This window comes from Poecilia mexicana, unplaced genomic scaffold, assembly GCF_051168715.1.
Source record: "Poecilia mexicana isolate PSO_F unplaced genomic scaffold, ASM5116871v1 scaffold_3, whole genome shotgun sequence".
Lineage (NCBI taxonomy): Eukaryota > Metazoa > Chordata > Actinopteri > Cyprinodontiformes > Poeciliidae > Poecilia > Poecilia mexicana.
In genome coordinates, this window is record NW_028263372.1 from 5229197 (window position 1) to 5373375 (window position 144179).

Consider the following 144179-nt stretch of genomic DNA (forward strand, 5'->3'; position numbering starts at 1 on the left):
ACTGTTTGTATTCACACCTGAATCAAGTGACTGATTTCCTCATCGGCAGGTCAAGTTCTACAGAACCCTGTTGACCCAATGAAATGATTCAAGTGTGTTGAAGCAGAGAACGTAGCGGCTGCTGCCGCTGGCTCTGGACAGAAAAAAAAATCTCAAATATTGAAACAAGGAAAAGTGAAAACTTCAAATTGAAATTTATTCAAAAACTGAATAAACCTTGGGCTCGGTGGTGAACCAAAGGTTTTATTATAGGCCACACAGTAACAGATTCTTAAAGCTTCAGTGTGTAAATTTTATTCTTTCTCTTTTCTTTTTTTACATATTTGTTGAAACTGTCACCATGTTGGGAGTGTGGTATGAAACAAATCTGTGAAAAAAACAAACAAAAAAATATCAGGAAACTAGAAACCAATCAGAGCCAGGAGGAGGGTCATAGTGCTGTCAATCAGCATCCATGTGGCACTGCTCTCCCCTCTCCTGCACGCCCCATGTTCTCTCTGCAATGCTGCAGCTAGCATAACCTGTCCTGAATGCTTATGCTTGTTAGCATGACCACTGGTGACTGAATAAACAGTTTTCCTGTAATGGTATGTTGTTTCTCTACCATTAGCACATTGAGCATCGAGTACATGAGGTTGATTGACAGTGTCAAAACCCTCCTCTTGGCTCTGGTTGGTTGTTTTGCTGCATTTATTCAGGTGGCAATGGTAGCTCAGGGAGAAGATCAATCTTTTCACAGATTATCTGTCTTATAACATACTGTCATGTAATGCATCAAAAATACTCATCTGGATATGGACTAACTGACCCCTCCATGGTTCGAACCGTCATGTTAAATATAATCCTGGGCCAAGTTGGGTGACACACATGGATTTTTAAAACAGTTTGTTAAAAAAAAAACAACATTAATTCAGTAAAACTCTTTAAATCTGTGATCATGATTACTGATAATTATTTATATTTTTTGTCAGAAGAGTTCTATTCTATCTACAGGTTCATGTATTACTCACTGATAAAGACTTGTCCATATCACAGCGCAGCATGCTTTGAAACAAAGACCAGACCAGCAAATTACTTACTTGGAAAATACATTTAATCCCTTTAAATCCGGGCAAAACAAAGTCCACAAGGGCAAAAAGAGGGCCAGACTTTTGGCAGTGAACATTCTTTGTCAAATAAAGTATATCAACTTGGAGAAACGCACTGTGTCCTCATTAAGAGCCAAATAAATGCTGTACTTTATTCTTTTTAGTTAATTTTAATAATCTGGGGGAAAAGCTGACCCTGCCACTGAACACCTCTCTCCCCCTCACCAGACTTTGTTTGACGTACCAGACAAAGATATTGCGATACAAAGAGAAAAAAGGCATACATTGTTCTCTACAACCTTCTCTACTAGGATACATTAAAGGTGTATTACACACTTCCACTGTTTCTCAGTTTACAAGGCATGGTTTATATAGGCTAAGACTTCATAGGGGGTTAGAAAGATGCAGTGAAGTGGTGTTTATTTCCAGGCAGTGCTGATGTGCAGCTGTGTGTGCGTGTGTGTGTGTGTGTGAGCAACAGCTGCATCTTGTAGAGTAAATTTGGACCCAAACAGATCTGCTGCCTCTACCCCATCTGGGCCTCTACTAAAATATGTTCTTACATGGATGGTAAACATCAATGCTCAGAGGTCAGAGGTCAGAGAAGGACGTCACCATGTAAACGGAGACGGATACAGTGGTCAACGACATGCAAAAACCACAAAGGAAGTCAGAAGTTATGATAAACCTACAAGCATAACTTCCGTTGTGGCTCGGTCTTGTCGTCGTACTCACTTTTAAATTCACTACGGCAGCTGGTGAGGGTAAGTAAAGATCTAAACGTTTAGTTTAAGTGCAAGAAAAACTTTTTTTCTTCCTAATATTAGTAAATACTTGCAGGAAACACTGGTGACTGGTGTTCCTAGCAGCGTTTGAGATGAACTAGATTCATGCAGACATACCATATTAACATGGATGCGGGGTGAGCTTCGTCTGTCGATAAGGCCGACCGCTGTAGTGTTAGTAACACACAGTCTAAAGCAAGACAATCAATCAGAGGTTAGTAAAGAGAAACTACTGGATAGACACCTTGTGTAATACCATGTCTATGCTCAGGCAGACATAAAGCACTGTTAACATATATTTATATACAGTTTATACAGAAAACAGTCAAATAAACCCATAAAACAGAGAATGTATCAGCATGATCATAGGCAGGACTGAAGTAAAAACCAATACACACAAAACAAACTTTAAAAACAAAATCTCCAAAGAACTACAGCACCTTGACCGGTGATTAGAACCAACCAATGATTGATTAAAAATACGCTACACATCGTAAAAGCATAGGGCTACTTGTATATGACAGCATCTGTGAATAAAAAAACATGGAACAGTGTAATGAAGATTTTTTTTGTGTGTTTTTTTTTTTTTCAGGGCAGCATTTTAAAGAGCTGACCAAATCCAGCAAGCATTATATGATATAATTTGAAGTTATAAAGAAAAGAAAAACAGGATGTGACTGATGTGGTTCTTCCATCCACTCAGCTGCTTTAATACACGGGGCTGTTGCGGATGCCGCAGCACAACACCATGCTGAAGATCATCTCAAAGATCTGCCAGGAGAAACAGAGACATCACACTCAGTGACAACAGACCAACATGTTTACTTTCATCTTTCATTTGTTTTCCAGATGATAATTATAAACTAAGCAGTAGGAAGTGTTCTGGCACTTATCTAATATAAGAACTCAACAGGCAAGGTAAAACGTTACAATGTGCTAGTTATCAAAGTTAGAATTGACTGACAAGTAATAAAATTTTCAAGATTTTTTCATAAAATCTTATTTAATATTTAAGTTAAAAAGAATAATCTTCCTGAATAATAATGGCTCTTGATAATTGAACAATATGAGAAAAACATGCAACTGTAATAATGCTCTTGAATATTATAAGGTAATATGGAGTTGCAGTTAACCCATACTTGACTTAGCATCTCTCTTTTTGTTTTTAATCAAAGTATTAATTTATTTTACATCACAGTAGACGTTACAGCAACGGTATGTTACATTAGTGAAAAAGAAAAAACAAAGTACTGTGGGCTAAAAAATGGATATTAATGAGAGTGTGCACGTGTGTGTGCAAGCAATGGTAGTGAACTGAATGAATTAACACTGACGTTATCAGTGTGTAAAGCAGTTAAAACAACAATCAAGTTGATCAGAAATCAGTAAATTATGTGTAAGAGCTTCAAATAATAGAGTTAAAAGTTCATTCTACTAAATGGAGTTTATTAGATCATTTACAGGAATTACAGAAAGAGAATAATTCTCAATCATTCCATTTTTGGGGATAAAATAGGCTGTGTATTTGGCCAGCCAAGTCTGACTATGTTCCATCTGAAATATCATAGCCTACCAGAGTTTCAGTCTAACCATCCTTTGAGATGCTTGGATTTAAAACAAGCATGTTAGGTTTGAAGCCTATGAATAGACCTGCTACCATGGAGATATGCTACCATCACAGTGATGTATTTTGGTTCTGTGCTTTATTTCTTTAAGAAAACGCTAGACCTTAATATGATTAGAATCAGACTTCTATTACACAATAAATATCCTGTGCAATTATGTATATGATAAAAAAGTCTACATCTACGTTTTGTATTTTAGTTGAATGTTAAATCTTGATCAATGTATAGAGTAATAACAACATAATAACTCAGCTCAGCAGAAACATCTTCAGGATCTCACCATTATGACAGCAACCACCAGTGCAGCGATTCCCACCAGATAAATCTTATCTGAAAAGAGTTCGTCGATTTTCCCGTGGCAGTCCTGAAAACAAACACACAGTTAGAATTCCAGTCCTGTGTTTTGGATTCAGACTGAAGCTTTTACTTACAGTAAATTTTTTTTAACACTCTCAATTTGGGATAACAGTCAAATGAATTTGATATTAAGAAAATCACTGGATGCTACACTATTTTAAGGAAAAGTTTTCTTTATATTAAGGGGGGAAATGAATAATTACAATAAAACCAAATTTGAACCTTAATTATGATAAACCCAGTAGGTCGGGGAGAATTAGGCCAGAAAAGATATCATGTAAAATGTCACTTCCATGTTTAGTAAAGCAGTAGACAAGTGTTAATGTTAAATAGTGACAACTGTACACTATTTAATGTACAGTCTCTTATTTGTATAAAAATATTTTTTTCATTAGCTAAAATCTGCATGCTTCCAGTTACCTTTAGCTTACAGCTGGTGCAGCTGAATTTCTCCACTGAGGGGCAATAAAGGATATTTCTATTGTTTTCTAATATGTACCTTTGAGTCAGTTGGGCAATTATTTTATTAGAACTGTTTATCTTTCATATGCCTCTATGGGCTTCTACTTGCCTGTTACTTTGCTGTTGATACAAATAGTTTTTACTGCTGAGTGACAGATAAAGGATCCTTCTATAATATAACAAATTGTATTGATCTGAAGTATGCAAAACATGTGCTTTACAGTGTAAGCAATATTCAGAACTATTCAGCTGCAGCCCTGTACATGTCTGTCTGTTGTAATTTCATAGAATATTTGTCAGATTACAGCAGATCTTTGGAGAAGGGCAGTGTCTCTTGTGGCTGACCTCAGAGGACATGCGGCTATTTGGGCCAGAATGGGTCTGCTTTCATTTCATTTTGATGCGAATAATGCATTTTTCTCATATCAGTTATAGCAAGATATTGATTATTTTGACATCCCTTCTAGTGCAGCTCTGCCCCACCACATTCTTGGCTGTTTTAACCCTCAGTGCCTGGCCTCACAGGAACCACATAGCGACCGCGCCGCTGAGTTACGTGGCAAGGCTCCTCTCTGTCCTCTGCTTCACTCATGATAATCATTTCAGTTCCGTGACTTCCTGTCTACTTCCTGTTTCACTGTGTCACACATTAACTGATGCATTACAATTATAAAAAAAAAAGCAGCAGCTTTACAAAAATTTTAACTCACAACTGGAGTGAACAAATGAACTCTGCAGAGCTATGCATACTGCAGTGTAAGAAGAGGAAATGGTAGTTCCCAATTATCAAGCTTCATATGTAAAATGTTTTGTGGTTGGCACTTTTCATTTCCTTTTTTTTCAGCATGTCATTTTGCAAAAAGCTTTTTTTTTCTCTTCCTGCTCTGCATCAGGAGCAAACACAGCTTGTCCAGAATCTTGTTTCTTCATTTGTTAGATCAAATAGGTTATTTGCAGTAAAAAATAACATATAAAGTAACATGTATGCCTTGCCAACAAAATAAAGTTTTTATATGTAGTGTTTTTGGTTGGTCTGAACATTGTGAAGCATTAAGCACCCTCAGGTATTTTGGAAAGGTTTACTCAAACTTTGAGAGACATTTATTTCAGACGGAAAAACAACAGTAAAAATACCATGGGCTATTTAGTCTTAGAAATTTGACTACTGTATTGTTTATGCTGCAATGCATCCTGGGTAGAAAATGTAGAGGGGGTGCAGAGGTGCTAGCTCCATCCACCCAAGAAAGCAATGTCTGAGTAACTTTGAGCTCTTCTCTTTTAACACATTGAATAGAAGACAACGCATAAATGTCAAATGGAAAATGAAGATTCCCGTTTGATGGGAATCTTCATTTCCCGATGAGGAGGACCAAACGGAGGAAGAGGAGAATCAGAAGAAGCTGGTGTTTGTGCTGCCACTGCTTGGCAAACCCTGAGCTGCAGCCTTTCAAGGTTAGCATCAGGATCAAATCATTAATCCAACTATATGAGAATAGTGGGTTACAAAAACTTAAGCCATGTTTCCATCAGCGGTTTTATGTGTGCATTTTGAAGCAACAAAATTCAGTATAACATCCTCATTTTTGCAAAGTGTTTACGCTCACTTGAGGTGGTGAGCTTCAAGAGACTCTTTTTCAGTATGCACTTTGAAAGACAGTTCGTGTATAAATAGAAAGATGGAAACCAAGTTCTGACCAAGTTCTAACAAAGTGAACATTCTCATCTACTAGTGAGTCTGCGTCTTACAAGGCACAGACTCACTAATTAATTTTTTATTGAGAAAAATTATTTTTTCAATAATTATGACTGTTTACCAGAGGTATGAAACTCAGAAATTTTCAAAGCCCAAACCTCCAGCTGAGAGGGGAGGAATGCAGCTTTGGGAGGCTGGTGAGGCACTGCAGGCTGGGATGGGAGGAGAGGACTGCTGAGATGTGTGTTCCAAGCTAATTAGCAACCTTTACTTCCTGTTTATTATAACTATGTGTAGAATAAACAACTGACAAAATGGCGTTTGGCGTGGCTCAAAACCAGTAGATGGAAATGCCAGATTCACATTTCCTTCTTTTATTTTTGGGATATTTCAAACGTTTGCCTAAAACTTGCATTTGTCCTTTCAGACGTTTTATGGGCCTTCACAACAGAGTGCTAGCGTTAATTTCTCATGTTTAGGCTCAGCTCCACTAACACCCACACCATCAGCCCAGCATGCATTGCAAAGATGAGAAAATGGGAACCTCAATACATGAAAAATATCACAGAGATACACAATTTTTGAAACAATTCTGAGGTTTTACATATAACAAACAACTTTAAGGGTAACTTTAAGGGTAATAGGAAATTAGAACAAATTAGCCCAACGAGTTCAACAGGTCATGGATCATTTTGACAACATATTAAGCCCTCCAGTCCTCGAGGGCTTCCATCCTGCAACTTTTAAATTCACCTCTGCTCCAAAATGTCTGAATTTCCTCACCAGCATTCATTCCTCTCTGCAATAGTCTGGAAACGAGCAGTTTATTTGATCCAGGTGTGTTTGAGCAGAGACACACCTAAAAGTTACCGGATGATAGCCCTCGAGGACTGGAGTTGGTGACCCCTGTGTTAAATAATCCAAAAATATTGGATTATTTAACACAAATAAACTAAAATGTGACTAAAATGAGAATTAGTCACTACCTTTAAATCTGGAATAACACCAAAACATGTTTTCTCCCCATTTCAATTCTGATTTTAAGGCAGCATTTCACTGAGAAGAGGAATCACTACAACATGATATTATGAAGATCAGGCTGTGAAATGAGATAAAGAAAAACTTTTAAAGTTAGACATCATCTGATGCCTAACTTTAATATTTTTTGGTTCTGCTCTAATCTGAACCTCCACTTAAGTATTTATTCACATTGGTCCTTTATCCATCTCTTTCTAGCTCTCATGTCCCTACAGAAAAAAGCATCCTCTGCAGCATGACGCTACCACCATCATGTTTCAGTTTAAGAATGGTGTGTTCAGTCTGTGTTAGTTTTCTGTTTAAGGTCATGTTTCAGTGATTAAGTTAGTAACAGGTTGCTTTTTTTGTTACTAATCACTTTCCAACATTAGCTAAAGCTGTCCTCCACCGCTCCACATTAAGATGAAGAGTCAGCGCCTCCTGTCTGCAACTGCCAGAGGGACGCTTCATACCAATTTGATGACCAGTGATTTAAGACGATGTTCTTAATGTGGTTATAGTCCACCGAAAGGAAATGTGGTTTTATGACCCCAATAAATAACATCTGCCACCAGGAGGTTGCTCAGAGTTTCTTTGGTTTAATAGTTATACTTTAAAGGAGTAAATTGACCCAAACTAGGATAAGAACTGCATTTAATAGAAATTGTGTAATAAGAAAAACAGTTACTAATAAATAACATTATATGTAGGTTGTGAACATTTTAAAGGAGCAGTCTTAGGTATTTTCCAGAGGCATTTCATAGCACAATCAGGTAACTATGTTACCTTCAATAGTTGTAAAAATGTTAAACATCAAATAGAACTTTAAAAAAATTTCAAGGCATTAGATTTCAGTTCAATGCCTTGAAATTGGGCCTCTGTCTCTTTAAAAACTCCTGCTCTTTCTAAAACTCTGCCTTCAGGAAGTTATTACAACATGGCTGTTCTATTAACTCGAGTAAGCGCTGTACTGAGATGTAGCTTTTATGTTGAGCTCAGTAGATGCACAGTTCCTTCAGGTGTTTGCTAATTGCTGCTGGCTATTCTGAAGGAGCTGAGTGGTAGAGTCATGGCGGTGAAAGATCGGAAGCTTAGAAACTGCAGCTCCACAGAGGAGCTGCCTCTTGAAAGCAGTGCTAAGTTCACCCAGGTGTTTGGCACAGCTGAATGGTTGCCATGGAGATTAAAAGATTTCTCAAACACGCATGATATAATCAAGGCAACACTCTGAGTATGTTTATGATGTCGTCATCACAGCATAACGTAAAGCTCAAAAAAGCCAATTTTACGTTAAGGCTATTTATCTCTAGAATTCTCAACAATACTGCTCTAGAATAAGAAATAAACTAACATGAAAATGTCAAATTCACTTGTGTAGAAAGTTTTGTTTCTGGTTAAAAAAAAAAAAAATAAAACATGGCTCCTAAATGTACCTACAAATTGCTGAATTGGCATGTAGAACTTGAATTGCATTTAATAATTTGTACTTAACTACAAAATGAGCCTAATATAGACTTCCAGAATGGGTGTATGAACATAAAGCGGTCTAGAAAAGCCTTGAAAATGGACATATTATCAAAAGCCTGTTTCTGGCTGAGGGTGAAAAGGAAAATGCTGACATAGGTGATATTACTTACAACAAGGGTCCATTGGCTGGAGCAGACGTCCTGAAAGCCGACTTTACTTGTTATCACTGAGAAAGCTGAGGTCACCTTGTCCTTACCACAGCATTGAAGCTGAAACATAAAAACATCACACAGATGACAGAATTAAAAGGTTTTTACAAGACACCAAATTTTGACTTGATTTTGTTCCAAGAGGCAGTTTTACACAGTTCATTTCTGCTGGTTTAGTTTTCAATCTAACATGGTCGTACCGTCTCATGGAAGGCCTTGAGCACTTGTTCAACAGCCTTCTTTTTAGTCTGGTCATTAAGGGTGTCTGATATGGCCATGTCATAGACAGAGTCATAGAACTTCTTCATTTCCTTTGAAACCTGGAAAAGAAACCAGATTTTATAATAGCAGTTTCACCCACATTAGAACCAAAAGGTGGTGGCAGGTGGTTTGGAGCTCTGACTGAATAAGAGAAGTGACAAACAGAAGGCAGCAGCTGGTTATGCAGTGAAAGTTCTGGTATTACCTACAATCTATGCAAAGGCATCATGTCAGAAACCGAATTTATAATAATATATAATATATAATTGCGCAATTTGAGAACATAAATTTGCCAATTTCAAAAACTCTTTTTTGTCAAGGAAAGGTTCTGGCGCTAGGATGAGGTGGGTTTTTGGCTGGATTAAAATTTGTTTGTTTCACAAAGCTGCTATGAAAACTTTTTTTGCTTCACACAAGTCACTTAACACCCGAACGTTAAACTGGCAGCACAAACCACAAAGAAGAAGAAAGGAAGTAATTGGAGGATGATGGCCTACCATGATTTTAGTAACTAATGTGTGAACAAACTCATTCACATGTAGGTTTTAAATAGCTTTATTTGTTAATGGAAAAATCCAAAACTGTTTCAACATTAGCCAAATATTGACAGTTTTGCACACATTTGTAGTAGAAATGCAGGAAAAGTTTGATCTGAGGTCAGCTTCTCACCTTCGTCCTCTTCTGGTGGCTAATGCACCAGAAGAGGGAACAAGGCCAAGAGCCAAGTCCCAGCTAGAGTTAAAAACTGTATAAATGTTCAAGTCAGTAAGACTGTTTTCGCTTTCTACCCATAGTTTTTGAATAAAACTGTAATACTGAAGTGAATTTCTTATTGATTACCTCATAATTTGGGCAACTAACTCATTGTAGTCCAGTTTCTCTTCTGCAGCTCCATTGGATGTTGAGTTAGATCTGCATATCACGAGAATAAACTGGGTAAAATTAAAGCTACTTTGTTCCCATTTTAAAAGCGACTCATACCAGACCATTCACTTAATAATGAAGCCAACTAATGGGCAATCCTAGAAAAAATCCTGCTAGAGGCTGCAGAAGACTGATAATGGACATGGATGTTTATCTTCCAGTGGGACAACTGAATGGTTCAAATCAAACCATTAGAGGCCCAGTCAAATTCTAGAATTTAATTAAATTGGAAAACTTTTCTGATACTGTCCACCTATAATTTTTCTGCGCTTGAGTAAAATTGGAGAGAATTATGGGCAGATTTCAGCATCCATATGTGCAAAGGTGGTAGAAACATTTCCCAAAGAAGATGTTGTTTTAACTACTCTATTCAGTTTATCTATAAAGTGCCTCACTTTACAAAAAAGTCCTTTTGGTCCAATCATACATTTGTTAAAATTTGTTCTAAGGAAACCCAGCAGATTGTGTTGTCATTGACTTTACAGAAACACCTCATACTGAGCTTGCATGTAGCAACAGGAGGGAGGAAAACTTCCTATTAATAGGCAGAACCAGAACTTGGCTCAGTATGAACAGCCATCTGACAAGGGTCACGTTTTACTTTGTATTCTACAAAGCACAACAAAGAGGAGCTAAAAATATACAGGATACACTTTTCCAATGTTTTTTGTAAACAATTTGAAAAAAAAATATAATTTTCCTTCTCCCTACTTGATTATGTTAAACTTTGTTTTAGTCTGTCATGTGAAAACCTAAAAAAAAATAAAATAAAACATTTTGTGGTTTTCATGTAATGAAATGTGCTAAAGTTCTGGGTGTGAATACTTTTGCATGGTACATTACTTTAGTCTCCACTTCTGTTTCCACTTACAGTGTCTTTGTTCATGTAACCCAAGATCCCAGCAGCAATTACACCAGCGAACAGGATGACCAGGCAGACGAAAAACTGCAGTAGAGAGGAAAGAGAAAGGAAACAATTAGAAGGCACTTTATGAGGCTGGAATGACTGCAGGATAAAACCAACTCACAGTTCCCAATAAACACTGGGACTCCTGAATAGCGCCGTAGCATCCAAGGAAACCGACCACCATCATCACAGTGCCCACCGCGATCAGAATGTGGACACCTGGACAGACAAATAAAAAAAAACACAGTAAAATCACGCTGTTTCAATATGGATCTGAACAAAAAACTTTGCTCAGTTAAATCTAGGCAGTACTATTTGACGTACAACAGGGGGCAGCACTCGGATTTTCTGTCAGCAGGAAAAAGTGAGTCATACTCCTTATTTGCACCCATGTTGTTCCCTCTTTTATTCCTTCTCCATAAAGCAACACAAATTGGTCTAGAAGGATATTAAACTGGCTCTGGAGTTCAGTTTTTCCCCCTCGCAATCTAACTATTGACCTTTGTGTCTTTGTTCTGATCTGGGCAGTTTATTTGACTTGGAAGATTAGATGGACGACTAGCAGAATGGAAAAAACGTGTCTGCTTGGTATTTAAGAGGTGACTCTCTCCTTTAAATGGTTTTCCTGAGTGATGATCCACACTAAGCTGACACAGTCAGAACTTCCTTACCTTTGTAGCACATATATAAAAAATAGAAAATGTAAAAATGACATTTGAAAAGCACTCAGCTTTCCTCTCAATTATAAATTATAAATATATCTGCAGAATTTCAAGAATGTATCACATGTAGTTTGTGAAACCCACTAGCTATGAAAGTAAGGGTCTCATAAATAGTGACATCATCTTGCTGGTGTTTCCTATAGTAGCAATTTGAATGATACGAAAAAAAAAGAAAAATCAAAACCTTTACTGGGTCAAATGTACAGAATCTTCATCTCATCAGCGGTGTGTTTGTTACTTGTTGGAATGGAACATTTTCTCATCTGCCTGTGAGGAACAGACAAAGACTGTTCTAAAATAATGCTACGCTAGGTCTGAGGCTAAAGCTTTCCCAGCCTTAACCAGTGATGTTGCTCCTTTGCTCAATTTGTTTGGCTCATGTCCTGTGGAGTAATAATAATAATGATACAAAAAAGGGCGTATTTATGAAATGCAATACACTTATAATACATTTATAAGTGCAATACAAATTGATTTGTGGTTCTGAAATATTTTACAGATGTAGCATGAATTTAAATTCAGCATTTTGAAAATCCACATTTTGCTGCCCAGCCCTATTCAATAATTTAAAATCTATACTCTGATGAGGGTCATTTATTTATGTTCATTGACTTTAGTTTGGCATTTAACACAATCTTACCAAACAAACTCCGGTAACACTTTATTTGAAGGGGGTTGAATAAGACTGTCATGACACTGTCATAAACATGACATAACACCTGTCATGAACATGAATAAGCCTTCATGAATTTTTATGACTGTTGTCATAAAGTGTCATTCGGTAAATTATGACACTTTTAATACAAAGTTGACATTATTTGAAATGTCTTTGTTATGACAACTTGACATTAACCAGGAAATCATTACTGTTTAAACTTTACCTTTAATAACATAAAGTTACCTAATTTTTAAAGTGCAATCAATAATACTTTTATAACAAATTTATACCAGTAATGATTTCTGGTTAATGTCAAGTTGTCATAACAAAGACATTTTGAATAATGTCAACTTTGTATTAAAAGTGTCATAATTTACCGAATGACGCTTTATGACAACAGTCATAAATATTCATGAAGGCTTATTCATGTTCATGACAGGTGTTATGTCATGTTTATGACAGTGTCATGTCAGTCTTATTCAACCCCCTTCAAATAAAGTGTTACCCAAACTCCTATTGGAACTGGGATAAGCAGTCTACTAAATAACTGGACATAAGACTTTAACCTTAATTAAACTTTAACCAACCACTCCCAGTGTGTGAAAGTAGGACCCTTATATTGCACCGATATAAGGGTCCTCAAGGCTGTGTGTTCAGTCCACTACTCTACACACATGACTGTTCTGCTTCCCAACCATCCAATCACATCACCAGGTTTGCAGAAAACAAAGTGGTCGATCTCACAGTAACTTATTTTTTAACAACAAAAAGACAAATGACATAATGGGACGTTTTTGCCTGTCCATCCATTCACCACTTTACAATAACAATGAGGTAGGAGAAAGACTCTCCAGCTTTGGGTTTCTGGGGCTGTTATATGACTTAACCTGGATTGATACATCACCATTATGGCGCGTCCAACTGTGACCCTTCTATCCGAAGAATCTAAAGAGAGCCAAATTTCCTAAAAGGTTTATTATTAACTTTTACAACTCTGCTATCCAAAGTTTGGTAACCTACAGACTTTCAGTGTGGTTCTCCAGCTAAGCAATCCAGAAGGTGGTGAGAATGGCTGGCAACCTGCCGGAGATCTTTGTCTACATATCCTGCTATTTACACAAAACACACAACATCCTGAGAAGCCAGTACCACCCAGCACTTCACCTGTTCCAAAGGCTGCCATGGAGAACATACAGGTAAGATCCACTAGGATGGTCAACAGGCTGTACCCTAAGGCTGTAAGATTGCTGACCATCATTGACTCCTTTTTCCCCCTACGTCCATTTAAGCATTTGCAATGGGTGAACTATTACTATCATTATTATTGCTCTTTATCAGATTGCACATGTACCATCTGCACTTCTTGCACTATGCCTGTCGGCTGACTCCCGAAGGTTTTTAGGTTATCACAACAAAAAACAAATTACTGAAAATGAAATTGAATTGAAGGTCAACAACATAATGCAAGGAGCTGTCATAACATGCTAATCTAGGAGGAGTGAATGCTGCTTGTTAAATTTTAAACATCAAGTAGGCAAAAGAAAAATGAAAATAAAAAATCAGCTTCTACATGGTTTGTGGCAAACTGTAAGCAGGAGTTCTTATGGAATTCTTTTCCCAACATCTCAGATTTGGACTAATAGTTGTCCTGTTGACAGATTCCCCCATAATGCTTGTGGATTTCACAGCTTTTTCACACACACGCACGCACGCACGCACGCACGCACGCACGCACGCACGCACGCAAACAAAAACTGAATTTATATTTGAGAACAAGTTCCACATAGATGGTTTATGAAACTAACTTGGCCGTGCAGGATTTTATTTAAGGTCAGCACAGAAAAGGGGCAGATTACAAATATATGCCAACCCATTTCAGATTTCAGTTTGTAAAATATATTGTAAGAAAATATTTTTCTTCCTACTTCATAATTATGAATTACTTTGTGTTGATCTATCACATACAGCTGCAGTGCTTAAAAGACATTTGTCATTTAAAAGTAATGCAAAAATCAAGCAGTATGAATACTTATCAATGTAGGAAAAGATAAAAAGGCAAAAACAGAAGAAAGCCACCAAATAAATCAAGAAAGGAAGTAAAATAAAAGTTTGAAATTATGACTAAAAAACAGTACATAATTTTAAGGTATGAACATGTTTAGAGTATTCCTGCATATTAGCAGTTACTACTAGTGTTTCATATTTACTTGATTTATGGGTTTTTTTCTACTTGACTGGGCAAGGCATATTGCATCACTTCCTGGGATTTTGATTTATTGCCACATGGTCTGTCTGATCAAAACTAAATGATTTGTGTTTTCATAAAGTGTATGTAAATATTTGATTGTTACTGTATTTCCCAAATGCTGTATAGTAAATGTTTCATCATAAATCTAATCAATGACTGGCTTAATTATTGATCAAGTTACCAATGGCTAAATGCCTAGACTGTCAGAGTCCACAGCCTCCTAATGGCCCACAGTAACAACTCTTCAGCCATGTTGGAAACACTCCTCTAACGCTTGTTCCAGGCTCAGAGGACGCCAGCTATCCTACACCATCACTCTTGCCTGTCAGCTCGGTCATAATTTAATTCTAGACCACTAACTGGGGCCATGCTTTGTATATATCCTATCTATCTCCCACATCCTCTTCACTCACTGAGCTAGACAAGTACGCGTGATTTCTAAATCAATAATTTTGCAAGTGCTCTGTCCATCTTTTATACTGGGCCGTTCAGATTGACACAGCACTTACAGTTTGTCAAATACCACCTTCATTTGGCATTCAGCCATCCTCTCTGTGCAATGCTCTCAAAAATTCCATCCATTTGAATGCTTTTTTCCCCAGATTGTCTTCCATTGTACTCTTTGGGTACAACTATTCATCAAGCATTACGAGTGGAAAAACTGGTGATCTCTCTCCCCGTTGCTGTACATAAAGTGGATTAAAATCCTCCTAAATTGAGGAAACTAAATGACACAATAGATGCTGTCAAGTTAATTCCTCTTGAGATCTTCTAAATTGACAGTATATTTAAACACTGAAAAGCCTGTTACCTGGCCTGAAGGTTCATAAGACTGCAGTCCTCTAACAAACTTTTTTTATTTTATTTTATTGTATTGACTGTTTCACAAAATTTTTAAATAAAGGTTGTCACTCTACGTTAGATTAACTTGATTAACTTTTGATTTAACTTTTTTTTGGTGTTGACACCAAAATTTATCTTGAGTACTAATAAAGGCAAACCAACTAGGTATATCTATTTATGGTAAGAAGCAGTTGGACAAGTGTAGATGAGTGTAAGTAATTAAAAAGTGGAAGAGCCACTTATTCACGATTCAGTACTTGTGGATTAATCTATTTACAGATTTGTATGTAAAGAGTGACTTCAAATTAGTATTTGAACATACCTAAAATATTCTAAACAAGATGAACATTGGGAAACTGGAATACCTGGGTGCAATCCTTGACATGCCATCTGGTGTTTGCAAAGGGAGAATCCAGAAGTTAGGTATTCAAACAATTTTTTGGAGGAGGTCTCATATAATTGTGGATTCTGCCAATTCATGGTCTGCTGTTATACCCATCTCCTGCATATACCAGGGGTCCACTGTAATCTAAACAGTTACTTTTCCTAATATTTCAGAGCTATGTTCAAGACATATAATCCTAATAGCAATAGCAGTTTCCAATGACGACAATGCTGACATGTTTTATTTCATGCTCATTTTAGATTCTAGGTCAACTTACCCAAACGGACAATTCAATGTACAGCTGACAAAGAAATCTAAAAAAAACGTAACAATAGAAGATTTATTTAGCATTAGTGCTACAGTCGGAGTAGGATGTCGTAGAGGTTACAGCTAAGCCATCCAGCTATTGTGCACAAATACAATACAAGTTTTCCTTGGAGCAATTTCCTTTTCCCTGTTTTGCTATAGTTTCTTAACAAAACAGCACAACTATAAAAACTATAATGATGTACACTAAGTATACTGGCTTTATCTGTTTTTAGAAAGTCCTTTTCTCCAACAGTGCCGTGTCATACATTGTCTGATGGCTCAGGCCTTAATCTGTTCACTTGTTTTATGCAGCACTACATTTCCCCCAGTGTAATATAAGCCTGGCAGGCCACCAGACTTTGCTTGTGCCCCCACCAGGCTAAGTGTTGCATTTATTTGTTATAGTTTCTTATACACCAATAACTCATGACAAAGATGGAGTAAAGAGTCTCTTTGTTGAAATGGTTGGAAGCACAATGGCAACATAGTATGTGAACACATCTGAGGTCAGGTGTCTTTTTATTCACTGGAATTCCAGAACCACTGCCTGTATTTACCAGTCTACACTGTAGACAGTCTGTGATTTGTCACTTTATTTGCTGAAGTTGTCACTTCAGCAAATAATGTGACAAGTCACAGATAAAGGTTTTTTTTTATTTTTTTAAATTGCACGCTTTAATTAGGATGAAACAGTTCAAGTGCAAAAATCTTTTATTTTTATTGTAATTGTGTTCGTTTGCTTTAGCATTCGAACACAGAGCATAGTAAGTTTTCTGGGAGAAATCGTGCAATATCACTTTGATAATGATCTATGGATGGTTAAATTCTTTGTAAAGATTTTTTAGCCACCTGTATTGGCTGGAACTTTATTAACTTGCTTGTTAAATGTTCTCCTGAAACATCAAACGTGTAAGCAGACAGAATCTTTCGATCCATCCCAGAGTATTAGCAAATTGTTGTACAGTCACAGCTTCCAAACTCTACTGTAAGTGATGCACATTATTCGGTTGCCATAAAAGAAAACAACCCTCATAAATTCTCCAATGTGTCCCAGAAATTAGGGACATTAGCAGCCAGGCATGTCAGAAAGGAAACGCCTATCCAACCCAAGAATTATATCTATTAGTTTGACAGAGTTCATTCCTGCAAATTGCAGTTAATCTTTATTTCTTCCAGTCTCAGGTGTCCTTCCATTACTTTCTGTGAGCCTTAGCATCTTTGGTACAGCAGTAGGCAAAAAGTGTGGACATCTACTAGAGAAAGACATTATTCAGTTCAGTTTGCATTATGTTTGCATACATAGTGTGAGCTCAAAGTTTGAATAAGTGTAGAAAAAAATTGATACTGCACTTATTACAGCAGTCATTTGAGATGTCAATACAGCACAGAAATGTTGAAGGAAACATGGTACAGCTCTCATCCATGTGTTGAATGAATCGACTGTTGTGCTAATAGCACAAAGCAGAACTGTAGCAATACAGTAAGGCCAGAAAAGTAGCCTGAGGTCATTCAGTGAAGCAGGGTCAGGTATTACATAAAAAAATTAAATAAAACCTCCAGCACCTAAATTAAACCAGAAGCAGAGAATCGCCTCAGCTGTTTGGAAAAGCAAAAAAGAAAAGATGCATGCTTCACATTAGGGCAGAAAGGAATCTCCACTTCTCTGGAGCTAGCTTGTTATTGCTGCCTGGAAAACTTAGGTGTAGTTTGCAATTTTACAAGCAAGCACAAAGGCTTGGCAAGAGAGTAGGGGCTTTATTACAGCAGTTAGCAACAAAAATGGAACATTTGAGATCTGGCCTCTCTCTGTCACACATGCCTCCTGCATTTCAGATAATGAATGTTTAGTATGTTCCATAGTTTCAGGGAAACTATGGAACATAGTTTGATTAATTCCGTCAGTGGGAATTAATCACTCTGAATCTCACTCTTTCAAAGACTGTTTCAAACTTGATCTTAATGTAAATTACAGTATGGATGATTTCCATTCAACTGATCAATAAATATGGGAAATTTGCTAAATCACAACAGAACAGAATGGTGGGCAGAAACTGGCCAATCAGTAAAAACAGCACATCTTGATAGTGGATAACAGAACAAGGTGGCGGGATGAAAAATGCATGAAAATAAAAGTTTAACACGCACCTAATTTTTGACCAAGTACGGGAGGCTTTCTCGTACATAGCACTTATTAAGGCCGACAATTGGGATCACTAAGCTTAAGACTTTGTAAGACCACATATAAAACCTGGTCTGTAGATCAGGGAGACACAGCTCATTGTGCGCTGCCTAATCGACAATAAATGATTAAAACCACACTAGATGTACCAATGTCACCCTTAATAGTTACTGACTTTAAGGTTTGAGGTATGTTTAATATCTTTAGGGGGTAAACTGTAGTGCAGCTAGCAGAAGAAACATTCACCAACAACAGATAGAGTAAATATGATTAAAAAAGGGGTGATCTTAACATTGACGGCTCAGTGACAAATGTACAGGTATTTCTGGAATTCCTATAAGCCAGTGGTCCCCAAAGTTGGTCCTTGAGGGCCGGCAGTATGCATGTTTTAGTTCTCTCCCTGATGGTAGTAACAACCTTCTCAGCATGTCAATGTTCTTCTTAGGCCTTCTAATGAGCCATCATTTGATCCAGGTGCGCTAAACCAGGGAGAGACCTAAAACATGCAGGATGCTGGCCCTCAAGGACCGACTTTGGGGACCACTGCTATAAACTGCTACGGTAATGTACATTTACTCCAGACTGGACATGTCTGTGGGACCTCCCTGCACATGTTTCACTGACTCATGTTGGTTTCTTAGGACCTCTATGATTTGGGAGAAGACAGGAAGTTTAATTCAACTTGTGCAATGGTGAGTCAAGGGGAGTCATGTTTTGCAACATCCTGAAGTTCTACTATTGTCCCTCAACAGGGCTGACAGCAGCAGAACTATCAACATATTCCATATGAAGCTGATTAGTCAATCCTTGTTTTATTTCATCTCGTCTTTCTCTGGGCACACACTGAGTTTTCAGGAGTTTTACACATATAACAGAATCTCTACAGGTTTGCATAAGTGTGGAGGGCTTGACATCATAATGTACATTTTCACAATGGTTTAAAACAATAATTTGTGGACCAGGAATTTCAATATACTTCTCTAAAAACCTAAACTCAATTATTCTTCATGTATCACAATCAATCTGATTCAATCATAAATTGAATTTTTTTGAATTTAGGGTTAGGGTTAATCTGACCAACATCACAGGAGTGATCAGATTTCTTTGGGTCAAAAAATGGTGGAGAAAAACAGAAGTTTGCACTCCCCCTTTAAAAGACTGGGGTGTCCCTGCTCAACTTGCTCCATTGTTCAGGAACTTATGATCAAGTCATCGTAGGTACAAAGTCAGATTTAAAAACAAAGAAAAATTTATTTAATCCCAAACATAATTCTGCTGTCAGATACTCTTTGTGACACAAAGCCTAAAGGGATTATGCAACTTGTATGAAAGTGCTTTTATCAGCTTTTTTGCTGATGAGGAAACAAATGTAATTTAGCAGGAAAATTACTAGATAGGAATTTGGACATGGATGCTGAGGAATGTCCCAAATCAGATTTAAACCTTAGTTCCAGTCAAGAACAAGTTGAGCAAACTTCTGGTTATGTAAGCGCCGCTTACTGCAGTTCTGCTGTTCAGAAAGCACTCAAAGCGCGAGTTCTGAAAGTATGTATATATTTATTAGTGCAGGGGGAGGGGTCGTCATGTTTGGTTTATGTTGAGGGATTTTTCAGTGTGTGGGGGTTCTGAGAGACAAAAGGAGAAAACAGATGGAGGAAAAAGAGAAGGTGGGAGGGATTAAGGAAAAATGAAGAGACATAAAGCGACTTTAACACTAACCACAACCAGACGGGGAGATGTGGGTGGAGCTACAGCGTTGAGAAATAGGGCGGTGAAAAGAAAAGGGAGCTCTCTGAAAATGGGGGTGGGGGGCTGATGGGAAAAGTGGGAAGGGGAGGAGTAGAAGAGAAGGAGACTGAGAATTTTTTTCCTATGCTGATTTTTTTTTTTCTCTTCGTCTTAGGAAAGAGGGCCAGGCTTTATGTAATGGGCAGGATGTAGTCACTGAGGGAAAATCACAAAGTGACTCTTACAAACAGCCACAGCTATGCCGCATTAAAGAACAGCCAAACACGCAGACTGAACAGCAACATTTCTCTTCACAAACCCATCATCCTAAATGTTCCTTTCTAACTTTCATTTCTTTTCTCTTCCTCATCTCTGTGCACTGACTCACAGATGCTGATGGAGATGAGAGGAAATGGCAGGGAGGCTAACTTAATTTGGGCGAGCTGAGCTCCAAACAGATTCATGTGACTTGCAGCAGGTCCACTGTTAGTCCTGGCCAGAAGTAGCTGATGATGTGGGCGAGACTGTGGAAGATACACTCACCCAGATCAGATCTCTGAAGCCTTAGCTCCACATGATGCTGGAAACATTCCTTTAAAAATCAGTTTCATGTTTGTGTCATTGAATCTCACAATGTCTCATTTGTCCACAGCGCATTAAAGTTCCACTTCCTGGCCACACCTTAAACTAAGAAGGCAGATCTAGTGAGAGAGAGAGGCCACTAGACTCTGAGCCTTATGGTTGAGAAATTGGCTTAAGATGCATTTTACTTTAATACAGTGCTGGAAGTAAGATGGGAATCTGAAGCCACTAAGTGGGGGGATGCAAAAGGGAAGGACATGAAAACCAGAACAAACTGGTACTGAGTGGTAAGAGAGGGCCAGGAAAACATTCTCCTCAACACTGTCAAACTACGCCCCAATCCTACATCCAGGGGTTTAACCGGGGTGACTCAGGAGAAACCATCATTCTTTCCAGGCTTTCAGCCTCAACACATTTTCTGTTTGGGGTTTGAATGGTTATTGCTCAGTGGGCAGAATAGTCATCTTGAAGTCAGGAGGTTGTAGGTTCTATTCTTCTCTCATATATTGATGTAGCCCTTGGTAAGGCATTAAGTTTCCTACAGATCTTATAATTGTAGAAATGTAAGCAAACATGAGTGAATGTGGTAGTGTAAAGCTCTTTGAATGGTTGGTATGACTGGAAGGGTGTTATATAAATTCAGTCCTTTTATTCCATACATACCTGACCTAGATTTTTTTTATAATATCGGGACTGATGCAGATGTTAATATTGCATCAGTACATCTCTAGAATAAATAGAGGTGTGGTCTGTAAGCCACTATACTCTTCAACACCTTGATTTCTGGACACTGGGACCGGTCAATTAATCAAAAGGCTCTTCTATGGTCTCTACTGCAATGCACTCAAACCTACAGCAGTTTTTGGTGAGCGTGACCTGCTGTAAGGACAGGAACAGAGCAGGTCAGACATGAAGATGGGTTACGTACAGATGTAGAAGGAGGTGGGGGTCTGGGCTCCATCCACTTCAAGCGACATGAGGTTGCTGATCTTTTGGTCATGTCTCAACCAAAGGGCCACGCCCAGGATCACACCTCCAGCAAGCTACAACATAAAACACAAATATCTTAGTAAGATTCAGTCAGGGGACTCCAGGTTAGAAATATTTCTGGATGATGTTGACATTACTGAAATGTACAGAATTTAACAAAAAGAGGAAAAAGATCCTGATGTTGAGTCAAAAAAAAGTCCAATCAGACAAAACCTAAACACCTTAAAGGTTCTTCACAGTCAATTTAAAATATTAAATTCACTTTGACCGGCAGAGGCTCTGCATTAAGTCAGGAGGCGAGGCAACAGAATGTAGTTAAGGTGGGTTTATTTGGGAGCTCCAGGTCACCATTACACCAACACCCTTCACACAGTGAGACAAAGAAGCTGACATTTATACCTGAGGCAACTTCCACTTACACCAGGTAAAGGGGTGATCAAAAAAAGACAAACAAGAAACAAAAACTACTTACACAAACCTAGCAAACAATAAATGATCCAACAAATATTTACATGCATGCAAATTATTAAAACTAAACTAATCTAAGGTCAATCAAAAAGTAAATGTAACTAAATATAAATCCTCAGAGTATTACCCCTCTTAATGGAAGATGGTTTGCTCCAGGAGTATTTGTCTCCCCTTCTGCTCCACCTTGCTGAGACACACCCAGAAAGGCAAGTACTCAAACAATTAACTCAAATTGAACCAATCAGAAACAAACTGACATTTTCCCCCCACACATTCTCTGAACAGGAAAGATGGCCAGTCTCCCTACCCAAAAAGAATGTTCACTAAATGTCACAATGTAACTGAAATAAAGAAGTGATACAAAACACATTTGGACTGTAAATAAATAACATAATATCAAAAATCAATGTGGGATGGAACCCCTGGTCTCCATCACAGTCCAATATGTCGTAATTAAAGGAAATGACAAGGAAATATGTGGACATTGTATTTCGCAACAAGCCTTCAAAGTGTCATGGGAATCTACACTTTAATGTAAAGTAACAACAACTGTGCTGAGTGGGTGCATGCTAAGAGTGAAACTACATTAACCTAACAGCTAGGATTTGACCAAAACTGCACCAGAACTCCGATTTAGTCTTTTAGACAGCAATGCGTGAACTTTTATTTTAAAGAAAACAGCAAGAAGACAGTTTTTAATCCCTATGTCTGATTTTATAAAATATTCTGCAACAAGGTAGTGGTATCCTGTCTTTAAAATGCTGCTGGCAGACATGTTGTTCGTTTTAGTGCCATGCTGTTAGTGGTCACAGATCAACAGGTCTCTATTTATTTCTGAGCATCAGTGAAGCATCCAGCCTCATGTACTTGTTCCCCTTAGGAAGCTCTTTCTGATCTGAATTTATTAAGGCATTAGATTCCTGAGCTGCTTCACATAAGATGGCGTAGCAAAGTGTGTCATCCTGTCACCATGGAAATGCTGATTTGTTAATTATGTAATGGGAAAAAATCTTTGCATTGGAACCCTATTCATGACTTTCACTTGCATAAAATTAAAATGATAATGAAATAATTGCTCTGAAGACTCTCTGCCCACATTAGACAGGTGTCCCCCACTCACTGCTTAGAGTTCATTCCATTAATAAGATAGGTGAGTGATATTCTCAAAAACAACTTCTCTTTTCAGATAAGGATTTGGTCATGTCAAACATTAGCACCCTGTGGCCAAATGCTGCCACCCTGGCTTCCACATTAAAGCACAATGCATTAGATGCATCCAATACAACCCAGGACTCAGATGATTGAAATAACTGATTCAATAATACATTAATCATTACGAGACTCAGTGAAAGTTTATTCTGAAAATAACTAAACCTCGTACTGCGCACCTTTTGCTATCCAATTATTGTTTGGTTATTGCAAACATGCATCAATTAATCTACTAATGACAACCAAAGAAATGTAATGTTATGGCATTTTAGGCAATACAATGTTTAAAATCCCCAGAACCAGAACCAAACATGGAGAAGCAGCATTCAGCTTCTATGTAGCACAAATCTGGAACAAACTTCCAGAAAATTGTAAAATAGTCAAAACACTTACTTCTTTTAAATTAATGATAAAAGCCCAGCTGGATTTATGCTTTTGAAGCAAAAATGAAAAGTTAATAATTTTGATGTGTAACGACGGCACTTGACAATTCTTGACTGTGTTCTACAACTTTGTATTTTTTTTGTTTTTATAATGTAAAGCTCTTTGTTATGCAAATAAACTTTAATTATTTAAAAAAGGAATTTAATTATATATATATATATATATATATATATATATATATATATATATATATATATATATATATATATATACAATAATTTGTAAATGACATCACCAGAACATCTTTAAAACAATCACCAGACATAGAAACATAAGCATGAATTTATTTATATAATTAGCTAATAATTATTGTTGTACAAGTAGGTCATTGCTATGTTAATACTGCTATGACAGTGATATGTTTTGCAGCTCTAATTTCAATTATTTGTGTTTATAAAAAAGGGAACAAGTAACTGAGCTGATATGTAGAGGAATTTTCTGTAAATATTTTTTGATGTCTTTATTTTCACTGACTCATTTTTATAAAAACTCTAAACACATTAAATGTATCTTTTTCTTTTTCAGGAAAACTGAAGAAACCTTTAGAACAAATATTATTACACACCAGAAGGGTTCTGGGATTGAGAGACAAACGTGAAAATGATCAGTACTGTTAACACTTTCTGACTGCATGCTGGAGGAAAATAGAAGCTTTGGACTCAGTCTTTTCAGGCTAAAGGATTTCTTCTGAGACAGCATCAGCAATTCTGGATACCTTGTAATCTGTGAAACAAATAAAAGCCGTGGAACATCTCTCATCTGTCCCTTTCCAGTGAAAGTGAAGAAAGATGCAGACAGGAATGAGTCTAGTCTGTTTGGAAGGATGAGAAAAGCGTAGAGCAGAATCGCTCCTTTTTTTAGGCGAGCCAACTGCTGCTTCTGAAATAGAGTTCAACCAAGAGAGAAATCCCCTCCCTGTCCTCCATCTCTGTTAGTCAGGTCCATTCCAGGGCTCCTGCAAGTTACTGCCTAGCAACCAAATAAACAGCGTCACTGCGAAAGTTCAACACATACACACACACACACCACTCAGAGAAACAGCTACCACAGTTCAACTCAGGGCTGGGCCATGATCTTTTAATGGTGTGTTTGAGCGACCGCTTTGGAAGTTGAGGCATTTGCTTTCATTCCTCCAGTCCTCATAGACGACTTTCAACGCAAGAAAGCAGCACAATATCTTACTGGTGCTGAAGATGATTGCTAAAATCACTCTGTTCAAAGATAACAGCGGATCTCACCACAGTTTATGTATTTTCAGAAGGCAAGCTGCAACGCTGTGATTCTCTCTACTTTGTTGTAATGTGCTGTAGCAGATGTACTGAAGGTTACTAGAAAGAAACATCACAAAAACTAAACAGACCAGCATCTGCAATGTAAGAGAGGCCGACAGAGCGAAGCCAAAGCACTTTCTTCCCAAGTTCAGAAGCAGACAGTCACTCACCAGGCACACAGATTCATCTGCTTCCAGATTACGAAGTAATGACAAAGTTATTGATGAGTTCACCACCCATTAATATGCTGCCGTGGAGGCAAAAATGTATAATGCGATTCAAAGGAGTTTAAAACTGATAATAATGATTCAGATACAGGATCATCTGCATTTATTTAAAAAAAATATATTATTAAAAGCAAACTTGAGAGGAGAATGAGCAGTCTGTCATGTAAACTTTTACTCTTACACATGCTGGTTTCATGATTCTTCAGACATAATTTAATTCCATATAGGCTCGTCACGGTAACAAAGCGATGATTTTGATACGATAATATTGTCGTTTTGTAACCAGATTTAACTCATATAAAGATAATAGCATAATAATGTAGGTTTGCCTGCTCAAAGATTATAACTTTCATTTTTACAGGATCTGAAAGATGTTTAAAGTACCCAAAATAAAAGACAACCAAAAACAATAAATAAAAAGGAAATAAAAACCAAGCACAACAGAAATCATAAATAAAATGGATCATAATGTTTCTGGAAAAAAAATGCACTTTAAAAAATATCAATCATCAGAATGGAAATTACTGAGCTTTTTTTGATTCATCATGCAATTAACTGATAAATTGCTCATTGCGACAGGCTTAACTCCATATCAAACTTTAACCTAAGAACAATTTTATCATAAGTATTCAAAACAGCAGTGTTATTTATGCTTTGATAAATAAGAACCCTTCAAATAAAAAATAAATCTATAACCCATAAAATAAAATAAAATTTTAAAACACAGTCCATTTCATCACAGCTGAAGCAGAGCTCTTAACACTCAGAAGTCCTCCTGCCTCTTGCAATACACACACTATTTGAGAAGTACTGGTTTAACATGTAAAAGTCAGACTTAACATCTCATATATTTCTTAACAATTTTGCATAAATTAGCATATTTGCAGGCATTTCTTCAACATCTTACTTGTTTTTACTTAGCTTACTTTGCACATAGTTTTCACTTCTTAACATTTTTTATGGAAATGAAGATGCCTTCACACCAGCCCTGTTTAGTCCGCTTTAATCAAACTCCAGTCCACCTGCCTAGAAAGTCCGGTTCATTTGAGGAGGTGTGAATGCGTAATCGTACTCTGATGTCAATCATTAAAGCAAACTCTGAGCAACCTACAAAAAAATCGGTCTGGGTTCGGTTGAAGTGAACTCTGGTGCGGTATGACCAAAATAAATACATGAATCTAGAGGTAGGGGTAGAAATGGCTCCTGGTCTTTTACCAAAAGACAAAAGTGAAATGCTATAGCTGCCAAAATCTGACGCCACTCCATTTTTATTTACACCTTGTGAAGAAGGAAGTTGTGCCCAGTGTCTTCAGAGGTTTTTGTGTTGTTCCAAAAGGTTTGGTTCATCTGACACAGTGCAGTGTGAAAGCGGACCACAGCAGCTGAAATATAACAAATGTTCCAACCTAACCGATTTTACCAGACTATCAAGTGGGAAAACATCTTCTGCCATGCTAGCAATAACCAGAAGCAACATTTCTGAACCATCTGAACCTAACCAGATCATGTCCAAACTCTAACCATTATGCTGGCTCCCATTTGAACATTTGAAAGAGCAGGGATCACATCAAGGTCATTCTCATTTGAGGTTACAATGACCATACCTGCTGTTTATATGTATAGCTCAGAGAATACGCTTTCTTGTCCTGCATATAAAAGTGGGGAGCCTGAAATAAAGCTTTAGTGGCTTTATGTGAACTTTTAGTGTGGATTTGAGATTGAAGCTAGATTAACATGTAGTTAACTGTCTCTGACAATAAAAGAAGTGTTGGCGGTGGTATAGAAACCCGATATGCACACAGAAGAACCTCTTGTGACAAGAATATATTTTATGTCACTTTTTGAACATTTTGCTTCCCAAGTTCTAAAATGCAACTTAGGAGCTTGTAGCTCCACATTTTTTTCCCCAGTAAACTGGAGAGAAATAAATAAATAACTTTAAACCAGGAAAAGAAATGTGTGTTTGGATAACATGGCGAACTAAAGTTAGGAAGTATCGATCAAAATAAATGGAACAAACATGTTTTGGCAGATGTAGGAAAGCATTCTAAAATATCTAAAAAGAAAAGCTTTCAACATGAATGTGCTTCCTGGTCATGGGTTCCCTTTCATATACCACTTTGCGACTTTATGACTCTAATAAATATTTGGGACAGGAAGAACTTCTTCCTGATATATTTTCCAAATACACCAAACTTGTTCAGTCTTCATAATTCAGCAATTTGGATACCAACAGGTGCAAGGGTTCCTAGGAGATCCTGGGACAAGATTTATGTGATCCTGAAGACTCGCCTGAGTCCACTGAACCAACGGCCATTTGGTTTCTGAACTTACATTGAGCTGAACAGATGACAGTGCTGTAACTAGATCTGACTGGAGAATACTTTTGCAGTTATTGGCACAGTTAACACTAAGGCCATTCTACCAGTTCAAATTGATTGCACCTAAAAAGGAAGATGTGAATCTACATTTAATGATCTAAACACATGAAAAACTTTTTTTTCTTTGCTATTCCCCTGCAGTTGTATTTTTAAATATAAGAGGAAAAGTATTGTTTTTATGGGATGTATGTGTGAAATGTGTGAAAAAAATCTTTCCTTCTATTTGCATCTAAAGAGTTGCAATAAAGATATTTTCTCACTAAATAATAACTAAATATCCCACCTGGTATCCCATCAGGTGGGATACCAGATCCCACCTGATGAAGCATTTAGGTTTCCTTTTGTCTGAGTCTGTTTATGATTTCAAACATTCTCCTCACATTCCCCAGAGGAGTCACAACTCAACTGCAGGCAGGCCAGTCCACTACCCAGAGCCTCTTCTTCCTCAGCCACGCCTTTAATGCTGCAGGGAATTGTTGTTTAACACTGAAAAGACCGCAGGACAGATGTGGTCTAGATATGGTCGTGTGTTTCCATCGAATCCATGAATACTAAGACTGCATTCGAATACATTGTAGCAGAAAAAGGAGAGATACTTTTTAGTGTTCCACATATGAGAATTAAAGAAAGAAAACTTTGTTGGATGAAGAGCAGTGAAAACGGAAAGAAAAAGCTCATCTCTTTATATTTCTATAATTGTCGGAAAGGAGAGCTTGTGTTTCCCCATCGACTCCCCCACTACAGTCTATTTCTGCCAGCTGCAGAACTGGGATCTAGAATGTTGAGCATGCTGGGGGTTGGGGTCATGTTTGCTGTTCCCGTAAGTCTCCTACAAGACCACACAAACCCTCAGTCCAACTAAGCACCACCACGCCCTTTAAAATCACTTTACTTATGCGCTTATCAATTCAGTTTTTTGTAAAAAATGATAACATATGTACATTAAGTTCAGTCTAAGCATAAAATTATCCTTTTTTACATATTACTTTAGAAGAATTTCAAAGAAAAAGACTTTCCAATGACGTCAGAACGTCTAGGAAGCATAATGTGAAGAAAAAATAACCTGATGAACTATAACAGTGTCTTTCCTTCAAGTTAATCTCAATAAGGCAGACAGAACCCTGCCTTCATGTAGTTGAGTTCCCGGCGCTGTGGGGGCCCAACCGTTTGTTGTCAGACTCAGACTTCTTCCTGTAGCTTTTCAGAGTTCTTTGTTACTTGGTTGCATGTCAGGTGTTGTTGTCGCACTGCCGCGCTGAACTGGACAGTTGCATGTGATTCCTATTCTAAAGGTGTGAGGCATCATTTGGCTATGGAAATCTCAACAAAAGCCAGTTTTCATGTGTGTAATTATCATATTAAGCATTAATCTTTCTGTGTTGGAGCAATGCACTAAGCTTTTGAACTTCAGATAATGAGCTCTCTTTAGCATCTTGGCTTTTGGAAATATTTCCAGTTGCAGAAAACAAAACCAATAGGTGGAAACTGTTAAGGAAGATTTCTCTGAATTAGTTAATTTTGGAAAAAGTTTGGCTCTCTCTCTTCCTTTATGATCCCGGGTCCTCCCGGTGGGCCGCATGTAGCCACATAAAACAACAAGTGCAGACGTCACAGAATTGCAGTGTAATCCAATAGAAGACAACGCATAAAATTACAACAGAAACTGCAGAACAACAGAGACATACATTCATTTACCTGACATAAATGGAAAGAAGAAGAAGGAAAGAAAGAAAAGCAAAGACGTGCAAAGACATCTTTGGAGAATTGCAAGAGCAAGTCTAATTTGTTACTTCTGTGTAGAAAGTTTTATAGTAAAGGCGTATTCTTATCTTTAATTTATTCAAATAAGGCGTATCTTTGCTCATCCAACCAGGAGCTATCTCTGACCCTCTCTCAAGCCAGGAACTCCTGCTGTGTTTACGGCCTTTCACAGATGAATGTGAAAAGCTAGAACTTCTACTGTATTGTTTTCCCACACAGACAAAAGGCAATTCAAACGATCCTAGCAAACCATCTGCTGTAACTACAGGTAACATAAAGGTCAAAAAGCCAGAATACATTACTGATTTTAAAACCACAATTAGGCTATTTGAATCAAGACATGTTAAGTTTTAAAACTAGCTTATTTTAAATGTATTTTCTTAACAAAACCTATCCATCTCAATAAGTCTGACTGGCAAAACCAATTAGAATTAGAAAAAACAAATTAGATGTCTCCTTTTAATAGCTGTGTTAATGTTATGATAGGTGGAAACAGTTGTATTTTTAGTCAAGATAAAGGTGACAATCTCATGGTATTCCATAGCTAGAATTCACAAGACACTTTCCTTTCACATGCATTAATTAGCTCCTTGTGCATTGTAGAAAATATTTACTGTAAAGCAATAGCCCGATTTGGATATGATTTACTTCATATGTAGACCAGTTCCGCTTTGTTCACAAAGCAGGTGGTGATGCTCAATTCCAATCTTTTGCTAAATTTCAGGGTTTTTTTCGTGATCTAATAATTAAAATGCGACCGCAATCAGATTTCTGTGTTTACGACCCTAAAGCAACCTGCATGCACAGAAGAAAGTTGACGTAAGCACACTTCTTACAGAAGTAATAGTGTATGGAGTCGTTGATGGATCAGTTTTAAAGTTTATTCAGAGATGGAAGTCGGCAGTATCATCACAGCATCGTAACTCAAAGGAAGCCAATAAAAAGAAAGAACAACTAATACCAATGGCTCTTAGTGGAGCACTGACTGCAGTTCCTGTAGAGAAGTTTGTTTGGATATGTAGTCGGACCGTTTGGATATGTAGTCGGACCAGGAGTGATCAGATAGGGATGTGATGCGTTTCGCTGACTGTGACTTCTTTTGTAAATTCATAATTGTAATTTTCAGCCACTATTGGATTTACAGTGTCTGGCTTTTTCTGGTACAGAATTATGACACATGTATCATAATGATGTAAGAGTCAAATAAAACGACCGTACAGACTGCAGACACTTTAAGAACTATCAGATTCATATGGAAGTGGCACCAATCAGATTTTTTTGAGAGGTTAAAAGATTGGAATTGGGCCTTTCAGTCTGCCATAAAAAAGTTAGATATGAATGATATGGGTGAGAAAAATCAGATTTGGGTTTCATTTACCTGCTGTGTGAACATAGTGTACTGGTATGTAAATATTCGATTTGGACAGAACTGGCACTTCAAGATTCAGTGTGAGAAAGCAACGTTTTGGGGTATGTTACAGGCAGTTTCAGGAGCTAACTGCTGTTTGAAGAAATGAGCAATGTTCACGAGACACAGATGATGTTTTATAGACACCTCAGAAGCTGTTGGCAAGTTGGCAAGCTCCATAAAGTGATGGTAATGCTCCCAATTCTGTATGTCAGGTGAAAAATGGTAAACCCTTCATCCGCCTGACATATATCCATTTGAAGTGTTTACCATTTACCTGGTTGTAACTAACCTAAAATATGTAATAGGTTGGTAATGTAAAAATAATTCATGAAAAATAACCTCATCCTATTATTTGTGTTTACTGTAAACTGAGTTGCCTTCTATATCAAGACTTTGTCCTGGTTAAATATGAATGCAGTAATTCTTCCGCACCACTATCTGCACTGTTTACAAGCCGATGCTTGACTGAACTGAAAAACAAACAAGTCCAAACTGATTGTATTTTTGATGTGTTCTTAAAAAGTGTCTTGACCTAATGCCAGAAATTGACTTAATGTCCAATAGGTTATTGTCTTAACAACAATAGCTATTTCCACAATAAGGTGTCCAAATTTTATGCTGAGCCACTGAATACAATTAAGAGAATAAAAGGGAAAGCAAAGTACAAAACTGAGCTCAAAATGGCGATGTTTAAGTACAAACTCATAGGATGTTAGGAGACGGGTGAAGAAACGAACTACCCTCAGATGTTTCCATGATTCATTTACCCAGCACAGGGCTTGCCTCATCAAATGGAAACCATGTCATCCCCCTCCGCGTACACACGTATACACACAAGTTGGGTGGAGGATGAAATCCAAACAAAGCTTTTCTCCAGAACCAACAAGACTTAAACCCCAGAAAACCTGCAAATCTCACATCCTGGGCCGGAAAAGGTTTTAAACTTTCACAAGGGAGCAAATTAAACAAAATATGGGGGCTTGAGCTCGTACTGCGGGTCTGCAGACGATATTTACTGGAGATTACTTGGAATTGATAGAAAATCAGGGGTGAAGCCCCTCACCCGCCTCATTCTCCCCCATCCCAGTCCTGCCTGATAAACGCCAGAAGCTGTCCCGCAGTCCCGATGACAATGCCCCGTTAGGTTCATCAAACCAACCAATGGAATGCGCTTAGTCTAAATAAACGACGCTGGCCTACGACTGAACACGCAGATAAATCAATAAACGTTCAAAATAAGAACGTGCTTAGAATGAAAAAATATGGCGAGCGGTGAGGCACATTGAAATCTGGACCAGCGTCGATTTTTATCTCTAACGGACTCGCAGTCTAAACAAGCCTGGCAAAGCAGACGCGACGGCCCTGCGCAACAACGTGTCTGTTAAGCAGGTTTACCTACCCAGAAGATGAAATTTAAGCAAAACAGCAGGTATTTCATTAATTTGGTGCAGCCTTCGACTCCCATGGCGGTCCGATAATGCAGGAAACTGGCAGCGGAGTTGTAGAAACGTGGAAGTGCGGGCGAATAACAGGCTCGAGCTCAACTGGGAACCCCAGACTTGACTTACAGTGCTTGTGGAGGGAGGGGAGGTAACACCCAGCTCCTCCTCCCTCCTTCACAGGCTCGGCCTCGCCTCCCTGTAAATCCGTTTACTGTGGCTGGAAAAGTCTTTCCCCCCCAGCTCCCAATCATAGCAAAGGACGCTGAGACGCTGCGAAGAGAAGCCCATTTAAAGAGAGCAACATTTATTTTGTATCAATCCTAATATCATGGATTACATTATCTACGGTGTTCCAAAGGTGCCAAAAGTGTTTGCACATGGCTAGATGTGTACTGCACTTAGGTTGCCGATATCTACTAAACATGTGAGAGATAGTACTACTTGAGTCTGCTTAATTTTCAAAGGGGCTTCAGGTGGAGAAACTATCTTTTACCAATCTGAGAAATTATTTAACATTTTGAGTTCTAGTTTAAATTTTTCTTGTTCAATTTCTGATATCCTCTCTGTGTAGAGAGCTCTATGTTCTGTGTGCAACAAATTGAGTCACAGAAGGAGTAAGACTGAGAGGGATCTCGAAATCTATATGCAAAAACTGACTAGGATGCTAAATAAAGTGGAAGAGATAGGAATGACAGCAATTCAGGCACAAAGTGGTCTTGTAAAATCACAAAACAGGATCAGCCAATGCTGAAGCATAGGCCTGTCGCGATAAACGATATATCAATTAATAAATTAAACCTATCAACCTCATTTTAATTATCGTCTTTATCGTCTCTTCCTGTCTTTTTTTCTTTCTGTTGATGACACTGAATAAAAAAGGCTCAACTCCAGTGCTCTCCACTTACCCTCCCTTCCTCATTTCCTTAGTCTAATGTCCAGCGCACATTACACGAGTTGTCGGCCGAGACACATTAGCCACAGAAATCCTAGGTATAATGGTTCGATCGGGTTCGTGTCCAGCCACATGGGCACAAAATAATGGCTGCAAGTCCAGTTAACTAATTTTAATATCAGGCATTAATCAATGCTTTAGTAGAATCTACCTGCAATGCATGTGGCTAGAGTCAGCGTAAAGTCCTGACTGAATGAAAATCATTATAACCTATTTATGTCACGTTAACGAAGAACAGCTGAAAACTTATCGGGTTTATCAACTGCGGTAGCAATTTGGCTCCAAATCCTCCCCTTGTCATTTCTATATTCTTTGCACTAAATAAATAAATATTAATGTTGTTTCCACATATCATCTCCGATGTCCACTTGACTACGGGTTGCGCCGTGTCAGCTGTTTGGGATTCCCCTCCGTAATAGACCCTTTTCACAGTGACGTCAGACAATGGCCGCCATAACTCAAACCTGGGTATCTTTACTTCCGGTGTGATTTTGCCTTGGGAACCAAGCTGAAAAATTCCCGCATTCTCATAATCTTAAGGATATAATAAAAGGTAAGTTTAATAATAACAGCATTTAAGTGTTAGATAGCTGTTATTAATTATTGTAAAATCACCATTCTCTAACTGTGTATAAAATAAACAGCCTCCGATCGGAGAGTAAACCACCTAGCAGCAGCTTTAGCCACATTTAGGACAAAATATACTCTCTGTCAGTGCTGTAACGTTTAGAGGTTCACTTTCTGTGTTTTATAAAACAGTGTTTACGTGTTAGATAACCGTTATTAGTCATTGTCAATTTACCATTCTCCAACCAGCCTCCGATCATGAGTAAACCAGCTAGCAGCAGCTTTAGCCACAGTTAGGAAACATATACACCGCCGCCTGTCAGTGATGTAACGTTTAGAGGTTCATTTTCTGTATTAATGGAAAATAAAGGACATAAAAATAACTTTAATCTGATTACTGGATTTGAAATACGAGCTCGTTAGATTATTCGTTACCGGAAAAAGTGGTCCGATCAGAGGAAGACATTACGAAGCAGCGGCGGCACCGGACATCTCTGCTTATAACAAACAAACCCCTATTTTATGGGATGAGTGGCAACTCCAGTCTATAATTTAAGAATCTGATCAAGATTAGAGCCTAAAACGTTATAGTTCAAAAACAGTAAAAAGTTCTGGTTAAGGAACAGTTATGTCACGTAGTTAGCTAGCTAACAAAATTCACTAATGCTAAGCTAACGGTTACGCAAAACAAAAATACCTACCTTCATAGTCAAACAGGTATTGTTCGGTGAAGAATTTCTAGCCTTTGTCTTTGCAAATCGTGATCTATCTTCAAATCTTATTTTAGGCAAATGTTTTAGAGACTGTAATCTCCATGCTCCGGTGTTCTGTCTGATCAACATATGCTGTCAGATATATACATATATATATATATATATATATATAAATATCTAAATCTCTCTTTCTATATATATGTCTCTATATAGATATATATAGATATATATGTGTCCATTTTACATATATATATATATATATATATATATATATATATATATATATATATATATATATATATATATATATATATATATATATATATATGAAATAGACAACTTTATCGTTACTTACTATGTACACCGGAACTAAGGATACACAGCTTCGAGCCAAAACGGAGGTTGTGTGACGTCATGTGAAAAGGGTCTATTTCCCCTCAGAAAGCGGGAGGAGAATCCGGCTTTCTGATTGGCTACCTGTCACATTCAGCGTTTAGATATTTCGGAGCGGCCACGACGATCTACCGTAACACACCACACACTGCAGGATGATCGGTTAGATTGGCCAACGACCTAAGATTGTCATAAGGGGAAAACGGGCAAAAAATCGTGTAGTGTGAACTAATGCATTAGGTAGTCGGATGTGCCCGTTTTTTCTATTTAAATCTAGAGATTACTGAAGGGCAATACAGACTTCATAATCTGCACTCTTTTGGTTGAATGCACTATTTATTGTTTAGTTTTTATTCAAGTACGTTTTTTTGTTAATGGAGACTGAGAATCCATTTTATTTTTGTTTTTCGTTGTTTTGTTTTAGTTTATCAGTTCCAGTGTTACGTGTTTTGAAAATAAGGTGTATCTATCAGGAAATTGCATGTATTTTTAGTCATTTCCATGATATCAGTGTCAAAAGGTCTTGAAGCAATATTATCGTTTATTGCAATAATTTTTTTAGACAATTAATCATCCAGCAAAGTTTGTTATCATGACAGGCCTACTGAAGCATATTTGGTACAGAGGTCATCCACATGTCTGCTGAGTAAAAAGCTACTGAACTTCAAAATGCATAGCCTTAAGATGAATTCGAGGTCAGAGTGAAAAGGGCTTCTTGGAATGAGACTCCATTACAGAGAGATTGCATCCAAGCCTTTTATCACCACGTGTAATGCAGAGCAGCAGATGCAGTGGTGGAAAATACATGGCTGCTGGACTCTAGAGCAGGGAAGACATCTTCTCTTGGAGTGAAGACTCACCCATCACTATTTGGCAATATAATAGTCGAGTTTGGGATGGTACAAGACATTGTGGATAATTGTAATTTCCTGACTCTGTGGTAACAGGTTATAATGGCCCCTTCAGTTCTTACATGTACAAGAGCGCATAGCAAGGTCTGTAATGACATCACTGAGAGAATTCTCTGCACAGAGCCCTGACCTCAACTTGAAACAACTCTGGGATGAATTAGAGCAGAGATTGTGAGGCTGGCCTTCCTGTTCAACATCAGTGTCTGACCTCAAAATGCTTCTGGAAGAATGGTCAGATATCCCCATAATACATCTGAATCAAATGACTGACTGACTTCCTAATTAGCCAAGTTCTTCAGAGTCCTGCTAATAACCTGATTATTAAATTCAGGTGTGTCAAAGCAGAGACATCTGAGGTATTGTACTAACAATGCCTCACTTCAAACTACTAAGACTCCTAAAATAGCACATTGGCTTAGGGAGTTATCTGTGAAGCCATGTAGACTTCAATATTTTGTGAGTCATCTTTCTTCTGTGAAGGTCCAACTAATTATGGGGTTGAAAAAGATAAAAAAAAATTTTTAAAAAAAGCTAAAAGGCACAATCATTACCGGATTCACATTAATTAATCTTAATGTTTGTCATTCCAAACATGCCCATATTTTCCTGACTTGATGGTAACCTGAGCCCTTTCATTGTTCATTTGTATTATTTAGGTCATCCTCACAGCTCGTCCTAACAGATGTACTCTCCTTTTATAAATACATAAACCATCATTTTATTTCACTGACATGAGTGCATATGTAAACATTAGAATAGAAGTGTAGCTGCTCTAGCTCTTGTTGTAACTACATTGATTTAAAAAAATAAAATAAAATTAAAGTTAAATTAATTAACAGTAAAATTAATCTTAAATTCATAAGCCTTATTATGGTACGTTAAGTGATTAACTTCAGTGAAACAGCTTTTGTAAAACAGAGAGCTGCCTTTAGTTTAGTTAAATACGGCCCAGGAAAACCTTGTATCTCATTATGTATCTGTAATAACTGCTTGCATTGCACTAATAAAGTATGGAGCTAAGCTCAGTGTTTTCTATGAACAATCATCAATAACCTGGGCATGACGGATGAATGGAGTAATCATTCATAATTAGACAATTGCATTATAATCTGTGCATTTAATTTTTTTTTTACACAAAATAAATATAATTGCATGACATTCAGATTTCATTTCCAATTTTTACCCATTATATATGTCAATTAAATTATTCAGTCCATGTAGTCGTATTTTCTAAAAGATTTTCTGAAGTAATAACGCTGTGTTGTGTTTACAGTCAGAGCACATGCTAAGCTAATGTAGCAATGTTTTAATTATTGTGACCAATACTGAAGTCCAATTAGATGCAAAAGGATGAAGAGTGCAACAGCTTTGTGATGTGATTAATTCCATTATTAAAGGGATTTCTTGGATTCTGAATTAAACTGTAGCAGTTATTTTGTGCTGCTTGTAAACCAATCAAACTCCTACTGAAACAAGAAGAAAGCTAAAAGCCCATCTGCTAAAAACCACAGAGCCCAAAAGGAGGTCTGGTTGAACTTTTTGTCATGGCTTTTGCTATGACAAAAAGACATGCATTCTCCAAGCAGGAGCCGGTTGGAGATTTTTCCTGCAATAGTTGAATTAAATGATCCAGATGTTAATTGGCATTATCCTGTTGAACACAGACACAAAGCGATCTTATAGCAGCATCACGTGATTGGATGAGGGAGTACCGTTCAGAAAGAGTCCTCCCGAGAGAGTCTCTGCTGGGTCCAATCAAGGGCCTGAGTGTTCTGTCATGGTTTCGCTATGCTTTTGGCCCACATGCAGAACACTCCCAGGAGGCAGTTGAAAAAGGTTACATTTATTGAATAATCAATGAACAATGAATGTGCATCTTTGTCCGGGAGCCTGGTGAATGAGAACACTGGAAGAGGAATGGTAAGTAACAGTCACTGATGATAAACATGTTATTGACTGGAGCTCTTACTGGTGGAGAGGAGTCTGCCAGGAGGGGGGGGGGGGAGTAATTGGGTTCCAGGGTTCGAGTTCTTGGATGGGCGTTGAGCCAGAGTTGTGCAATACTGGGAGCCGTGGATCTGTGGATCTGTGGAACGGTCTGGTGGAGGTTGCTGGGTGGTAATACCATTGGAGGGCGGACAGGTCAAGCAGCACAGGCTTGGAGGAAGAGGAGATGTTGCCAATCATGGGATTTGAACCAGAGATCTTCTCAGAGAGTCTTGAGAACACAAGAAGAAACAGGGAGCAGAATCCAGAACATCGCAGAGAACACCTTTAAATGAGATCATAGGGTTCATTTAAAAAAATCCAAAAAGCTCAGGGAACACAGAGAGAACAAACACTGGGCAGTTTAGAGTACCATGTATTGCTAACATTTAGTTACCAGAGAACTGGCAACTGGCTCCTCTTAAGCTCTGGCTGACGAAGCAGATGACTTGCAGGTGTGAGTAATTAGCTCCTCAGGTCCACCATCCAGGGAGCAGAAACCTCCTGGCTCCCTCTGGTGGACGCCTGTAGGATCTGAATGAAACATCCACACAGAACCCATAGCCCAGCTTCCGAACACTTTTTAGGAAGGTCATGAACCTTTTTGTCCCTGTTTAATATTTAATGCTACCAAATAAACTTAGCTAAGCTAACCTAGCTAAAACAACAGCTTCTTAAGCCATAATGGAAGGATGTGATCTCTATTTAATCATATTCCAAACTGTAACAAAAATGAGAGAAGTTAGCGACCGACTACATAAAACTATGTTTCTAGATAAATTAGGAACAAGTGCAAGTTATGCGGTCTTCAAGTCAGCGCTTTAATCTGAGAATGACATCAAGTCCAACTTAATTGCGATTCCATTTCCAAGGAATCCTCTACTAGTAGCAATGCAGGTGGTGAGCAATGAATTTTCTTCTATTTTTTTTTTTTATCTTAAACACTGCAGCAACATGCTCACTAAATTAGGGTTGTTTGCATTTTGTGCATATTTTCAATGCAGCCATTTTGAATTTCAGGATTAGAAACCTCCTATTTTCCAACTTTCCCACTGGATTTTTTATGCCACAGGTCTGTTTTGAAAAGTTTTTCAACTTTTTCCCATTAATTTTTAACTTGAACTTCAAAATTGTTACTTGAACTTCTAAAGTAGCACATTTTATAACAACAAACTGATTTAAAGTCCTGCTTCACTGTTTCAAACTGTTGGTCCTTAGGGTGGCACTTGAAAACCTTCTGTGTAGCAGAAGGCTTACAAGCTCAACAGTCAAATTTCTTCATTGTGAAACTACAGACACATGCAGAATGTATCAAGTTATGATATAATGCAGCTCATATCATAACTTAATAAAACATCAATGGACTATTTTAGCATATGCAGCATCATGTCCACAAGCAAAAAAAGAGACAGAGCACAATCAATAATCACATTTAAATAGTTTGCAGACTTCTATTTTGCGATTTTGACTCTTCAGTCTCTCTGGAGTTTGCCGAGACGACGCAAGGCATCTTCAACAATGTCCAGCTCATGTCGGATGTCTTTCACCATGTTGTTGATGTTGGAGGTGTCCCTCAGAACGTCCACACTCTGTGTGTAGGGGTTGTAGTTCACTGTGAATGGACGCTTAAGGGTTTTGGCAAACTCCCTGCAGGGAAAGCACAGCGGTTTATTATCAGCCAGGTTGAGATTCAGATGTAATTTGGAACAGAAAGGAAAACATGAAAGATTTGAACTGTATCATTTCTTTAATAAGTTAATCAGACCTGGTTGCCTTTTGACCATTGTAAAACTCATCTCAGAAATATCCTAGCATCTAATAAAAATGCCACTTCAGAAATGTTATGCCTGGATCAGACAGTTCTTATAATAGAAGTCTGTTTGTTTTTTGCTGGTTAGGCCAAGATGGTTCATGGTGTGTAACAGTGACCTTCTGCTGGTCAAGGGAGCAGTACAGTACAGCCAGAGCTGACTTTACAGGTAAACCTGATCAGAAGTGTGCAGGCCACAGAAATTATCACAAAAGTTTTCCTCCAAAAGTTTTTATGTGTTTCTCTTAACCAAAAGACAAACCTCTGCAGTGCTGGTAGACTAAAGAAACCAGCTCAACAGATCATCCACTGAGGTTTAGTTCACAACAAACCTTTCAGGCTATTAAAAAGACAAAGATAGCCATAAAATATTTATTAGTCATTCAAGGCTATAGTTCACAGACTATAATTTGCAAACATCAACTTTTATCACAATCAAGCGCACCTTTCAATGATGCTGTCAGGTTTTCCAGTTTCAGGTTGTCTGTATTTTCTGGTGGCTGTTTCTAAGTACAGCTCAACAAGCGCCCCCTGGTGACCACACTTTGAGCAGCCCCTGGTCTAGGCCCAGTGTGCATATCCACACCCATATTCCCTCCCACGAGGAACTCCCACGTTGACCAAGCTTATTCACAGAAATCTCACATGTGTTTACAGATAAGCATTTATTCTTTTGATGAAAGAGAAAAAACAGGCACCACATTTCATTGTGCCAAATCCAGAGCTGATAACTTTCTAGTTATCAGCTCTAGAAGACAATAGAGCTCTCTCTGATGTAAAGAGGTCAGTTGAGCTTTATTGGCATCTCTCTTAATTGATCTTGTGGTTTAGTTGTTGCAGCAGCTGCAGCAGCTTGGAGTCAGTCTGAGGCTGAGCTCCAGGTCTCTCCTGCCTCATGGCTCACTCAGCAGCAATGAGAGTTCAACCATTTCCAATTCTTAAAACATAAACATTTATCACCCAATGTGTTCTTCAGTGGCGAAATGAAACTTCTGATCATTCAAACAGTGTAATCAGGTCTGTGTGAAGAACAGATATGTTGTTATTAGCGGTGTGCCTATTATCCGGCCAGCTGATAATTCAGCCCTGATTTTCTTAAGTTTGGTAGATCAGTGATCTTCCATGTGAAATCAATCTTATCCACTGATCTTCCTCAGCAAAGGTCTAAAAATCAGCCACTGTCCTCTTCTGCTCTGAGGTTTGACTGACAGACCGACCCACCAGGTCATGTCTGCACATTTGCAGTTAACAATAATGACCCCACTGTTGCTAACTCAGCAACTTTCCTGCTATATTTAACAACATTTCAGATACAAAAATAAATCATTACAATACATTTTGGCCAGAATTGTAATGGTCAAGTCAGGCTTTTTTAGGCTCGGTAATCGGCGGTCGCTCAGAAAACTGCAAGCCATGCAGTCCTAATTGTAATCAAATAGTGACCCTGTCTATCAGTCCTAGATCAGGACTCTCATTTCATATGAAACCATGGTGATTTTTCATGTTGATTTAATGAGAAGAAATCCTGTGATAGCTCTCAGATTGTACATGCTCTCAGGTCTGTGCGGCCTAGCAGTGAAAAATTAAGATGTGTGATTGAATTACTGGTTTATAAGGTAAAGATTCTGTTTATCAGCACAGTATTTCAGATGATATGTTTACTTATGTAATCATTTTATTCAGGCTTTTGCCTCACACTTCACAGGGACTGACTGCATATATGTTTCTTAATTTGAATATTATTGAAGAATTCATCTTTCTGGCACCCAGGAGATTTTGCAAAAAAAACCTCCGAATGGCTTAGATAAAGGTTGAAAACATTCACATTACTTTTAATTACGACTTCACAGTTTAAAAGTTACATAAAAGCCAAACAGATGCACAATGACAAATGACACTTTTTTTAAGTGGCAAGCGCTATTATTCCAAACATTTAGCAAAATATAACAAACAAGACTGAAATATTTAGGGTTTTTAAGCTAAAAGTTTATGAATACATGTATACTTTTCTGTAGGAATCAGTTTGGGTGTTAAGGACTGTAAGAATGAATTTTTCTGGGGCGACCCTGGAAGGTAAAACAGGTGATTCATGTATGTTTGTACACGAATCATCTGGAGAAAACTGAAAATAAAACTTTAGTTTCTGAAACAGGAAATATTTTCTGACAGCTGTAAGCAAATGAACCAGGAATTTGTTAAGAAGCTGCAGCTGCAGTTAAAACAACATGAATGTAAACCACTGGTGTCTTTGTGTTTGTTAGCTGGTTATTTTTTGTTAAGCTTGAAATATATCCTGTGACTATGATAACCTTTGTTTATGGAGATATAGTGTGCCTTGAGCAAAACTGCAGAAAGAGTTTATAGATGAGACAGTTTTCTAAGGAGAGTTATGACTGAACAACAGACATATTTTATCTGGTTTATATGTGAAGTAGTCGAGGGAAATGATAAAGATGATTCCTTTTTAACACACACACACACACACACACACACACACACACACACACACACACACACACATATATATATATGGTTATCTCTGATCAATCAAAGAGCAACCAACTGCCTTCAGAAATAGTAATAATGAAATGAAATGAAATTAATACATTTATTTGGGTCCTGAATCAACACCACTAACATGTCAGTTCAGAACAGGTGGATAAAAAAAGCCCAAAAGAACTTCCAGTTGTAATTACTGCTAAATATAAAACACAAGGCACACTCTGATATATTTATTTGTTTTAAAAAAGTGTTTTCCTTCTACCTTGGTATGCTAGTATCCCTTTACTTGCCTCATTTTGTTCTTAGCTTCTTCAAAACTTTCAGCCACAAAGTAAACATCTTGGAATGTGGTTATCATGCATTCCTGGTTGCAGGTTACCACGGGATCAAACGGACGGATGTTGGCCTCCCCAGACAGAGCATGCTGAGACCAGACAGATTCTTTATCAGGTCAGAAATCTAAACCCACACTTCATGTACTAACTGTACAGAAATATTTGCTAGGAATATTTAATCAGGAAAATATTATTTTTGAAATGTTGAGCCAATGCAGCATCTGCTTTTAAAAGTCACCTTGAGTTCACTAGCGGAGGAGAGGAGTCCAGCTCCATAGGCTCTCAGGCCTCCATCCTGCTTACACAGGCCAAACTCCACTGTGAAGAAATAACACTACAACACCAGAGAACAGAACATGCAAATAAATGTAAAATTGCACTAAAATGGGTAGAACATCTGTACAAGTCCTTAAAGTCACAAGATATGGGCTGGAAAAGGGCTAGAAACACAGTTTGTATTCTCACTGTGGCAAGTTTCTGCACGTCTTCATCTGAGGCGCCAAGTGATGCTAAACCAAGCTCCTGGGAGAACTGAGCGAAGCTGGGTTCTGCCAGCAGAGGAACATGACCCAACACCTCATGGCATGTGTCGCTGTATGAAACACGGATCAACAAACATTTTGTACCACAACAGATGAGATAGGAGTTAAAAACTCATTATGTGTATGTGTGTACTCACGGTTCAGGTGTGTACAAAGGCTCTGAGCCATGACGGACATACTGAGTGCAGTGGAACACCCTGAAAGCGAGCCCTGCTAGGAAATCTCTTGGAGAGAGGTAGCCTGCTACCGGCCGGATGCTGAAACCTGAGCGCTCTGTTTGCACCGTACACACAAATACACAGAAATAAACAGAAATACACAGAAAAAGACAGAAACACAAACCAGTGATTCTTGAGAATAGGGACAAAATGGGTTTTAATTTTCCCATATTTTTTTTTTATTATTTCTCAACCTTATGTATGCAAATATGACAAATAATGTTTAGAAAATATGAAGATGCTAAGGTACAGGCTCCCAGTTGCGAATTTTTAAAAAAAAATTACATTTTTAATCGACCTGACCCAAAACTTTGTCATCACCATCTGACAAAAATAAATCTAAAATGATTTTTAAAATACCCCATTAGTGATATTTTTACTCAATTTACAGACAAATGCTTCTCAAGAAATAAAATAAATATTATTTAAAACAAAAAACAAGAAAAAGTCCATCTGATGGAGTTGACAGTGCATGACGGAGTTGACACAGAACTGAAGGTGGTGACAAACTAGTGAGTAAAATGAAAAACTTGGTACATGTGAAGTAATGCAATTCATGTAAAATATATTAAAATGAATTAGTTGCACAATTAAGTGAGATTTGACAACAATTTCACTGAAAGAGTCAGAAAAACTCTGACGGAGTTGACATCTGACGGAGTTGACGAAATGCCAAACTACCTCAATTTATATGACGTTATTCTGAAGGAGGCCATATTGTAGCTCGTCAGGTCCATGAAATCTTTACAGTTTACCAAAATTAAGCTTTTATTTCGCAAAATTTCATCAAAGTTTTGTAAATTGTCAGTTATGGAGTTGACACATCATGGTTGTGACAAACAACTTAGGAATAAATCAGAAGAAAAAACTAAAGAATAACTTAAGCTAACCGGAGCTAACTAGCCCTCCTAGCAAAGGAAGAGAAAAGACAACGTCATGGGGTCCTCAGGAGTTCTGGTGCCCCCCAATAATACCTGATTTTTTTTACATTCTTTTCATTTCTGACGGTGTTGACAAAAACTAAGGACAAATTTCAACGGAGTTGGAAAATATCTAAAAATTATTTTTAATTCAATTTATCGATACTTTTATAATTATTTATATGACTACTTATACTTAATTGTCATAATATATAATTTTAGTATTTCTTTAATTGTTTTAAACTATAAGAATGTGTTGAGTTCTGCTCCTGGACAAGGGCTTTTACAGGCATCATCCACCGACTACAATGTTTAAAATAAAAAAATATTCAGCAAAAAAAAGAAAAATATACATTGTTGTGCTCACATGACCCAGGGTAGTTTAGTTAGATATTTGAAAAAAATATATTTTGTGTATATTTTATTCAAATTTCATGCTTTATCCATAGGACCTGTTTTGTCCCTATTCTCAAGAATCACTGAAACACTTACTAAATACAGGAGGAGATGAAAAACAGAAGAGAACTTGCAAGTTCATATAAGAAAACAAATAGGAAAACATTGTTAAAAACATTGTTTTAGTTAATTAATACTGTATGCTACATTTGGTAGTTACTTTTAGTGGTATGTACTTATAAAATATTCAGACAAATTCAGTGTGATTTGTCTGAACCACAGACACAATCATTTAAACTGAATGAGCTTTCAGTTTAAAGTTCTCTTCAGGGTTAATTTCCTCAAAACTTGCCTGTCACAACTCTGTCACTGAATTGTGACTAATGTCATCATGCACCCTCCTGTAATTTAACACTTGTTCATTACTCACTCGTTTTGGCAGAACTATTTTGATATCATGTTGAAGCTACTTCCACACCCTCCCGCCCATGTCGCCATATTTGACCTCCCAGTTGACTGTAAGCGGTTCACTGCTAATCACTTAGATATTTCAGCATCTACAGTACTTCCTTACTGGCAGGGCGCCATCTTCTTTTTCACTGGAAATCAACTAAAGCGCCCTCTAGCAGTCAGTGGCTTATTGACACCATGTCTCTTTAAAACTAGAGAAGATTAGATATTCAGTGAAAGGCAACTCAGATGAATTCTGGTGCCCTTCGTTGACATTCTTTCACTCTCTTCAGTCTCTGCTCCCTGATTGAGTAATGACTCCCTATCCTCACTTTTTTTTCTTTATATGTTTTATTTTATTTTATTATTTATCTTTTATCTTTTCACTTTATGTATACATATTTTATCTCGCTCAGATATGTAAAAAAAAAAAAAAAAAAAAAAATATATATATATATATATATATATATATATATATATATATATATATATATATATATATATATATATGGAGAGAGAGAGAGAGAGAGAGAGACTGTATGCCTTTTTCAGTGTTATACCCAGTATGCCTTTTGTGCTAGTTTTCTATCTTTTTCTGTCACAGATACAACATACAACTCTGAAAAAAAATAAGAGACCGCTTTAAATGATCAGTTTTTCTGATTTTTGTTTTTATAGGTATATGTCTGAGTCAAATGAACATTGTTCTTTTATTCTATGAACTACTGACATGTCTCTGAAATTCCATGCAAAAATGTATTTATTTGTAGAAAATGAGAAATGGTCAAAATCATAAAAAAGTTGCAATGCTTTCAGACCTTAAATAATGCAAAGAAAACAAGTCCATATTCATTTAGAAACAACAATACTAATGATTTAACTCAGGAAAAGGTCAGAAATCAATATTTGGTGGAATAATCATCCAGAGCTGCATGTTGTGATGTACACTGTATAATTAGTACTGACTCCTGTTATAATACCCATTTTCTCCTTTCAAAAAAATTTTGCTATGTCCTGACAGAATAATACGAGACAGATGATCTGTGATAAAGTTTGAGCTCCTGAGTCTCCTCCCTGTGGATCTACTGCCATGGCTTCAATGCAGCTCTTTGATAGTGCTGACCTTTGCAGTATTTTTATAACCTGTTAGGTATCATCTCCAGCCTAGTGGGTTTCAACTCTAACTCTTACACTTTGAGAAAAAAGTAAAAGAAATCACTTTATTTATCTTGGTACCTTGGTTTTGCATCCCTGGCACAGCTTTAACACTCACCCATGAGGAAGCGTGACACATCCTCCAACTGAGGGATGTTGTTCTCACTGTATTTACAGTATCTGGTCAGCAGAGGAAGATTCTTCAGATACTCCTTGCAGGCATGGCTGGGATACAGCTTGTTAAGCTCCTGAAACACCACGCCCCAGGTCTGCACCTCCTCTGCCGTGTAGTTGATTCGAGGAATCTGATCACCACTGTTGCATATAATCAGGCATGACAGATTAAAAACACACATTTTAATATACAGACATTTTCCAATATGATGTCTCATTTGTTTTATTCAACTACTCACTATCAATGATCCAGGAAACCAAAAGAAAATGTCACTTACTGTTTGAAGTTCATAGCCAAATCAGCAAAATACTTCCTCCGTTTACGGTAAATTTGGTCTTTAAATCCCTGTAATAACAATGTTGCTGTGTCTGAATTTGTTTTTCTAAAGAAAACCAGTAATTTATCTGTTTTCATGGTTTGGACGACAGACAGAAAATTAGGAAAAACAACACAGAGAGTACACGTACCGGGTGATCTGCATCTAATTCAGAGCCGTACATTAAAACCCTGTTGGCGCACAGATCCAAATCTGAAATCTTTGTGGGAAACCAGGGAACATATTCCAAACCTGATGGAAAATCGGGAATTTACTGCATGTTATTTACATGCTCATATTTAATTCTGACCATGTCTTACCATCATGTAGTAAAGAAGAGTTTCCAGAGGGAGTCATTTCCACTATTTCGGTGTGTGTCCTCAGCAGCTCGGTCAGCTCCTTCAGTTGTTCATGCTCTGAATCACAGTTTATGAAGATCTCAAAGTCTGAATCTCTCCGTTTGGACTTGCGAGACTCAATATGAACCAGATGGACGTGTTTTTCCTGCAACAACAAGGTCAGAGCGCTTGGAAAATTGTGCTAAATAATGAAGTCATTTTTATTTAATGTAATTTATTTATTTCGAACATGATAGCAGTATAGAATAACAGATGTGAACAAGGAATGCAAAATACACCTATTTTTTGAACCACAATAATCTGAAAAGGAGAAGAAAGAAGGAAAAACCTTATGAACTTATCCTCCATAAACTCATACCACCTTTTCATATGGACCCTCATTATTAAATACAAAATAAATGAATACATAAATCATAGGTTAATTAATGTTCCATTTTAACTGTTTTTTTTTCTTTTCTTTTTTTTTTGCCATAGACTCACCAAACATGCATATGTCTAAATATATACATCCATACATCCATACCCACACACACTCATATGCTTTCTTTTAAATTGTATTAAATTTACAGTAAATTTTGTTTTAACTCCTCATTTAACTTCTTTCATATTTTTACACCATGAATTGAATGCAAATTTTATTAGATGACAGAAAAAGTTTTATCTATTAAAGCATGCATATTAAATAATACCTGGAAAAGTTTCAGAGCTCTGATAAGTCCCCCCACTTCATTCTTCAGTGTGAATATAATAGTTGCTGCTTTGTTTCTGGGGTTGCTTGGATGTCCAGTCGTGAGGTTGTCCTGGTGTCCATCACTTCCATTCATTGTTACCTTGGTTTTTGGATGTAGGAATACATTTTAGATCATCGTCAGCTTTACAGATTTAATTCTAGTTCAACAATGTTTCAATATAAACTAGTCTTGTTTCATTTGATATGTTAATCAAGAGCTTTACGCTAGTTTTATGACCAGAGGTAGCATTGTTGTATTTTATAACAGTTATGCAATAAATGATAAATGTTCAAAGAAGCTGGCTGAAAGAAAAACTTATAAAATCTATCACTTCTCTAGCTACATCACTCTTATGATCTCTTACTATTTATAAGTATTTTAGTAATAAAATGTGCTTACAATATTCCCAATAGTAGCTCTAATAGTATTAGCAACAATAATAATGGTACTATTGATGCTACTAATGCTATAGTAACAACAATATAATATATCAAGATAGTTTCTCATATTCAGTGTAGATAATTTTCTTATGAAAAGGTTTAAATTGTTATAACAATCAAACAGTCATAATAATAATAACTTTGCTGCCAACAGCTGATCACAAATAAAATACCAGACTTTTGTGATTAACAGAAAAGCAACACATTATGGGAAAAAAAATTACAATTAGCACATCTATAATTGAACCTTAATATTATGAAACACATGACCAAAAAATAATAAATAATAATTATTATATTATTAAATTAAATTCTTAGGCACATCACCAGTTCTGAAGTCCTCGAGGGAATAGACTTTAAAATACTGCTGGTAGTTTATAAAGAACCAAAATACATTAAAGATCTGCTGTTGTTGGTCAACCTCCAGAACCTCTCAGGTCTTCTGGTTCTGGTCTACTCTGCATCCAGAACCAGAACCCAACATGGAGATCAGCATTCAGCTTCTATGCACCACAAATCTGGAGCAAACTTCTAGAAAACTGCAAAACAGCCGAAACAATGAGTTCATTTAAATCAAGACTAAAAACTCAGCTGTTGCTTTTGAATCATAATAAATGAAGCATTGACCAACATTTTGATGTGTAATGACAGCACTTGTAATGTTTCAATTGTTGATATTTGTGTTTTTATGATGTAAAGCACTTTGAACTGCCTTGTTGCTGAGGTAGGCTATACAAACAAACTTGATTGATTGATTGATTGATTGATTGATTGATTGATTGATTGATTAACAAGCAACAGTATTTTAAACTTTTAGTGATCATTAAAAAAATACTTTAATATTCAGGCTGCTGCGGAGGTGCATGGGAAAGCACAACTTCCTCATCGCAGGTTTGAATCCCGGCCTGATGACCTTCCCTTTCTCATTACCTACTTTCCTGTCCTAGCACTTTCAAATAAAGGCCACTAAAGCCCAAAAAACCCTAATAGCTCATTTTCTGGCATCTGGTTTCTGCTTTTGTGGAAAATATGTTAAATTTCTATAAATCAATTAATCAGATGATAAACTAAACAAAAATTATCTTTAATAATAAATTCAAAGATGACTTATTAAGATATGATACAGGAAATATTGGCAAAACAGATTATTTTAGGTTTAACTAAAATTAAATTGAAAGCTTTTCTTAAAACATTATAGTTTCTGCATTATTTAGAAAACCTGTTCAAAATAAACTCAAAGTGACAATAAACTTCTACTTTCTTATTCAGTGTGAATTTTTTCCAAGAAGCAAAACAGGTAGATTGTACATTCATATTTTGAGATACTCGCCTTATTGTCGACCTTCTTGTCAGAATCATGTGACTTTCCTTTAGTTGGCTCCAGTTCATCTGGCATCTCAGCTTTTGTTGCTTCCGCTGCATCAGCAGACATTTTATAACGTCTTAGGAAAAACTGTGTGAAGTTCTTTTAACTAGGCAGATAGGCAAACCAGAGTCCTTATGGGTCACCTGCAGTCTGGGTGAACAGCTGCTCAGTCAGAACGAACAGAATGTGGGCTGTATTTATGAAGCTGCAAGGTGGGGAGGGGTCAAGAAAAAGAGAGAGAGGTTAGTTTGAACAGGAAGAAAATTAGAACAAGTCATGATTAACATGGCCAGCTGGACACAACACTATCTGCTGTTAAGAAATGCTATTGTTATTTCTCATTGTTAAAACCTTTTCTGAAGTTGTCAGTCTCCTCCCTGCATTATGTGGCGCTATTGGATTGGTGTCTGCATTTTGCATACATACAGATAAGTTTATCTCAAACCCTGATGGTTAGCTTGAGCTCAGAGAAAACTAGGTATTTGCTTTTTTAAGAGCTTTACTGTAAAATATATGTATATATTGGTTTGGGTGAATTGTGTGTGACCTAGCCATGACAGGAAAACAATGACTGAATGACATACAGAACAAAAGAGACTAGTAAAAACTCTCAATGCCAGAATGCATGGCATTGAATTCTTTTCTGCAGTTCCCAGGATACAATTTCACAAAATGACCATCTGACATCATTAAAAGTCTACTATTTGTGTAACTGGTGGCTCTATCGATAAGCCTGGACCTGCTTAGCTCCACTGAGCTCCTGCAGTAAGAGAATCTTAAAGAACTGTACATTCCCCAAGAAGAGACAGTATCTGATGATGTTGACACAGCCGTTTTCCTTCTACTGCGCTAAAGAATGAGCAGAGAAGAGCTGCCACCCTGAACTCATACCGCTCGCTCCAGTCCAGGCAGAAAGCTGGGCTGCTGCTGTTCACCAGAACAGCAACTCAATGGATTTCACTGAGTTGTTTGGATCAGTTGAAGGCATTTATTTATACATTTTGAGGATTTCCTGATAGTAAAGAATGAAAGTAGTGAAGCCCTGAAGTAACTAATACATGGAGGTTTTCAGCATTGCACATTGACAGGATATTTTAAATTTTTGCAATATTTCACAAGTGAAAGGAATAAATGTCTAATGCCACTAATGACTTTTGTAAGGTCCTTTTTATTAGTTTTATTAAGAATCCAATCTGGGCGTCAAGGTCTGTGGCCTTTTCACATGGTCTTTGGGAGGTCTGGGAGGTTTCCTGATGGCCAGTCTGATACAGTCTGAACAAGCCAGTGTGTGCATGTGTGTGTGTTTCTTTCTTCTTTTTTTGTTATTTTACCTTATAAATAAATCTTATCCTTGTGGCCACTTTGGAACTTCATATGCAGTGAAACAACAGGCTGGGTGAGTCTGATAATTTGCATATGTAGGTAAAAACTACCGGCTTCTCCCAATTTAAAAAAGAAAGAGACTTTGTTAAATTAGACAACTTACTAAAAAGAAACGAGAAAGAAATATGAACAAAGTCCTTTCACCCTAACATATTCCAATATGAGCACATATCTACCTCAGACATATGGTTCATCTATAATCAGAGATTTTACTCAGATTAGATTCTGAGCAGACAAGAAGTCTGTCTCATTTTTTAAAATTTGCCTGAGACAGCTGGCTGTCTTTAAAAGATTCTCCATGAGACCTTGTACATCTAAACACAATTCCAGCCGGATCTGATCCTCACTAACAACCCAGGATGAAAATGACTGACGCAGGACTGCTGGCTACTTAACTGCCAGGTTTCTCTGGGTGGGGAATCAGACCGGTGCAACATATTTAAAGAAGCTTAATTAAAAGCAGTGTGCTCCATCTAGTCTCTGCTGATACAATTAGAAAGCTTGTGCTTTTGTGTGGTAGTGCTTTCTTTTCCTGTATTGTCTCTGTGCGGGGTCATTCTGTAACCACATGCTGGTTTTATATGTTTATTGTATTAAGCTTTGCTCTTTCTACCTCACTCAGTCATGTTGAAATCATTCATGTGGATAATAGATGCTGCAGTTAATTAGCTTTATGGAAAAAAGTACCCTATTGTTTTTCATGGCATATCTAAATGACACAATTTAGAAGATCAAAATGGTACGTCCAAATATTTGCTATTGTTGTGTAGTCAATATTTTACTACACAACTATATTTTACTATAAAATATTTTCCACATAAAATAATTAACGACCGCAGAGAAAATCTTGTTCAGAGATCTACCAACAGTTGATCCTTTCAAGTGTTCTAGAAACTTAATGCATTTCTCTCTTGGTTTTGAAATTCTTCTTCTGAAAGGTTTGAGTTTTGAAGATCAGGGGAAAATGATAGATGGATTTTATCATATTTTTGAAAAAAAAAATTGCACAATGGATGGAGAGCTGAATGAGATCTCTACTCATTTTACCTCTGTAAATTATTATGAAGGTTTTCAATGTGAGAATTTTGGGAATTCTCACTTTCTAAATTAGATCAGTCTTGCTTATCTCTATCTAGAACAACCCTGAGTACAGCTGTTGCACTAAATGAGCTGTTTGTTTGCTTACTGCTGTCTGAGACTGGTCTGCTGGTTTGGAATGATAAACATGTCGTTGGTAAGTTTTCAGTTGTGCCTATAGTTTGCATGTTGGATGATGAATCCCACACTGTTCTATGAGATGTCAAGGACTTGGAGAATTGTATTATGACGCAACCCTGGTCCAAAGTTCTTCACAACTTCTTGACCTGTCGCCTTTGTCTTTACGATGCTTGATGTTAACTCATGTTCTCTGAACCTCTAAGACCTTCTGAGAACAGATTTAGAATGAGATTGAAACACACATAGATGGGCTCTGTTTAGCTGATGATATGACATTTTTCTGACAGTTTATTATTTCTTAAAAAGGCATGAAGGGACTCGCTCTGATTCTAACTTCACACTCTTTTTCTTCTAGGTGACACTCAAGCATCCCATGAGGTGTTGCTCTTTTACTGTTGTGTTTTTTGTCATTTAAGCAAAGATATTTGTGTTTTAACAAGATTTAGATCTCATCTCGCTAAAGCGAGAAGCCCTCTTGTTATAACAAGATTAATGTATTGTTATAACAAGAAAGTTTGTCTAGCTTAATTCTTAATTATAAATGATTATGAAGATTTTAAAAACAATTATCCTGTGCTCTTCCGGAAATTCTCACGGTCAAACTGGCTTCTCTGTAGCTTAGTAGCAGCTACAGTGTCACAAACTACTTGTGTGGAATGAAGCCCTGCGGGGTGTAGCCTGAGCTAAATGGAACGCAGCCGCAGTCAGTCTGGTTCCTGTTATTCAGCGCTTGCAGTGCTAACTGTGTAGCAAAACAACTTTAACAAAGTTGCTCGTCATAACTGCGGTATCCTTCTTATTCGCAGAAATAGTTCGCATTAAGACAGTGTGAACAAAATGCCCGCGGTCTCTAAAGGGGATGGAATGCGTGGTTTGGCTGTGTTCATTTCAGACATCAGGAACTGTAAGTTTGTTTTGAATCTTTGCGGAATTAAGCTAATGTAAAGTAGTCAGTGTAACGGAGGTGGACACTGCCAGCTCAGTATCTTCTTTTCGAGATCATTTGAACAAGTGTTTGTACAAGCAGACTACACGTTGAGATAGAATGCTGTGTATTATATGTTACTCAGCAGTGTTAGCTGTTAGCTCCAAGTAGCTAATATTACGTTTAGGGCGTGGACCAAACCGCTGCCTGGAGATGATTCTTAACAAGCAAATAAAACTGGGCAATTTAAAGATGGAGATTATACACACTGACTGGGGTCGGGTCAGAGTTTTTACCAGTAGTGCCTATCACAAACATAGTTGATTTATTTTTTTTTTATTTTTTGAAAGATGTTATCATTCAAAAATTGTTGTTAAAAGTTCCACCACATCTCGTCAGATAATAAATAAAAAAATCTAAATTTTTCCTGGTGGCAGATTTAATCAACAAGACCTTCAGATCACGAGCTGTTTCCAAAAACCTAAACAGGTAATTAAGTCAAGCTGCTCCTGAATTTGGTTTCACAACAGCAAAGACGCATTAGTTACCATGGTGATTTTCTACAAGGCCTGTCAAATAGAAAAAATGTTGAACTGGCCTAACAATAAAGTGTTTATAGCAAAATAAGCTTTATTGTTATTATTATGAATGATTTGTTAAACATATTTAAATGTTACAGAGTTGAGTCACTGCTTTACTAAAAATCCACCAATGCTGTTAAATTTTTGAGTTTACAGACAGAGGCGTAAATAAAACCCATCTGAAAAGAACTAAAAATGTCTCACTTATCTTTCAGTATTTAGTTTTTAGAAACCTCACAATATGAAAGTGCCCCAAATCAGATAATTGCTTTTTTTATGAAGTATATCCATTGAAAAATAAATAACACAATATTTGATAATAAATAAATAAAATAAAATAGATTTCTGCGCAGGCTGTTCAGTTAGGAAAATATGACATGGCAGTATTATCCTTAATAAGTGTGAAAACTAATAAAAAGCCTTCCTGCCATGATCTGTTGTTAATTATTTAAAAGAGGCGTTGTCACTTTTTGCATGAGAGTGAGAGAGACACATTGGTATCACACGCTTCTGCAGGTCAACAAGATTTCACTGTTGTTTCCAAGCAATGACAAAATGATTTCAGACTTGATGTTTTAAGTTGTCCTTAGCAGGTTAGATTAGCCAGTTTTTAGTAAGGCTGTCCTTAACTAAGATTTCCTAGGGTTAGAGTTAGGGACAGAACTCGACCGACTCATCAAAAGCATAAAACTGAGAAATTTTGAGAGACCTAACAGTTCTGTTTTTGGAGAGTGGGAGGAAAAAGGAGTAGCCAGAGAGCACACACATCAAGACTTTATGCAGAAAGACCCCAGTCTGGTGTTCAAATCTAGAAGGTTCTTTCTGTAAGGCATCAGTGTAAACAGCTGCTCTACCCTGCACCTTTTATTACATTCATTATTGTTATTGTCATTACTTTTATTATTAAACAGTTAAAGAATTAAATTAAGGTTGGTTTTTAATAGTCTTTATAAGCAATTTGTTTTTTACAACCCAATATGAGCACATATCTACCTCAGACATATGGTTCATCTATAATCAGAGATTTTACTCAGATTAGATTCTGAGCAGACAAGAAGTCTGTCTCATTTTTTAAAAATGTTAAAAAACGTTTATGGTTGATTGAAGCTCTTTGTTTGCAGGTAAAAGTAAGGAGGCAGAGGTGAAGAGGATAAACAAAGAGCTAGCCAACATCCGTTCCAAATTTAAAGGTAAGTGAGCAGTTGGGACACTCTAACCCTGAGAAACAGAAAGTCATGCAACAGACTGCTCCAAGCTGAAGGGATTCAGTCTGCTGTTTTGATGAGCTTTATCTATGCCACAGTGTGAAAGTCTCACGAAAAGATCGTGTTAGCTTAGGTTTAGGCTGAAGCTTTGATATCCTGAGCCATCAGGGTTTATCACTGTTTTTGAAATATAATGATGTTCTCATACATTGTTAATTAATAATTGATAATTCCAAAAATGAAATATTTAGCTTATCAAAGGCACTTTACATCAATTTATGTTTTCTGTGTTGCTGTGGTAGGAGACAAGGCTTTGGACGGCTACAGTAAAAAGAAATATGTGTGCAAACTGCTCTTCATCTTCCTTCTGGGCCACGATATTGACTTTGGACACATGGAGGCTGTCAACCTGCTTAGCTCCAACAAATACACCGAAAAGCAAATTGTAAGTATTTCTTTCTTTTAATTGTTTGTTTTCACCTCGCAGCTCAGTCTGACTGGAGCAAACATTATAACATGTCAAAGACGAAGCACATCCTCTGGCGGCGTTATTGGACCAGGACCCAATCCATGATGCTGATGTAAAAAAACATATATTTGATTCTGCAGCACATCCTCACATGTATTGAACACTTCATTTGTAATGGTTGGAAAAGAGCTGTCACAGTGAGATCATCCACTAATAGTGTTAAAGAACATCATAGAACATCTTCAGAAGTCCAGCACTGCACAAATCCTTTAAGATGAACCTAAGATGTTGTCTTCCTACATCAGTAAAATGCTTGTTGCTGTTTCAGCTCTGATAGAACAAGTGAGCAGCATCAACCCACCTTCTGCCGTGGTGGGTCCAGCTGCTTTAGGAACCATAATCAGGACAGATGAAGATGAAGAGGATTTTCAGAATGTTTTGGTTCATTCAGGTGTCTGTCATCTGGTGCCACTTCCTGCTTTTTCAGGGTTACTTGTTCATCTCCGTGCTGGTGAACTCCAACAGTGAACTCATCCGTCTCATCAACAACGCCATCAAGAATGACCTCGCCAGCCGCAACGCGACCTTCATGAACCTGGCTTTGCACTGCATCGCTAACGTGGGGAGCAGAGAGATGGCCGAGGCTTTTGCTTCGGACATTCCCAGAATCTTGGTTGCAGGGTTCGTAAAAATGGTTTATTCATACAAAAAACTGATATTAATATTCTAGTCTTTCACACTTGCTTTTTCTGGTTTGATGCTAGAAAGACTTTTCTGGCTGATTCATGTTACAACACTCTAAAAGACAAATCTCATAGCAGACAACTCTGGGAGAACGTTTAGGAGACATCTAAGACTTCTAGTTTGTCAGTTGATTTTGTTCAGTCTGTGCGTCGCTCCAGTGGGATGATAACCTGGTGAATGCAGCGGTTCTCCTGCTCTCCACAGGCCTGTAGAAATTCTATTTGCAGTTTGCCTCAGGTCATGTGTTAGAAAAGGTAAATATTTGGAAGAAGACACTCTAATCAGACAAAAACCAAAATTAAACATTTTGACATAAATGCAAAATGCCATGTGTTATAGAACAGTAGCAGTGTGTATCACACAGAGAGATGGGCCAAGTGAGTCCGACACACGGGACGACACAGCGACAAAAAGTTGGAAATTGTTGAACTTTTGTGTTGTGTCGTTAGCCCGAGTTCACTTTTACATGCACAAGATTGAAATTTTACATCCATGAATTTGACCAGTCGCTTGGCTGGAGGGGCAAGAGACTTTCACCTCATCACACAAGTCTGGGCTGCTGCTAACGATTATTTTAGTAGTGAATTATTCTGACGATTTAGAGAACTTGAGCCAGGTGAAGCTTATACTGCAACTTGAGGAGTTTTGGATAAAACATAATATTTACAAGCCAAGAGGGGTTTTATGCCAGTCAACGATTAATTGATTACTAAGTTAGTTGATGATTTTTTCAATAACCAGTTCATCAGGATTAATCTGATTAATTGTTTTAGTCCTACACAAGTTCCATAGGGAATGAATGGAGAGTGAGTGACACTGCATGTGTTGTTGACCATGTGTTGAGCTCTTGACCCTTAATCCCACCTAAATGTGTTTTATTAAAGGGCCTATTGTTAAATTAAGTTCACAAATCAGCTGGACACCTAGATCCACTTCTTCTCCCTGGTTTTCTTCCTGGAAGGTTGCTGGTTGCCACGCTGGTGTTAGTAGTTGTTGGAGGAGATCATATTTCAGACTAACTAAGCTTTTCCAGTGTTGTCTCCGTGTTAGTATGAAAGCATGCTGAAGAGATGATTTTTGTTTCCAGGGACACCATGGACAGTGTGAAGCAGAGCGCTGCGCTGTGTCTGCTGCGGCTCAACAGGACTTCTCCTGACCTGGTGCCTATGGGAGAGTGGACAGCTCGGGTCGTCCACCTGCTCAATGATCAGCACCTGGTAAGACCTGTGCTAGTTTACTGCTTCAGAATCAGAACATCACTACAGCTGTGCTTAGGGCCTGTGCTATTTAAAAGTCTGGTTAGGTTTGAAAGTGAAACACACACATTGTACCAGACACAAGGTTTTATGAAGATGTGTATCTGTCTGCACGACATGCCGGAACAAAACTTCTCCTTACTCTCTGATGACTAAAGTCGATTAACATTCAGCCAGACATAAGCAGGCTGTGGAATATCCTGGTTGCTTGCTTACCTGGTGACCTTGGTTACGAGCCGGTCAGAGGTCTTGGACCAGCAGCTGCATAGTCGAGGGTCTGCATGTAGCGACTTTACAAAGCTTTTGGCTAGAGCCAGTCTTAGTGTTTGTTTGTCAATGCAGCTGAAGAACTGGGACATTACTTCCTATGGCTCCTTCACAATAAGAGCATTACTTCACATTGCGCTCTGAACTTAAATTATATATTTAACGATAAACACAAACCTAACTACCTGCTTTGCACCTGAAAACGCTTTATTTACCAATTAAAATTTAAAGAACTTTTGGCTGTTTTGTTGCAAATGTCTGACCACATCTTAGATTTAGTGTTGTAAATTTATGCCTTTAACTATGGAAAATTATCTGATTGTTCTTAAAAAGTTATGCCTTTTAGCATCAGACAATATTCACTTTTTTCTCATAAATATTGTCACCATCCCAATATAATGGCCTAAGTGCCAAAGAGATTTTGGTAAAAAAAAAAAGAAGAAAATATGTATCAGGCATAAAAATTACTTTTGGATGAAGAATATAGTAAGAATGTGACAATATGTAAAATTCATCTGAAAAGTATTTTTTTTGGCATAAAGTACTTCTTTGTGGCCACTGTATTTTTGTTTATTTTCTACAGTGGCCCTTCCTCCATCATTCACTGATGTATCAGAATGTGTTATTAAAAGACAAATACTTTTTGAGATGTCCAGTTTATTTCCTTTGTAAGAAAACGTAAAGCTGTAAAGAAACAGTCTCTATCTGTATCACAGAGTAGTGTGTTTGTGTGTGTGTGTTCCTGTTCTCAGGGAGTAGTCACAGCAGCCACCAGCCTCATCACCACTCTGGCCCAGAAGAGTCCAGACGACTTTAAGACTTCCGTGTCCCTGGCTGTGGCCAGGCTCAGTAGGGTGGGTCCAGCTTTGATGCCCCTAATGGCGCTCTGCTCTTTCTCAGGCAGAGTCTTCACCGTCTTCATCTTCCTGTCTCACAGATTGTGACCTCTGCATCCATCGACCTGCAGGACTATACATACTACTTTGTTGCTGCGCCGTGGTTGTCTGTCAAACTGTTGCGCCTGCTGCAGTGCTACCCTCCACCTGGTATGCTACCATAAAGCCATGCATTACTGGGACAAAACTTACTTTTTATTAAAAATAAAATAACCAGTAATCTGGTTATTTTTCTGAAAAATAACCAGGCTACTCTCAAATATGCATGCGTGGTAACTTGCCTAAGAACATTAACATATTAACATTGGAATTCTTGTGGGGGTAATCAACCCTACATAAAGCAGTCGGACATGTTGGAGTTGGAAATCACTAGTGTGTTTCTATTAAGTGTATCTTTAAGAGGAAAGCAATGCGACTGGCTGTTGCAGAGGACGCATCGCTGCGAAGTCGTCTGTCCGAGTGTCTGGAGACCATCCTTAATAAAGCCCAGGAGCCGCCCAAGTCCAAGAAGGTGCAGCACTCCAATGCAAAAAATGCTGTTCTGTTTGAAGCCATCGCCCTCATCATCCACCATGACAGGTTGGTCACTTTCTGCTTCTTAACCTGCTCAGTTACCTAGGAAGAACTGATGTTTAACAATGCTGTCTGTACATGTTGAGGACTGAATGCTGCAAGTCAATGACATCACAATATAGTGTTGCTGGTCTAACTATAGATGAATGAGAGTATTACACCTGGACAAATAGAACCCCATGCCACTCCAGTATGCTCTATCTACAATGTATCAGACTCACCCGGCGCTATTGCACTTTGCTACAATAAGAGCAAAGTGTATATTAGTATGTTGTATATTAGTGTTGGATTGTGAACTCAGTGCATGGGGATCTGAGTACTTCCTGTTGTCGTTGTGTGTTTTCCCTCAGTGAACCCAACCTGTTGGTGCGAGCCTGCAACCAGCTGGGCCAGTTCCTGCAGCACAGAGAAACTAACCTCCGTTACCTGGCCTTGGAGAGCATGTGCACGCTGGCCAGCTCCGAGTTCTCCCATGAAGCTGTGAAGACACACATCGAAACTGTCATCAGTGCCCTCAAGGTGAGTTTCTGGACCTCTGGTAGGAAATATGATGACCCCATCAGTGTGGACATCTCCATGCCTGTTAGGGATGGAAAGCAGGAATGTTCCACGCTGCATTCATGCAGTAATTCATGCCAGAAAAAGAACAACCGAGTATTGAGTCCATAGAAATCAATATAATTCTCAGAAGCTCTAATTTTCTAAATTCTGAATATAATTTTCAGAATTTATCTAATATTCTAATTTTCTATGCCACTCTATTTTAGCTTTATATTATCTGTAAGTCATAATCATCAGAATTACAAGACAGAAATGCTATCTGTGCAGTGAATCCACATGGTGTATGAGATTTACTTTCTGAAATACTGAACATTTTCACATTATTTACATTTTTTTATATACCTGTATTTACTCCTTGTTTACTGTACAGTGAGACAGAAACAATATGAATCCATCAAACTAACAGAATAACAGAATAAATCATTTAACAAACCAAATGAACTCTACTTAGAAGCTCTGCAATAATCAGGGTGAAACATGAGACTAAGATTCTGTCTCATGTAGTCCATGATCTCCATTCATGGAGATCATGGACCACTGGGCATTATAAATAATTAATATGGACAGTAATAAGAAGTGGTTGAAATGATAAGTGCCATTATATCAATGTGGATGTGTTGAGCAGTGAGGCAGTTTAATGGTCTTTAAACATGTCTGGAATTGAAATGAACTCTAATGTATTTACTCAAGTCTAGAGAGTTATGAACAATGATGGGTAGAGCATGTGACCCACATATGGAGGCCTCAGGTTCCAGTCCTGACCTGATGACCTTTGCCATACGTCTTCCTTTTCTCTCACAACCTGCTTTTATGTCTGACTACTCTCAAATAAAGACTAGAGCTGCTAAAACCTTAGAAAAACAACAAAAACACGTTTATAGACAGATGAGTCCTTCTCAAAATCAGTAAGAACAACCTTAAAAATATTTAGTGACATCACCTTTAAGTTCATGTAGTACTTCAACTGGTTCCAAGAAGATGGATGTAAGTTCAGTTTTGACTTTATGCACCAAAAGTTAAAAAACAAATTCTCACAATGAAGAGAGTATTCTCTGGCGGACTTTCTCAATCCTAAATATTTATACTGGGAGACTTTTTGAATTTTCAGACCTTCAGCTGCAGTAATGACTGGAGGAACTGTCGACTTGTCTACAAAGACGAGAGATGGCGGTGTTTAAAATCAACTTTTTTGAGCTTTACAATATGTTATATTGTTGTTCCCTCATCAAAAACATACATGGAGTGTTAACTTTATTCTTTCATTCATGTTTGAGAAATCTTTTGATCTCCATTTCAACCATTCTGCTGTGAAGGACACCTAAGTGAACCAGCGCCACCTTCAAGGAAACTGCAGCTCCTCCTCAAAGCTGCAGTTTCCAACTTTCTGAGCTTCTGCCTCACAGAGCGACTTTCCGCCACGACTCCCCCTCTCAGCTCCTTCAGACTAGCCAGCAGCAATTGGCAAACACCTGGTGTAACTGTGGATTTGCTGAGCTCATTACAGGAACTACTTCTCAGTGCAACACTGGTAAAAACGTTGTTAAAGGGTTAATAGAGGAACCATGTTATTACAACATCCTGTGGAGTTTCAGAAAGAGGAGGAGTTTCTTAAAGAGACAGAGGTCCAATTTCAAGGCTTTAAATTATGAAGTCAATTTTTTTAAGGCGTATTTGACAACTGAAGGTAACATAGTTCCTTAACTGTGCTACAAAACAGCACTATGTGCCTGGGAAACACACAATGCTGCCCCTTTTAATTTACTGGCCAATCATGTTTCTTTCCCATAGTTATATGGTAGTCATACCGTCCGGTTGAAGTCTCTTCTTGGTGTGTCTGTGCAGACTGAGAGAGATGTGAGCGTGCGCCAGCGGGCCGTCGACCTTCTCTATGCCATGTGTGACCGCAGCAACTCCAAGCAGATTGTGGCGGAGATGCTGAGCTACTTGGAGACGGCAGACTACTCAATCAGAGAGGAGATTGTAGGCTGTCAACACACACATGCTCAGGTTTGAGTCTCGGGGAAAGATGTTCTCCTCAGCCACCACGCTGTCGCCCACAGGTGCTGAAGGTGGCCATCCTGGCCGAGAAGTATGCAGTGGACTACACCTGGTACGTGGACACCATCCTTAACCTGATCCGCATTGCCGGCGACTACGTGAGCGAGGAGGTGTGGTACCGTGTCATCCAGATCGTCATCAACCGGGATGACGTCCAAGGCTACGCTGCCAAGACCGTGTTTGAGGTGGGAACTGTGATTCATGTTGTCACTAATAACATTCACTTCTCTTGTGTTTTTCTATGCATCCTCCAGATATGAAGGGAGTAAGAAAAACTAGATATGAACATTATTTAAAAATTGTATTATCTCTTAAGTAAAATCCTGTTTTACTTAATAGTATGTGTCTAATAGTAATAATCTGAATTATTGATTCAATATTTCCACTAAAAGTTGAGGAAAGAGATTAATTTAGTTTAATTTAGAACAAGACTGTAACATAACTAAATGTGGAAAAAGTGAAGCACTTTGAATACTTTCTGGATTCAGTCCGATGTTAAAAGAAAATGTCAGTAAAATGTGGATTAATATTAATACCAGTTGCAGTATTAATTAATACAATCATTGGTAGAATAGTCATGCATTATAATAAGTACAGTTGAAACCAGAAGTTTACAAACTGAAGTAAGTCTTGATCTGAAGTTAAATCAGACCAATATTTTTCATGTTTTAATAAAAAAAAGATTATGCCATTAGGTTATTTGGTACTGTCTTAATACTTAATACCGTAGGAGTGTAAAATATTTTTGTCATTATGTTGATGACACCTGTTTTCACTATGACATCAAAGAAGTTTTTTATTTATTTATTTTTTACAAAAAAGCAACATTTTGCTGACCACAACTGATTTGTAAATCAATAAAATAGTCAAACATCTGAGGGCTGATTGACCTGATTAATTAAAATAAAAATCTGATTTTTTTATTATTTTGCCTGTTCATCACCGATCATATAGCTATGTCAGCAACATCTGGCTGATTTGTGCATTTCTTTCTAAAATGAATTGAATCCAGCATTTTAAAGGTAGATTGGTACCAAACACTTAAGAAGTGAACAAACTGCATAAAGGTAAAAATCGCTGTCCAACAGAACAGAGTGCTTGTTGAATTCAGGTTTTATTAGATCTGATTAGACCAACACTGTGACTTTAGTTGGATACACAGTTTGTGTTAGTGTGTGTTGTTTCTTACCTGACAGAAGCTGTTGTTCCTCTCCATGTGAATGTGTGCAGGCCCTCCAGGCTCCAGCCTGTCATGAGAACCTGGTGAAAGTGGGTGGTTACATTCTGGGAGAGTTTGGAAACCTGATTGCTGGTGACCCTCGCTCCAGGTGCTGAAAACTGACCCCGCTTCTGACCAGATGTTTGTAATCTTTGAAGGTTCAGCTCCTCATGACCTGTTCCTCTGCAGCCCTCTGGTCCAGTTCAACCTGCTTCACTCCAAGTTCCACCTGTGCTCGGTGCCAACCCGAGCCCTGCTGCTCTCCGCGTACATCAAGTTCATCAACTTGTTCCCGGAGGTGAAAGGCACAATCCAAGATGTCCTCCGTTCAGACAGCCAGCTTCGCAATGCCGACGTGGAGCTCCAGCAGAGGGCGGTGGAGTACCTGAGGCTCAGCTGCATCGCCAGCACCGACATACTGGTCAGCACATCATTTAGCTAACCGGACGTTGAATGGGCCTGAAGCTTTAAGCAGAGCCTGAGTCCAAGGCAGGCACTTAGGATTGTACAGTGAGGGTGGATGTTTCTCTTCTTTATTAGGGCTTCAGCAGCATAGAGTGAATTTACTTCAATTTCTCTGCAAAGTGAACACAACCCTGTTAAAATATCACGGATGTCTGAAAAAATGAGACAACGAATCATTTTATAACCTTTCCCATTTGTGACATTTATCTGGTATAATTAGGCTCACGTGTTGAATTCAGTAATAAAACAGAGGGGAAAATACATATTTTTTAAAATATAGCTTAAATAAACTAGTTCAACTCATGTGAACACTCTTATACTGAGACTTTATTGATGCATATTTTTTTATTCAGTTTCAAACTTCAGTCTTTGGTAGAAGTTTGTCAGCATGCCACAACCTGAGCAGATCATGAGGACATCTGTTGCTCACAGTCCTCTTCAGGAAAATGAAGTCAAGTGTGTAGAGCATCTCAGCAACAAGGCAGTTCAAAGTGCTCTACGTCATAAAAACATCATACAGTCATCAGTTCTGAAACAAGCAACAAACTTTACATGTTGTCAAATGCCATCATCAAGCAAATACACATAAGATCAATGTTCCATTTACTACTAATCAAAAGTCATTTGAAAAAGGTGGGTTTTAATTCTTGATTTAAAGGAACTCAGTGTTTTAGTTCTGCTGAAAAGCTTTAAGTTCCCAAAGAAACATGAAGTTACCAAAGTTTCCTCAGGTTGCATGCAGAGCATTTGTTGGCCAGTTCCTGTGGGTTTAGCGAGGTTTTCTCTCTGCCCCCAGGCCACCGTGTTAGAAGAAATGCCTCCGTTTCCAGAGAGAGAGTCTTCCATCCTGGCCAAGCTGAAGAAGAAGAAGGGCTCCAGCAAACTGCCAGACATGGACGATTCCCGAAAGAATGTCAATGGCAGCGCCGAGCACGCCGAGGACGCCGAAGTGGCCAGCAAGGTAGCATCATGACTAAATCAGAAGAATGTAGACGCTTCATCTGAATCCATGGGGATTTTGTCCTGTCCTCGTCCTGGGTTTCCACTGTCCTCCTCTGTTTTCTCAGTCTCTACCTTCCCGTTGTTCTGCTCCTCTTCTCTTCTTTTCTGCACCTCAGACTCCTCAGTTTCTGTTGGAAGAGCTCATTTCCACAGACAGACCCCACCCCTCCTCTAGCGCCACCATGCTCCCCACCAGAACCATGGTACTTGACACGTTTACATTTTCAGTGCAGTTTGCATTTTGTCCCAGTGCTGCCATCTGCACGGAGGAGCAGGTGTTCCTGTTGCCTAGCAACAAAAAGGTCCTGGGTTTGAATTCCAGCCTGGGGTCTTTATACATGAAGTTGCATGTTCTCTCTGTGCATGTATGGGTTCTTCAAAATGAAAAAATCAGAGAACTGGAAATACAGTAAGGTCGCATACAAAGAAAAAACTTTGTGGTGGAACAAAACCATAGAGAATACTTTATTAATTCAGGGAGAAATGTCTTAGTATGTGACATTGTACATAGTATAAGTATGACTTAAACATAAAATAAATATATAAAATGAAATAATAACAAGCATGCACATCTAAACCTACCTAACACTGGCTGGCCATTCGCATGAGGAAGTATGGTGGTGTCAGCATTATGCTGTAGGGATGGTTACCTGCAGCAGGGAGCCGTTCCTCAGCTGAATGAAAGATGAAGGTTCAACTCCCAACAGGAAAGAGGGCCTGACACAGCCAGAGAGACAGAGAGAATTAATTACAGTCTCTGGCCATGAGACACTGAGCAGCTAAAGTCTTTCCTCTGCCTACATCTCCCAGAATGCTGTGTGGTTCTGGATCGGAGTTCAGTGACATTATTGAAAATTCCATCAGATGTATTATCTATTGACGTTAATGATGTATCTGTAGCGATATACATTGGTATTGATCTGTTGTCCAGTACTTCCTGAAGTTTTTTTTTTTTTTTTCTAAAGGTCTGACTAACGAGCCTCAGTAGAACACCTGTTGTAATTTTCTGAATGTGATTTTCTGGATGGTGTTTGTCCTGCAGGTTCCCAGCCACACCTTCACTGACAACCTGAGTGTGAACTCAGCCCCATCCTCAGGAGCCAGCCTGCTGGTGGACGTCTTCTCTGACTTCAGCAGTGCTGCACCCACAGAGAGCTCAGACGAACACTTCCCCAGGTGACACTAACCACAGCTCATCTAATGAAAACACAATGTTAGCCGTCAGTGTTCTTGTTTTAGTTAATCAAAGCTGAAGAAGAGTTATTTTACTGTAGGCCTGGGCTAAACATGACAATAAGAACTATTACGTTTTTTTTTTTAAGTAACTCAATGACTGTTAATGCATGGCACGACAATCAGAGCCCCACTAATATAACTACTTCGTTTGACAAACATTCTGACTTGTAATACACCTCTTCAGTCACATAAAGAAGTGACTTATATCATTAAGCTGCACACAGGAAGCATTATTATGTAAACTGGACTTTATTAGCTTCACGTCATGTTGTAATGTCATTCCCTCATCATAAACATACCCAGAGTCAAGGTTTCCCTCAGAAAACTTGCTAAGCTCGGTGGTTGGGTGCTAGGCAGTCATTCATCCAGCGGGCCGTCGTGTTTTTGAGTTAAAAAATGTTTAAGTTGACAGGAAATTTGAAAATATCACTTGATATTTATGTGTTATTGAAAGACTGGAAGATTAACACCTGAACACTAAATATAAAGTCTTAAAAAAAATGCAAGCATTTTAAAAAGACTTAAATAAATAAGCAATGCTAAGCCTGGTGGGGGTGCTAGTCAAGCCTGGTGGCCTGCCAGGCTTATAGTACACTGGGGGAAACCCTGCAGAGTGTTGTTTTGATTCTTTCAGGCATGTTTGAGAAATCCTTTAATCTCCATGGCAACCATTCAGCTGTGCAAAATGGGTGGGTGGACCTAGCCCTGCCTTCAAGGTGCAGCTTCTCCTCTGAGCTGCAGTTTCCAAGCTTCAGCCTCACAGAGCAGTCCTCCCACACGACGCCTTCACTCAGCTCATTCAGACTAGCCAGCAGCAATTAGCAAACACCAAGTGGAACTGCACATCAGCTGAGCCCATTATAGGAGCTACTTCTCAGTTCAATGCTGGTAAAAATGTTGTGATGACTTCCTGAAGCAGAGTTTCAGAATGAGCAGAAGTTTTTAAAGAGACAGAGGCCCAATTTGAAGGAGTTAATTTAAGAAGCCAAATTTCTTTTAAGTCATATCTGATATTTTTCAGCGTAACAACTACAGGTTACATAGTTACAATGATACAATACAAGTTACAATATGAATAAATCTCATATTTTCTGATTTATTCATATTTATATGAAAATCAAAATTCTTTTCACAAGACATTTTACCATAATAAAAGATAAACTGTATAATAAATGCCCAGCTCTTCCATACGGACCATTAGATTTATCGTTGACAGAAGACAACTTATGAATAACTGAGCACTGTTCTGTTACAAATATTAACAATTTGATAATTGTTAATATTTCAGGTTTGTATGCAAAAACAACGGTGTTATCTACGAGAACCAGCTTCTGCAGATTGGACTGAAATCTGAGTACCGGCAGAACCTGGGTGAGCCTCTGCACTGTTCACTTCTCTGTGTTCGACTCAATTACGATTACAAGTTTATGTGAGAGATTGAAATATGTTTGGAGGAGAGTGAATGAAATGTTTAACTTTTTTAAAACGTCATGAAACAAAATTCCTTCCTTCCTGCAGGTCGCATGTATGTGTTCTATGGCAACAAGACCTCCACACAGTTCCAGAGCTTCTCCACATCAGTGAGCAGTAATGACGTCCTCTGCTCTCATATCCTCTGCTCTGCTCCACAGCTGCCCGCCGAGTGATCTCCTGAGATGGTTTCTGTGCTGGATGCTTGTCTGAAACAAGACCTGCTGTTTGTCTGGTTGTTTTTAACAACAATTACTCTCTGCTTCAGTTAAATACGTTTCCACCCTGCAGTGATTATCTAATGGGAAGAACGTAGCGGTTTGCTTTGTTAAATCCAGCTGGGTGGATGTTTTTCTTCAGTTTTAGTGTATATTTGAGCTGTTCCTGCTGTTTCTGTGAATATCTGTGCAATCCTTGACCAGCAACTTTACAGCTGAATGTCCAGGAAAAGCCAGTAGACCCGCTTATAGAGGCTGGAGCTCAGGTCCAGCAGATCCTCAACATTGAGTGTGTGTCTGATTTCTCAGATGCTCCTGTCCTCAACATTCAGTTCAGGTTGGTAAGACAGTATAGATCTGTTGTTTTATGTATTGACTCTGTTATTGAGCTATTTATACGCAAACTTCATCCTGTATGTGCAGATATGGTGGAACATTGCAGAACATCGCAGTCAAACTCCCTGTGATGCTGAATAAGTTCTTCCAGCCCACGGAGATGACGTCCCAAGACTTCTTCCAACGCTGGAAGCAGCTTGGAGCGTAAGCCTGACTTTACTTTCACTAAAGTAGTTTCAACTAGTTGGCTTTTAAAGTCAGAAGTATCAGTTGACATCAGATTAATGTGAAAAGTTGTATGTCGGAAAAGGTTCATATAACAGCTCTTGTACTTGATGGTTCTTTCTATCTGTCTGTCTTTATTTTGAAGTTGAACATTTTTTTTGTTTTTGGTGTCATCAGTCCTCAACAAGAGGTGCAGAAAATCTTCATAGCCAAAAACCAGATGGACACAGATGTTACCAAAGCCAAGGTAAACAGTGAAGCCTTGTGTCAGTGTGAACATTTAGGACCATCTGTGACTGAGCTCAGTGACTCAATAAACATGTAATCTGACTTTAGCTTTATGATGCTGTTGTTGCTTTGGTGTTTTTATGAATCTAGTCATCTTACTTCTCTGTGTTCTGTTGCGTTCACTCCTCCAGCTCTTAGGTTTCGGTGTAGCTCTGTTGGATGGTGTGGATCCTAATCCGGTGAACTTCGTTGGAGCTGGAATCATCCACACTAAGACCACTCAGGTGGGCTGCCTGCTCAGGCTGGAGCCCAACACACAAGCACAGGTAACACACATACACTGAAATAAAGGCTGTGCTTTGCAAAATGTGTTTTATTGTTTTCCAGAAGGTGAAAGAATTGAATTGGAAAGAAAAAGACTCATGGTTTACAAATTAACAAAATTCCATGTTTTATAATTGTGCACTACCTTGTTGGTCAGTCACAAACAATCCCTTTAAATTGCTTTGATGTTTGGGGTTGTAACATGACAAAATGTGAATAGTATAAGGGATGACACCACTGCAAGTCGGCTCTGAACTCATGTGTTGTCCGCACAGTGTGGGACCTGCAGCAAAGCCTCCTATTCTGACGAGCTTCCACACATCACAGTGTAACAGACTGTGTGGATGTTTGTACCACCTGTTTGAAAAGTTACTGCTTTACAAAGAAACTGTTCCTATTTGTAGCCACAGCTCACATTTATTGTTCTGGACCCAGCGTGATGCAATAGTCTTTGATTTAAGTACAAAATGTAATGATGACAAAAATCTGTAGATTTACTTGCGGTTACCTTCATGCAGATGAACATGTTATAGTGTTCAGCTGCTGCCATTTCTCCATCTTTTCGATTTTTCCAGACTCTGTTTGGGTTTTGGAATAAACTTTATCCTGCGCTCTAAATGCTCTGGGTAAATCTGGGATCAAGAGCCGGTTGGATTGACTGACAGTTGTCATCATGTCTATTGAATTGGATCTGATTGTCTCATAAAGTGCCTTGTAAAATGACATTTGTAGCAAATAGATGCTAGAGAAATCAACAGATTTGAACTGAATGAACATTCAGTTCAAATCTGTTGTTAGCATCATACAGTTAGCATCATACAGATGCTAACTGGCTGATTCATTTCTGTTTCTTCCAGATGTACCGCCTCACCTTGCGGACCAGTAAGGAGTCCGTATCTCAGCGGCTGTGTGAGCTGCTGTCAGAACAGTTTTAGCCTCCACACAGCACCTGCATTTTTACACTTTCTTACTCTCACTTCAAATCAAAAAAAGATGCATTGTACAGTGTACATTTTTTGTTTTATTTACATGCTTTATATCCTAGTGAGAGGGAAAAGTCTTTTTTGCACATAACTCTAGTAATGCCTCACTGCTTTAAAGCTGCGTTGTGTCTGTCCTCACACTGTGATGAGGCTCATGGTTTGGCCTGGCAGCCTGAGCCGCCGGTACTGAGAGTCCGGGTTGTTGGTCTGGGAGTGTTTCACACAATCATTCTGTACTTGTTGGCTTACAAAATAGATTACACAAGTCGCTCACAGAGAACGGCAACACTTCAGCTGTTTGTTACACGTCGTCTCAGGAGGAACAATCCCTCTTAGGTATTTATAAAAAAACATATTTTGTAAGTGTGGGTTTTGTTTCCTGTAAGGGAGTTTTCTAACAACCACAGCTGTTTTCTAGAATCATCTTACAGGGACTGTGATTGAAATAACATGTTTATGTCTAAATAGAGAACTCCCAGGTCACTTTTGAGAAATACTTCACAGACGATACGATGGTCTATTTCTAAAGGGATAATTCAGAGTTTTTTGAAGATGGGTTCTATTGAGAAGTTTTGAGCAGTCAGTGTTTTACCTGCGTTAGATAATTGTTAGCGTTTGTGTTTTGCACATATACTGACGTGTTATTTTAACAACGTAGACAAGTAACACTGCAGCTAGATTTTTTTTTTATGTCTGTGGCCTGAGCTTTTCACCTCTAGACACCTTATGTAGCAACTTATGCATCAGTGATACGGAGTTTAAGTTGTTGCTAACTCAAAGTAGCTTCAGGTTGTTGGTCTGTTCTGACGGGTTTTATCAGTTTTCTCCTGACTGCCTTTAAACGTTCAATGGAACCAGCTTTTAAAAAAACCTCAACTCTATTTTTATTCTATAAATGTTTGCTCACACCAAGAACAGGAACTCTGCTGGTCATGAAAAGTCAATTAGAGAGGTGGACCATCAACAGCACACTGTAACAGTTATGTCACTGCCATATGTTAGACTTTTCTAGCTGTGTTTTAAATCAACCAACCACATCGTTGGATGCCTTTATGTCTTTTCTGATGTTGAAATAATAATTTCCAGTGGAATCACTGGAGTTGGTTGTTGGTGTGAACAGCCTTTAAAGCACTGCCACATTCTTTTTATTTTGTCCTAAAGCATTTCTTTTTAATGTCCAACTAGAAATATTTCTCCATTAGTCAGTTTGCTTGTCTGTTTTTATATTTGCTTAAAGAATGCCTATTTTTACACCTTTTTTTAATAATAAAAAAAACTCTTTAACTGCAGCTCTACAGGAAAATTTCCCCCTAATAATTTTATCCCATATCTCATTTTTAGGTTCACTTTTTTTCACCACTCAGCTAAACTAGAATCCCACAGCTGTACTGTTTACGTGTTGCTGCTGCCTTTTGCTCATGGCTGGATTAGAAAGTGACGTTAACCTTAGAGAAGAAACAGTCAGACTACCTGACTTCTCTTGAAATCAGCCTGGTTGTTCTGATCCATGAAATCAAAGCCTGAAGCCGGACCTGATGAGCTCACTGTCACGTTATGACGTGCTGAAAACAGCTGAACATTAGAGAACCAGGGAGACCAGTGACCTCTGAGTAATGTGACTGCAGCACTGCTGCTTTTCCACCTGCAGCCTTGAATGTTTTCACATACTCTCTGATTCTGTTGTTTCCAACGTGAACATTGTTTGTTTATGCTGTGTATTGAAGTTTTAATGCCATACTATTCAATTGGTGATTTATTAAGCAAATGGCTTCTGATCAGTTTTGCTGTTTACTTGCAGCATTTCAGCTCCACATGTATTGTGAATTTAATCAGCATTGTCGTTATTTTAATGTTGGTGACGTTGAAGGAAAGTGCTGCCGTTACCCATATCCCCCTGCTGCACCCTGCTACCTCCTCACACCAGTTGCTCCTTTGTAATTTTGCTTGTTTCCCACTCAGGATTCTCATTTTGTACAAACCACACATCATATTTATATGACTTTAATAAATAACACCTACCAGGTGTAGGTCAGGATTATGGTGGTTTGATCATAAACTCACAATTATAAGAAATAGAATGTCACAAATTACAGTTTTATAATTATTTCTCTTCATCAGCCATTAAAAATATTTTAACTATAAAGACAAATTGTTAAAGTAGATAACTGAGGTACGCATTGTTAGATTAGGGTTGAACAGATCCTCCTCCTTCCAGCAATAAACAGTTCAGTTCATAAGGTTCTGAATATTTTAAATGAGAAAAACTAAATATAAGTGTGATAGGTGATGACTGATGAATTAGATCCAGACATGTTGTAGCGGGTGTCCAGCTGTCTTGAGTTACAAATTCATAAGTTGTGTGTTTCAGGTTTTGGTTTCAGTGATTCACTCCACTGGTTTGGAGATTAGCTGAAGCTTTGAACTCTGGGTAGGTTTCATGTGTAGAGCTGCATTGTAGTCAGTAAACTGAGTGAAGATACTTTCTACAGTGGTGTTTGTTTAGTTGTGTTAAAGGTTTTCAGAAGCACTGTGATCCAGTTTGACACTGATCCTGTTTTTCCGTCTCTTCTTTGTTCTACAGAACACCAAGGGGAACATTAGGTCCATTTAATACTGCAGATCAGGCCAGATAACATCCTCCCCCCACACACACAGTGCCAGTCTGTTACTGCAGGGCCTTTTAGCTTATTCTTGTCACTTTTCTACATTTTCTATTCCCACAAAGACTTATTTAAAGGGGCTGTATTATGTAAATTGACGTTTTTAAGCTTCACATCATGTTGTAATGTTATTCCCTCACCATAAACACACCTGAAGTATTGTCTTGATTCTTTCATGCATGTTTGAGAAATCCTTTAATCTCCATGGCAACCATTCAGCTGTTCAAAATGTGTGAGTGGACCTAGCCCTGCCTTAGAGGTACAGCTCCTCCTCAGAGCTGCAATTTACAAGCTTCTGCTTCACAGAGCAGCCATCTGCCACTAATGCTCTACTCTGCTCCTTCAGACTAGCCAGCAGCAATTAGTAAACACCTGGTTCAACTGTGCATCTGCTGAGAAGCTGATATAAAGAGCTTAGCCTGAGCTCATTATGAGCTTCTTCTTAGTTACCAACTGAGGTAAAAGTGTTGTTAAAGGTTTAATAGAGCAGCCATGTTGTGATGACTTCCTGAAGGCAGAGTTTTTAAAGAGACAGAGGCCCAATTTCAAAGCATTAAATTATGAAGCCAATTTTCCTTTGTCATATTTGATATGTATAGTACTTTTTAGCTTCTTGATTGTTCTACATGTGCCCAAAAAACACAATACTTAATGTTAGGATTTCATGCAACAATATATCCAATTCAAAATCTAAAGTGTGATGTGCATTTGTATTCAACCCCTTTGAGTCGATACTTATGTTTTGCTGCAATTCCAAGCCTCTCTACCAGTTTTGCACATCTACAGAATGTTTGTTTTCCAGTCTGAATGTATGGAAGTTTCCTCTGCTTGCTGAGCTTTAATACAAATGTGAACTTGTGTCATGGATTCCAGGACATTAGCTTTTTCATTAATATTGTCTGACTGAACCTCTTTTGTTTTTTGGCCATCCGTGTATCTTTCAGAGCTCTGAGGTCAGAATTACTCTGATGTTGATCCAATGTCAGAGAAATGAGTTTCTGGAAGAGAACGCCTGATGACTGGGTTAAAATCAATCAAATCAAATCAGTGTGGTTGAATAAAACCTACCAGTATGTCTGACAACTGAATAATGTTCAATTTAAAGTAAAAAACAAGAACTAATCGTTTCCATATTGATGTCAACAGGAGTCCAGCTAAGTCCAGAGGCAACTTTTTTTTTTAATTTTCAGGTTGGCAAACATTTGCATATGTTCACCTAAAGCCTACAGAAGAATGCCAAGCTATGTGATAATTAAATTTCAAAAGAGTGCCGTTTTATTTTGAGCTTCATTTTGTGCCTTATCAATAGAATTCTGTCGCCATGTTTTGTGCCTGACAAAAAAGGGCTGTTTCTAGAAAAAAAAGTCAGGATTTTCTGTTATGTTTAAATGTCATTGCATTGTGTGAATCTGAAGTTTTTACCAAATAAAGTTTTGAAATCAAATTCAATGCATATCTCTTATTCTACTGCCCTCTACTGGATGAAGACTGATCTGTCCAAAGGGAAAAAAAGATTTATCCCAACAAGTTTATGTCCAAGAAGAAAGAAACATAATCAAAACTTAAAAATGTGCATCAGTTTTGAAAAAATAAGTTTTATTTAGTTTGAGCATAAAAGGCACATCAAAAATAATTTCTACCCTTTTCAATGATCAATAGAGAAATCAAGTATGATGTTTTTTTCTATTTCATTATTTATTTCTGATGCCTTCCAGGTCTTTGAGGTTGGAAGGCCTCTTTACCATCACCCTAACCTTTATGCTCAGGACTGTCTGGGCCGATCCATAACATTAACATGACTTCCAGCCAGAAGGCACATGAGATCATTTTAAGCTTAGATTCACTTGTGGTTTGAATAATTTCAGCCTGAACTGTATATTCATTTTGTTATTTAGATAAAAGAAGCTTGATCATTACAGCCTTTACTTTCTAACTTTGGAGTGAATGCTGTGAATTCTTGCTTTGTTCTTCAGTTATCAACCTGAGCTACTGATGATCACTTCACTGATTTGTTCATTAATTTTATTTTTTTAAATGAAGGTGACCTTGAACTGAAATAATAAAAACTTATTGACACTTCAAATAAACAAAAGGCAGCATAGTTTGAAATAGAGAAAATGTGGGATTAAATCAACAAGATGTAAAACATTAAGAATGAAGTTTGCACAGAAAACATTATTTTGTTTTCCTACAGTACTAACAGGCTGAGCCAGCCATTGTTCCCAGTGTCTCCCTGACAACACCAGCATCTGCCACTGGGAATGCCTGAGGTCCGTGTTGAGCCCCAGCTCAGTCCCCATGCCGCACCTCCGCTCTGAGTTCCTTTGAGACGTAGTTGAGCAGGGCGGCAGTGACCTGCTGCTGCAGTGTGGCATTGCCCATCACCAGGGCGATGAGCTGGGCTGCGTCCATCCAGTCCAGGCTGCCCAGGACGCCGTTGATGTCCCGGTAGAGTTGCTCCCTCTGATTGGGCGGCAGCTCCATCAGGATCTGAGGCAGAGGCCTGAACTGACCACTGGTTAGCCAGCTGCCAAGCAGACCCCCCACCGCCCCGCCTCTCAGACACACAGAGGGTTGGTTGCACCATTAGTAACACTAATATGCAAACAAACACTAATGTTTTTAGTTTTTCAAAATAGGTTAATAAAAAATCCATTTTAGCTTTGGAACCATGGGAAGCTAACCCTTGCCATGTGACTTCCTTCTTTGCGCTTAGTAACAGACACATTTCCTGTCTGCATCTCTGACTGGGTTTGGAGGAACACTGAAATGTTTTGTACCATTTTAAATCATTTTTATTTTCAGTCTTTATGGATGAAGACCATTAATTGAGACTTTGAAGCGGTATGCATACTTTAGACTTTTTTCTGTTACAAAGTTCTAGCACTTAGTATATTTATCCAAGTACAGCATAAGAAAATAATTGACACTTGATTACATTTAATATGGCACAATAAAAATGTTTTCCACAATATTCTCAAGAATCACTAAACAAATTGTGTCTCCAACAGAGAACCAAGGTCCTTCCTCATCAGGAAAATGTCAAAGGTAAGTGCACATGCTCAGAAGCAAATATAAAAATCTCTAAAAGCAAAATTGCTTTTATGATTTCTCAATACCATATGATCTTGAACATGCCAGTTTATAACAGGGGTAAGGCAAATTTGTGTAGTGGGAAACATTGTTATCGTGCCATATTAAATGTAAACACAAGTAAATGACTCCCTAATTCTGTACTTTGATAGATAATACTAAGTACGTAGAAAAAAGTACACCAAAGCACAGGAATAAGCTTCAGTGTTTAAAGTATAAGTTTAGTATTGATATACTTATTCTTATCAAATTAAGAATATAGTATAAAGAATAGTATAAAGAATTATCTTTATACTTGTCAGTACAAGTCAAGTATACTTCACTATTCTATTCTTAAGTAGGTAAAAAATCATTTTTAAAAAATATTAACTTTAAGTACACAGTCATATTTTTAGCATAAAATAAGCATACTCTGTACACTTGAATAAAATACTTTTTGCAAAGGGATCACTAGCAGTAGCCAAGTCATTTCATCACACTTCTAAGAAGGCCACTGATTACAGGATTTAAGTTGGTTTGTTATTACTGCTGTGTTTTAATGGCAAATGGATGCAGTGTGTTGTTGCTACCACCAGGCGGCAATGTTCAGCGTTACCACATTATTTATTACCCTACAACGTGTCAAAGTGTACAGAGCAAAACATTCAGCTGAAGCTTCGGGTTCTCTTTAAGAAAAAAACATTTCTACGATAAGAGAAAAGTCATAGCTGCGCTGCTTCAGCGCAGCTATGACTAAGTAGGGGATGACACAATGGCAATTCACAGAATGGGATACAAACTGAACGTCCTATACTACTTTATACCATTCAAAAGGGGTGCATTTTAATTTAAATAAATAAATACAACTCCTGTTTTGTTTCCTGTGTTCTGGTCCTTACCGACAGCAATCCCCGCGGGTCCACCGAGCAGCCCGCCGACGAACGCTGTACCCCCCGCCACCGCCGCTCCTTTGGCGGAGCTTTTCACCGCCACTTTGATCTGGTCATGAGCCGAAATTTCACAGCACAGGCGCATGACGTCATCCATACGAGGTGCCATCTGTGCGCTGAAGCACAGCGGTGGTAGAACAGTGGTCAGAGTCTGAAAATAGGTAGAAAAAATTATGAAAATAGAATGTCATTTACTTCAGTCATAACAACAAACAGCAAGAGTAGATGAAAAAGAGGGATACAGAGGTGTGCATCAGTTTTCCGAGCAACAATCTGAAAAAAAACTTTTGGTTTCATTTTAACACAAACATGAAACTCTGACTTTAAATATAAAAATAATAATAAAAACACAGACACATTAACGTGTACTTAAAATTAAAAGCATAAAAACGTATAGAATGATGCTTCATCTTTTAACATTTTTATTTTATGCCGGTATGTATGAACTAACATTAGGTTTTTTTCTGTTTACACCGACATTAGAGTTTCATTGTGTTCCGGATTGAAACTGAGCCCGAGCCGCTCTAAATTAAAGGGACCAACGGGCTGAAGAGACTGCTCCTCTGCTGCTCCTCTACTGCTCCTCCTCTGCTGCTCCTCTACTGCTCCTCCTCTACTGCTCCTCTTCAGCTGGTTTCGTACCTTTAGCTTAGCCTAACAGCGAGCGCTTCTGTTTCCAGTGAGACAAACACACGAGCTGCTGAGTCCTCCCCTCCCCTCTCCGACTCCGAACGTTTGGTTGCTCTTTCGACGTCCTGATTGATCTGTCACTTCCTGTACATCACAGTGGGTGCGCACCATTTGTAACCCGACAAGTGAATTTATGTGCACCGTTTAAAATGAGGCGTACTCGAGAGTCCCCGCTAAGATGTGACTGAAACAAACAGCAGTCAGTTTGTTTGTTAGGAATTTGCTATCTCATTTCATCTCTTCCTGTATCTACGTCGTGTCTGTGAACAAACAACTGAATAAAGACAATTTCTGTCAGATTATTTTCAGTTGTTGGCTGTTAAAATGAGTTTTTATGAATTACTGGTTTGGCAATAGAAACTCTCAAATCAAACTCAAATCAAGGTTATAAATTATCAGCTGGAACAATTGCACGAAAACGTTCGGTGCGAAATGGCCAGAAATTCAACTAAGTATTCACAGATTGTGTTCCACTTTTAGGGAGATTGTTTTTGTTTCTACCGTGGCTCTAAATGTGTATTTTACAAATATTTTCACCAAACTCAGATAAAATAGCCATACAGCAACAAAAATTCTTTATATATGCAGCAACTTTTAAGCTAAATATTTTTTAATTCGCTAAAGAAAACATGGGTCGGCCCCATATCAGCATGCCGCCGCCTGAAGTTTGCAACCACCGCCAACAATGCACCCGCCATTTCTGCTTAGTGTGATGCGAACCCTGTAATAACCAACATCTGCCTCATTAAAAGCTTTTCTTTCTTTTTTAAATTTTTTAGATAATCTTCCATTTTTAAGCTGAAGATTCTTCTGTTTTTTGCCATATTTTTTGGAAACCCTTCATGCGTTCATGTTTTCTGAGGAATATGGCAAGCCGTTTTAACATAAATTCTGTTTCGTCTGACTTAGAAACAAATTAGAAAGAGCTCAACAATGTTGGAAATGCGGAGATAGCAAAACTTCATAAACAATAAGACTGCAAATAATTTCCTGTTTATTCATTTCCGACGAACCGAATGTACTTAAAAACAGCTTTGAAAAGCTATAAAATTGCTATTGTCAAACTGTTTTCAGCATGAAAGTGGAGCATTTTCAAACATCTTTTTTCGTTTTTTCTATTTGTCATTGTTTTATTAAACTTTCAAATTGCTACGTGAGTCAGGAACGTTTTGACTACACAGAATGCATATTTATGATATCAGTAATGTCATTCTGACTAGTCGAAATGTCAATTTAAGATATCTTAAAAAGAAAAGCTGTGTAATTCAAGATATCTCTAATTCATTTAGAAATATCTTAAAATGAATTTTGACTAGTCAAAATTACAATTCAAAATATCTTTAATTTAGTTTTGTCTAGTCATTATTTGCTTTTAAGATATCTATAATTTAGTTTTCACTAGTCAAAACTATATGTCCTATCCAAAAATACATTTAAGTTATCTTGAATTATGGAGTCATTAGATATATCTTTAATTAGAATTATCACTAGTCAAAACCAAAATCGAGATATCTTGAATTTACTTTATGACTAGTCATAATTTAATTGTAGATATCTGAAATGTGTATTTCAGATAGTCAGTAATTCATTTTAGATATCTTGAATTGAAGTCTCCATACAAGTCAATGGTAAATCTGACATCATTTCGACTAGTCAAAATGTAATTAGAGATATCTCAAATAGTTATTTTGTCTAGTCGAAATATAATTAGAGACATCTTAAATAGCTGAAACGTCTCTTCACAAAACAATTTGAGATATATGGAATGTAAGGGCGGTAAAACAGAATTTATGTAAAAATGGCTTGCCATATCAGGAACAAATTTGAGGTAGCATAGTCGCTCCTCATTGGCTGAGACGCAGTGACGAGGCAGCCCAATAGCGACCGCCCCCCGCTCTCACCCCTCGCAGATAAACAATTTTTTTATCACAACAGACTCAGAGAAAAGAAGGCAGCGACATCTTCACCGTGCTGGATAAACATCAACTTTCTAAACCAGTAAGTGGGAAATATGACTCAGAGTTTGTGAATGAACATTTGAACTTTGATCTCATTGTATTTGCTTTATCGACGGACTGACTAAAATCACTCACACTTTGCTCGGAGTTAGAGATCAGAGTGGGTGAGGGGCTGATCACTCTGAACTAGAAAGTAGATGTTTTACTTTAACATCTGTTCCGGCTGATAACTGAGGTTTCTCATCGTTCTTTTTTCTGTGTGTTCTTTTTTCCCCATCAAACTAACTGGTGCGTTCAGGCAGTGTACAGTAATGATCAGACTGTTTTGGCAGTAAGATAGTACATGAACTGATATACTGCATATTTGCACATTTATTTTAATAAACTAAAACTACAGTTGTTCTGAATCTCTTTGTATTGTTCTGTATATGAATGGTGCTTTATAAATAAATTTGCCTCGACTTTCATTGCCTGGATGACGTGCATATAAATATGTGCGCATTGTGCAATAAATTCAGGTGTTGGACGTCTTGTACCAACTTTGCGTCAGTTCTTGACCTCCAAAGGGAACGTTTCATACCAGATGTAATAACAGACAATTTAATGTGTTTTTCCATATTCTAATAAATAATAGAATGTCCTTCAGGTTGGATTTGAGGTTAAGAATATGAAAATCTGTCAGATTTAATTAAAATCAAGTAGTCTGTACAAAAATGAGAAAAAAATCAAACAAATAAAATGTAATATAAATGTTCTGATAATTTTCAGTTATATTAATTTACTAGTGATTTGAGCTTTAAAGCTGCAGTATGTAGCTTTTACAAAGAGCAGGATTATTTTACATATTTATTAGAACTTCCAAAAAAATCACTGCCTTTCGCCTGTGGTCCTACTGCCATCTGCAGAGCTCAGGCAGAAACAACCAATCAGAGCCAGGAGGAGTGTCTCTATACTGTTAGTCACCCTCCTGTACACGTTGCTCACAGGAGCAGCGTATACAAGTGCATGACTGACAGCGCTACACTTGTAAACATTTTGTGTACAGGTGAGGAATGGAGGTGGGAAGAGATGAATGTGTGAAGGGGTAAACGAACCTGTTCTGTGTAAACGTTCTTGTTATGTTTTGAGGGATAAAGAGAAGTTTTCATGTTCTGACCCGACTGGTTCAGACACTGAGTTATCTAAACTTTGAAGTCATACTCTGATTGTATAAACTTTTGCAGACATCCCAACCTGCCTGCTGCAAACAATCATAAATTAACAAGAAGATGTAAAATGAAGGTTGTCCAAATGACTTTGGACAAGGTTAAGTATAAGGCAAGAGTGTTTCTGTTTTGTTTCCTTGAAGCACATGCCATTATGTTTAGTTAGTTGTTTAAGAGTCTGTGCTGCTGTAGGTCACTATGAATAGTGTTGATTTTATGCTATTTCAGTCAGTGTCTTGTGATTAATGTTTTAACATCTTCTTTAAAGTAGTGTCAAAATCTGGACACACAGTGTTGCATTTTCAACTTAAGACTGACAAACATAAATGCTACCTAAACTTTAACACAATGCCCTCATTTATTCAGCTCATTTTAGTTTATTAGTGTGTAAAAAGTGCATCTTATTTAAAAACATATTTTAGGAGTTCATCTGGCCCAGATAACCTAATGATGAACTGATTCTTCCATCCTTAAAAACAGAAGAGCGTGCGGTTTATTTTTGCCGTCGCTCTAGTTGGTAATTCCATCTTGGTCGGGACTCAGCTGATGAGCTTCTAAAAGGAATCTGTTCCCCAACATTACACTGATGTAACCACCCAGCCAGCTGATAGAGTGTAATAGGAGCAGCTGCTGTAAAGGGTGAACTGCTGGTGTGTAGGAACAGCCTGGAGAGGGCGCTGTTTCTCTCTATCAGAGACCTAGATTCCATGGATGAGGCGATGAGCGGTTTTTATTCCTAATCATGTTCTCATGACTGCTCTTTCCGTTTTTACATTCCAGGCTGTAAACGAGACTTGGAGAATGATTGGGAAGATTCTTTCTCATCTTCTTGGGAACACTGGAGAGGAGTCTGAAGCAGCAGGTGGCGCCAACGAGGAGCTCCTGGAGTTTGAAGAGGAGGAATGGGTCATTGTTAACATCCCAGGTGAGAGACGAAACCATGATTCACAACAGTAACAACAAGTTTACACTTCAGGTTGTCATGGTTCCTGGTGATAATGGGAGTTTGTTTTATCTGGAAACAGAGAGCGGAGAGAGCGGACCCCTGCCAGCCCCTGATGCGAACCCTTTGGAGAACCTGCTCATTGAGCATCCCAGCATGTCTGTTTACCAGATAAGATGCAGGATGGAAGGAGCACAGGAGGAGGACGAGGAGGAGGAGCTAGCCTCAGATGATGATGAAGAGGAAACCTCTAGGTAACTTTATGTCACTTAGATAAGACGCTTTATCTCTCAGCCAATCAGTGTGTGCGTACCAAGTCTTCCACCAATGGCTGTTGATGGGTAATGGATGAATCAATCAGAGATCTTTAAACCAAAGCCAAGAGTTCCTATACATGAAGTCTCATACTTTCTAAGTCAGCGGGTTTTAACGGATTCCAGGGAAAACATCATGTCAGTCCAAACTTCACTCATAATGCTCTAACATCGTGTGTTTATTCAGGCCGCTGGCTGTGAGGCGGCACATCTCCTGGCATCTGGCCGCCTGGGGGAATCCCCTGCCATGTGGCCTCCAGCTGCTGACCATGCAGAGAGCCAGGAGCCAGGCCCAGAGAAAGAAGCTGAGTCGTAGCGCCCTCCACAGGCACAACATGACTAAGACTCAGCTCTCACCAAAGGGAAAAGGACATGGCAACATAATGCATCCTTCCCCGCGCCTCTACAACTACTGACCTGCAGGGATCAACCTAGACAGGATGCATGAGAACCGGCCCTGACCTCCAATCATCAGCTCAGTATGGCTCTGAATTACTCAGGTTCTCTGTCATTACCCCACCTTAATCCACTCTGCATATGCCTCATAACTGCATAGCAAGACATTTAAAGTCCTCTGCCTCAAAGATGAAGCCATGAGAGTTTGCTCTAGGGAGCTGTGCACTGCTGGCATCAGGTCTATTAACTAGTAACCTCAGCCTCAACACATGTAGTTGTAATGGATCTTTAGAAAGTTACTTTTTCATAAAGTTTTAGAAATGTCAACTGTCTGATTATGGACAAGTGTGTTATGTGTGTGTTTGAAAAGTTATTTGCATAATTAACGATTGGAGCTTGTGACAATGTTCCAAATATGAAAAGATGAAACCTGTAGAAGGTTTTTTTTCAGAAATGAAACATTTAAGATTTATTATGTATTGCAGTGGCTTGTTCTTTGATAGTGTGTTCATTTTCTAAGTGTATTGACCTGTACAGTATTCATGTGAAAAATAACATAAAAATTAATAAATGTTTTTATACTTTTTACCTGATGGTCTATTAACGACAGAACAATTGTTGTCTTACCAATCTGATTGTCTATGCATATGACAGGAGCTTTGGAAAAACACGAAAACCCATTTGTAGTTTTCCAACAGCCACTTAGGGTGCACATAAACAGCTAGAAGAGGGGGCAGCAACCTCCACAGCCCAAACAGCCGGTTTTCCCTTTGGTCCAGAATAACAGATTTTGTTAAGAGTCAAAAAGCTACATGAAACAAATTTGTTTATTTAGCTTAGGTTATTAAAATAATTTCATTTTCAAATTAAAGAAAATCACTTTCATTTTTGTTTTTAGGTTTTAAAATAAACACAGTTATCTTTATTTTAGTTATGAAACTTATTTACACAAAAGCAATGAACACAGTTTTTCAATGGAATGTACCATTCCAGTAAAAATAAAATTTAATCAAAAATTATTTCAATAAAGCACATACTTGACCAGTATGTGCTACTAACTGCACAATGGTGCAGTTACTAGCGCTGTTGCCTTGCAGCCCGGGGTCTTTCTGCATGGAGTGTGCATGTTCTCCCCGTGAACGTGTGGGTTCTCTCTGGGTACTCCGGCTTCCTCCCACAGTCCAAAATATGTCAGTCACATTGATTGGTCTCTCTACATTCTCCTTAGGTGTGTGTGTGTGCGTGCGTGTGCATGATTGCTTGTCCTGTTTGTCTTCTGTGCTGCCCTGTAATGGACTGATGGCCTGTCCAGAGTGACCCCGTCTTTTGCCTGTTAACCTCTGGAGATAGGTACCAGCATCCCTCACCACCCCACTAGGGATAAGCAAGTAAGATGTTGGATGGATGGCTGGATGGATGGACAGATGGATGGAAAAGCACATACTTTGCAGCCAAAAGACAAAAAGATATACTTTTTAACCATCTTATGGTCTTTAGAGAAAGGGTCCACTAGACCCTGTGAACCTTTTAAACCCTGTGTGCAGACTGGTGGGGTTGCACTAACCCTTATACAAGGTTTTCCTTTGTGTGTATGTGGTTTAGGGAACTGACGGTCTGACGGGACCTCAGCCCTCTTCCTCTCTGCTGTCTGACTGTGACATCTGCCACGCTCCTCCTGAGCATCCCTACGGAAGCGCATTGCTATCACGCAGGAAAAAAAAATTTCGAGCGCTATCACGTTATAACGTGATACGTATCTCGTTAAAACGTGATAGTATCTCGTTAAAACGTGATACGTATGTCGTTAAAACGTGATACGTATCTCGTTAAAACGTGATACGTATGTCGTTAAAACGTGATAGTTATCTCGTTAAAACGTGATACGTATGTCGTCGTTAAAACGTGATAGTTATCTCGTTAAAACGTGATACGTATGTCGTTAAAACGTGATACGTATGTCGTTAAAACGTGATACGTATGTCGTTAAAACGTGATAGTTATCTCGTTAAAACGTGATACGTATGTCGTTAAAACGTGATACGTATGTCGTTAAAACGTGATACGTATGTCGTTAAAACGTGATAGTTATCTCGTTAAAACGTGATACGTATGTCGTTAAAACGTGATACGTATGTCGTTAAAACGTGATAGTTATCTCGTTAAAACGTGATACGTATGTCGTTAAAACGTGATAGTTATCTCGTTAAAACGTGATACGTATGTCGTTAAAACGTGATAGTTATCTCGTTAAAACGTGATAGTTATCTCGTTAAAACGTGATATTTATCTTGTTAAAACATGATAATTTTAGGTCCAGGAAGTGGCGGTATTATGCTAGGCTAGTACAGTGGCTAACATGAATTGGTCAGGTTTCCTTTCATGTTTGGTCTACAACATGTAGAGATACGGATGCTGCTTTGCACTGTGGTTAAAACCATTAATAGCATGCGTACTCTGAGCAGGATCCTAAACAGAACGGGACTGCACCGAAGGAAACGTCAGTCCGGTCCTCTAGCTGTAGCGGCGTTCCTGACTGGATCGAAGCTCAAGTTGGCTTCCGATTGTAGCTTCTGATTTGGGAAATGGCTAAAGGGAGATTATAACGGAGGCTCAGACGTATTTGCTGAACAGTTTCTGTTCAGATTTGTTTTAACAGTACACTTGCTGAACAACGGCAACGGCTGTTCGTAACCAAGCAACCGAAATCAACAGAAGGCTCGATAGTGGCAAAAGACAAAACTAGATCCTGTTAAGCATTCTTCAAAATAAAAGACTTCCTCTCTCCAAAATAAATCATACATAAAGCTTTGAATTTAATTATTTTTCACGTCACCTTTTGGAATTGTGTACAATCAAGTTAAATTCGGTGAATAATAATAATCATGTAAATTATACTTAACATATGACTTGACATATGACTGTAAATAAGTAACTAATCATGGAAATTATATTTAACATATAAATGTTAAGAAATCATTTGTTCTGCTTTAAAAACGAACATACATCGACACTTCAAATCTGGAGTAGATTATTCTAATCTACGCTAATGGCAGAATATTTCAAACCTAGTTTGTGATTTGTGAAATCTTTATCTGATTTGAAACCTCAGCAATGAGAGATTTAAAAATATGTTTGCATCTGGAATGCATTAGAAATAAACTCCTATCACATTTACAATATTTGTTATTATTTTAACCTTCTGTTTTCTTTCACTTTTTTGTCCTAGAGCACCTGCCTTTTTGTGTGGCTTACAAGGATCCATCAGCTGGGATAATAATGCCAACAACTTTTCAGATTCCGATTTATAGTGATGCAACGTAGCATCAGAGATGAATAATCTATTCCAGATCAGAAGTGTCTAAGTATGTTAGCTTTAAAAGTTTAATAGTTAAAGATGCTACTCATCTCCTTAATTGGTCACATCAATATTATAAAAATTACAATATTGCCAAAATTCTTATATGTTTTCCAATCAGTTTCAATTTCCTCACTCCCCTTCTTCTTTAAGGAGCTAAATATAACTTTTTCCAACTTCACTTAAATGGTAAACGCCCGAGAATGAAACTGTCTGTCTTATATCAGCCATATGACAGAGGGTGTTAACAATTATCAAACCTATTATGTTATTTCAACCCAGATCAGGGCAGCAATGTTTTACTTTACTGCCAGACAGCCCCCAGCATGGGTTACTATTGTATCCCACTTGATCTCTATTGCTATAGACTTGTACATGTACTCATCAGGCAGGAAAATGTTAATTAAGCAAACAAAATACCCATTTCTGAAAAATACAATGATGATCTGGCAAAAAACACTTGATTATTTGGGAGAAATGCAACAACTATCCGATGTAATGTTCATCCATGTAGAGCAGGATTTAAACTGCTAAGAATATAACTAACGTGTCTGATCTTTTTTCAGGGAAGGTATTTATGTAACTTGAAGAAATTAAAAACAAACATGATATTCCTACAAAATATTTCTATAACTACGTTCAAGTTCAGAGTTTTATTTTATCAAAGCAACACAATAATCTTTATCTACCCTCTTTGTCTCCATTAGAAAACATTATTGTAAGTCACCTATATGGTAAAGGAGAGGTGTCTCTTCTTTGCTCCTTGTTTGTCGACAAATATTAAAAATTGTTGACCAATATTTGACAAATATTATTATTTTATTTTTTTATTTTATTTATTTTATTTTATCAGGTAAACCCCGTTGAGATACACATCTTATCTTATTTTCAAGAGGGACCTGGGTAGAAGTCTGCAACACACAGCAACCTGGTTACAAAATAAAATTAATTAATGCATATGCAGAAGTGTAAAACAGTAGAAAAGCATTTAAAAACAGTGACACTGTTTAATAGAATCTCGTCTGTTTTTAAGAATCGCTCGAAATAAGTCCAGTGAAACCAGCTTTGACATCTTTATTTCAGACTGGAGCTGATTCCAGGCTGTAGGAGCCATCACACTAAAGCTTGCTTCCCTTTTTCAGTTCAGAAAAGTGAAACATGTAAAAGAAAAATATTGTTAAAACGTAAAGAATGGGAATTAACAGACCTATGTAAAAGAAAGTTTAAGGATGCTGGAGCCAAGCCGAGTAGAGATTTATGAATCACGATCATTAGGTGATTGTTTCTCAGGACGTTTAAAGGAGGCCATTCAGCTTTTGCTGATTTATGATTTATTTTGGAGAGAGGAAGTCTTTTATTTTGAAGAATGCTTAACAGGATCTAGTTTTGTCTTTTGCCACTATCGAGCCTTCTGTTGATTTCGGTTGCTTGGTTACGAACAGCCGTTGCCGTTGTTCAGCAAGTGTACTGTTAAAACAAATCTGAACAGAAACTGTTCAGCAAATACGTCTGAGCCTCCGTTATAATCTCCCTTTAGCCATTTCCCAAATCAGAAGCTACAATCGGAAGCCAACTTGAGCTTCGATCCAGTCAGGAACGCCGCTACAGCTAGAGGACCGGACTGACGTTTCCTTCGGTGCAGTCCCGTTCTGTTTAGGATCCTGCTCAGAGTACGCATGCTATTAATGGTTTTAACCACAGTGCAAAGCAGCATCCGTATCTCTACATGTTGTAGACCAAACATGAAAGGAAACCTGACCAATTCATGTTAGCCACTGTACTAGCCTAGCATAATACCGCCACTTCCTGGACCTAAAATTATCATGTTTTAACAAGATAAATATCACGTTTAACGAGATAACTATCACGTTTTAACGAGATAACTATCACGTTTTAACGACATACGTATCACGTTTTAACGAGATAACTATCACGTTTTAACGACATACGTATCACGTTTTAACGAGATAACTATCACGTTTTAACGACATACGTATCACGTTTTAACGACATACGTATCACGTTTTAACGAGATAACTATCACGTTTTAACGACATACGTATCACGTTTTAACGACATACGTATCACGTTTTAACGACATACGTATCACGTTTTAACGACATACGTATCACGTTTTAACGAGATACTATCACGTTTTAACGAGATACGTATCACGTTATAACGTGATAGCGCTCGAAATTTTTTTTTTCCTGCGTGATAGCAATGCGCTTCCGTACATCCCACTAAGATCACAGGAGGGTTAAAAAATATGCTCTACATTGTTACATGAAAACAGCTAGCATTTTTAAAGACCTTTACATTTTAAAGCATTAATTCTTTAGTATTTTTGGCCAAAGTTATTAAGTTCCACAGTGGATGTTATAAAGAGCCACATGTGGCTCTGGAGCCGCAGGTTGCAGACCCTCATCTGGAAGAAGGTGCTCTGGTTAGATGGGACTAAACTGATAAAGCACAAACCAGACAAACAGGAAGTAATCTAATCTGCCTTTATTGTCAATCAGCAGCTTAGTGGTGGTGAGAACTAGCTCTGTTGCTTTCGTAGGTGATGTATTTTTGCCATGAACCTCTTGACTCTCTCTGGATCAATTGCATTGGCCCAGTGGCCACCATGTTTAAAATGAGATCCAATGATCATTCCATTGGCATCCAGGAAGTTTTCAACATTGTCGTATGTCACTCCAGAACCGATGAGCACTGGGATTTTCACAGACTGGGAGACCTCTGCAAAGGCAAAACACAGCAGGAGAACTCTGCTTTGATTCATTCATAAATTAACCGTGACCTCTGTCTAGTTTCAGATGGCTTTATAGATCTTCCCAGCTTTTGTCTTATCAACTTCCAGCACAGATGATAAAACATCCTGTCCTGCAGAGTGAACATGCGGAAAATGTTTGGGAGTGAAAAAGAGCGACAAAACTGTGTGCACAGGAAAGATGGGACATAATGACACCAGGAACTCTTCCTGGTCTATCTAAGGTTTTCACATTTTGAAATGTGGTGACTTAAACACTCACCTACAAGAATAAAAGGTTACTTGAAAGAGTTCTTATTTTATAAAATATTGTATTTACCATTAAGTTCCAACTTTTTATGCAAAAAATACAACAAAAAATTGCTAAAAATAATATTATTTGAACTATAGGGGGAAGAAACTGATGTATTTTGTTCCCTCAGGTTGAAATTTTTCCTGTTTTCTAAAGTGACAAAGCAGAGGGAGAGGTGCCTTCATGAACCGTGAGATAAGTGAGGGCAGATCAGCCCAAGTGAACTTTGAACAGGGTGAAGGCTGAACTCCACGCCGACACGGCCGGCATCTTTCTGTCTGAGCCTGCTCAGTTCACAGACAAATCATATGTATGTGTGCGTGTGTGTGTGTGTGTGTGTGTGTGTGTGTGCGCCTGTGAGGAAAAAAAGCAGCAAGTGTGTGTCCTGTTCTGTATTTCAGCACTCATGAGACCCTCAGCTATGTGACTGGTCAACGGCTGAGTTCTGAGTTCTGACAGTAATAGTTGGACACTGTGATAAAATTAGACCCGGTGGTGTTTCTGGGTGAGGACTCTCACACCACATTACACTCTCACGAGAATCTTTAAAATAGAAAAGTGGGACAAAGAACATTTCTTTCTTTGGGCAAAAAGAACAAACAATACACAGGTACTCAGTACTGATGTTTAAATTGCTCTAAGCTGAAATCTGGACAAATGATGAGGGAAACTTGACTAGATGTTAAGCCGAAGTTTTCCCAACATGTCACCATAACACAGATAAACTATTTTTTAATTTTACCTGATTATGATTAAAAAAACATATAAACAGAGTGTGTTTGAGATAAGACTCAACTATTAGATGTGACAATATGTTGAAATTAGAGGCCGTGAAACTTATTATCATGTCCATTTTACCAACAGATCAATAAGTATTTCTAATGTTCACAAAATATTCCCTTTAGAACCTAAAATCTACCAAATTCAGCCTGGACATCTATGATCTCTGTAGTCATAGTTCAGACTTATTTTTTTTAAACAAAAGATCTCAGATATACTGAAACTACAATGCTTAAAACTGTTATTGTTAAAAGAAAAACTCTTAAAGACCCTTTGAAAGTCCTGCGAATAATTGATCCTGAACGTGAGACGGTCTTAGACCTTTAATCAGAGATTTGTCAATCAGTCATCCAGATATCAAATATCACTGCTCTCAGTTTTTGTGGATCCACATCAAAGGAGGTCAGAATTTTAATTTCTTAAAATAATTTATGCATCTAAATTGAAGATTTCTGCCAATTTCAGCAAAGGCATCAACTAGTGGCATGTACTTTGATACACTCTTTTATGTTTAATAAAAATCACATGAAGGTTTATGCTTTAAGGCATGAAGGAGAATAATCTTATTCCTTTGTTTTCTGTTGACTTTCAATCATTTAAACCTCTAAAGTGAAATAATTTTTGTAGCTCTAGTGGCTTCTACCCATTAATATCTGTATCTGGTGCACCTGCCTTTAACTGAGCTACGTGGATTCCAAAAATCAACTAACTTTTTATATAGCGTTTGGAAATCCCCCAGAATTAGTTAAAATCATAATAACCAGGTGAGACATCAGTGCTGGGGAGAAAAGAGACATATCGGTACATTACTCACTCCTTACTGACTCTCTGCTGCACTACTGTTAGAGCCTGCTGTGAATGCTAAGGCTAAGCATGGCAGACAGAGAGTTGTCATATAATGGTGAGTTGTTTCTCTGCCAATAGCACATTGAGCAGCCCATAAATAAGTGTGATTGAAAACCCCATTGTTTATATAAGTTACATACTGCAGCTTTACCATGGCTATTCTTCTCATATAAAAATTAGAATATCTATTGAAAGCAATTTAGTCGCAGAGAAACAAATCATTGATGTCTCAAATCACAGTAGAGGTTCATACTGCCACATTTCCAATGCAGCTATAACACTCAAAATGTTGAAAATATGTGTCTGTCATCTCTTGAGCATAAAACCTGAGTTAAAGAACATGCAGTTCACATGTTCTTACCCAGGGGACTTTCAGAGTTTAAATTCTTGTATGCATATTAAATACTTTTACATGGTGGGTGCCATAAATTAAAGCAACGTAAATGAATATGGATTGTTACTTTCAACTATTGTTCCCCATCTTAGTAAAATATCAACTCTTCACTACAACAGTGCCCTCTGCTGCTCACATCATCTAACAGCCTCTAAAATGAGTTATATTCTGATGCACTTTCTTTTTTGTTCAATCTAAATAATCAGTGGAATGATCTGTCCATCACAAAGTCAGTGTAGAAACATACTGATTTGTTTAGTTCTGCGTCTTGTTTCAAGGCAGTGATTGAGTGTGAAACAATGATGCTCCATACTGTCTTCACATTGCAGAAGCTTCCAGCTGAACAAAGTGCACCAGTACCTGTGAGCTCCCATGGGTCAGCCTGATCTCCGGTCGCTGCCCCAGTGATGACGACTCCATCTGAGAGGAAGAACTCCGCAGCTCGGGCAGTCTCCTTTATAGTCACATCAGCTGTCAGAGCATGAGAGCTGCAGACACACAGGCAGCAAGCTGAGCAACAAACAGCATGACTCACTTCTGACCCACAGAACTAGATAACTCATGAGATATTAAGATTAGTAATTATTGTACTGTATTAATATAGATAAAGTATACACTGTAAATTGTATTTCATTAAAAATGATAAGTGGATATAACTTGACTGGTCATGCTTTTGCTATACACACTCTATTAAAATAAGCCTACACTGTCAAACATTTGAGACACATTTAGTTGTTTATACAGGCGGCTTCTACTATGTCAGTCAAAGAAATCTTACAATTTTTAGATTTTGAACTTAAATGTGAGTTTTTACTTCTAACTGATTAACTTCAGTTGTGTGAAGTTTTTATTCATTTTGTCATGTCTCCAAAAGTTGAGTAAATGTGAGTTTTTGAGTAAACACTTTAAAAAAAACTGAAAGAAGAAAAAGGTGGAAGTGGGAACTATTTCTCAGGATACTAAGTGGCATATTGTTGTTTTTCACAGAGTGAGATGGAAGTGTGTTATATTGACCTGCCTCTTGTGTGTCAGTAAGGCAAACATTCATTTTAAACCAAAAAGTCAACACTATTAACTAATTGCTATCAATAGATAGCAATAGACTTCTTAAGGCAGTAGATTGCATTGGTTTTTACTGGAGGGTATCTAATTCAGAGGGGGGTTGAATACAATTGTTTCACATTTAGAAGCATTTTTTAGACCCTACTTACAATTTAACCAATTTCCATACATATTTGTAACTTTTATAATTAACAAGGCTTTATTTGGTTTTTTTTATTTTGTTTTTTTTACATATTTGTTAAAACAGTCACTAGGTTTTGATCTTATGTGTTCCCTATGCTCCTACTGGAATCTGCAAAAATGCACCACTCTGGGTCAGAAACAACCAATCAGAGACAGGAGGGGGGTCTTAGTGCTGTCAATCATCCTCATGTATTCATTGCTCGATGTGCTAATAATGGAGAAATTACTTATCATTCCAGGACAACTGTTTATCTATCGCTGGCCATACTAACTAGCCTGAACACCTGTGCTGAAGTAGGTGTAGGGTAGCAGAGAGAATGGGGGAGGGCGTGAGGAGCGTATACAGGAGGGTGATTAACAGTGTTAAGACCCTCCTCCTGGCTCTCATTGGTTGTTTCTGACCCAGAGCGTGCATTTTAGAAAGCTAGCAACAGGAACACAGGAAGAAAACAGAGGAGCTTGATTTTTTCACAGATTATCTGTCTCATGTTATACTGTCATGATGTACTGACATTACAACAAATATATAAAAAACATATTGTTTATAAATCTTACACACTGCAGCTTTACTGGTGTCCTTATGGGCCCGCTGACTAACATGCGAACGTTTTGGGGACGACAGTTCAGGGATTTAACTGAACAGATGGTCACTTCACCTGTGCTTCTTCTTGATGTCGGTGAAGATCTGAACCCCATCAGCTCCAATCTGCTTGCGATATCTCAAAAGGTCCCCGGCACAGGCATTCAAAAGACCCTCGTCCGCCACATGAGAAAAGACAAAACCCTCTGCTCTGATGAAATCCAGACCTGAAAACAAACACACATCAAAGTGGTTGAAGAGTTGATCTGAACAAAAAAACTCAAGAGTAAAAACACCCAGCATGAACTGGTAAATTTTCTGATTAGCTGATGAAAAGCTGAACCTGAAGCCAAAGCTACAGCTAGCGCTTGCTGGTTAGCAGAAGATAGGATCTGGACTCCAAGGGGCAGAGTGGGGCAGACATGTCTGACAGCAGAGCAGACCGCAGTCATACAGGCGCACACTTCAGGGCCCAAGTTGAACGAGTAGGGGACATCGTGCATGTTTTCAATGATCAAGCCGTCCTGGATGAGATATTTATGAGTTCCACTCTCATTTAGAAGGGAAGATTTCAGCTGTGCTAATGTGATGTGTAGAAACTTACAATGCCTGCTTCAAGGTAGACCTCTGCTTCATGGCATGCTTCTTTGACAATCTGCAACATATTTAAACAACCCAGAGGAGTACCTGGAATAAAGAACAAGGACCAATTCAAAAAGAATTACAATTGTTTGCTAATCCCTTCAACACAATATAAAATGCAATTATTGCAAAACACTTCAGCATATGCAATGCTAATTTGTTGGAAGTTTAAGAGTAAATGTGTAAAATCTTTCCAGAGTCATTCAGCAGCAGGAGCTCCTGCTCCATGAACAATAAAAAAGTGAACAGTAAAACATTAGAGAACAAAGATTATAAAAATGTTAAGTTACCTGGCAAGGCTTTGGCATGAATCATACCAATAACGACAGATTTTAAGGATCCAAAAAGGCTCTGAAACTTCATTTTGTAGTTTGTGTGGAGCTACAAGGCTGCAGAGACTAAACAAAGTTAGTTTTCCTTTTCACTGGAATGAGGCGCATGTGACTGAGCAAGGTTCAAAGACAAAAATCAATGAAAGGCTGGAAAAATAAGTTATTAAATAAATTTGTTCAAAGAGTCTACGACTGGTTATCTGATGTTGTGATATAATTCATTAACACTTCCAAAAGCTCTGCAGAATGGAAGAATGGAAATAAGAAAATAAATCCGGAATATTGTTTTTATTATTTAATTATATAATTACAAAAAATTGTTATCAAGAATTTTATGTATTTGTGTAATAATATAGATGTATGTCTCATAGATTTTTGACACACTTTATGGGATACGTTTATAAACTAATAAATCTACTCCATGTTGTTTCCAATTTATTTTTCATTATGAAATTAATAAATAATTATTGAATGGTTTATATACAATTTTGATAGTTCAAGCCATGAGGGAGATAAAAGTTTAAACAAATAATTACATGATCATGTCGAATAAAATATCAGTAGCCCAATGAAAAGACTTAAATGTAGTATTAGTAATTATCAATGTAGTCAAAATGTTGAAGTACATCTAGATTTTACTGTTTGGATTAACATCTAAATCTTTGCTTTATCAGTAAAATATGATAGAAACTTTTTTGCTGCTGCAAAATTTTTCAATGGTGGCATCAATAACCTGTGGCATTGCTTCACTTCCAGTGGTACCTGGAACACAGATCAACAGCTAAATGATTGAAATTTGAACACAAGTGATGCACCAATTGGGCATTAAAACTGGCAAAACATTAACATAAAACTGGCAAAACACTAAGCTTTTTAATGGCCTTAACTTTAAACCTTCTGGAGGACTATGCTCAAAAGCCCAGTCTGTTCCAGAAATCATAACAGTTTAACTTAACTATCGCAGTTTATATTCAGGTAAAATTTAGCAAGAGACTTGGTGTTCAACTCGCTAGCGGTCATGAAATCAAATATAAATGAGCCTAAGTAACTGTTCTGTTTGTTACAATTCAGCCTCTCTAATATGGCGGCGTCAGTGACGCATGACAAAACAAATAGAGCGGCGAACGTCTCTCGGTCGGTGTTTCTGGCAGTTTATGGTTAAATTGCCGCTGCCATCTGCATAACCTTGTGTGACAACAATGTAAGACATTCACAGAAAGAAAATACGCTTAAGTGCTACAAATATTTTATGATTTTGTTCACATTTTTTGGTTTAATCTAAAAGACCGGGGGTTTGTTTACATCTGACAAGCAAGCCACGCGGTATCTGGACACTTCCTGCTGCGAAAACACCGCCCCTGCAGCTGTCACCGCAGCAGTCACGCCTTCTGTTAACTGCACTTCACTGCAAACTTAAATTTTTGCTTCTTTTAACAAAGTGTAAAAATACCATCGTGATGATGTAAAGGCTAGGCATTTCAACTGCATCACACGGAGGTGAGAAGAGTGAAAATAGTCACGTAAAAAGCGGCTTAGTGTGGAGGTTTAGCCCCAATTTAAATGAACTCCTGACTGACGTCACAGCGTCGACTCATCTGTTCTGTGCAAGGCGCGAGCTCAGCTCAGACTACCGAACAAAGCGGCCAGAAGTCCGAGCAACAGCCACGCGCTCATATTTAATATCTGACACTGAGAAGAGTGAACTTCAAGGGCAGAGACCTGAGGTGAGCTGCTTCAATCGCAACCGTCACTGCAGCGAGTTAAAACAGTTTCAGCTCACACTTCTGAAAACTCAGCTGACTTACCCAAACTGCAACAAAGTTGGAATACACGCTGTTTCTAATAATTATTAGAAAGTCGGCGTGTTGCTATTGTTAACTTCAGGCCTAATATTGTTTGTTTGTTTGTTTGTACGACTTGTTAAACAAGATCTCAAGCGTGTCTGATGATGTACTGGTTGTTCGGCCATTATGTGAAAAGCAGCTGTCCAAAGTTAGCGAGGTGCAAGAAATGGAATTTACCTTAAAATAGGCGACGGCGTGAAGCTTTACAAACACTGTATCATCTGGAGTTTGTCACAAAATGACTTCATGTTCAGATTTGCTTGTTGGGCCTGTTTTCGCAGAGCCTTAGCTCTGCGTACTGTACCAGTTTACCCGCGCCTGGCTCGGTTTGGCTTTGTCGGAAGGAGGGAGCTCAGCGTGGGGGTTGGGGATTTATGAATGTGTAGTTTTCTTTTTAAAAATTCTCCTAACCTGACTTGTTTTCTGTCTTAGGTTTGCTCTGAACGTTTGAGCGGCCTTTGAGAGGATAATGCGGGGACAACAGTGAGTCTGACATTGAGTTTATGAATGAGTTCGGAACCAGTGTCTGAGTGTGACGACAGAAAGTTACAGAGCCTTAGCCATCCGGCTAATCTGTGGCCTGTTGTCACAGGACTTTATTTGGGCCACAAGAACATGTTAATGCAGGCTTGTTCCACGATGTTACGTTGACACATGAGAGTTAATATCCCGTTTCCTTATGTGCTTATTTTACAGGGAAGACAAGGAACCGAAGTCTGCCGCAGTCGGAGCTTCCAAAGTGAATACAGTACGAACGAGAAAGAGGAAGGCAGATGTTGCTATTGTAAGGAGCATTGAGAGCCTGTTTGTCTTTACTGCTGAGTCTAAACGGGAATACACCTTTAGTTCCAACTCTTTTTTTTTTATGAAGTTTTTTTTTCACACTGATCTCACAAATGTCCATTGATTCTTCTTCCTTTTGGCAGTTAGCAGTAGATGTTACTCTGTTTTATTGCTTGTGATACTGCTTGTTTTTTATCACTATTCAGTTTATTCTTAAGATCTATGGTACATTCAGAAGTTTTCTTTAACACCATGGATATGAACCTCATTAACTGGGAGATTTGTGAATATTGATCCAACATAAAATTATTACTTTTAAAGAATTGGATTCACACATTCGAAAATATTTTTTTATTATTCCTAATCGATACAAAGACTATATATACAGATTAAAATTAATTGGTTAACATGAAATGCTATGTTGCTGATTCTAGAAGAATGTCTTTTGAATTTTTGTTTAAGTTATTATAACTGATCAATTAACTTCAGCTCTCCTCTTGGGTGATAGATTCTGTTTACTCCCACTAGCTGGATGGACAAATGATGAGTCTGTGGGAGTTTTATCAAGATGTAAGAGGGGGGAAGTGTAGATTTGGAATAGTCAGCAAGTCTTTATGTGCCATTCCAGGATCAACTGTAGCCTAGAACAAGTCTACTAGGATAGAAGTGTTCCCATTTCAGATCAGATGATCAGGGTTGGTCAGGAAATTTATGAAAATCACAAAAGCTCAAACCTGCCATGAACTCTAAGGCCAGTTTAACATCAACATGAACTGAGAGAATGGCAGGAAAGTATTTTTTTATGTGAAATTGATACATTCATGCTCAGCTTAAATGTGCAACTTCCCACAATAATAAATAAAATTCCTTCAGGAGAAAATGAATATAGAGCTATTGACCGCAATGACAAGTATGTTTCAGTCCCTGTAGGACAGTGGTGGACAACTCCAGGCCTCGAGGGCTGGTCTCCTGCAACTTTTAGGTGAATCTCTACTTCAACACACCTGAGTCAAATAATGAGGTCATTAGCAGGACTCTGGAGAACTTGACTGCACTGAGGAGGTGATTCAGCCACTGGATCCAGGTGTGTTGGATCAGGGAGACATCTAAGAGTTGCAGGACACTGGCCCTCGACGACGATTGACCACCCCTGCTGTAGGATGTAGCTGTTCATTTTTTTTTGTGATTGCTGCAGCCTAACATTACTGATGTTGCAGCACCATTTTCGAAAAGTAGCAAGTTTTGTGTAAGCTTTATTTTTCCATAGCATGGTCTTGCGAAAAAGTTAAAATAGCTGACTTTTACAATAACGACAAGATTTGAACAGTTAAAGTGAAAATAATATTTTCAAGTACCTTCTTGAAAAAGCCCACTTAATGCAAATCAAATAATGTCCTGAGGAGATGTCAAAGTTCAAAAGAAGAATTCCACATTGGTCAGTCAAGTTAAACGGTTTACACAGCATATGCAAATCCTATAGAAAGTTTCAAGATGGTTTTTGCACAAATAAAAAAAGGTAAATGTGAGGCTAAATGTTACCGTTTAGCGTCACACATGCTTCCATCTTGCTGGTTCGACTTTCAGTGACATTGTGAAACAGGATGTTAAATTAGGAGGTTCAGGAGATTTGCAGAAATGTATTTGTGTTGCAGTGATTGGTCAGAAAAGGAAATACAGAAAATATTTAGGTGATCGGTCAGATTTGTGGAAAAGTTCAGATGACTGGTGAAAATTTGCGAATGAGTGAATTTGCATCGATCGCATCTCAACTTCCTGGAGGGACTGATACTTGAAGGAGCTAAATTGAGGCGTAACGGCACTGGACCAGCCATAGTGGTACAACCATCATGATGTGTGACTTTTTTTTTTTTTCCCCTGCTAGTATTGCTGCAAATTGGGACACATTTAAGTGCCTTAACAGATCAATGATTTCAAACAGACCTCAGAACTGGTTTTTGATTTGTTGGTAATGGATAAGGTAGGGCAACATTAAACTTCTTTATTGGCATGGACCTTAACCTTGTTTATGAACTATGGATCTGTTCCAGGCAAGAAGGGAGGTTTAAGACAGGAGTGCTCACATATTTTCAGAATTCAGCAAGAAGCTTCTTGATGACTGGAAAGAACCGTGTAATTTCCACAGTTCTTGGTGAAAGGGTTAAATGCTAAGAGACATTTAACCAAGTCTTCCTTGGTGTGTATGTCTATATTTGTGGTGGTATATGTAGTTTTCACCTTGTAGGGATCAGAGAAAAGCTTATGTGAGGGGTCCACCTAACTTGGTTTAAGAAATTAAAGTCAGAAATATAATCATTTCTCCCTGGAAAATTGTTGAAAGTTGTAGTTGAAATAAATTACTAAACAGCTCCTAATTGGTCATTGATGCTCATGAGTGTATATACAACTGTCTGCATTTGCTGTGTATTCTGAGCATTGGTTGAAATCTGTTCATACATTCTTTTTGTCTTGGATTTGTAGTTTTTACCAGACCCGGATGAAGAGGTAGACGAGATGACAAAGAAAAAGCACCGTGAGTCTGAGGTAAGTTTATTTTTCTGGCTGCCTTCAAAATGCTCTGAGAGGAAGTTTAAACTGGTAGCTTTTCTTTCCATCAACTGGCCTGAAGGGAAGGACTGTTAGCCCAGAGTTCAGGCTCTGTGCATGGAGATGAAAAGGTTTGTTTGTCTTTAAATGAAAAGCTGTGAATAATAAGAAAACAATTCCACTGAAATATTAGGAAGTTAATCAAATGTAATAATATGTTTTACATTTCGCCACATAATACTTTGTGTGCGCACAGGAATTGTGTCAGACCAACGTATGTAACCAACGTAATTGTGAAATGGAGGGAAAACAATTTCAAATTCGTCTCACAAATGAAAATATGAAAAGTGTGGCGAGCATTTCTAATAGGCTTCTATGAGAACACCTTTTAGAAATGATGCAGCTGGAAGTTGTTTAGAATTTCTTCAGTTTAATTTGGATCCAAACTTTGACTAGGCAATTCAAATGAATAAATAATTGTGCATCTTCTGTACCATACTTCTATCAGAGGTGATCATTTGCTGCAGTAAGCCTCTATTGCAGCAAATGATATTGCAAGAACAAACAAATATTGCATTTGTGGTGTTAATATGATCTTATTTATATCTTATCACAACATTTTATGGTATTATTACTGTAATGATAAATATGAAACTACTTATTACTTCATGTTTAGGTAACAGTGTGGCTATATTGGTCCTGAAAAACATTTTCATTTGAAATGAGCTTCTCCAGGAAGCGACTTCAAGATGTTTGATTTATTTCCACATAAACAGCACTCGATCCATTTCTTTTTTAAATTTACCAATATTTATTGATGCTTTCATGGAACAAACAGAAAAAATAGAAAATAATTTATTAAGCCTCATAAGAAACAAAATCATAAATTGTTCACAATAAGTCAGACCATTTATGATATGTTTATCATATCATAAATGATATGATAAACACCCACCTGTAGTTGATCTGAGCTCCTTTTGTCTGTGATCATCCCTCAGGAAAGTCACTCCTAACTGAAGAACACATTGTGTTATTTTGCTTGCATCTTGTCTTCCTAGCAGGTGAGCTGCAGTCTTGAGGTGGATTGCAGAAGTCCTCGCAGCTGGACCTCCACTCCGCCTCAGGAGGAGGACCAGCAGGGTTCCCTGACCAGTACGGGTCTCTTTCACTACAACTTTCACAACATCTTTGTAACGCCGGTTCACTGCACTCCACTCCCCACGCTGTGGTGAGTTCTGTTTAGTGGTTGATTGTTCTGAGCTTTGGGAGCCCAGTCTGGTGCAATCTGGGCACATCAAGGGGTGAGCTTCTAAAAGCCATCCATCTATTTTCTATGTCTACCTACTCCACTCAGGGTGGCTGGGGCATTTTAAAATGGGAACCTAAAACTTGGAGTTTCCGACAACTGCTGAGTTCAGTGCACAAAGCAAAGTCTGTTCTTAATGCTTCGTTAAAAGGCAGCACATCTGGCTGATTATGGTTGACCTAGAAAAATATTTTAACAGTTTTACTGTGTTTTTAGCTTCTGAAGGAAAAAGGTCTAGGTCATGTTGTCTTTTACAGCATTTATTTTCCAATTGTTTCCTCCAGTTTTTCCATTGGATTGATTTTGAATTAATGCTTCTGTATTTGTCAGCTGGGCCAGTAAGGATGTGGTGTGGAGCAACATGCTGAAGAAGGACAAGACCTACTCCAGGGACATCCACATGCTGGAGAAGCATCCGCATCTGGAGCCCAAGATGAGGGCCATCCTCTTGGACTGGCTTATGGAGGTCAGTAAGGTGGCAACACCCTGGAGGGGAGGTCTACCTAGTGCTGGTCAAGATGGCTGAAAAACACATTGTGACATAAGCATTTCATATCAGTTGATATCAATAACTATTATTTTCTGTTAATTATACCTGTGTTTTGGTCAAGCAATTCCTCTTGACTTCCCAGAGAGAACTGATGTATGCACAGGGAGAACATGCAGACTCCATGCAGAAAGATCCCGGGCAACAGTGCTACCAACTGTGCAGCCCGCTGATCAGCATTCTATCAGATGTATTTTCTGTTGATATTGATCACGTGTCTGTTGTGATAGATATGGTGGTTTTATTGCCCAGCCCTAGATGTAGCGGCTGAGAGCATCGTGTGACAGATGTCTAAGGGAGCTGGCTCAGATGTTTACAAAATGCAGATAAAAGCTTAATTAAGATTCATCTAGGGGTCCTTATTGATGGAAACAAATTATAAAGCTCTTTGAGTTTAAAATGTTTGCGTGCACTAAGTGATTTGCAGGAAGCCCTTCAACTTCTTTTTCCTCTTTTTGAATGGATTTTAGGTAAGCGAGGTGTACAAACTGCACAGAGAGACGTATCACCTCGCTCAGGACTACTTTGATCGCTTCATGGCCACACAGAGGAACATCTTCAAATCCACACTGCAACTCATTGGCATTACGTGTCTTTTCATTGCTGCCAAAGTGGAGGTTAGAGCTGTTACTCTGTTTTCCATCATTATGGTGTTTTTTGCTGATGCAGTCCTCATCTCATGATTTTTGTTTTTCCAGGAGATGTATCCTCCAAAAATCCACCAGTTTGCCTACGTTACAGACGAAGCCTGCACAGAAGATGAGATTCTCAATATGGAGATCATTATCATGAAGGTAAACAACACTTAACTCCAAGATGTCCCATAAAATGTTCTGCATGTCAACAGGTAAAGTTAGCAACACGTCTTTTTCCCATAGATTAAAAAAATGAATATAGTTCAATAACATTTGCCATTTTTCTTAAACTGTGAGAATTTATAGTTGGTATGTATTGACATAGCTGCTTGTATTCTTTAGCTCCATATTCTAGGTCTTGGAAAAGGAATGACCATCTTAGAAATTAGCTTCATAAGTCACACATTAAGGTCCATAAAGTAACTGTAGATAAATAGATGCAGAGATAAATGGATGAAAAAGATCTATCATTGGTTAGTTCTGAAACTTTAGAAAATACACATCTGGACGAATCTATTGGCATCCCTGTGAATGTGTGTAATTGGCCCTAAAATAAATTTTTCTTGATGGACGTTTCCATGCAGGAGTCTTTCCCAGGATCCAGGATGCTTCTCTGGGGGGCTTTCTTACCCCTGGGGTTGCACTGCATTTACTTCTAAAAGAATTTGCCATCCCAGCTTAACTGTAATAGTTGTTAAGATCATTCACTATTTTTTTCAGCCATCTGGGGCAAAAGAGGACTTAAATCTGTCTTTGATAGTAATATTTTAGTTTGAACTTATTTATGTTTGGAAACAAAAATAAATTAAAACACACACCCACAGTTTTGGGCCCAACAGGTTTTTAACAGATGAGATACTGCTGTGTGTCTGTGGTTTCTGCTCCTTTGCAACGCCTTTCTCTGGTTTTGTGAAATATCTGCTAATATTACAAACTTCCTCTAACTTTGAAATTATTATAATACAGTTCATTACTGATTTATAATTTACATAGCCATTTATTTATTTATTTTTTTTTGCTATCCAAAGTTGTTGCTTTTCTCTTCTCCTTTGCTGTTGCTCCAAAAGCAACAGATCACAGAAGTTTGCATCAGTAAAATCCCTTTAGGTTTTTGTAGTTAGAACTTTTAAGGTGTAGCTATTAATTTATGCTGGTTTAACATGTGACAAATGTTATGTTGTACTTGTTAAGAGTTGTTTGCCTATTGAAAGTAAAGCTTAATCTTAATGCGATGTTCATAAGTGGTAGTGCGAACAGTGGCTAATTGAGTGTCACTATGTTGAAATTCTGACTTGTCCGACTCCAATTATGTTAACTGGAACGCTGTTACCTCGGTTGTGACGTCAAACCCAGCTAACTGGAACACAGCATTTATTCAGCAGATTGCTGTAGATACAAACAATCATACCAACTGTGTTTAAAAATGCTTAACATGGGGGTGCAATGATGGCACAGGGGAAAAACAAAACCCATGTATGGCAGCCTTAGTCCTCGATGCAGCTGTCACAGGTTCGAATCCCAGCCTGATGACCAGCTGGGATTTGAACCCTGGTCTTATGGACCACCTTCCTGTCTGACCACTCTCCAAGGCCACCAGAGCCAAAAAATCTTAAAAAAAAAAAAAGGTTAACATGGTATTTCTTTTCTCCACTAAATAATAAAATTAAATGTCACATTTGAAGTATATTTTAAAAAAATAGAATATTGTGGAAAAAGTTGTACTTCTTGTCACCCATTTCAGAAAGTGAAATTTATGTTAGATTAAATATACAGAGTGAGATTTCAAGGCTCAATGTTTCGTAATTTTGACATTTATGGCTTATAGATCTCAATATAAAAATGCCAACGTTTCAGAAGATTTGAAAATTGTGAAAAGTTAAATTCTGGAAACTCACTGTGTCATGCCTTAATCAACTAGTTAACTCAAAACACCTGTAAAGCCTTCAGCTGCTCTCAGTCTGGGTCAGTCAGACACTATAAGGACATTCTAGAGCCCGTCATGCTTACTTATGCTGATTTAATTTTTCACTAAGAGTTAGCACCTGCTCTCACTAGCAAAAGGTACGAAAAGCTGTTTCAATCACCATGGTATTCCTGTTCTTGATGAGACTGGCAAACTGACCTGACCTGACCTGATCTGATTGCACTCGGTGTCTATAGAGTCAAGATGAAGACGACACACCAGACCCAACAATGCAGATGAACTGAAGGCTGCTATCAAAGCACCCTGGGTTTCCGTTACACCCAGCAGAACCACAGGTTGTTGATCTCTGTGCTAGAACTTGTGGTTTTCATAATCTGTAAGCCACAATCATCACATTTGGTGTAGCAAATCTGAAGAACACCATTTTCACTTTGTGAAATGAGTAATAAAATATCAAACTTTGGGCGAATCACAAGGAGGAGGAAGGAGCGTTGTGTAAGATCATTCAGCTCTATTCACCTGGATCTGATAATTTACTAATTTTAACACTATTATTCAAATAGCATATGGGTTTACATTCCACAGTATGATGTAAAGGATTAATATTTGTAGGATTTTTTTTTTCTGTAATTAATCAAAACTGAAGCATTAAAGTAAAAGGACAATCAAATACTTAATAGTGTTATCTTTCTGCAGTGGACGTTTTGCAGACATGGCCTACATTATCCATATGCAGGTCATGTGGATAATGGCTTTATCACCTTACTACCCTCTTCAAAAATGTAATGGTGCATAAAAAAACAAGAGTCACTGAATATATTAGTAGCAGAGATTTTGAATACATGGTACTTTAATAATTGGCTAATGTTAGCGAGCAGTTCTTTGTGATTTTGCATGCATTGATATTTCAGTAACATTACATTTGTGCTATATTGTGTATCACAGATGTGAGTAGGACTGGCCAATAAATCAATGACAATATATATTGAGAATAGACACATAATCAATATCAATAGACAACACATCTGATAAGTTTTAAAATTTTCATTGAACTTTGATGCAGAACTGCACAGCATTCTGGGGGATGTAGGCAGAGGAAAGACGTTAGCTGCTCAACCTCGCACAGCTAGCTAAGCTAGGTGGATGGCGTCAACTAACTCACTCACTCACTCTTTGGTTACCTAACAACAACCTTGTTGAGTAACTTGCACAGCAGCAGTTTCAGATTTTGCCACCAGGCCTCATAACTGCTTAAAAATAAACTACAGCCTGGAATAAAAACTGGATATATCATGAAAGGTCTCACCACTAGTGTGGTAGCATTTCAGATATTTAAAACAAAAAACTAATCTATAAATTATCTATAGAATGATATGAAACCTTTATTTCATGATGCATATTACAGTCATCTTGTCGAGCTCTAGACATAAGACAGCTTTCTAGCAGGAAGTGATGTTTCTGATGTGTTGCTTCTCTTTACTCACAGGAGTTGAACTGGAGTCTCAGTCCACAGACTCCCATCTCCTGGCTCAACGTCTACATGCAGGTGGCCTACCTGAAGGACACTGAGGAGCTGCTGATCCCCAGATATCCTCAGGAGACCTTCACACAGATCGCTGAGGTGTGTTTCTATGTGACTTTGATGTCTGTAGGTTGAGGCTTCATCAGTGTCTGGAAACAAAAGAAACCAGATTTTCTCCAAACAAGCTGACACTTGGTGGGTCAAAAATGTAGAAGCCATTGTAAAATCTATTTAATAAGTGTTTGCAATAACTGTTTATTTTACTTAGCATGAAAATGTAATAGTTCTGCTTCAGCATGTCCTCATTTCCTTTCAGTTGCTGGATCTGTGTATGCTTGATGTGAGGTGCCTCGAGTTTTCCAATGGCATCCTTGCTGCGTCTGCACTGTTTCACTTTTCCTCAGTGGAGCTAGTGGAAAATGTCTCAGGTGAGGAGAACATGACTTTCTAACATGCAGAGAGGTGAAGTTTAATTAAAAACATGTTGAGGTTTGTCATAGAATATCTGAATATGTGGAGCCTCAGTTGGGATTTGAAGGTGTCTGTATCTTGGGCCAAAGGTTTTGGCAGTGACACAAATACTATCACTGCCTGTTATATAAAAATCATTTTATTTGCATTAAGAGTTCTATTTCAAGAAGGTCCTTAAAAATGATATTTGCATTTTAAATATTAAATTGTTAAAATCCTGTCATATTTAGGAAGGTTATGTGCAGCTATTTCAACTTTTTTGTAAGACCGTATTTTGTCAAAAATAAAGCTAAAGAAATTTCAACTTTGACCACAACTTTTTGAAAAAGTTGTCACAACATCAGTCATTTTAAGCTGCAAGAATCACAAAAATTGCTACAGGGCCAGCCGGCCAATAAGAGAGGAGATCAGAAAAGCCTGTCATGATGAGGCCAGACAAACAAAACAATCAGCTGTGGAGCTTATTTAAAAACTCAGGTTACTAAACGGAAAGCTTGCTCCCTATTGGAGCCGAATATTTCTCTTTGGTACTGCTCCCTAGTAGTGCCACATAGATAAAATCTCCCTGTTTGTCTCAATGTGTAGTGCAGCGACTTTAGCTCGTCATGCAGTCCCGGCCCAAGGTTACATGGAGCCTTGAACAGAATTTGGTTTAGGGGTCCCTATTCCTGCTAACCACATCAGCCACACTAAGGGCGTTTCAATACAGATTTAGTGGAATGTGGGAGAGAGGGGTTAAATTAGTTGAGCTTAAAAGTAACCAGTGATGATTATAATTTACCTAGATGTATTTGTGAACAGAGCTCAAACTCGGAGATTAAACTCATAGCATCAGATTGTAGCTATGGTAACAAAACGATTGTTCTTTGTACTTTCCAACTTGTTAAAATCTTAAATTTAAATATTGAACAATTTTAAATCTTTTAATTTATCTCTGAAACCATTAAATCAAATTTAACAACATTGTCATTCTCGATGAACAAATGTTATAAGTGGATCTATGGTTTAAGTTCAGATGTTAACATTTGAACTTAAGGTCTGGGGGTCTTAACCAGCTGCTAAGTTCATCTATGCTTTGGGTCAACTCTAAATGTCACCAGCATCAGAGCATTTTTAGATCCACTGGCTGATGAAATGGGATTTAACAGAAGTACTAAAAATGTATATTTATTTGTATATTTCGTGTTAAGACTCTAGCTGTACCTTTAAGTATTAAGTACATAATTAAGCCAATCTACATGAGCAACTAGACATGTGGTTTTCCAGATATTGTATTTTTGCTTATTTTCATTTTGCTACAGTAATGAGTTTTGCTCCTTGCCTTTTATGCAGCTCTCAAGAGGGTGGAGGTGGAGGAATGTGTGAGGTGGATGGTCCCGTTTGCCATGGTGCTGCGAGAGGCCGGCGGCTCACCAATGAAAACCTTCACTGGGATCTCTGCAGACGACATGCACAACATCCAGAGCCACTCGTCATTCCTTTCATTGCTGGTAATAATTATTTTAAATTCTAGTACAAACCAGATGCATCAAGGGTGAGAAGATGTAAATCTTTACATAGTTTTATATTTCTGCTAGGTCTGTCAACATTAATATATGCAAATAATCTGAAAATTTTAACACATCAGTATTACATAATTCAGATTAATCAAACTACTTATTTTGACCTAAAAGCATCTCTCCCACAGAGGGTTACTGCTGTTGTTGGTGATGAACAACAGTGACGGATTAAAGTTTTCTACAGTAGCAGACGGCAACAAAAGTTGAAAATTTTTCAGCTTACTTTTGTTACGTCGGTAGGCTGCATGTACACACTTACATGTACGAGATTGAAATTTCACAATTACGCTGGTCACTCTGCTGGATGACAAGTGACTGTCACCTCATCGTACAAGTTTCATAGTAAATGAATGGAGAAAGACATTTTTCATTTAACATTTAAAGCAAAATGAATTCCTTTAAACCTTCCTTGTGTGTGTGCATATATATAATTGATTTGGAACAAGAAAACATTAACATGCAGTGGTGGTGTTTGATATGGGCTGTTGAGGCAGATGCCCTGGGTGACATCAGAAGGGGGTAGGCACCCAAGAACTAGAAAATAAAATACATCATCACCTTCCAACATTAATGTCCTTAGTCATTTTTTGTCAAAAAATATTTTCTTTTTGCCTAAAACATCATTTGGATAGAGATTAAATTTTTTTTGTTTTTGTTTTTTGTCAAAAAATGAATTGGACATTTTTATGTAATTTTTTATGTCAGTTGTCCCCTGACATAAAAACTTGTATGCAGCACACTGCATACAAGTAGCAGTGTGCTGCTACTTGTATGCATGTGTGATGGAGTAATGCTGATGAGAAATGAGAGACTAAATTGCCTGATTTTTTTTTTTTTGCTACTAAAAAGTATCAGATAATTGCTTAATTTTAATTGGCGTGCAGCAGAAGGAGAAGGTTGCCCAGGTCACCATTTCTATAAGAACCTCAACTCTGTACATATTTATATTTCAAACTTACAAAGTTAGACATAGTGTGACTTATCAGATTACATTTTTTTAATCAATTCACAGCAGTAGTTTCTCCACACACAAACTGTGCTGGGTACAGATTGAGATCTTATTATTAGTGTTTTATTCCAGTGTGTTTTGGTTGTGTGCAGACCAAGGCCCAGTCCTACCACAGCGTGGACCTGAAGCATCCCAGCAGCTGTCCCGTTCCCTCTGGCGTCCTGACTCCGCCTCTGAGCAGTGAAAAAACAGACGAGTTGAATGGAGCTGAGACTTCAGGACCCACAGTCAGACCACGGATGTATACGCCTCCCCTCCAGACACATCTGCCAGAGTAGAAAACACTTCAGCCTGGACCTGAAAGACAGACAGATTGCCAACCTAACCTGTTTAGAAGGACACAGGAGGTTCTCAGTGCTTCTGTAGGCAGGCAGGCTGGCTTCAGTTAAAGATGAGGTAGAAGCTCCCTGACCTGCAGCAACGTCACCGATTCAACCCTTCCTTCAGTCTGCAAGCAGAGGTGGGATTAGGACGATGTGAGGCAATCTGTTAGGTTCCTATCCTTGTTTCCTATGCAGGGACAATATAGAGGTGACATTTTACAGATTCTATACTTGATTGTATGCATGTGTTTTAACAGTGATTGGTGTGTGCATAATTGTTTTTTTTCTATTATATATATTTTTACCATTTTTCGTCTCATTCGCCCAATAACTATTTCTAGGGTCATATTTGGTCCTACGTGCTGCTATGAAGTGGGCTCTGCATGATGGGAAATGTTTGTGTGCAAGAAATGGCATGTTCTTCTTTAGTTTCCTTCTCTGGTGTTGTCGGCTGAAATGTGACCAGCGGCCGTGTCTTTGGGACCAGTAGCTTGGCTACCTCAAAGTGAACCAGCCAGGCTTTAAAAGCTACAACATTGATTGTATTTAATGTTTTTTTTTTTTCTCACACTTTGCAGTTTTTTTTCTCCCCATCAAAATGTCAGATTTCTATTTTTCTTCGTATATAAAATGCTGCTACATGTTTTACATTAAAGGTTAAGATTTTTGTGATATCCATGGATTAGCCTTTTCTAAAGGCACTTTTTTTAAAAAAGGTTATAAAGTTTTGAAATTCTGTTTAAATGTAAAAGGCGTTTGGTTTTTGTCTCTTTGTTCTAGAATCACAGGACTGCTCGATTCCACTAGGTGTCAGTCATGCTTTTACAATTCATATTCCATTCATAGTAACTTAATGTACTCTTAAAAAAATTAACAAAATATGTTCAGATAATTATTTTTTAATCCAGTTTTTTAACATTATAGTAAAGTTTTCCAATATATCTTAAATTTCATGTTTGGTAAATCATGAAAATGGCCCAAAGCTTTTTCTGCAAGTAAAAATGTTGGGCAACTCAAAAATTAAACACTTGTGTGAAGCTCAAATACCTTTATTGGTTTGCCTTGTAAACTGAAACTGACCTCAGTAGCAAAGACAGGACAAGGTTTGAATTTCTACGATAAAGTTTTTTTTTTTTTACTCCTGTATAAAAAATCTAGGTAACTCGTTTGATGTAATAAATCTCTTCCAGTTATGAAATCACTGATAAATGTGCAAAAATGCCCAGTCTTGGTCAGTGAAGTGGTTCTGACAGCACCTTTCATGGTCCTTCATTCCTGTTGAACATTTCTACATTTTGTCTATCAACAACCACAGACTTTAATGTATTTTTATTGGAGTTTAGTGTGAGGCTACATGGGTTATCAAGTTTCTACAAATAGAAATCTGGAAATGGCATGCACTTGTTTTCAATGCCTTTTACTCTGATTCCCCTAACTTTTTTCAAATTTCCCTTTTTAATTTAGAAGTTTAGTTTTAAATTAAGAAACTCGAATCAAATTTTAAAGTTTCAGCACAATGCCAGTGTAAGCTGACATTGTTTTAATAAAACATTGCTGTAATAAAACATGAGTCTGTAAACCCTTTACAACCACAGAAATGGAGAGTATCAAACAAAGCTCACTGACAGTCAGGATTCTGGTGGAAAACTTTAGATGTTGACTTCAGTTTGGTTCTTTGCCGTTCACCAGTTAGATTCATTCGCCCTATGTCATAATGGGCACTGGTGTGCCCATTCTGAATTTTGTCTAGACAAGATTCAGAACTAAATCTGAGGTTACTGGGACAAGAGATCTCACAATTTTATATATTTTCAAAACCTTTGCTAGGTATTGTGTGAAAATATTGTCAGCAGTGATGCTGATAGAATCTTACCAAACACTTCACCAGCGTGTTTGAGGGAGTGCACACTTATTCAAGTGATTTATTGCACCTCATTTGTTCTTTACAAATTATTAGATTCCTTTTCTAACATGATTATCAAAATTCATCCATCTATCATCTCTGAGGGTTTGGGTTTTTTTCTTTTTGTTTTTACAATCAAGAATGAAGCTTGTTTCTTTAAATGTCCATTTTTGTAAAACCAGCTTCATCAAACATTGTTTTTGTGCTCTGTCAGATGCAGGCCACCTGTTTCGAGCTCTAGATGTTGAGAATAAGCAACACGCAGTCTTGGTAACCACTCGCATAGATCCAGGCTTCTCAGTGTCTCCAGAGGAGGGTTTTCTCTCTGCATGTTTGTAAATGGCAGCAGCGCTGTTTGCTCTAGCTAAGCAAAGTTAGAACCAGGACAGACCTCCCTCAGGGCCTTGCCACCATCCCATGTAAACAACTCGCACCAGTGTATATTAGACACTTTGATGTTACCAGCTGACTTAGTTTCTGTTCTCTTACTCCTAAATATTTTATTGATGCAGGCTTATTTACAACTGTGGAAGAAGATATTGACAATGTGTGACTTCTGCTTATCAAAAACTCTGAGGAACAAAGTTATCCTCTGGTATCATGGGAGCAGCTACTAATAATTAGCATACAGGACAGGAGTGAAACTTACGCATCAACTTCTGCAAGACGGTTTACACACCTCACCAAGCCCACCTGCCCTCAGATCTCAAGACCCTGGACAGCACCTTTCAGGTAAGTGAAATTATTTCAAGTATGTTTTTGTCTCCTTCTGGTGGTGAATCCAGTAAACAGTGCTCTTGTTGGCTCTGGTCTGGGACAAGCTGTTAGCTTCAATTTCTGAGATAATGATCTGTATTAAGAGAGTTATTGGCTTCTTTGTTTATAACCTAATCACAGAACCCAATACTAAAAAAAAAAGAGACATATGTTCTATTTTATTAGAAACAGTCTGTTCCAATTAGTTGACTTGGTTCAATCAAAGCCAGACTGTGTGAGTTATGGAATAGGGTCAATAAGTCATTCATTTATCCAGCCATTTCTGCCAAGGTGCAGTTCCAGTCAGAAGTTTACATACAGTCATTATCATTCATTTGGGGCTTTAAAGTTTTTATTTATTTATTTTTTATGTATAATGTACAACTTTTCTTGAAAATTATTTGGTTGGAATTTAACATCAGGTTTGCAGGAGGTGTGTTCTGCTTTGCTGAGCCGGTGATGAGTGGATTTCAGTTCCTTTAACCACTTCAAACCAGTTGAGAAAAACTGCAATAACTGAACCAAACCTATTGCAGTGTAGCAAACCTGACAAATGAAAGTGTTTTGTTGTCTGGTTTTAAAGTTAGCATTATTGCTAAAGTAACCAGATGCTGTGTACACACTATTCATGAACCGTAGAGCAGTTGTAGATTAAACACAGAATGTGTGGATTGAGCCTTTTTTTATAACCTAAGTACAAAAGGCTCAGTGTTATTTTAAATCTTTATGGGATTTCATAATGTGTGTTTGTGTGTGGCATGGTTTCCTGTCAATACTACAGCACACATTTCTGGTTCCCTCTTCCATTGTAATTCATTTAATTAAAGAGATTTTATTCACAGGCACACAGCTGGCGACGGCTACTTTCTATTAGCCATCTGAGTGGACGCTCAGTTCGGCGGGAGGACGTGCTCTGGGGCTGCTTCCTATGGAGCGCACAATGCTATTTTCATCTCCCAGCTGAGTTTGTTGTGTGTTTTGAATTTATTAATCATTGATTTTAATGTGCTGCCTCTTGACAGTGGCAGCTACCCACGCATTAATTAATTCTTGCTTCCCAGCCTTACAAAATGGCATTTAAGAAACAATGAGAGGTCGGCTGGTGTTTCCTCTGACCTATAAATGGAAGGCATCAAAAAGCAAAATGTCAAAATTTGCTTTTATTTGTTCTCTTCTTGGCAGATTTTATTGCCTCCCTTTATTTGATAGAGCATGATAAAAAAATGAGGTTATTTTAAGTCTGATGAAATGATGTGTAAATACAGTTGTGTCATCTTTAATATTCAGCTCGTCTTTTTGGGAGGTTGTGAAATGCAATAATGTCTCTTTTGTTAGGCGTGTTTTTCTCGGCGCACCTGCTTTGCATACGGCATCTAGCAGGAGCACTCTCAAAGGAACTGTGGGTCTTAAGTTGAGGATGAAGGTTCTTTGCCATCAACAATAGGTAGTCTGTGTTTATCCTTTGGGTTTTTAAACAACTATGTGTACAAAGATTTGCTTTCAGTGAACTGGTGGAAATAGAAAAAAGGAGATTAGATCTTAAATTAAGCATATGGTACTAGAATTTGAATGGAGTTGGGATTTGAATGTATTTATGAACGAATATTCTTTTTATATTTATTGAGCATACCTGAATTGTTCATCCATTTAAATGAGTGACTGGTCCCTGTGTTTGAAGAGATAAAAGCTTCCTCTCATAATCCTTATTGACTCTCTGGGATGCATAAAGACAGCTATTGGTAAGTCCCTGCAGTGCCCTGCCCCACAGAAAAGGCCTCATCCCGTTCACAGCAGCTTGTTTAAAGCTAAAGATTTTTCTGACAGATTGTTCTCTGCAGATTGATTTGCACATGTGAGAGAGACAACTTCCCAAACTGGCTTTGAGCTGCTTTTGTAGGCCTGCGTGTTGGTGGGTGTATACTGGTGCTTCTCCGTATTTGCCTACAACCTCAGATTGATAGGCAGCGGCAGACAAAGCGAGACTGGCAGAGAGCTTATTACATGAATCAAAACGCATTTCTTTTAATTTTTAACAGCTGTAACCTGGTGGCATTTTGAGGGAGCACAAACCAAACGCTGCTTTTCAGGTGACTTTTGTAGTTTTCCAGCAGCAGTAATGTGAAAAGCAAAGATGAGTGTGATAGGCTGGGTCTATTCTGCACAAACCTGCTTTTAATGGCCACAAAAAAATAGATCTATTCATCCAGATGTCACTTCATAGTAATGTGTCCTGGATTAACAAAGTGCATTAGCACTGCTAATCCAGCTCCTTTCCTTATCCCACTTCTCTTTAACAGTGCATTCATACCAGCCATGTTTAGTCCACTTTAATCAGCCCAGTCCATCTGCCTAGAAAGTCCAGTTTGTTTGGGGAGGTGTGAATACCTAATCTGAACAGTGAACTCTGGTCCACCTACAAACCTCGGTCTGGTTTCGGTTGAAGTGAACTCTGACGCGGTTCAAATGAATATGTGAACTCCATGCAGACCAGACCGCTCCAAAAGCAGGAAGCAAACTACAACACAAGGCATTCTGGGTAAATACAACCAAACATAACACACAAACACTAGCAAGAGAAATGGCTCATGATCTTTTACCAAAGACAAAAGAGAAATCCTACAACCACTAAAATCTGGTGCCACTTCATTTTTGCTTGTATTTCAGTTGTTCAGTGTCTTCTTCTGAAGTTTGCATGTCGTTTTCTTCAGTGATTCTTGGTGCAGCGCCATCACAGGTAAGGGGAGGTACAGGTTTTACAAAAGGTTGGATTCATTTGAAACAGTTCAGTGAGAAACAGAACCACAGCAGCTGAAAATGTAACAAATGGACCCCAATCAAAGTGAGTCTAACGGTCAGGTGTGAAAGCACCATAAATGTCTGCTCACAAGTCAGGAAGCCCGGCAGAAAGATGTTGGAGTAGGGGATATGATCCTGCAATCACGTTTCAGTAAAACACACAATACTGCATGCTTGATACTCTGGTTAAGTCCTTCTCAGACTTTGGAGTTCATCAAACTTGTTAGCCAGTGATCTCCCATTGCCCTCTGTGATTGATAGAAGAAATGGTTTGAACTTCCTTCTTCTCTTCCTCCTCACTGCTCTTACTCCATGATGCCTACTTTTCACCTCCTCAGGGATTTGTGGCTTCAGGTGGGGTATTATTTCAGCCTTTGCCATGTTAATCAGCTGCTCCCTGATAAACACAATGCTTATCCTGGTGGGGGCCCGCCAGGCTTATATTTCACTGGGGGAATCCCTGACTTTGCTGCCCAAAGTATTCTATTGTTTAATCAAACATTTCAATTCAAATTCAAAAACAATGTATTAATCCCAAAGAGAAATTAAATAATGATAATAACAAGAACAATAATAATTAATAATTACTAAATATTAAATAATAATAATATTTGAGTGACCTCTCATCGCTAATCTACAGGGTTTATTATGATGTTGTCCCACACAATGCAATTAAAACTCACACCACATTTTCACAAAGTTTGTTTGTTGAGAATTTTGAAAAAAAAAAAAAAAAAAAGAAAAAAAAGTTCAGTAGCCCAAATATTCTGCTAAACAAATGGGCTACTGACACAACAACCAGAAAACTATTAATTACTACATAGTTGTAGACATGCCTCCATTTAAGAAACCCATTTCTAACTGTACTCGTGGTGTAAGTCTGGGTTTGTGGTGGGTAACATATCCACTCTCATTGCCCTGTGTGAGTATTGAGCTGCTGCTCTTCAGTACAGATGTGAGACTGCTGGCTCAGCATGACAACATAGAAAAACAATCATTCCCATGCAAATGCACTGTTTGACATGTTCAATTAGACCCTTGAGTGGAAAACAATCAGAGCTTTAAAGATATACTGTTACTGCTGTTAGTGCACCTATGAAGCCCCTAGCAGCTTGGCCTTTCTCCTCCAACTGCTCTCTCTCTCTCTTGCCGTCCTCCCGTTCTGGTCTTCCATTCCCGTTTCTGGCCCTCTGAGGGGAGAGAGGGAAATCCATTCATCAGTGGCAATCGTTCAGCGCCAACCCTGCCTCCTGCCTTGCATTGTTTCTATCTCATCTCGCAACCCTGTTGCCATGGCACTGAAGATGGCACTTCAACCCTTGTGCTTAATGATCTCTTGGATGATAGCCCACTTGTCAGACATTCATGCCCTATTCTGTTGAAATACAAGACACAGAGGAATGAGCTGCAGCTTGCAAAAAAAAAAAGGAGTGTAGTTATTTGAGCATTTTTATCCAAGCATAACTGGTGGTGATCATGGTGTTAGAGTTATTTACCAAAAGGCCTGCCTTAAACACTTGTTTTATTTCCACTTGCTTATCGTGTCCCTGGGTAAGCAGTGAGCCTCCATCTTTCCTTTCACTTTTTTTTTTTTAAGCAGTTCCTTCTCTGACAGTTTGATGCCGGCTCAGAGATTATTGCTCATATAAATAGCTATCACTGATTTGACTAACAGAACACTTTTGCATCATTACGAAGGCAGAAAATCCTAATTGGGAAAATGGGAACACAAAAAAGAGCTGAGCATTCAATTCATATCCATAATCCTGCCACGTTGCATGAAATTAAGGGTGTCGCATTACAATGCTCGATTTTAGTCATCTCTACGACTGAAACAAAGGTAGCGCCGGGAGCCATCATGCGGTGCTACTCAATAAGGGAATGTGTTGTGTTCTAAGCTTTTGACTTGGCAGCGTCTGTGTGGAGGCCAGAGAGGGGAAGGTTATTACCCCGACAGACTGGGGCAAGACAGTCATCACCAAACTCAGACAAAACAGGGTAATTATTAGAAGGATATATGTTGAAATAAAATGTTACGGTGTCTAATCAAATCTAATCTGAAGAAGATGGAATGTGGAACAAAGTCTGCTCCCCTTTATTATTTAAATCTGGATTCAGGAGTCTGTTTGAGTCAGAAAGCTGTTTTTCATCAAATCTAGTCTTATGCTTTATATGCAACTGGATCTGTTAGTTTTATGATGTCATGATTGTACATCTGATTACAATCGCATTAAAAATGACTAATTTGAGTGTTTGTTTTCTCCTGTTCTTCTTTCAGAGAACAATTTCATTTTGAACTGTTCAGAAAGCTCCAATGAAATGATTAAAAGGAACTGGTAACTGGTAGCTATAACTTCAACATATTGAGAGCATGAAGAGATATGAAACATGGCAGCAGGCTGAGTTTAGTTAAATGTGTTAGGCTGTGTTTTGCCTCCTGAGCGCAGACAGGCAGCAATATGAAGCGACTTAATCCTCTCTTCCCTTCCAGAAAGAACACAATAAGAAACACACTCCTTTTTTATCTGACTTTATCTCCCTTTGTGGTGAAGGGCTTTAAAGAATCCACATCTTAATCTGTCTCCTCTTCCCTTAATGTAATTGGGAGAATGCTTCCTGTGTGTCATAAATAGGTATTGAAAGGTTCAATTGAATTAAACTAAAAGATTTGAGAAGAAAATGGGAAGTAGTCTCACTTTTCCTCTCTTGTTTTTTTTTTTTTTACGGTGTGAATTTCTGTAAGTCGACCCTGAAACGATCTGTCTCATCTTAGACTCCTTCCCTTCCCTCCATGCCTGCTCACTCTCAGCTCCTAAAGCCTCTCTGGTACAGACATGAGCCAGAATGACAAGCCCATTGTCTGGACTCTGGGCTTCTCGTTGTCATATTGACTTATTGAATGTACCCTATCAAACTCTTGATTGGTGTATGATACATAATGGTTCAAATAATTGGAACACACACTCTGCATACTGTAAGGAAACGTCTCAAGAAAAAAAAAGTCTCTCATTATCTCTGCTTTCAACATTTTATATTTTTGTCGAAACAACTCCTTGATGATAATTTCCTATTATGTATTTAATGACAATTCAATTTATTCAATTCAGCTAAGTTCAACTTAATTCGGTTCAATGAATTAAGGTGACAATTGATTTTTTTATTTTCTAGTTCTAAGGTGCCCCAACCTTTTCTGATTCCGCCCAGGGCATCTGCCCGTACAGCCCATGTAACAGACCTTCACTCACTATTTAGGTTTTCAAAAAATGCTGAAGAAAATGTTTTATTGTCTCAAACCAAACATGTCTAAAGATTAAAAGTTTTCAAGATTTTCATAATGAGGAAGGTGTAAAGGAAGTCATTTGAGAAATTTGGAGCTCGTACACATAGACGCGGTCCATCCATGCAACACAAGAAAGTTGAAAATGTTCTGACGCTGTTGTTTGTCAAGGCATAACACGCTGAACTAGCTAACCCTCTGCTGGACAGAAGCTTTTAGGTCAAAATAGGTAGTTTGATTAATCTATGGTATGTAATATTAACATGTTAAAGTTTTCAGGTTAATTGCTTATATACAAACTGGATGTAATGATCATGTAAAGTCTCTTGAAATGACATTGGCTGTAAACTAGTGACATACAAATTTACTGAATTGCAATAAAACCAAGTTTGTTGTGAAAACGTGTATAAAAATAATTTTCTTTCTGTTGCAAGGATGTGTGACTTTTCATAACAATGTCAAGTATTCCAAAAGTAAGTGTGCTGCATTGTAAAGTTCCACTCATAAAATGTGGGTTAGATATTTCACAGACTTTACATCAGTGTTTAGAGATTGTTATTACTGATAGAGAGTGGCATTATGGGATTCTCCTCCTCTGAATGGCAACTGTCTTTGGTGTGTCACAAAAAAAGAGAAATGTCTATACACATGTTATTAATAATTAACTCTGTTCTTAATTCCCCTTTGAAAGTTATTATGCAAAATTAATATTTCATTTGCGTACAGGCCCTACATGACAAGCGAAAGGAAAGTAATTGTACAAAGTTTGACAACTCTGTCTGGGCCTGCTCCAAAATTATTGCCCTCCATCTTATATTTAGCATTCAAGAGATGCCATGAGATGAATCGCTATTTTTGTTTCACTTTCTTATTCATGAATTATTCTTTCCCACCCCTTTGTGCAAAGCTTTTCTTTTTGAATGAACACACTCTGTGGAAAGACTCTCCTTTGGAGACTGTTACTCTCATTACTCCGTCAGGATAAGCAAGCTGTTTTTGTTATCAACTTTGGTCCTTTAACTGTTAGACCCTGCAGCCGTGTCAGAGAGGAGAGGCAGCTTCCTCCCCACCTCCAGCAGCAGCAGCAGCAGCTCTGCCTCTGTTACTCTTTAGGGACAATCTATCATCAGCATCTGGTTATAACGGTGCTACCTTTTCTTGTGATTGCAGCATTTTGTTATGAGGCAATGCACTGAAATAAAGACACATAAAGACACAAATGATAAAACTAAAGGTTACTGACTGGGAAGACCACGCTTAGAGGGAGACAGATCTATTCAGCTGTTTGCTATATGACTGATTCCAGTTGTTCAGAGCTGGTGTCCAACATGTGTCCCTGCTCCAACACAGCTGGATTAATGGATGATTTACCTTCTCAGTTTGTCATTAAGTTCTGCAGAGGCCCCATAATGAATCATTCATTTTATTAAGAGGTGCTGAACATCTAAAGCATGCCAGATGCAGGCTCTTGAGGACCGGAGTCGGCCAGCCACCTCTCTGTTAAATACATACAGTATTCCATATGTGAATAAAGAGCTCTATTGATTTAGCTTCTGATAAGCTCACCATCCAATGAATAAAGGCACTGTTGGAGAAACTTTATTTATTGGACACAATTATATCAGTCCCTAAAGACAAAGCCTGGCTTCCAGAGTGTAAAAACATAGAATTTCAATCTTATTGATGGTCTATAAGCAGACCATCAGCAGCAGAGTCAGCTCTAGCTCTTTTTGGAAGCCTAGGTGAGATTAAAGTTTGATGCCACTCATGGCTCCACATTTTCACCATTATTTATTTTATTCTGTCTTCTCTCTTTCTGCTTATTTTCTTTATCAGTAGCTTCCATTACAAATGTGTACAAACCCTTGTATATATTCTACTAATGTCTAAAAGTCATGATTTTGCAGCTGCTGAGTTTCCATTAAATAATAAATGAAATTCAAATCACACATAAATAAGCTTGTCCACACAATAAGTCATTAAAAATCATGGCAGCAACAGGTCTAAACAGTTACATGAGATATATTCATAATCCAGGTGTTGGATTGACTCATAACTTTTTATGAACTATGATGCTGTCAGAGTTCTGGTGGAGCTGCACATCCTTCCTATCAACATTTCGCCAGTAGTAACATCCGTGTGTTGATCATGTGACTTGTGTGATCTGAATTTTTTTTCTTTGATACGGCTGAGAAACCACCTTATTCTAGTGCAAAAACCTTTTATTGGAAAAGTGAGTTTTCTCAAAATTAGCATTTGCATTAAGCAAATTTATTTTTGTAATTTTAATTTACGCAATTTTAAGATTAATAGAAATGCAGTGACTAGTAGTGCAGCAATGTCTCCTTCACTCAGAGCAGTTATGAGTGATTATTTTAGATCAAGTAACTTGTCAATTATTCTGACCATGGACTAATTGAATAAAATAACTGTCACATTATGAAACTAGCTACCACCAGCGCAGTAGCTAAAATAAGAGAAAGAAAAAATTAAGAGAAAATGCTAGTGAAAAACAATTCCCTTTCTTTTTATTACCCCTGTAATAAATTTAATATTCATTCAAAAGCAAGATTTCATATTAATGTTGGTTGTTTTTTGTCTGAAATAAGAGTTAGTTTGATCTTGAGCATGTATGTGTAATAAAAGCAAAAACAGAAAAAGTTTACAAGATGGTAAATACTTCCTCTCTGATCTATAGGTCAGCAGTTTGTCTGAAATGTTTTCAGTATCAGATGATTGTCACATCCATGGTGCTGTGAAATAGTCTTGGCTTTAACATGTCTAATGTCATAAGAGCTGAAGGAACTAAAGTAAAGGTTGTGTTGTTGCACAAACAGACCACCATGCAGCTCCTGTTTTTATTTCACTCAAGCCTTCGCCTCGCCAGAAAGAATGGCGAGGCGAACCTTTGGTCCTTCTGTGTTCCATCCTCCCCTCTTGTCTGACTCTCTTGACTCATGATATGCCACAGAGAGACACAATTATCCACTTCATTTGAGTCATGCTGCTAATGGTGGCCTCTTAGGGAGTTGGGTGATAGGTAGCAGTAATTGTAAATGGTGTAATGAGTGTGGAATGGCCACAATGTAACGCTTCACTATTACAGGTGACTGGCTCCTGTACATCCCTTCGCCTCCCACCCCTTCCCTCAACATCATAACAACGACAAAGTGAGCCCCCCACCCTCCCTCCTCCTCTCTCCTTCAGGGTTCAGCAGAGACACAAAAAATATTAGCTTCACAGGCCATTAGTCCCAAGTGTTTTGGCTACTGCTCTTTAGTGGCTAGTTTTTCCTGAGCATCTCCCTCATCTGTTGGTTTCCTAATTTTAGTTTCTTGTTTTATCATTATTTTTTTCTGTTCCTCAACTTTACAAGTCCAGACTTTCAGCTGTTTTTTAAATAATGAAAAATACCATCAAGGTGATATCTAGTATTAATACCTAAGAGATTTATCAGAGTACATAGCAGACAAGATGCTGTTTTTACAAAGTGATAACTACACTTTTCACAAAAACTAATACCACATATAGTAGATGAAATGATACAAAGACACAAAAACCATCAACATTAAGGTAGTTAGTAACAAAAGGTGTAGTTAGATCAAAATGACCAAGTTGCGGCCCTACCTGATTATAATAAAGTAATAACCAAAGTAGTAGTAGTTATTAAATAATAATAGATCAAATTTTAAGTTTAGCACTGATCTTCTCAAACATCAAGGCCATGCAGACATGGTGACACTTTTTTATTAGACATGAAAAGTTTTGAGGGTAGAGCTCTGCAAAATTGGTTTTGATTGCTGAACAATAATTATTGCATTAGTAATGGAAGTTTAATTTTCAAGAAATGTGGACACTGACAATTCTGATTTTATTAACAAACATCAAAACTCTATTATTTTAACCATCATTTATGGCGCAGCCTTCATGGACAACTCTGAAGCACAGCAGGACAGTTTATGGGCATCACATGCCAAAAGATAAAAGCTATACAAAGGTGTGTGCAATTGAAGGGAAATCTTTTGAAGTACTAGATTGGCAGATTTAATAAAACTAAAACTATTTTCATTTAAAAACAAGTGGAAGATTATCTTACCGGACGGAAATCTCTACCCATATCACTCATGGGGAAGTTGCTTCAGCAAAAATTATGGTTTTGCCAAGAATCAATTAATTATTTTTTCAATGATCCCAAACAAATAATCTTCTGACTGGGCAGATCTTTGGAAAGACAAACCTGTAGGTTAAAATTCCTACAGTTGACCAAAGTCAGAGGTGGACCAGATCAGCCTAACTTTCAGCATTACTTTTTAGCCAACAGGTTTCAATAAGTCTCAAATGGTTCAAACATATCCGTCTGGACAGAACAGACATGCAATCATAAAAATAATAATAAAAAAACATTTACTAGCTCAAACATAAAACTTCATGTAGACTTTATAATCACAAAAATCACCTCCTTTCTGACAGTTTCTAAAACTGCCATCTGGATCAACCCTGAGATGCTAAAAAATTACATGATAAATTTCCCAGATTTGTGGAATAAAGGAATTGAATATCTGGAACATGTATGTGAAGGAATTTATCACTTTATCTAAAATAACAACATTGTTAGGCAATATGAGATCAACAAGGATAATTTTATAGAATATGAAGAAATTAAATCCATAATAAAACATTTAGGTTTAATAATGTTGGGTTACAAATGCCATAAAATATATTAGATTCTCAACAAACTCCCACATCTGCTACACTCCTGCACCACCCCAAGATTTCCAAAATCCTAAGGTGGGTGTAGTTTCTCTTCTGTAGGGGTTTTAAATGGATGGTCTTGGGCTCTGTGGAGTTGACGGTACTGCCACTGTGGACCCCCGGTGGGAGGATCAGGGCCTCCCTCCCTTGGTAGTTTTCGGTGAACAGTTATGCCTACAGGGGTCAGTGGGTGGAATTGGCTTCATTGTAAGGCATTTTACCCCCACTCCTCACCTCACCATCCCAGGACGCCTCCCTCCTCCCACTCAAGCAGGGCCTTGGGATGCAGGTACGTCACTTGGCTGCAGGAAGAGTTCGCCATCACAAAACAACATTTAGATTCCCATACCACAACAGATGCACACAGACCTGATATTCAGGACGCTTCAACAGAAAAATTTTTTTTTCCGCAGTTTTGTTAATATTAAAGGGGGGAAGGGGATAATAAAAAGTGAAATAATTAATAAAAAATGTTTAACTCAAAGGGAAACACATTCTGCAAAAAATAAAAAAAGGGTTTACATTAGGGTCTTAGCCCACGATCTCTCAGTAGACCATGAGACTGAAAAAGAATTCTGTATAGGATTTACTTTATCTTCAGTATATCATATTCATTTATATGTTCAGAATTAATTTGTGGATCTGTCATAATGGGATTTAATGATTACAAAAAAATCTCCCCAAGGTTCATTTGCTTTTCCACTTTCATCACACTCTGTATGAAAAGCTACCTTATAGTGTGTGTTAGCTCTAAGACCCGTCCTCAGGAAGGCCCAGTTTGATTGGAAAATGCTTTGGTTCAGAGGACAGAGTGCAATAGGGTAGCTCATTTTTTACTTGAGTTGGGCCAAAATAAACATACAGCAGTATGCAAATTGCTTTTTTTTTAATGGTGATGTTGTGTAGCAACAGTGGGGAAACAGATAAGCTGTTTAAAGCTGTTCAGTGGCAGGATTTCCCTTTGATGTGTGTGTCTGTCACTGCTAACTGTATAACTGAGATATGCTTTCCTTGTCACTAGCGATCGCTGAATGTTAAATATGTTTTAGGTTCCACAGTGATCTGCAGCTGTGTGTTTGTGGACTTTAAGATAACTGCAATAGAGATTTAAAAAAACAGATCAGGAGCCTGGAGGAGCTGATGGAGTAAGCAAATGTGTCCTAACATTTGAAACACAAAATATTATTAACGTTCCTTTAATATTTTTTTTAAAAATAGGTTAGACAAACCTTCCTAAAACTAAATATTGGTATGTTTTTTTTGCTATTAATTTAGCCACAATTCAGCTAACAGTGGATCAACATTTTGTGGGCCTGGCAACCAAAAACAATTCAATTTAAATCTGCCTCATGAAGTGTCCTGTGAGGACGTTTATTTTGAAGAGAAGTCTATATAAATACTGAGAACTGAATTCATTTTAAAGGAGATCATCATCTAGAGGAAAATAAACTCTTAATGAGGAGGAATGTGTGAAGCATTACCATGCTGCAGGAACGACCATTACCAACAATCATGACCAGAGTTGGAAAATCCACATTTTTTTTTTATCACACCCAGGAGACCAGAAATTTGATTCTAAAGTCACCACCCATTCCCAGAGCTTGTTCTACCTACAACTTATTTTCAAATCTTGGTTGTTTAGATTCACTTTTTATTTATGTGATGCCAATTTAAACGTGATCAGACATGAGGAAGAAATTCAGATTCTCAATAGAGCCCTAGAATAATAACACACAAAAATGTTGAAGAATAAAATACTTAAGTTTCTGACTAACCTTTTTAGTGCTTTCACTGATTCCTAAGAATTGTGCCCCTCTGCTGTCACATTATGGGACAGAGCGCCAGGCACTGGCAAGTTTCTCCCAGCAGGGGGTGGTATTGGCACTTGTTTCTCAGCTGCGGCCTTTTGAGAGAGCCAGCTGAAATGCCAACACTGTCTACAGAGACAGAAGGATAGAGAATTGGTGGAGGTGGTGTGTGTGAGTGTGTGTGGAGGGGGGGGTCTAAATGGCCCAGCAGTATCAAGCATGTAGTTGTAGCAGTCAGGAGGAGCTGATTGTTATTCAAAGTTCTGCATGTCAGGGTCGTTAAATGACTCTATGACGAGGTTTTAGTTCAGAGAAAGATGGAGCACATCGTCTGTCTCAGGTCCCAGAGCAAAGGGGGTCGAATGGGAAATAAATCATGGTTCATCACTGGTGTTTTAGTCTCTCCTCATGCTCTTTTTTGTTTTCTCTCGATTCATTTCGTTGTTGTCGTTCTTATTTCTGATTCCAGGCCTTTATCCCATTATACTATCAAAGCTTTCACAGAAAACTCTGCTTAATGAAAGCTGCCATGATTCAAAAGAATGAAAAATGATCTACAGTTTATATAAAATAAGTGTTTCATATTTTTTTAAAGTAATCCTTCCAGGGGATTTAAAGTCAGTCATGAACATTTTGAGGCTGGGCCCAGCTGAGCAGAAACATTCCATAACCCCGTCCTCCCCGCTGACCCCTCCCTCGCTTTTAACAACTGCCGACATAGTTTGGCTCTGTTGTGTGATCATGCTTGGATGAAATCTGTCAAACAGCTCCCTGAGTTATTAGGCTGTCTGTGCCTGACCTTTCCGCAATCAAAGATATATGACTTAAGGGCCCGGATTTGCCATGGCAACGGCTCCAATTTGCCGCCGTGAGAAAAGGTCTAATTGTTGCAGAAATTTAATGATCTAGCCCCAACATCAGGGGCTGTGAGATTTTATGAACTGTTTACGCTATAATTTTCTTTTGTTAATGCATTCCGCCTTAACCCCTTCCCCGCTGGCTGCCTGCAGGGATGGGAGGAGAGAGAGAGCAAGTGCATGGATGTGTCTGTTGAAATGTGTGTGTGTGTGTGTGTGTATGTGTGTGTGTGTATTGGAGGAAGGAAGGGGCTGGGGGGTGATGATGATGAGACGGAGGGTGTTTTCTGCCCCCAACCTGTTAGCTCTTGTCTGGCGCCTCTTTAAAAAGGGCAGTTTTGTCTTTAAGAAAAGCAGCTGCCTCCCGCATTATCTGCTTTCAGCAATGTAGACATCACTAATATATTCTACAAGGTCAAAGACAACTGAAATTAAAATGTCTAATCAGTTAATTTGTTTTATTGAGAAGGACTGCCGTGTGATTGGACTCAGAGATATGGAGGGAGAGGAAGAAAACGAGTGCAGCGTGGAGGAGGGGGCCACATTTGCACATTGGTATTTTGACTGAGCTTGATATGGGAAAATATGGCCGTGCCACTCATTTATAGCATGTTGATGAAGCTTTGACACCCTTTGTTTTTCTCCCACGTCCCCCTCATCCCCCATCCTCCTCCCCTCTTCTCTCTTGTCTTGGCCTCTCTAACTATTCATTTTCAATCTGCGGCACATTCATACAAGACTGATTTTATTAGTTGCTGAAATAGACTTATATTTTATATCTCATTAAATATTCAAAATAAATTCAGCATATTTGAGCTGTTCATACATATTCAGTTTCTGTAACTAGGATCAGAAAATTTTGATTGAGCTCCGTACAGCAGAGACACTTTGAATTTCTTTTTTGTGTGCAGATAATTCCATTCGGAGGAATGAGTTGAATCACAATTGATCTCATTGTTTTCCACTTACAATTAAATGAGCAGGAATGCATCGCTGTGGAGAAAGTGACTGCAGAAGGTGCTGGTTTGTGCAGGATAGCACATTCGCTAGTTTCACGTCAGCGTCAAAAAATACCTCCAGAATTAAGACAGCGGCATTAAATCTACTGATAATATGAGCATGTGAAATATACAGAAAGTACGGGTAACGTCAATTAGGACATGGAATCATAAGGATTGCTGTAATGACCTTTAATGCCTCATAATGTCCCGATAAAATCATGTGAGGGAGTGCCTCGATGGAGCATTGGAAAAGGAATTTAACAAAATAAGATTTTGAAGGTTATGTATTATGGTGTCAACTTTCTAAAGGTAAAAACAGAAAGCTTTACAGCTTGAAGCTTTACAGTTTGAACTGCATGTTTTACATTTCTAAGCAAACACACAAAGACAAAGCTGAGACTTTGCTCTTATAAAACAAAGGAGATAAATAATGATTATTAACATTTGGAGGGACAGGGAACAAATGACCAACAAAAAGAGAAAATAAAGGAATATTAATAGTTTGTTTGTTTGAACTTTTTAATCAACTAAAAATAAATCTGATAACCATACAGTCAAGTAATTTCCAAATAGCTTTGACAGTAATTCATTTGTTCCTATACACAATTTTAATGGCTCATGTACGGCCATTTGAAAAAAAATACTTAAAAAAATGTTTACATGTTCATGTCTGTTTTTTTGTCTCTGCAAAGGGTGAACTTGTTGCACTTAGAAACAAATAAGCACATTTTTACGCCATAAGCAAAAGATATTAAGAATAAAATGTTTACTACCAGCCTGAAGCGTTTGGATGCCCTAATAACTAATCTTACCCTTAGCTGAAATTAGTTCTGGAGAGTTTCCTGCAGCCGTCTACCAGACGCTGACTGGAAGTTTGTCCCCTCTTCAGATGTTTGGAGGATTTTCCTGGATTTACATTTCAACCCCAGATCATTTCTAGAGGTTATAGATTTCAGGTTTAACTCTGCCCAAGACTTTCCATTTCCTATTTCTCTTTGATGGATTTACTGATAAGTTTTGAGTCTTTGTCATGTTAAAGGATCCTGTTCTGTTTCAGCTTCATTTATTTTGTGGAGACATTCTCGCGTTTTCCTCAAGCATTCTGCTTCATGGTAGAACTCATGGTGGATTCTGTGATTGTGAGCTGACCAGCTCCATGTACCAAAGCATCCCCAAACCGTGACAGTTCCACCTCCATGCTTAGCAGGAGGTAATTTTCCTGGAATACCAAAATACCAAAAATCTTCTGTTTTGATGTCCACATACTTACAGTTTAGACTCACCTGTCCTCTTTTTCTATTTTCTCTCAGAAAAATTTAGTCTGGATGTTTTTCTTAGAGAGCAACAGTTTCCTACAGCACTTCCTCCCGTGGGAGTTAAACCTGTGCAGTCCTTTACAGACTATTGTCACATGTTTTCATGTGAACAGTTGCAAAAGCCTGTTGTTGATCCAGTGATAATATTTAATTCCTTTTTGGACACTTTTTTATTTTTTATTTTTTTTGGTAGACTTACTTGGACAGACAGACCTGCTCATGTGAGCAGCTTGGTCTTTAGGTTTTTGGGTTTCTTTAGTTATGGGATTTTTTGATCACTCATTTATTTTTACTCTGCCTTTGTTAATATTTGTTTTCTATTTCTGCCACCATTGCTTTAACTTTAAGTTTACTTCAAATCTTCGCAAGAAAAAAAAAACAATCAGATGAAAAGACAACGAAGCAGAATCAGCAAGATAAATGACATAAATGTATAAATCTTCAAGACATCCACTCTGCTTTTTTTCACCTGTTCTTTGTCTGGAAAGGAGCAGATAGAAGTCAACACTGATATAATTCCACCGTTTATCCCTGTAAACTTCTTTCCTCTACTCAAACAAAATGCCAGTTAAAGCAATAACAATAAACAACCAATTAATTACATTGCAAATAAAATAATTGCATATAATACTTCTATTTAGCATCAAATTCTTGACCTCATTCCTATATTGATTAAAAAAACACACACATTTATACGTTATTTTAAACTTTATATTAGTTTGCACTCTGCTTCTGCTCTGTTTTTCATCTATTCCACAGCTGAACTCCAAATATGGAGACACAAAAGGTTCTCCTTATTGAACATGCTGGTTTTTAAATTTAGTTTTTAAATTGAAGTTACTCCTCAAATCATATCCTCCCTCTCAAACCTTGAACATTTTCTCTACATTACTTGGTAATAGACCTGCCTTAAACATCACCTGTGCTGTGTGGAAATTTAACTACATTCGTGAACTTAAGTAACTTTAATTAAGATCAGTTTTCTTTAGTTCTAGTTTATTTTCTTAAGTTTAGATGTCACTTTAGTTAATCATTCTTTTATATGTAGTTTATTCTTCATCACTCTAAGACAGTGGTGCACAAAGTGGGTCCTGTAGGGTCGGCATCCTGCATGTTTTAGTTCTCTGCCTGGTTTAACCGTCTGATCAAATGATGGCTCATTAGAAGACCTAAGAAGAAGAACACTGGCATGCTGAGGAGGTTGTTACTACCACCAGGAAGAGAACTAAAACACGCAGGACGCCGGCCCTCCAGGACCCACTTTGGGCACCATGGCTTTAAGATGTTTTACTTGTTTTCTGGTTTATGTTCTCTTCCCTTCCCTGCTCCCCTAGTGTGATCTCTTTCTCAGCCTGCCTGCCTGGTCTCCCTTCTCAGCTGCACCGTTTCCAATTAACCACCTAGTCTTTGTACCAAAGCTCCTGAATTTTAAAGCTTCACATTTTCTTTCACTGTTGTCTATCTTAGATTTCTGCACATATTTGCTGGACATTCCTCTGATTTGTAAGTGAATTCTTCACTTTGTCAGGCTTCACGATCACCTGAACACCCTCACCCAACTCCTCCGTTATCTGCAGAGGCGTCCTCCTCTGGCGTCGTCAGGGTGATTCCACCTACTAGAGGATCAAGTCGACCCCTCCACATCTTCCTCACCAACCACAGTAGTACTTGCAGGCCTGTCCTCCAAGGCTGCTCTTGTGCTGAAGCCGGCCTCCAGTCTTCCTGCGCTTCGTCCTTCTTCCTAAGTTTCTTTGTTTGTTCCAATGGCAGCACAGCTGACCTCGTATGACCTCTCGGTTGTCCCCTTGACCTTATTGTGTTTCGCTCTACCCTCCTCTGACCACCTGATCTGGGTTGTGTTTTGTTTTGGTTTGGTTTTTTTGGGGGGACGGACTAAACAGAATCAGCCCAAGGCAGAGGTTGACATCAGGATTTCTAGGTTTTTGCAATTCTCTAAGCTTCACTTTTAAATTAGAGTTCACAAAAAGTTGTAAAGGGTGTTTTCTACAATTTGTTTATGTGATTTGAATTTTTCATTATAGCTATAATTTATGTTAAATACCTTCAAGCCTTGACAGGCTGCACTAGTATTTTCAGATGACTGTAGTTGTAAACAGACCAATGTGAAACAGGGAGATGGTTTCCAAAAAACATACGGTAAATTTTTTTTCTAACTTATTCTGATGTTTCATGCTGCAAACAATGATTAAAAGTAATTAATAACACATTGGATAAATATTAGCTTTGATGATATCTTAAAAGAGGTCATTTTTAGAGAAAACAAAAACAGAATTTCAGAGGATGGCACATAAAGAGCACATGTTTCAATAAAACAGATATGCTGTGCATGATGTCATCTGGGATGTTTTGTTTTCTAAATGAAAACGATATTAAGGGTCTTTTTATGACATTAGTAAGCCTTTCACACTGTTTGCAATTTGATTTTTAAGATCATTACAACACATGTAAAAATAATCTTTATTCATCAATAATTTGTCAACCACACTTTTTAAGGTGATCTGATTTAAATGTTTTAGGTTTTTTTGTTTGTTTTTGCATATTTGTGTTCATCTTTTTTTTCCCTGCAGGCATGTGAGTAACTGTGTGTCTGAATGTGACCTCCGCTGGGAGCAGCTGAGGAGATCCATCCAGTGGGCAGTTTGTTTTCCACAGAGGTGCAGCAGTGGCGAACAGCAATTGATTTATTAGAACTATGAGCCAAGTGACCATGATAAAGTGGATTTCAATTTTAAAAGACTATACAGCTTCATCTGGACTAGAGGGACAAAGGAAGTTAAAGAGCAGAGAATGGCTCATCATGAGAGCGACACAGACTGCTTAGCGACACTTAGACAGGGATGACTGAGCGACAGATCAGAGAAAATACGTAAACTAGAAAAAAAGCATTTGATCTTTATTTACATTAAAACATAAACAGAAGTAAAAATAAATAAATTATTACATATGCTTTTTTCTTTTACATAAAACTCGTGAACCATGGTTTCTAAATCCAGAGAGGAATGTTTTTTTCTTTCTCAGAGGACATTAGATATTTAATCCTGTGTAAAGTTGTTAACATACAGTAATTCCTTATTCATAAGCAAAAACATTTTCAGTTAGTCTGTGCCAAACTTCACAAACATGCAAGGGTTGTGTAATGAAAGCAGGGCTTTGCCAATGCCAGGGTGACGAGTCTCAACAGAAACACAGCAATTTTGCTTTTAGAGGTTTTTTTTTGTTTTTTTTTTTCCAATTAGTAGTTTTATTTAAAAACATCAAAGTCAGGATCAGGCCAAAGACTCTTTGGGTTGTGTGTTTTTTTTTCATACACTGAGCTTGGCAGTTGAGAGTGGGCTCATCCTTCAGAGGGCGTACACCAAAAAAAGGCTCTCATCTGGAGAAGTGATGAAGTGTTTCTTAAATGAAAATACACCTGTCTTTAGGACAAATATGTGCCACTAATTACCTGTCTAACCTAAATCTCCTGGTGCCAGATGTTGCAGAAATTCAGAGAGACAGAGACAAATTGCGGCAAGCTGTACAGGCCCTGCACGTAAATATAGTAGTGGCTTAAATCATCTTTTCCTTGACCCTGTTATGCAAGTTGTTCAATGTGATTTTGGAGTGTGTTGAGCCTGCAGGGTACTAATTGTAAAGCTATGCTAAGGTATCACAGTATCACATAATCTCTTGTGCTCTCTCTCCCCTCTGCCATGGCTCCTCTCTCTCATCTTAGCTTGACTGAGCCATAAGCAGGATTACATTTTGATCTGTATCCTTGCCTCCAATTCAGATTTCCATTTCAGTTATGTAGACTTCTCCTGTCCTGTTCCTCCTCCTCTTTAACTCCAGTCTTGAAGAGATAAGTCGAGGTACAACCATCTGTGTCTGATGACTTAGAAACATAATTTGAGAAGACCTTGAGAAACTTTTCACACATAGCCAGCTAGCAGAGTGAAGAGCTGGCGTCGCCAGAAAATGTTCATTTTCTATGGTATTATGAACACAAGTTCTGAATTTATATTTGAAGCATTTTCTTCAGTTTCTTACTGTAAACATAGCTCACACTAGGAATTACAACAAAATGAGTGAAGCTCAGTGTACAGAGAGAAGGAATAGTGAATATCTGAATGAACAGAACAAGACGTTCTTTCATTTTGATAAGCATGAAAGTGTTTTGTTCTAAAATGATCCAAAGTTGTTTAGTACAATGTTCAGGTGGAGAAACATCCATAAGGTCATTAATGTGATGCCAAGCAGACATGAACAAACACCAATGGCCCACAGCTAACAGACATAATAATGGCTGCTAATTCAGGTACACCCTTACTCCTCTTCTTGAACAAATTGACAATTTCTGTCACACGTAACTGAAATCAGATTTTGGTACTTACGAAGTATTTGTAAGCCTTAAGTGTGATAATAGACAGAGTCATGAAAATTATACTCTTCCACTTTTCTAACTTCCTGTAGTAGGAAGCTGTGCAGCACAGCTGTCACTAATTTCTACCTGGACAGTAAGTGGAGTTTTGGCTTCAGCTGTGGTGGTTCTATGAATTTCCTTTTATAAAATGTTATTGCTAACAGTTTGCATCTTTATTTTCCTGTGGTTCTTTTTTCCACTGACTTTATATTGGCCATGTAATAAAAAGCCATTAGAATTTTGGGTGGGTGAAAAAATAAATAAAACATCAAGATATTTTACATTACATTATCAGTTAGTGGGACAATAATTTGCAGTTTTATAGCACCAACAAAAGGATGTCCCTGGATGATTTACAAAGGAATCGTAGGAGCCAAAGAGGACAACAAAGGAAAACCTTGACTGAATGCACTTTGGATTTATGTTTATGCCAGATTTTTATATTTTAATTCTGCTAAAAGCTTTAAAACCTTTCCTTTTATTCTCCTCTGAGCACATACGCTGCAATAAATGAAACAGCAGTTGTACCTGATCTGCACCACACCTGGTAATTTGGTGCATTTTTCCAAGCTATTCACTGTGGATTTGAAATAACAATTCTGCACACCAAACTGAAGAAATGCAGTTTTATTTTGTGGTTCAAAAATGAATACAGTCACACACAGTCAGTTCCGTCTCATCGTTATGCGGTAGAGGGAGAACCTCGCCCCTAAAGCCATTCTCTACATTGTTGTATACGTTTTTGAGAACTAGGCTGAAATTTTACTTATTTTTTCTGTTTTGTCTAAACTTCCTTCTTTAGGATCAAAGTCCTGTGGCTTGGGCAGAATCAAAATAACCCATTTCTTGGTCCACATCTCTTCTCTCGTTAGGCCAGAAAACAGTGTTTTCACACCAGCCCTGTTTGGTCTGCATTAATTGAACTCTAGTTGGGTTTTTTTTGTCTAGAAAGTTGGTTCGTTTGGACAGCAGTGAATGTGTTATCAAACTCTGTTGCAGACCAAAACAGCGAGTTCGGTTTAAGTGAACTCTGGTGCGATTTGAATGTGAATGCCAATTGGACTGAAGACAGCTCCAAAAGTGCAGGGCATTGTGGGTAAATACAACCCAAACAAACTTGCTTGCCTAGTGCTAGCAAATGAGTCTTGTTCTTTAACTAAAGACAAAATGCTACAACCACTAAATTCTCTTGCCACTCCATTTTAGTTTTTATGAAGAAGGAAGTGGCGCTCAGGTCATCTTGTTTCCTTCAGTGGTTCTTGTTGCAGCTCCACCACAAGCGAAGAGGGGAACAGGTTGCTTTGCATTGTGAAGGTGAACAGAAGCAGCTGAAAATGTATCAAATATTGCAATTTGGGTCCCAATTGAATCAAATCTACCAGAATATCTGGTGTGAAAAAACACCCTGAGGACTTGCAGCTTAAAGCTTTTTCTACATTGCTGTAGAACAAGTCGTAGGAGTTTGTGTCATGCATCTGTATATTTTCTTTGTAAGACAAACATTATTCACTATCATCTCTTTCGGTTCTCTAGTTTATAAATTGTGATAGGAAGATAAATGATGAATAAATGGCTACAATTAGCTTTTGCTTAAAAGACAGGATAATGTGAATTTGGCCCCAGTACCTGTACATAAGGTTATTTTTGAATTCCCTTAAACTTTTCTCAATAGTCAAAGAACCTTTCTCTCTGCAGCATTAATGTTAAGAACTTTTAAAATCTCTGTTATGGAAGCATACTACTTATACACTAGCCACTCATTGGTTGCTTCAACCTGCCAATCTTAATTACAAATAACTAATATGCAGCAAAGGTAAATATGTCCATTAAAGGGCCCCAGGGGTGGGATTATCAACAGCTAGCGGCCTATGAAATGCAGATTCTCCCATTCAGAATGCTATACACACCACTCTCCTGTGTGATATCAGCCATGAGTGCTCATTCTAATTATTTGGGCAAATGTACTAATTAGCTATCAGGTGACCCCCTCATCTCCTCCCCCATCCTCACTTATCATCCTCCCCTGACATCCTTTGTATTCAAAATAGCTTCTCAGCATGAGTGGAATTTTTCAGGCCATCAGCAAATATTTACCAGTTCCATCTCATTATGTTCTGGGCTAAAATGCTGGCTGTGAATATCTTGAGGCCCCTAGTACTCACCATCTAAACTTTGCCTTGACCTTTTACTGCTGGCAGCATGTACTGGTGACTGCACTGCCGTTCCAGTATGTCGGCACACACGCACATATGTACACACGACACACACACTATCTTTGTCATAATGTCTCAGTGCTGTAGACCTAAGACCAAAGCAAACTGATGATTATGCATATGCACCTTCCTGTGCATGGTTAGTCTTGCTGCTCCTGCCTTGTGATCTGATAAATTCATTAACTTATACCCTGCTCTGTATATGTGGTTCAGCAAGATCAACAGAAATAGTGACAGCCCTTATTTCTTTGGTTTTGGCGATTAGCAGCCTGGTCCTTGTCAATACAATAGTAATGAATGAACCAGACTTATATGATTTGGGGCATAATCATTTTTTGTGATAGTTAGAAATTGCTGGTCTGCATTTTTGCTTAAAAGGCGAAGTGATTAATCAATAATTAATTTTGAAGCAGGGCACAGATAGCGGTAAAGCGATGAAAACATTTACTATAAATCTGCACTTTATTGCTGGTAATATTGAAGCATTCGTGACAACACCTCATGAGTCTTGGTAAGTATGTTGTGAACACAAAACAACGGAGGAAAAAATATGTATATGTCGTATTTACTGCCTGTGTCTTTTTTATGAAGGGGATATTTGTGTAATTATCAATTTTGTTTGAGCTGAAAGCTCAATTCTGTAAAGTTGGTAGTGATAATTCAGGTAAAGAATCACAGAAGTAAGGGTGTAGTCTATTGTGAATTCCATATAATAATCTCTCAAAGCTTGTAGGTCCATGACGTCTGGTTTGGGTTCTTCTTTCTCCATGCTGTGCCAGAGGTGGCGACTCGAGTTTGACATTGACTAGAGTCACATTTGAGATGCAGAAGTAAAAGACTTAGATTTTAGCAAGACATTCTCTAAAGGATTACAACTTAACTTGGACTGATGGTCTTAGACACAAGTCATATTTGACACAAGTGATATTTGCTTCTTTTCTATTTTTACAACTTACTTCAGTTGGTTCAGTGACAGTATCCATCCATTGACAGGTTATGTAGTTCAAGATCCTAAAGGGGCCATGAGTCTAACCCAGCAATTGTTGGGTTGGAGGCAAGCTGGACTCTGAACAGATCAACTGTGTATCATAAACCCAGTGTTAAAAACAAGCAAGAATGAGCAAACACTGGTTTGATATTGTACTCTACAATTAGATTAAAAAAGTAATAAGAGTTCAAAATATGAATGGATTTTCTACCAATGAATTGTAAAAAAATAGTACTATTTAAAAATAGCAAAAAACTGTATTGCACAGTTTTTTACAATTCATTTTGGTAGCTAATCTAGTACAATGATCACTTATTAATAATCATAAAATAAACACCAAGGCAGGAAACATAAAACTGTAACAGACTGCATTGATAGCATGTAAAAGAATCGTCTTTTTGCTGGAGGGCATTGTGCACAACTCATGTCCTCCATGAGAAATTTCCAGGTGTAAATTATAACATGCAACATAGACCCCATTGCTCTTCACAACAGAATATCCAATGAGTTGTAGTTGGGTGGACAAAAATCCCTTATTTAGTTTGAAGTTCAGAGCTCAAGAGAAACAGAGACAAATGTAGATGTATGTTTTTAATGGTGTTATTGGCTCTAGTGGTCTTTATTTGAGAGCGGTTAGATCGGAAGATGGGTAATGAGACATGTGGTAAGGGTCAACAGGTCAGGACTCAAACCAGTGACGATCGCATTGTTTGTGCTTTGCCCTTGCGCCATCACAGCACCCCCATTATCAAAGTTTTGAAACAAAAAAAAGCATTGATTCTTTTTTCATATAAATAATTTTCTCTTACAAATGGATAAACAGGTAGTCTTAAACTTTGATGTCTGCTCTGGTTTGACCGCAGTATCAGATGTTGGTGCAGTAGCTGTAGATCTATGAGTAAAAGCCTGTGCATCTGTTAAAACCTGGAGCTTCGCTATCAGCTAACATGTTATATTTAATAAGCAAGCTAAATGTTTAGCTATTTTTTCCTTTATCTGTCATGTTACTTTGTTTAGTTTACTTTAATACAGTTAATTTAGAGCCTATGACTTGCACTGATGGACGCAGGTCATCCAGCTACAGCTCAAAGTTGTGTCTTGCTCAGTAAAGTGAAATTCAAAGCTTTATAAAGTACAAATGATATATTTTAGTATGTTTTGCCCATGTACATAATTAAGCCCTGCCATGACTTTGTGCTTCAAACTTCATTTTGTGCTCCATCATGTCTGAATACTAGATGTAGGTTGTGTCTCTCTCATGCTCTGTTATGGGAATCTCTGAATGAAGCCAACAAAAGCCAAGTAAAACACTGATTGTATACACAAGCTCTGCTTATATTTAACTCAGCTTATTTTCCATAGACTGTGTCCAGTATTAATTCTTATCTTTGTGTTCTATACCAGAGTCTGTGTCTAATAATCCACAGTGTCACAACAAAGGACTTAAGCCTCATATCATCATTTTAGATATATGGGGCTCTGTGTGTGTGCATAAGTGTGTGTGTGTGTGTGTGGGGGTGTGTGTGCGTGTGTGTGTGTGTGTGTGTGTGTGTGTGTGTGTGCGTGTGTATGTATGTGTGTTTTAAAGAAGACAATAGCATGAATTTAAAGACAATGCTGTGTTCTTGGGAGGGCTTTGATGCCAAGCCAAGCCCCATCGTTCCCAGAGGTACTTATCCCCATCTCTTCCTACCACATTGTTAAACACTACCTCTGTACGTTTTTATAACACTATTGTTAAGCTCAATAGATTTTTATTTGGCTGCCCAACCTCCTTCCCTCACACTCCAGTACTTTCTGTCTGGCTAGCAGTGTTTGTGTGTTTGCATTGCCCTGTTCTTTCACCTGGAAATGTCTATGTGTGTATTTATAGTTCCTTAGACAGCAGACATAAGACCCAAGACCAAACATCCTCTTCCTCTCTGGAAATTGCAGAGACTGGAACAGAGACAGAAATGTTGACTTTAAGATGTCTTGTGTAACTTTTTAACACATTTGACTTTTGTATAATGAGAAGAAGCCATGCCACGTGGAATAAAATCAGCAAAACACAACAGCTTTATTTTTCATTGTCATGGTTTTAGACAAACCTCTGACCCACATGCAAGATTGCTCTCAGAAAAAGGTGGTTAAAGTTTAACAGGTTCATTGAGAACAATGAATATGACCAGTGTGGTGGCTGTGGCCCAGGAGGTTCCTGTAACATGGGATCTGGAACACAGTGAGGGGAGAAGGCGAGCGGCGAGCCAGGTGGATTGAGAGGTGAATACTGTAAAATCAATGAGAGCGGAGAGGCTCACAGTGTGTGTCTTCCTGTCCTGTGGTACTCCTGCTCTGCCTCTAACGCCTGCCTCATCACCAGAACCTCCTCAAGCACAGCCTTCACCCTCACCCTGTCTTGATTCTTTATATTTGGTATCTTCCATCTTGATTTTCTCTCCTTGCTATAGCAGACTTACAGTTGCTCTTAATTTTCCAGTTGTTTGACAAAAAACAGTATATTGTCATCAGCACATTGTAAAAATCATGGTTCTTAAGCAGATGACCTTAAAAATAATTTGGTTTTGAAAAATAGCAAAAAGAGAAGGTGGAGAAACTGTTCATTCTTTTTTTTATAGTTCAGACAGTTGGCCTACTAAAAGGTGTCACAAAAGAAATGTCTTATGATGGGTAAAAGCAAAGAACTCTCTCAAGATGTTTCAAACCTTATTGTTGTAAAACATCCTGATAGTACTGGTTACAGAAGGATTATAACTTCTGAATGCTCCAGTGAGCACTGCTAGGAGAATGGAGAAATGTCCGAGACATCCTTGAGAAAAATCTGCTGCCATCTACCAGAATAATGAAGATAAACTGAATGGATATTTCAGCAACACCATGACTCCAAACTCAGAGCAATTGAAACTCTTAACTGGTTTAGAGAAATAAAATGAAGCTGCTACAATGGCCCAGCCAATCAAATGACTCAAATCCAATTGAAAATCTATGGAAAGAACTAAAAATCAGAGTTTGTAGAATTCCGTTCCAGATTTAAAGACCATGTGTGGAAGTGTGGGACAAAATCACACCTGAGCAACTAGTTTATCTGTACAGGATGAGTCATGAATAGGACTTGGACTCATACCCACAAAGTTTGTCTTTCTGATTTCAAGACAACCACTCTTCACTTTGGGCCTCAGCAGCTCCATACAAACATTACCTGTCATTAAGGTTGTGCGCTTTGTTTTCAGTGTACAAGAAGCTACCAGAAAACAAATTTCTTCAGATACAGACGGAAAATATATTGCTTGTTTTAAATTGTATCTCACACAGTGCAGCGCTGATCAAGGTTACAAAATACTGCTTCAGCTTTTGTGTTGCACATGCTTGTCTTACAGCAAGAAGGATGTCCAGTTAAAACCAAATCTAATTTGTATGTCCAGGACATTCCTGGGTTTCTGCCAGTGTCTCTGGACACATCCCAGAATATGCTTACTAGATCTACAACTGTCTTTGACAAGCAGGTGACCTGGCCTGATCATACTCCATCTTTTATCTCAACTGCTTGGACAGGGACAGGCACAACACCCCAACCTCACAACTTTGAACAAAACAAAGACACAGCAATGAATCCGTGAGTGACTGAAGACAAGGAAGGGGAAAGAAGCAAGAAAGGGTTCAAGAAGAAAACAGCTGCGCAGCGGCCATCTGTTGTGTATTCTCCAGCAGTGGCTGCAGAGCAGAAGAAGGTGAAGTCCATCCACATGTATGTTCTCTGGCTGCACATCACAAGCCCACAGCTGGCCCACTGTCGGCCCTCTGTCACTCTGTGTGCCAATGTGTTCGTGTTTCTCTGCTGCTGTTTATGTGTATTATCTGGCCAGGGCCAGCCCCAGAAACGAGCTGCTGTGCCTGATTTAATGAGAAGGGCTGGGCTTCCATGACTGTGGTCCCACACACACATAACATACCTATCCTAAGATCAGTCCTCTGCAAAATCACATGCATTTGTTGAAACTAACACTCCCTTCCTGGTGGGTCGCTGAGAAAATAAGAGAATGGAAAAATGAGGCCCATCTTAGATGTGTCAACCTTTCTGCTTTTCTGCAACCTTTCTGCATGTCCTTGTGGAATTTGGGGGCGTTTTGAAGAAACAGGGTCACAAAATGCTAATGAGTGTACGAGTGACTGTCTGGTGGCTTGCCTGGTGAGCATGTGTGGCAGTGTTTTAATGATGCATCTGCTTGTGTCAAAGGATTCTGAGCACATGGTGACACTCAGACCTGCTGGCCCCTTTGATCTTACACAACATACACACACCCTCTTTCTTAAATTCCCAATACAAGCACTTCTGCACACACACACACACACACACACACACACACACACACACACACACACACACACACACACACACACACACACACACACACACACACAGACACACAGCTACAGCTATGCACCGGACTGCAGTTCACCCAGGCACCCTCTGGTGCTGTGGTGGCTGGTTTTAATGTCCCTGCCTAATGATCTGGCACACGTCTAAAGGTAAATGGTAATATGCTTAAAGTGGACCGTTTAGGCTGAAAAACCTTGTAGGGCTGAGCCATCTTTGTGAAAGAAAAGAACAGCATTTAACACAAGCAGCCTTCAACAGATTTCACTTCAAATGTGATTCCTTTATGAAAATGAATCAAGAAAGACCCAGAAAATGCTGCTTATTCTGCGGAAACTGAAGGATTAGTGTTTGCTTTACACCGTCTTCATGAAATCCTCCATGAAGACAGTGAAGACACTTTAGTTTGAGCTGATGTTGCTCTATGAACAGAACATTTTAACTAACAATATCTAAAGGTAAGAATTTATCGTGTTTATCTCTGAACAACTTGATTAATTCAAAATGCCAATCTTTATTTTACCAAGACATGTATAGTTTAAAACTAAACATTACACTGTTAATAGTAATATTTTTCTGTTTTTTTTCCCTCTGGTAAGTTTACAGATTTATAACAGCTATACTGCCAGTTTATAGAAATAATGACTTTAAAGTAAAGAATTCTTTTAATGTTGACATTTAATAGGACTTAAGTCAAATAATAAGGAATGTTTAAGAAGGTAAAGCTATTGTTTAACAATTACTATTGCTTTAGTACCTCAGCAATAACATGAGTGTGTTCTTAACACAGTTTTAGAGAAAACGATTATTAGTTAATGCTAATTGAAATATATCTATGTCAAAATATATCCATCTTGCAGTTTGGAGTCTCTTAACTAAATTTTGTGACTAATTTTTTGTATAATTCACTAAATTCAAATCACCCTAATTCCACCTATGAGGCTAAGTTCATATGGTTTTCCTGGGAATTTATCAGATAAATTCAGAATATTTAGTTTAGCTACATAGCTGCAGAGAAGAGAAAAGTCTTTGCTTTCAGTGGGAGTCGTGTCTGACAGCACATTCTGAGGAGCCTGCGAACATCCAGTCGTGCTGCTGCGTCTCTTTGTGGGAGAAATCTGGGTAGTTTAAATGAGTTTTTTTTTTTTTTCCACTGAAAAGGAGACTCATTATCACTTTTGTATATTCTCTGAGTTCAGTTCTTTATCAAGCTTTGTAAGCACAATAGTGCTAAGGAAATGCTCATTCGTAAAGAAGCCAGAAATTACTGACATGTCAAGCATTTGGAAACTGCTGAAAGTAAATGTAACAACACAAATACTGAGAGTGTTTGAATGTTATTGTGATGCAAAAGGTGTGTGTTGCTTGTGTTGTATTATTAGAACAGGAGCTGTCATCATGTGTGGAACTTTTTGCCACCTCAGAAAATCTCCCAACACCAAAACCACGTGTTTGAATATTTACTATTAAGATGCATCTGTCAAAAATTAGTGGACGTTTCCCAGTCTGTAGTTTTTGTTTACAGCTGATTAAAATGTATCTATAAGAACTGTGGAAAAGAGGAAAAAGTATCAAAAATTACTTCTTCATGATCAGAAACCATTTTTTCCCCTGACTGTATAGTGCTGATGTTTGACACTTCAAATACTTAAAATTTTAAGTGTTTTAAAATGTTTCCTTTGTTCCTGTTTATATAAGGAGCAAAGGAAAAGTCCTATGTGTGAAGGAGCATTAATAATTTCTAGTAATTAAAGAAGACAGTGAAATAAGGTTTTACTACTTTCAAACAAAGCATAGTGATGCAAAGTTGACTGAGTCACCTTCAATACAAGGCAAGAATTTTTCTATTCCCTCGCTCCCCTCCTATTCATTATTGTACCTTCCTTTAGTTAAAAATAGAAGTGCTTGGTATCCATAGATACATCATGGCTAAAAGTTGATCAAAAGTATTTCTATGCAAACAAAACAGTTAAAACTGCAACCTGTTGAATCAGAAAGGATTCAAAAGCCACAAAATGACATCATGTTAGGTCAAATCTCAGCTGATCACCACCTAGAGCTGACAACTCACAGATTCCCAAAATATAAGTTCTGTCAGCCAGCAGAAAAAGAAGAGCATAATTGTCTCTGCTATTTTTTCAACATATATATTAAGTTGAAAACTTAAATCCATCAGAATAAAACTGCATGAACCATGAAGCTACATCCAACCAATCGTGCAAAAATCATTGTTTTTCCACTCAAGTGTTTGGAAACATTTATATGGACAGTTTTTAACTGAGGTCAAAGCTGAAGGATTTTTAAGATATGCAGTGTCCCTCTTTCAATGTAATACCTGGAAATGCTACATCAGCAAGTGAATTTAATTTAATTAAAAAGGTTCATGAATACAAACGGTTGCGCTCATGAGCAGCAGGCAGTATTTACTTGTTTTTCTTCTTCTTTTGGAGCCAAAGGATGACATCACATCTCGGTAGGTCCATCTTTATATGCAGTCAATGTGTTATCCTTTTTATCTCCTTACTTGTCTTAAACTGGTGGGAAATGGCATGCTTTTAAAAAGCGATGCTTGTAAAGTGATGGGGAAATGTGATTTCAAGGCATTAGCTGTACATGTGTATGCCGAGAGTAGCTGTAGGAAAAGGAGATGTTGCTTTAACTGTTATTTTCTTCCTGCTCAGGGCAAAAAGTGGGGAGGCCCTGGGGGCCCGAAGCCTCAGGAAACGTATGGATATCTCTTAAAAGGCTGTTTCACTCCAGCTGTAATGGAGTGTGGACAATGGAAAAGCTGTATTTGTAGCATTAAAGTTCACTTCATGATCACTTAACTGTGCAGACCAGGACCGACAGAGACAGAACGGACATCCTGTAACTGTTCTACACTGTGTTTAAAGTACACACTTTACAGTAAAGTCTAAGCACACTTCTTTTATTATCACATATGCTATGATTATCACAGTAAGAACTTGGTTTAATATGTATAGTTACTTATGCAGCTGCAAATTATCTAGATATTGATATAGCAGTTATTACCTTTACCCTAAATTTTCACAGAAATGAAACTTTCACAATAGGTCTTTTTCATCATTTTTTCAGACACAATATTCTATTTTTCAGAGAATATTCTTAAAATGTCTTAAGAATATGATTTAGGTGTCTCCTTGTTACCACACATCTGATGTGTCATAACTTTCTCCAGCAGAAACAAACTTCAAACTTCAGTTTGAAGAAACAAACTGAAGTTTTTATCTTTGGACCTAAACAGGAAGAATCTAGAGTCGACACACAGTGATGGACTCTGACCTTAACCTTCAGAGCCACATAAAGACAGTTACAAAGTCGGCCTTCTATCACCTGAAGAACATTTACAGGACCTAGAAGGTTTGGTTTATTTAGAAAAGTGTGAATGTGCAATCAAACTCTAATGTGGACCAAAAAAATTTACTCCAGAGTAAAGCTGACGCAGAGAGAGGTAAAAAGCAGAATATAAATGGTTAAAGTTGTTTTTCTCTTGTTTATCAGTGTTATTTTCCCTTTGATGTGGTGCAATGCAGCCTCGGTCATTTTTAAACCTTAAATAAACAACAAAAAAACAAACTAATTGCCTCATTTGTTTGTAGAAGTTGGTTTTATATCCATAACAATAATCAAATAGGATGAAATATTTTATAAAGTATAGGAGCCTTGGTTCGTTAAATTGTAAGAAACTTTAATAAAGACACGATCAGAAGAAAACATGCCAGGAGTAATGCAAAGTAATGTACATGAAAGGTGTTTGTTAACATGTCAAGGTTTCAAAGCAGGTATGGGGAAGACTTTAAAATTATTTTCTCTGAATTTTAGAATCCAGAGTTCTAACATTGAAATAACCGTCTTCAGCATCTTAATGACTTTCTTCCTTGATTTCTTGGTTTGACATCACTGGAAAACTTAGAATCTATACTTTTAGAATCTGTAAATAACTCCGATCGCCCCTGAGTTTACTTGTTCCCACTATTGTTGTGGCCTGTCACATGTAAGAATGTCGTTAAAACATGTGATTAAGTTTTAGGAGATTTTTTTTGTACATTGTGTTTTAGACTACATGATTTGGAGCAGCCTCTATTGTTACCTCATCAACTTGTTCTTAAGAAAGTCAGTGTGTGTCTTTAGTGAGTTACCTAACATTTAACCACTTGTATTGTCTACTGTGCTTATTTACGTGCTCTTTGTCTAAGAATATTATCATAAGAGTCATTAAACGTTTAGTTGTCCTAAAGCCACATGATTTAGTCATGCATGTGTGATATTTTGGTGACTTCCACCCAGTTCCGTTTATTTAGAGGCACTGAATAGCCCCAGCTATGCCAGACCCCAACTTTGATATATTATTTTTCAGACTTCTTTGATTTCTCTGCTGATCCACCTCCTCATGTCTCCTCACTTGTTCTTGGCACCACATTCAAAAGTCTCGGAGCCTTTCTGCGGTCCCCTCAGAAAGAAGAGGGACATCAAAAGGTTTTCACAGGGCTCTGTTGACATATACATTGCTGAACCTTTCTTGTCTCTGAGACACAGAGTGGATTCGCCACATGGAAGGACCAGTAAGGGTGGTGGATGCCTCAAACCCCCATTTGGCCCCTTTGTGTGTAAAAGGAGGCTAAGCACTTTCTCCTCTTCCAAGTCAAAGGGCCCGAAGGTTAAAGCTTAGCTACTGATCCCATTCCAGCTGCCACATTCCTCCTCTGCTTCCTCTTCCTCATACCATTTTTTGTCCTTCTATGGCGCTCTGTTCCTTCATTCTGAGCCTGTCACACATAAGGGCTGCAGTCAGTACAACAAAGACTTGATATTTCATCTCTAAACATTTTGTTTGCATAAAAGAATAATCTAAGACGGCAGGGTGGTGCAGAGGTCAGGGTGTAATGGGGTGGAAAAGAATGTCCTGTTCATCTCTGTTATTGCGCTTTAAGGAATATCACACAACCTAAATATCATCTGTCATGTTCAGGTTCATAACAGCCCCTTGTTTTTAACAGAAGCAGAGGTGATAAACATATGCATATGGGCTTTTGATTACATATGTCTCTTTAATAGGTCTAAATGCATCTAGCTGTTCAATTGTGGCTCTGCAAAGCATCCTGTGATAATAGAGCTGGCAGCAAACAGGAAAATCAGCAGAACTGGAGGAGGAGGAGGGGGTCATAAATGGTGGTAAGCAATGAAGGGGCACTGCATGTGTGTGGCTTCCATGCACATATATTCACATGGGTGCGTATACATTTGTCTTTGTATGCAAGAGCCTCCCTCTGTGTGTCTGGGCCCTTCGGTTACCAGGGAAATGGATGTGTTGGCCTCATCAGAGTCTCCAGCTGGTGGAAAGGCTTCGGAAGCGACGCCTTGGCAGTCGCCCGGTCAGGGGGGAGTTTGCATCTGTGCTGCCTTGGCGCTGGATGGCATCGGGGTTCTGTTGGATGAAAATGGATGGAAGTGAAATGGGTGGCAAGGAGGGTAGTCGGGTGGGGGGCCAGGGGAAAAGTGTGTGTCTGTGTGTTGGTTCAGGTGTGTATGCGACTAAAACTTAAGGCACTGACGCTTATTTCTTTATTTTTTTTAAGCAGCGTCTCTTTTATTTAAGACATATTTAAAAGTATATATTTCACTTCAAATGTAATTTTTCTACAAACAATAACTTTGATGGTTTTTATTGAAATTTTATGTGATAGATATGAAAAAGAATGTCATAAATGGAAAGGCAAAGGAAATGATCAATGGTTTTCAGTGCCACTATTCATGGTGGAAATGAACAACCAACCATCCAGAACACGCTGTGGCGAAACATTTGGCGGTGGCAGCATCATGCTGTAGAGATGCTTTTCTTCAGCAGGGATAATGAAGTCTGCCAGGTTCTCCTTCCAACTGCAAAGGAGTGCTTTAGATGAAAGCATGTTCATGGGTCAGAACGCTCCAGTCAAAGTCCAGAGGTAAATCCAATCCAGAACCTGTAGCAAGAAAGACACAAAAACAGACATTTACAAAGCTCTTCATCAAACCTGACTGAGCTTGAGTTATTATGCTAAGAAGAATGGACTAACTCAGTCTCTAGATATGCAAAGGTGTCAGAGACAAACACCAAAATAATTTGAGGTCAATGGTTCTACAGCTGCTGCTCAGGTGGGCTGAGTACGAACATTTTAACTTTTCAGCTCATTGTTAGTAAATAAATACAATCAAAAAACCATGTATTATCTTCCCCTCACTTCACAATTTTGCACTACTTTGTGTTGGTTTGTCATAGAAACCCATTGAAGTGCATTTAAATACATGTGAAAAATTTGGAAATGTTAAAGAGATTTGGATACTTTTGCAGTATCAAACTGAAAAGAATTTTATTAGCACAAATATTTGCTGACCTTCAGTGACAAATGTCTTTCAATAAACCTGATCACAAACATTTGGGGGATGTGATATCTATCCTAGTCTGAACCTTGACCTCTTGTGAAAGAGTTCTTTTGGTCACATGTGAACTCTCATGACCAGCCACTGCTACAACACCTACACGCTATCACCTGTCAAGTTGGAAACGAAATGACAATCTGAAAACAGTTGTAGCCCTAATTAAGTGTCTCTGATGCTGCTGATTGCTGAGTAAGTGTTGCTCATTGTTCTGGTTGTAGGTGTAGTCATGTGTGTTTCTACAGATCTGCCA

At 38.1% G+C, this 144179-nt stretch overlaps 7 protein-coding genes across 11 annotated transcripts; 3 read left to right on the top strand and 4 right to left on the bottom strand.

Moving 5' to 3' along the window:
* Positions 1–1075: 1075 nt before the first annotated feature.
* Positions 1076–32192, bottom strand: LOC106925762 (CD81 antigen). Its single transcript, XM_015000242.2, has 8 exons — positions 32011–32192; positions 21378–21492; positions 10917–11014; positions 10760–10834; positions 8904–9023; positions 8665–8763; positions 3779–3862; positions 1076–2644 (listed from the first exon to the last, which is right to left on the bottom strand). Exons 1-8 carry the CDS (start codon positions 32074–32076, stop codon positions 2582–2584), a joined length of 720 nt encoding a protein of 239 aa, XP_014855728.2. The 5' UTR covers positions 32077–32192; the 3' UTR covers positions 1076–2581.
* A 4494-nt stretch (positions 32193–36686) lies between these two features.
* On the bottom strand, positions 36687–46663 carry LOC148160147 (tryptophan 5-hydroxylase 1-like). The gene is made up of 8 exons (XM_088004094.1): positions 46546–46663; positions 46356–46423; positions 46022–46218; positions 42902–43037; positions 42688–42814; positions 42461–42556; positions 42174–42311; positions 36687–39218 (listed from the first exon to the last, which is right to left on the bottom strand). Exons 1-8 carry the CDS (start codon positions 46576–46578, stop codon positions 39048–39050), a joined length of 966 nt encoding a protein of 321 aa, XP_087860220.1. The 5' UTR covers positions 46579–46663; the 3' UTR covers positions 36687–39047.
* A 5845-nt stretch (positions 46664–52508) lies between these two features.
* LOC106925764 (AP-2 complex subunit alpha-2) lies at positions 52509–73236 on the top strand. 2 transcript variants are annotated; one of them, XM_088004096.1, is made up of 23 exons: positions 52509–52795; positions 54519–54587; positions 54905–55047; positions 55559–55752; positions 56903–57032; positions 58091–58192; positions 58276–58384; positions 58663–58813; positions 59158–59326; positions 61211–61348; positions 61429–61611; positions 62657–62754; positions 62835–63066; positions 63907–64071; positions 64178–64315; positions 65155–65288; positions 66637–66719; positions 66867–66955; positions 67249–67373; positions 67460–67576; positions 67775–67844; positions 68017–68151; positions 69007–73236. In XM_088004096.1, exons 1-23 carry the CDS (start codon positions 52729–52731, stop codon positions 69082–69084), a joined length of 2919 nt encoding a protein of 972 aa, XP_087860222.1. In that variant the 5' UTR covers positions 52509–52728; the 3' UTR covers positions 69085–73236. The 2 variants fall into 2 exon arrangements, with proteins under 2 accessions (XP_087860222.1, XP_087860221.1); XM_088004095.1 differs by lacking the exon at positions 64178–64315 and having other exon boundaries at positions 52568–52795.
* A 131-nt stretch (positions 73237–73367) lies between these two features.
* Positions 73368–76602, bottom strand: LOC148160148 (protein C19orf12 homolog). Of its 2 annotated transcripts, none has more exons than XM_088004097.1 (3): positions 76457–76602; positions 75764–75965; positions 73368–74347 (listed from the first exon to the last, which is right to left on the bottom strand). In XM_088004097.1, exons 2-3 carry the CDS (start codon positions 75921–75923, stop codon positions 74082–74084), a joined length of 426 nt encoding a protein of 141 aa, XP_087860223.1. In that variant the 5' UTR covers positions 75924–75965; positions 76457–76602; the 3' UTR covers positions 73368–74081. The 2 variants fall into 2 exon arrangements, with proteins under 2 accessions (XP_087860223.1, XP_087860224.1); XM_088004098.1 differs by having other exon boundaries at positions 76358–76596.
* Positions 76603–78428: 1826 nt separating this feature from the next.
* On the top strand, positions 78429–81908 carry LOC148160149 (tumor protein p53-inducible nuclear protein 2-like). Its single transcript, XM_088004101.1, has 4 exons — positions 78429–78502; positions 80448–80592; positions 80693–80864; positions 81112–81908. The coding sequence occupies exons 2-4, from the start codon at positions 80469–80471 to the stop codon at positions 81338–81340; spliced, it is 525 nt and encodes a 174-aa protein (XP_087860227.1). The 5' UTR covers positions 78429–78502; positions 80448–80468; the 3' UTR covers positions 81341–81908.
* Positions 81909–87168: 5260 nt separating this feature from the next.
* LOC106925769 (uncharacterized protein F13E9.13, mitochondrial-like) lies at positions 87169–94730 on the bottom strand. Of its 2 annotated transcripts, none has more exons than XM_015000252.2 (6): positions 94581–94730; positions 92190–92272; positions 91929–92109; positions 91662–91812; positions 90121–90248; positions 87169–87417 (listed from the first exon to the last, which is right to left on the bottom strand). In XM_015000252.2, exons 2-6 carry the CDS (start codon positions 92247–92249, stop codon positions 87218–87220), a joined length of 720 nt encoding a protein of 239 aa, XP_014855738.1. In that variant the 5' UTR covers positions 92250–92272; positions 94581–94730; the 3' UTR covers positions 87169–87217. The 2 variants fall into 2 exon arrangements, with proteins under 2 accessions (XP_014855738.1, XP_014855737.1); XM_015000251.2 differs by lacking the exon at positions 94581–94730 and adding an exon at positions 92518–92639.
* LOC106925768 (G1/S-specific cyclin-E1) lies at positions 93954–107777 on the top strand. 2 transcript variants are annotated; one of them, XM_015000249.2, is made up of 12 exons: positions 93954–94283; positions 94836–94886; positions 95100–95187; positions 97665–97727; positions 98789–98958; positions 99367–99502; positions 100054–100200; positions 100282–100377; positions 103629–103763; positions 103981–104092; positions 105468–105625; positions 106796–107777. In XM_015000249.2, exons 2-12 carry the CDS (start codon positions 94873–94875, stop codon positions 106979–106981), a joined length of 1305 nt encoding a protein of 434 aa, XP_014855735.2. In that variant the 5' UTR covers positions 93954–94283; positions 94836–94872; the 3' UTR covers positions 106982–107777. The 2 variants fall into 2 exon arrangements, with proteins under 2 accessions (XP_014855735.2, XP_014855736.2); XM_015000250.2 differs by lacking the exon at positions 93954–94283 and having other exon boundaries at positions 94858–94886; positions 98792–98958.
* The last annotated feature ends 36402 nt before the right edge of the window (positions 107778–144179 follow it).

Excerpts from the sequence above, each read along its gene's own strand:
- LOC106925762 (XM_015000242.2), bottom strand. The coding sequence starts at position 32,076 with ATGGGAGTCGAAGGCTGCACCAAATTAATGAAATACCTGCTGTTTTGC. Across the intron at positions 10,835-10,916 it reads CCCAGTGTTTATTGGGAACT|TTTTTCGTCTGCCTGGTCAT; the intron begins GTGAGTTGGTTT and ends TCTCTACTGCAG. Across the intron at positions 3,863-8,664 it reads CCAGCCAATGGACCCTTGTT|GACTGCCACGGGAAAATCGA; the intron begins GTAAGTAATATC and ends GTTTGTTTTCAG.
- LOC148160147 (XM_088004094.1), bottom strand. The coding sequence starts at position 46,578 with ATGTACGGCTCTGAATTAGATGCAGATCACCCG. Across the intron at positions 42,312-42,460 it reads CCTCCGCTAGTGAACTCAAG|CATGCTCTGTCTGGGGAGGC; the intron begins GTGACTTTTAAA and ends GTCTGGTCTCAG. Across the intron at positions 39,219-42,173 it reads CTAAGAACAAAATGAGGCAA|TTTGCCAAAACCCTTAAGCG; the intron begins GTAAAGGGATAC and ends CCCTGCAGGGAG.
- LOC106925764 (XM_088004096.1), top strand. The coding sequence starts at position 52,729 with ATGCCCGCGGTCTCTAAAGGGGATGGAATGCGTGGTTTGGCTGTGTTC. Across the intron at positions 57,033-58,090 it reads TGCTCAATGATCAGCACCTG|GGAGTAGTCACAGCAGCCAC; the intron begins GTAAGACCTGTG and ends TCCTGTTCTCAG. Across the intron at positions 61,612-62,656 it reads CTGCCAAGACCGTGTTTGAG|GCCCTCCAGGCTCCAGCCTG; the intron begins GTGGGAACTGTG and ends GAATGTGTGCAG.
- LOC148160148 (XM_088004097.1), bottom strand. The coding sequence starts at position 75,923 with ATGGCACCTCGTATGGATGACGTCATGCGCCTGTGCTGTGAAATTTCG. Across the intron at positions 74,348-75,763 it reads ACCCGCGGGGATTGCTGTCG|GCGGGGCGGTGGGGGGTCTG; the intron begins GTAAGGACCAGA and ends TGTGTCTGAGAG.
- LOC148160149 (XM_088004101.1), top strand. The coding sequence starts at position 80,469 with ATGATTGGGAAGATTCTTTCTCATCTTCTTGGGAACACTGGAGAGGAG. Across the intron at positions 80,593-80,692 it reads GGTCATTGTTAACATCCCAG|AGAGCGGAGAGAGCGGACCC; the intron begins GTGAGAGACGAA and ends ATCTGGAAACAG. Across the intron at positions 80,865-81,111 it reads GATGAAGAGGAAACCTCTAG|GCCGCTGGCTGTGAGGCGGC; the intron begins GTAACTTTATGT and ends GTGTTTATTCAG.
- LOC106925769 (XM_015000251.2), bottom strand. The coding sequence starts at position 92,590 with ATGAAGTTTCAGAGCCTTTTTGGATCCTTAAAATCTGTCGTTATTGGT. Across the intron at positions 92,110-92,189 it reads TCTACCTTGAAGCAGGCATT|GACGGCTTGATCATTGAAAA; the intron begins GTAAGTTTCTAC and ends TATCTCATCCAG. Across the intron at positions 90,249-91,661 it reads GACATCAAGAAGAAGCACAG|CTCTCATGCTCTGACAGCTG; the intron begins GTGAAGTGACCA and ends GTGTGTCTGCAG.
- LOC106925768 (XM_015000249.2), top strand. Across the intron at positions 104,093-105,467 it reads GCTAGTGGAAAATGTCTCAG|CTCTCAAGAGGGTGGAGGTG; the intron begins GTGAGGAGAACA and ends CCTTTTATGCAG. Across the intron at positions 105,626-106,795 it reads CGTCATTCCTTTCATTGCTG|ACCAAGGCCCAGTCCTACCA; the intron begins GTAATAATTATT and ends GGTTGTGTGCAG.